At 39.4% G+C, this 144,179-nt stretch overlaps 1 pseudogene; it reads left to right on the forward strand.

The window, feature by feature from the left end:
* Positions 1-53,664: 53,664 nt before the first annotated feature.
* LOC143642160 (NEDD4-binding protein 2-like 2 pseudogene) lies at positions 53,665-114,277 on the forward strand (annotated as a pseudogene).
* The last annotated feature ends 29,902 nt before the right edge of the window (positions 114,278-144,179 follow it).

Here is a 144,179-nt window from a genome sequence, read left to right on the forward strand (position 1 = left end):
TTTTTTCTCAACCTACGAACTATCTTCCTAATCCTACTGACTATACCTTTTTGACTGAATGATCTCTTCAACAATCAATCATCCAAGGTACAAGATCCTATGCCATTGTATATTGATTTATCTGAGACATCTGTGCAGAATATAATTCAAAGCTAAGTATCCCAATCAAGAGCCCAATGCCCTTCTTGGATTCAAATCTTATCTAAATTTCTGTTTTCATACTTATATTTCACCAATATATTCTTGTAAATATCGCAAGTTCCCAATACCATTGTTCATTTCTCAGTATGATTCCTAACCAAATTCGAACCTGTTACTACCCTAACCATACACTGTTCCCTCAAACTAAGTTTACAGATTAGCCAGGACAGAGTTTGTCTTACAATACAATAATGTAGGGTATCTTCCACCTGCTGAGAAAATCAAAGGTGAATGCAGAAATGATACCCTGGAGAAGTTGCAGGCAGCTATGAAGGAACTAAGAGAGAAAAAGTCATATTCCATGGCAAACAACCTGGTCATTATGAAGGGATGTGTCTGAATCAGCCTCTCCTTTCCTAATGTAGAGAAGACTGATCAAACCATGCCTGTGTGGAAAGCTGTTCCCAGGTACCTATGGTTGATATACCATTCTAACTTGTGAAAGTGTCACAGGAAGTAGGAGCAGCCTCCATCTCATGAAACCCTTGGAAGCAACTGTTAGGAAAAAGTGGTGGCCAAGGCAGTGACCTCATTCATTTCCTGAAGTAAGTGACCTCACCTCACTTCCTTGGTGATGGAAATCTCTGAACTTGAGATCCAGGAAGCCAGGCACCCAGAGCCAGTCCCAGTCCCAGTCCCAGTGGTCTCACTTGTTTGGATTTACCAAGGACAGAGTCAGTCTTTCTTGGTACCTACTGATATGAGGATGGTCAAATGCCAGAAGAGCTCTGAAGAGGGACCTTTCCTGAGAAAGCAGCTATTGGTTCACCGCCGGCTCCTGACAACTTCACATAGTTTGCCAAGGAGACCAGATCTGGGACCGGACAGGCCATTTTAGGGGAACATAGTATGGCCCACCAGTTAGAGGACACTCTGGATAGTCACAGACCTACTTGGGTTAAGGAGGTGCCTTTTTGGGTTTGGGTGTGAGTTTGTGGTTTTCTCTCAAGTTCTGAGAATAGGAAGGAAAGGCTCTTTGTTTGGATTAGAGTGGACTGTTTCTAGTAAGTCGTTTGACAATGCTAGTGTTTCTATGTCTGTGTATCCCACTGTGTCCGTGGTTGTAAACATTAGAAAAGAGAATGCATCAATGGATTTGTCCTGTCTAGTAGAAAACTTCCCAGAATTCATCCTGCCTAATTTATGAATGGACGTGGCGTGCCTTATGGATGGGCAACACCTAGTAAATTCCTAAGTTCCTATTTTCTTCCTGAATTCTGGCCACTCTCCAGAATAGGCTCATGGTTTTGTGTCCAAGATATGTAACACCTCCAAGCTCTGTGACATGTCCATATACTTGAGAGCTGTAGAGAATGGGAACATCTTAGAAAACTCAGATATTAGTGTTACCAGTAAACTCTCAGTGTAGAAACCCTGCTTTGGTTCATTTGCTTACCTATGGTTCTGTTGCCCTGAATGTCAGGAAGGTCTTTGCCTCAGGCCACCCCTTTGTGAAGCCTGAATAAAACAGTTTTCAAATGGAAATAAATGGGCATAATCTGTGGCTCTTTGCTTAATTGCTTTGGAAAGGGATGTGTCTGAATCAGCCTCTTGGCCCTGTATGAGGTTGTGGCTTAGATTCTCAGCACATGATAGATCTAAAGATAGATTCCATGTGTGCAATCAAAAGCAAAATGGCCAAAAATCTTTCATTGTTTAAGAGTCTCTTGCCTTCCCCTGTTAGGTTCCTGACCTCTATCAAGTGAGAATAGGGATCCTTTGGGTCAAATGAGTTCTTCGAAGCCCTGCAGAGGTGCTTGTGTTTTCTTATGACTCCAAATAACATAAAGAATGTATCCCTGAGAGTCAGTAGGCCTCAATTTGGAGAAGCAGAGCAGTATTAACGGCAGGCCTATTGGATCACTTTAGGTTCACAGGAAGGGTGTCCATGCCACCCTGACTTTAGGCAAATGAAGGGTAAGGGAGAATATTTTGGACACTCTTTTGGGATGCGTCCCGCATTGAAACCTCCAGCCAGAGGTTATGATGAGTGTCTATATTTAAGAAGATGAGGGCCATGTGGGAGTGATTTGGTTTTAATTGTGGTCATTCGTGTGGCAGTTGGAAGAGATGACTGGATCCACCTGGGCTTGAACTCTGGTGTCATTCCCCTTAGAGACTGAGTTCTGGATCAGAAATCAAAGAAGTATTGCCATGAATTGTGTTTGGATTTTAGGAGGCCACGCATGAGATTCGCCCTTGGAATCGGTGATGTAGGCCCAGGGTGGCTTTTCACAGAGCACTGGGAATCTCAGCCAGGATATCACATAATTTTATTCTGAATGACTTGGAAGCCATATTTGCTTGTCAAAACACACATGGACCTCAATTGTAGACCTCAATGGGCCTGGATTCATGTGACCTTTTGGCCACTCTTTGGGAGGCTTTGGCTGTGCGAGTTCTCCAAAACTTTAATTGAAATGAGCTTCCTCACCATTGAATGATTCCTGAATGAATTGAAACCCACAGTGCCTCCAACTTCATCCTTGAAAATTGGCTAGAAAAATACCATGAAATTTTTGAAATTCCAATGACCAGGTGGCACTGAAGAACCTTTGGATGTCCTGTTGCTGATCATGACTGTACCAGACAGTGCCTTGATTGACTGGGTTTCATAAAAATGCTGGAGAACAGAGATGCCATTAAGTTGGTGCCTGCTAAGTAGTGAGCCTATAGCAGTGGTGAGCAAGTGTGTGATATAACATCTGTTGTGGGGTCATGTGGATCTGCCATTGGCTTCCAAATGGCTTGTGACTGACATGGTGCAGTCAGCAGACCCTTATATGTAAAGGCATCTTGTTATATGGAGAGGTTTCAGGGCAATGTTCAGAATTAGGTTGCTATGGTCAAGGGGGCAACCTATGTGGTATACAAGCCCTGTTGGTGCATTCTCCTGCAGACCCTGACTCACCACACGTGACAGAACTTCCTTCAGCATGGTGTCCCAGTTGAACTCCATGTATTTCGTGAAGCAAGTACCAAACTCCGAGTGCAGCAGCAAAAAACACTGTGAAAAGTGGAGGATGATAAAATAACTTCACAGTCCACATGGGGAGACACTTAGCCCCCAGTGGCCACAGTTTACCTACAAAGATAGAATTCAGCACTGCTGCCTCATGTTCATTGTAAAATAAGAATCCATTTCCTCCAGATCACATAGATGCAGACCCAGCTTTGATGCTCTCACTACAAAGAGAATTCAGCACTGCTGCTTCATGTTCATTGGAAAATTATAAACCATGTCCTCCAGATCACAGAGATGCAGACCCAACTTTGATGGTCTCATTAGAAAGGAAGCTAAAGCTCCTGACAACAACATGTATTTCAAATCTCCTGACAACAACATGTATTTCAAGTGCCCAATCTACTTACTTTTGGAAACTCCTCTACCATCTCCAAGTTTGTAAATTCCTGAGAATTTTCCATTTCAGATATGTATTCAAAGATTTTCTAACTCTTCTCCTCTAATTGTGTCTTACTTATGGTGAAGGAAATTCAGGGCATTGTTCTCAATGAGAGTGGGAAATTTTTTTTGTAGCACACATTTGCATACACATTGATCCATTTTACAATTTTCCATTTGAAATACTGTATCCCTGACACGAACTCATACCTTACTAGACTCTGACTACTAATCCTAATATGATGGAGAAAGATACCGAAACAGAATGAAAATACAAGCATTTCAGAGAAGGCATGGTGTATAGTTGGACTTCCCTTTGCATGATAAAGGGTTGGTTTTATAAATCAACTCAATTTTTAATTGAAATAGTCCTCCATGTGTTTTTAAAGTTAACAGATATGTGAATTCTTGTCTCCCTTTCTCTGTAGCATCCTCAGCACATGTATTTTTTAAATGCACATATAGAACTCTACCTGGTATCACACGTACATTTTTATGAGTTGGCTGACTTGGCAGAAACAAATTGTAAAAAGAGATCACTTCTCCTAAACGGTGTTGGAACTGAAAATTCAAACTATGCGTGAGCTCCCTAGTAAAACAATATTATACATAAATCCATGTTTAGCAAAATAAATATTTTTGCATCTGTGGATGATTTATATTACAAGAAGAATTACGATTGGCATATACATATTGATATTTTTAATGTATTTTTGTGGTTTTTTGTATATATATATATATATATATATATATATATATATATATATATATATATACACTCTCCACATTTTATAAAATATGAAATATATGTGTCTTATATACACTCTGTAAATTCATTCATGTTCATGTATGTGGATTTATAATCAACTTTTCACAAGATTATTCTCAGAAATACTCATCCACCTGAAACACATATTTGTTTCCTGTACTGAAAACTAACTTCAATAAACGGTGCTTACATATCCTAATATTTCTACAGTAAATGATCCAGTTTAACATCAATGCAAGTAGATTCCTATGGGACATGATTTGTATTTTGACGTTCATTTTAATTCAACACTGGTACATTACTATTTCTTCAGATTTTTGCACATCATAGGATATATATTTCATCTAAAAGTTCAGAAATTTATAGGAATTTGTTTCACTTTCAATCACTTCCTGCTTCAGAACACATGTATTCCTCCATGTTACTTGACTCGTCTTTTCATGAGACTTCTTTCCAAACACATTATTTTCGATTTCCATAATCAATTTCGAAACTAAACTCACACACTCTTCAAGATAAACCATAACATTAATATTACCATTTGATGTATAACTGGTTGGAATGAATGTATGTATATCAATTTAAGATTTCCTGTATATTTTCACATTTCAATTCAATCCATTATTTAAAGTTGAAATCAGTTATGCTCTTTATTCACAGTATGGTCTATTAATGCATTATCTCTATATTCTTAGACACAGTGTACACCTATTTGTCCCCCCAATACTAATTAATACCTCTTCAAAATATTGCTACCAGAAATGGTGGAAGAAATACTCATGTCACCTTATCTATATATATATATATATATATATATATATATATATATATATATATATATATATATCACAGTAATATTCTGGACACAAAAAGCAAAGTTCACACTCATGATTGTATAAAATCTTAAATGGAAAATGAGCATGGGTTACTAGAACAACAGTGTCCGGGTTGCCTAATGCTCTCAAATGTAAATCCTATTGGTGACTACATATTTGTTTCTTCCTCAGATTATATATTAAACCTCAGCCTGTTGAAAATGTCTAATCCTATCACTCACTTTATACTTTGCCTGATTTCCTAATATCTCTGTTGATATCTGCTTTTCTACATATTTTCCCCAGTTCATCATTGTGTCTGACACTACATATGCTGACATATACATTCACTGTCTACCCTAGATGCTATTGCTAAGAAATTTTGGTCCAAATCCTATATTCACTCTTATTTCTAAACCTACTGACTATCTTCCTAATCCTACTGACTCTCGCTTTTTGACTCGATGTACTCTTCGACAATCAATCATCCAAGGTATAAGGTCCTAAGCCATTGTATTTCAATTTATCTGAGACATATATGCAGAACATAATTCAAACCTAAGTATCCCACTCAAGGGCCCAATTCCCTTCTGGTTTCAAATCTTACCTATATTTCTGTTTTCATACTTGTATTTCACCTATATATTCTTGTAAATATCACAGGTTCCCAATACCATTATTTATCAGGCAGAGAGATTCCTTATCCAAATCAAACATGATATTAACCCTAAACATACATTGTTCACTCAATCTAACTTTACAGAAGTGGAGGGACAGAGTTGGTCTTACAATACAGGAATGTAGGGGATCTTCCACCTGCTGAGAGCATCAAAGGTCCATGTAGAAATGATCCCTGGAGAAGATGTAGGCAGCTATGAAGGACCTGAGAGAGCAAAAGTCAAATTCTATGCCAAACAACCTGGTCAGGATGAAGGGATGTGTCTGAATCAACCAACAACCTCTATCTTCTAAATGTAGAGAAGATGGACCAAACAAGGCCTGTGTGAAGAGCTGTTCCCAGGTGCCTATGGTTGATATATCATTCTAACTTGTGAAAGTGTCACAGGAGGTAGGGAGAGCCTCCATCTCATGGGACCCTTAGAAGTAACTGTCAGGACAAAGAGGTTGCAAAGGCAGTGACCTCATTCAGTTCCTGAAGGAAGTGACCTCACCTCACCTCCTTGGCGATGGAACTCTCTGAACTTGTGATCCAGGAATAGAGGCACCCAGAGTCAGTTGCAATCCCAGTCCCAGTGGTCTCACTTGTTTCCATTTACCAAGAACAGAGTCAGTCTTTCTTAGTGCCTACTGATGTGAGGATGTCCAAATGCCAGGAAAGCTCTGAAGAGGGGCCTTACCTGAGAAAGCAGGTAGTGGCTCACCTATGACTCCTGACAACTTCACAGAGTTGGCAAAGGAGACCAGATTTGCGACAGGAGAGGCCATTTTGGTGGAATATAATGTGGCCCATCATTCAGAGGACACTCTGGATAGTCACAGACCTACTTGGGCAAAGAGGGTGCCTTTGTGGGTGTGGGTGTGTGTTTTTGGTTTTCTCTCATGTTCTGAGAATAGGTCGGAAAGGCTGTTTCTTTGGATTGGCATTGACTGTTTCTAGTAAGTTGTTTGACAAGGCGAGTGCTTCTATATCTGTGTATCCCACTCTGTCCGTGATTGTAGACATTAGAAAATAGAATGCATCAATGGATGTGTCCTGTTTAGTAGAAAGCTTCCCAGCATTCATCCTGCCCAAATTACAATTGGACTGTGGCTTACCTTTTTGAAGGGCAACACCTGCTATCTTCCGAAGTTTCTGTTTTCCTACTGTATTCTGGCCATTCTCCAAAATAGCCTCATGGTTTTGTGTCCAAGATATGTACCACCTACAAGCTCTGTGATATGGCCATGTACTGGATAGCTGACGGGAATGGCGAGCATCTCAGAAAACTCAGATATCAGTGTGACCAGGAAAGTCTCAGTGGAGAAACCCTGCTTTGTGCCATTTGTTTACCTATTGTTTGTTGCCCTGAATTTCAGGAAGGTCCTTGCCTCAGGCCACTCCTTTGTGAAGCCTGAAGTAAACAGTTTCAAATGAAAAAGAATGGACATCACCTGTGGCTTTTTGCTTATCTGCTTTGGAAATGGATGTGTCTGAATTAGCCTCTTGGCCCTGTGTGAGGCTGTAGTTAGATTCTCAGCATCTGATGGATCCAATGTTTTTATCCAAACCCAAAATGGCCAAAAGAGCAGTCATTGTGGATGAAGTCTCTCGCTTTCCTCTGTAAGGTTCCTGACCTCCATCAAGTGAGAATAGGGATCCTTTGGGTCAAATAATTTCTTCAAAGCCCTGAAGAGGGAAGCTCAAAGGTGCTTGGGTTTTCTCATGTTTCCAATTATCATGAAGAATCTAAACCCCACAGTCAGTAGTCCTCAAATTGGAGAAAGAGAGCAGTATTAATGGCAGGCCTACTTGATCACTCCTGGTTCACAGGAAGGTTTTCAGGCCACCCCGACTTTAAGTAAATGAGGGTACAAGGGAGCATATTTTGGACACTTTCTTGGGCAGCGCCCCTCATGGAAACTTCCAGCCAGAGGTTATAATTAGTGTCTATATGGAAGAAGATGAGGATCATGTAGAAGTGTTTTGGTTTTAATTGTGGTTATTAGTTGGACAGTTGAAAATGATGACTAGCTCCACCTGGGCTTGAACTCTGGTGTGATTCTTAGAGACTGAGTTCTGGAACTGACCTCAGAGTAGTATTTCCATGAGTTGTGTTGGGATTCTAGGAGGCCATGCATGAGAGTAACACTTGGAATTGAGATGTATGCCCAGGAAGGCTTTCCACAAGGGGCGGTGAATCTCAGCCAGGATATCACATGATTTTATTCTGACAGACTTGGCAGCCGTAGTTGAGAATCAAAATACACATCGATCTCACATTGTAGACCTCAATGGGCCTGGCTTCATGTGACCTTTTGGCAACTTTTTTAGAAGACTTGCCTGTGTGTGTTCTCCAGAGCTTTCATTGAAATGAGCTTCCTCAACATTTAATGGTTCCTGAATGAATTGAAAATCATAGTGCTCCAACTTCATCCTGAAAAAATGGCTAGATAAATACCATGGGATTTTTAAAATGTTCATGACTAGGTGGCACTGGAGAACCTTTTGATGTCCGTTTGCTGACCATGAGTATACCAGACAATGTGTGATTGACTGGGTTTCATGAAAATGATGTAGAACAGAGATGCCAGTAAGTTGGAGCCTGCTTAGTAGCGGGCCTAGAGCAGTGGTGTGCAGGTGTGTGATAAAACATCTGTGCTGGGGCCATGTGAATCTGCCATTGGCTTTCAAATGGCTTGTGACTGACATGGCTCAAGCAGCAGACCCTTATATGTTAAGGCATCTTGTTATATGGAGAGGTTTCAGGGCAATGTTCAGAATCAGGTTGCTATGGTCAAGGGGGCAAGCTATGTGGGATTGAAGCCTCATTCGTGCATTCTCCTCCAGATCCTGACCCACCGCATGTGACAGAACTCCATCCAGCACTATGTCCCAGTTGAACTCCTTGTATTTCATGAAGCAAATACCAAACTCCCAGTGCAGCAGCAAGACACACCAGGAAAACTAGAGGATGACCAAATGGCTTCACAGTCAACACGGAGAGACACTTAGACCCCAGTTGCCACAGTTTACCTTCAAAGTGAGAATTCAGCACTGCTGCCTCATGTTCATTGAAAAATAAGATACCATGTCTTCCAGGTCACATAGATGCAGACCCAGTTTTGATGCTCTCACTACATGGGAAGCTAAGGCTCCTGACAAAAACATATATTTCAAATGCCCAAATTTAGAGGAAGTTTCTCAAGAAGTCTTTAGGCCTGCAGTGCTCCATGTTTGTGGAGTGTTTACCATGTCCCTTACTTTTGGAAACTCCTCTACCACCTCTAAGCTTGTGAACTCCTGAGCATATTCTATTCCAGATATGTGTTCACAGATTTTCTAACTCTTCTCCTCTAATTGTGCATTACTTCAGGCGAGGGTAATATCAAGGCATTTTTCTGGATGAGAGTGGGAAGATTTTTGTGTAGCTCATATTTGAAAACACATTGGGTTTATTTTTCTATTTTCCATTCGAAATACTGAATCGCTGACACTAACCCATTCCCTACTAGACTCTGACTACTAATCCTAATATGATGGAGTATAGTAACTCAAACAGAATAGAAATACAAGCAGTTCAGAGGAGGCATGGTGTATAGTTGGACTTCCCTTTTGCATTATATAGAGTAGAAGTTATAAATATAGTCAATGTTTATTGAAATAGTTCACCATGGGTTTTGAAGTTAAGAAATATGTGAATTCCTGTCTCTCTGTAGCCTATTCAGCACATGTATTTTTATATGCATATAGAATCCTGCCTGGTATCACGCGTACCTTCTTCTGAGGTGAGTGACTTGGCAGATACAAATTGTGAGAAGAGATCACTCCTCCTAAACGCTGTTGGAACTGAATATTCAACCGATGGGTGAGCTTCCTAGTTGAACAACATTATACATAAATCCATTTTTAGTAAAATGTATTTTTTTGGATATGTGGATGATATATATTTCATGATGAATTTCGATTGGCATATATATTCCTACTTTTTAATGTCTGTGTGTGTATGTGTTTGTGTGTGTGTGTGTATATATATATATATATATATATATATATATATATATATATATACACACACACATACGCACTCTCCAGATTTTTCAAAATATGAAATGTATGCGTCTTATAATACACTCCCTAAAATCATTCATAATCATGTATGTGGATTTATAATCAACTTTTCACAAGATTATTCTCAGAAATATTCATCCACCTGAAATTCATATTTGTTTTCTAATACTGAAAACAAACTTCAGTAAATGGTGCATACAAATCATAATATTTCGTCATTGCAAGATGGCCGTGAATAGAGTGCATCACACCCAGTGTACCGCACCACTGCACCCGTGAATAACGAGTTTGAACGACAAAAAACTATCTTGTTAGAAAATTACAGCAAAATGGGGGTGCACCAAAACCTATAAGAAGGATTTCTAGCATCATGGTTCGGTAATTGAGTCTCAAACACGAGCCAACTGTGCGATCCAAGATCCGATCTGACTGATCCGCACAGCTCGCCCAGTGGCTACAGACGGCGCGGCACCACCGAGATGCGACCAATAAGCAGGGAGAAACGTTGATGCGGATTCTGTGGAATCCTGCCGGTAGAGCCCCCACTGAGGCTTTAGCTGAGTTCAGGATTTCAGACGGGGAAGAAAGCGGTACAGTTATAATTCCCAAAATGGAAACTCCTCCAAGGAAACTAATGGCCACCATCTTGGAGAGCTGAAGTAACCACAGCCACTCTCCTACAGATTGCAACAATAAAACAGGTGTGTGTTACTCAGCTCATCTCCCATACATCGGTGATTTCACATAAAATCTCTTATAGGCTTTCCGGGAGAGAGATGATGAGAGCGAGCCTGCATAAAAATGGGGGAAAACTAGAGGCAACTGACCTTTAACTCCCCCTCCCATCAGCGGTGAAAATGAAACCTGTCTAGCCAGTGCTGGGGGAGGGGCAAGAGGAAAAAATCAAAACAATAGAATGACGGGGTTCCTAATAGCCAACTGTGCGACCGGAGAACCGGGCTGATTGAATCGTGTAGCCAGGCCCGCTGTTACAGATGGCGGGGCACCACTGAGAAGCAACCTGGAAGTAGGGAGAAATGTTGCTGCGGATTCTGTGGAATCATGCTGGTAGAGCCCCCACTGAGCCCCAGGTTGAGTTCAGGATTTCAGACGGGGAAGGAAGTTTTAAAGTTCTATCCCCCACAAAGGAAACTCCACCAAGAAAACCAGCGGCCACCATCTTGAAGAGCTGAAGTAACCACCGCCACTCTCCAACGGATTGCAACAATAAAACAGGTGTATGTTACTCAGCTCATCTCCCATACAGTGGGGAATTCGCATAAAATTTCTCCTAGGCTTTCTGGAGGAGGGATTATCAGAGGGAGCCTGCATTAAGACGCGGGTAAAACTAGAGACACCTAACTTTCAATTCCCCTTGCATCAGTGGCAAAATCGAAACGTGTCTAGCCAGTGCTGGCGGAGGGGCAAGCGGAAAAAACCAAAACAATAGAGTGTCTGAGTTCTCAATAGACACCCTCCACACCCAACAATCAGCAGGCCCAGAGTATAGTTTGAACTGCTAAGAGGCATCACTCAGGGGAAATCTGGTCTAGCAGGAGAAACCAGGACTAGCAGGAGAAACCAGGGGACTAAAGGCCAGGCCCATGTGACTGGGCAGCTGGAGACTGCAGGGCCACAGGCGACAGTCCACCGGCTGCCCGCATGACTAGGCAGATGGCGAACGCCCCCCGCCGGTGACCGACCGCGCCACTGGGTGGCTAGAGATCGCCCGCCCGCCAGTAACAGCCCACCTGCTGCCCGCGTGACTGGGCAGCTGGAGACCGCCTGCCCGCCAGCCACCGACCGCACGACTGGGCAGCTGGAGACCGCCTGCCCGCCAGTGACCCAGAGCTGAAACCAACCAGAGACAGTCGAGTCACACCCCCGTATTCGCACACCTTGACAAGAAGCCTGGGGCCCGCCAAAACAGAGAGGTGACGTCACTGGAGCTCGGCCTTCAGAATTACTTCAAAGTGGAATCCACTTTAGCAGGCATAGTCTACCAACACAAAAGAGAGACAACAGAGATATACAACACCAAAACAAATCTATAGAATAAAGCAGAAACACAGCAATCAAATAGAGATGGAAAGTAACGTGAACATCATGAAAAAACAAGGGAAAAAAAGGAGTACAAACAATGCAGGACAACTTAATTCTACAGGAGGACCTAGAAGCATCAGAAACAGGGATAGGAAAAGAACTCAAGGCATACCTAACTCAGATGGAAAGGAATATTAGAGAAGACATGAGGCAGCAAGTCCAAGGAATAAAAGTATATTTTGAAAATGAATTAAACAAACAAATTCAAATGGCAAACAACGAGCTTTACCAGGAGACAAAGATCTTAAAAAAATTCAAACAGTAATTCTAGAAATGCAGGAAACTATAAACCAAATTAAAAACTCAAACGAGAATATTACAAATAGACTAGATCAAGTAGAAGTCAGAACATCAGATAATGAAGACAAAGTTTATCAACTTGACAAGAATATAGTCAACACAGAAAAGATGCTTAAATCCCTCAAGCAATCTATTCAAGAGATATGGGATGTCATAAAAAAAATAAATAAATAAATACTTCATCAGGATAGAAGAAGGCATAGAGATTCAAACCAAAGGAATGGACAACATATTAAATGAAATAATTCTAGAAAACATCCCAGAGATGAAAGATGGATTGGATTGCCAAATCCTGGAAGCCTACAGGATCCCAAACATTCAAAAACATAATAGACCAACTCCAAGACATATAATTATGAAAATAGCCAACATACAGAACAAGGAGAGAATACTAACCGCTATAAGAGAAAGGAGGCAGATTACATTCAGGGGTAAACCAATTAGGTTAACGACTGATTTTTCATCACAGACATTGAAAGCGAGAAGATCCTAGAACAATGTATTTCAAATGCTGAAAAATAATGGATTCCAAACAAGAATACTGTATCCAGCAAAATTAAGCTTCAGATTTGAAAATGAAATTAAAGTCTTTCACAAGAAACAAAAGCTAAAAGAATTTGCAGCCAGAAAACCAGCACTGCAAAGCATTTTGAGCAAAATACTACAAGAAGAAGAATTGAAAAATAGTGCTCAAAACTAACAGTGGGAGGTACCTCACTAAAGGGGCAGGAAAATAACCATAAAAGTAAAAACTAGCCAAACTAAAATATAATAAATAAATAAACATGACTGTAAGTACAAATCATATTTCAATTGTAACCTTAAATGTTAATGGCCTAAACTCACGAATCAAGATACATGGGCTAGTAACGTGGATCAAAAAAACAAATCCAACAATATGTTGCCTTCAGGAGACTCATATGAGAGGAAAAGACATACACAGAGTGAAGGTAAAAGGTTGGGAAAAATCATATTACTCACATGGCCCTCAGAAGCAAGAAGGAGTGGCCATACTCATATGGAATAAAATCTACTTCAAACCTAAGTTAATCAAAAGGGATAAAGAAGGACACTATGTTCTGTTAAAAGGAACCATCCACCAACAAGACATAACAATTATCAATTTGTGTGCACCAAGCAATGGAGCTGCAACGTTCATTAAACAAACTCTCCTTATGTTCAAGAGTCAAATAGACTACAACACAATAATTATGGGTGACTTCAACACACCACTCTCGGCATTAGACAGATCCTCAAGACAGAAACTGAAAAAAGAAACTATAGAACTCAAAAGCACAATCAATAACCTAGACTTAACCGACATATATAGAATATATCAACCATCATCAAGTGGATACACGTTCTTCTCCGTAGCAGCACCTGGATCCTACTCAAAGATATATTATGCCATAGGGCAATTCTTAGTAAATATAAAGGTATGGAAATAATACCATGCACCATATCTGATCATAATGGAATGAAACTGGAAATCAATGTTAAAAGAAGGAAGGAAAAATCCTACATCACATGGAAAATGAACAACATGTTACTGAATGATCAATGGGTGACAGAAGACATAAAGGAAAAGTTAAAAAAATTCTTGGAGACAAATGACAATACAGACACAGTGTACCAGAATCTGTGGGACACAGTGAAAGCAGTTTTAAGAGGGAAATTCATTTCTTGGAGTTCTTTCCTCAAAAAAAGAAAAACCAACAAATAAATGAACTCACACTACACCTCAAAAACCTAGAAAAGGAAGAGCAAAACAACAGCAAATGTAGTAGAAGACAAGAAATAATTAAATTTAGAGCAGAAATCAACAAAATTGAACCAAAAAAAATTGAAAAAACTTGATAAAACTAAAAGTTGGTTCTTTGAAAAAATAAATAAGATCAACAGGCCCTTAGCCATGCTAATGAAGAGAAGAAGAGAGAGAACTCAAATTACTAACATACGGGATGAAAAAGGCAATATCACAACAGACACTACAGAAATACAGAAGATAATTAGAAAGTATTTTGAAACACAATATTCCAATAAAATAGAAGATAGTGAAGATATCGATAAATTTCTTGAGTCATACAATCTGCCCAGATTGAGTAAGGAAGACACACACAATTTAAAGAGACCAATAACAAAGGAAGAAATAGAAGAAGCCATCAAAGGACTACCAACCAAAAAAGCCCTGGACCGGATGGGTATACACCAGAGTTCTACAAAACCTTCAAAGAAGAATTAATATCAATATTTTTCATGCTATTTCAAGAAATACAAAAAGAAAGAGCTCTTCCAAATTCATTCTATGAGGCCAACATCACCCTGATCCCGAAACCAGACAAAGACACTTTAAAGAAAGAAAACTACAGACCAATATCTCTAATGAACTTCGATGCAAAACTTCTCAATTAAATCCTGGCGAATCGAATACAAAAGCATATCAAAAAAAATTGTACAACATGATCAAGTAGGATTCATCCCTGGGATGCAAGGATAGTTCAATATACGGAAATCAATAAATGCCATTCACCACATCAATAGATTTAAAGACAAGAACCATATGATCATCTCGATAGATGCAGAAAAAGCATTTGACAAAGTTCAGCACCCCTTTATGCTCAAAACACTAGAAAAACTAGGGATAACAGAAACTTACCTCAAAATTGTAAAAGCTATATATGGTAAAACTCAGGCTACCATCATTCTAAATGGAGAAAAACTGAAGGCATTCCCTCTAAAATCTGGAACAAGATAGGGATGCCCTCTATCACCACTTCTATTCAATTTAGTTCTTGAAGTACTAGCCAGAGCAATTAGACAGACACAAGATATTAATGGCATAAAAATAGGAAAAGAAGAATTTAAATTATCGCTATTTGCAGATGACATGATAATATATATAACAGACCCAAAAGTGTCTACAAAGGAACGGCTAGAGTTAATAAATGAATTCAGCAAAGTGACAGGATATAAAATCAACACGCATAAATCAAAGTCATTCCTGTATATCAGCAACAAAACTTCTGAAATGGAAATGAGGGACCACTCCATTCACAATATACTCAAATAAAATAAGATATTTGGGAATCAACCTAACAAAAGAGGTGAAAGATTTATATAACGAAAACTACAGAACCCTGAAGAGAGAGATAAAAGAAGATCTTAGAAGATATAAAAATGAACCCTGTTCATGGATAGGCAGAACTAACATCATCAAAATGGCGATATTACCCAAAGTTCTCTATGGGTTTAAAGCGATGCCAATCAAAATCCCAACAGCATTTCTTGTAGAAAAAGATAAAGCAATCATGAAATTCTAATGGAAAAACAAAATACCCAGAATAGCAAAAGCAACTCTAAGCAGGAAGTGTGAATCTGGAATTATAGAGATACCAGGGTTCAAACTGTACTACAAAGCAATAGTAATAAAAGCAGCATGGTACTGGTACCAAAACAGGCAGGTGGACCAATGGTACAGAAAAGAGGACACAGAAAACAATCAACAAAATTACAACTTTCTTATATTTGATAAAGGGGCTAAAAGCATGCAATGGAGGAAGGATGGCATCTTCAACAAATGGCGCAGGGAAATCTGGAAATCCAGCAACAAAATGAAACTGAATCCCTTTCTCTCGCCATGCACAAAAGTTAAATCAAAATGGATCAAGGAGCTAGATATAAAATCAGAGACACTGCGTCTGATAGAAGAAAATGTTGGCTATGATGTACATACCGTGGGGTTGGGCTCCAAATTCCTAAATAGGACACCCATCAAACAAGAGTTAATAACAAGAATCAACAAATGGGACTTACTCAAACTAAAAAGTTTTTTTCTCAGCAAGAGAAACAATAAGAGAGGTAAATAGAGAACCTACATCCTGGGAACAAATTTTTACCCCTCACACTTCAGATAGAGCCCTAATATCTAGAACATACAAAGAACTCACAAAATTAAACAATGAGATAACAAATAACCCAATTCACAAATGGACCAAGGACCTGAAAAGACACTTCAGAGAGGAGGACATACAATCCATCAACAAGTACATGAAAAAATGCCCACCACCTCTAGCAGTCAGGGAAATGCAAGTCAAAACCACCCTAAGATATCATCTCACTTCAGTAAGATTGGCAGCCATTATGAAATCAAACAACAATAAGTTTTGGCAAGCATGTGGGAAAAAGGGTACACTTGTACACTGCTGGTGGGACTGCAAATTGTTGCGGCCAATTTGGAAAGCAGTATGGAGATTCCAGGGAAAGCTGGGAATGGATCCACCATTTGGCCCAGTTATTGCCCTTCTCGGACTATTCCCTGAGGATCTTAAAAGAGCGCACTATAGGGATAGTGCCACATCAATGATCATAGCGTCACAATTCACAATAGCTATACTGTGGAACCCACCTAGATGACCTTCAATAGACGAATGGATAAAAAAAGGGCATCTATACACAGTGGAGTATTATGCAGCACTAAAAAATGACAAAATCATAGAATTTGAAGGAAATGGATGGCATTAGAACAGATTATGCTAAGCGAAGCTAGCCAATCCTTCAAAAACAAATGCCAAATGTTTTCTTTGACATAAAGAGAGCAAATAAGAACAGAACAGGGAAGAAGAGAATGAGGAAAACATTAACACTAAACGGAGATGAGAGGGGGTAGAGAAAGGGAGAGAGAAGTGAAAGCATATGGAAATGGTAGGAGACACTAAATGTTACACAAAATTACATATAAGAGGTTGTGAAGGGAAAGGGGGGAAAACAAGGAAAAGAATTGAACAACAGCAGATGAGGTAGAGAGGGTAGATGGGAGGAGAGGGGAAAGGGATAGTAGGGGATAGGAAAGGTAGCAGAATACAACAATCATTAATATACCATTATGTAAAAATGAGTGAGTGTGTAACTTATGTGATTCTGCGATTTGTATTGGGGTAAAAAGGGGAGTTCATAACCCAATTGAGTCAAATGTATGAAAGATGATATAGCATGAGTTTTATAATATTTTGAACATCCAAAAAAAAAAAGAAAAGAAAAGGAATTTAATTTCCAATATTTGAGACATTTTACAATTTTATTTTTTAATAAAATTGTTTTTTATTTGTTATCTTACTTGCTGTTTTCTGCCTTTCAGTTTAAAAAAACTATGTGCTGTAGCCATTCATCCATGTAGTATGTAACAGAAAATTTTGAGTGTCTCCATATAACCAGATTGGCAAGGCATCAAGGTTTCCTTCACAAACAAGATTAAGGCTTTTCCATAAGAAATTTAATATTCTGCAATACACTTTTTTAAACTTTCCAATTAAATTTCAAATATTTTAAAAAAAGAAGGATCTAAACCCCACAGTAAGAAGGCCTCAAAGTGGAGAAGTGGAGCAGTATTAATGGCAGGCCTATTTAATCATCACTCCTGGTTCACAGGAAGGGTGTCCAGGCCACCCTGAATTTAGGCAAATGAGTGGCAAGAAACCTTATTTTGGGCACTGTCTTGGGCTGCGCCCCTCATGGAAAACTCTAGCCACAGGTTATGAGGAATGTCTATGTGGAAGAAGATGAGGGCCATGTGGGAGTGTTTTAGTTTTTAATTGTGGTCATTTGTGTGGCAGTTGGAAGAGATGACTGGGTCCAACTGGGCTTTAACACTGGTGTGATTTCCCTTTGAGAATGCGTTCTGGAACTGACCTCAGAGAAGTATTGCCATGAATTGTGTTGGGATTTTAGGAGGCCACACATGAGAGTCGCCCTTGGAAACTGAGATTTAGGCCCAGGGTGGCTTTCTCAAGAGTACTGGGAATCTCAGCCAGGATATCACATTATTTTATTCTGAAATACTTGACAGCCATAGTTGAGAGTCAAAACACACATGGACCTCACATTGTATACCTCAATTGGCCTGGCTTCTTGTGACCTTTTGGCCACTCTTTGGGAAGCCTTGCCTGTGAGAATTCTCCAGATCTTTTATTGAAATGAGCTTCCTCAACATTTAATGGTTCCTGAATGAATTGAAACCCACAGTGCCAACAACTTCATCTGTGAAAAATGGCTAGATAAATACAATGAATATTTAGAAATTCCCATGACCAGATGGCAGTGGAGAACCTTTGGATGTCCTTTTGCTGATCATGAGTATACCAGACAGTGCCTTGATTGACCGGGTTTCATGAAAATGTGTAGAACAGAGATGCCAGTAATTTGGAGCCTTCTGAGTAGTGGGCCTAGAGCAGTGGTGGGCAGGTGTGTGATAAAATATCTGTGGCGGCGCCATGTGGATCTGCCATTGTCTTTCAAATGGCTTGAGACAGACATGGTGCAGCCAGCAGACCATTCTATATAAAGGAATCTTGTTATATGGAGAAGTTTCAAGGTAATGTTTTAAATCAGGTTGCTATTGTCAAGGGGGCAAGCTATGTGGGATAGAATCCTGGTTGGTACATTCTACTGCAGACCCTGACTTACCAGACGTGACAGAACTCCCTCCAGCATTGTGTCCCAGTTGAACTCCATGTATTTTTTGAAGCCAATACCAAACTACCAGTGCAGCAGCAAGAAACACCACAAAAATTGGAAAATGACCAAATGGCTTCACAGTCCACACGGGGAGAAACTTATCCCCCAGTGGCAACAGTTTACCTACAAAGAGAAAATTCAGCACTGCTGCCTCATGTTCATTGGAAAATCAGAAAGCATGTCCTCCAGGTCAAATCGATGCAGACCCAGCTTTGATGGTCTCACTATAAAGGAAGCTAAAGCTCCTGAAAACAACGTATATTTCAAGTGCCCAATCTCAAAGGCAGTTTCTCAAGAAGTGTTTAGGCCACCAGAGCTCCATGTCTGTGGAGTGTTTATCATGTCACTTACTTTTGGAAACTCCTCTACCACCTCCAAGGTTGTGAACTCATGAGCATTTTCCATTCCAGATATGTGTTCACAGATTTTCTAACTCTTCTCCACTAATTGTGACTTACTTGGGGCAAAGGTAATGTCAAGTCATTGTTCTAGATGAGAGGGGGAAGATTTTTTTGTAGCATATATTTGCATACACATTGGATTCATTTTCCAATTTTTCATTCGAAATACTGAATCCCTGACACTAACCCATACTCTACTAGACTCTTACTACTAATACTAATATGATGAGAAAAATAACCCAAACAGAATAGAAATACAAGCAGTTCAGAAGAGTCATGGTGTATAGTTGTACTTGCCTTTTGCATGATATGAGGTATGAGTTATAAATCTAGTCAATTATTTGTTGAAATAATTCTCCATGTGTTTTTAAAGTTAAGAAATATGTGAATTCCTGCCTTTCTTTATCTGTAGTCTTTTAAGCACATGTATTTTTATATGCACAAATAGAATCCTACCTGGTTTCACACGTACATTCTTCTGAGGTGGCTGACTTGGCAGATACAAATTGTGAGAAGAGATCACTCCTCCTAAACGCTGTTGGAACTGAAAATTCAACCCATGAGTGAGCTTCCTAGATGAACAACATTATATATACATCCATGTTCAGTAAAATGAATATTTTTGGATATGCGGATGAGTTATTTTTCATGATGAATTTCGACTGGCATATATATTGCTACATTATAATGTGTGTGTGTTTGTGTGTCTATATATATATATATATAGACTCCAGATTTTCAAAATATGAAATATATGTGTCTTTCTATACACTGCCTAAACTCATTCATGTTCCTGTATGAGAATTTGCAATCAATTTTTCACAAGATCATTCTCAGAAATATACATCCACTAAAATACATATTTGTTTCCTAGTAATGAAAACTAACATCAGGGAATGGTGCTAACAAATCCTAATATTTCTACAGTAACTGACCCAGTTTACCATCAATGCAAGTAGATTCCAATGGGATATGATGTTTTTGTTAAAGTTCATTTTTATTGAAACCTGGTACGTTATTATTTCTTCAGTTTATGGACATCATAAGGTATATCTTTTCATTCACAAGTTCACAAATTTATAAACATTTGGTTCACTTTCAATCACTTTCTTCTTAGGAACACATATATTCCTCCAAATTTCTTGACTGGTCTTTTCACTAGACTTCTTTCTAAGCATATTTTTTCGATTCCATAATCATTTTTGACACAAAATTCACACACTATTCATGATAAACGGTAACCCTAATATTACCATTAGATACATAACTGGTTGAAATGAATGTATGTATATCAATATAATATTTTCTATATATTTTCAGATATCAGTACAATCCATTATTTAAATCTGGAACCAGTCATATAATTTATTCACAGTATGGTCTATTAATGCATCATCTCTATATTCATCAACAGAGGGTAAACCTATTAGTATCCTGAGTACTAATTTATAAATTTTCAAAATATTGCTCCCAGAAAAGGTGGAAGAAATACTCATGTCACCTGATATACATATACATATTATCACAGTAATATTCTGGACACAAAATGAAAAGGTGACAGTTATGATTGTACCAAAGCATCAATGGAAATTGAATATGAATTACTAAAAACATCCATGTCCAGGTTGCCTAATGCTCTCAAATGTCAACCCTATTGGTGACTACATATTTGTTTCTTCTTAAGATTATATATTCAACCTCAAGCCTGTTGAAAATGTCTAATCCTATCACTCACGTTATACTTTGCCTGATTTCCTAATTTCTCTATTGATGTCTGCTTTCCTACATATTTTCCCCAGTTCATCATTGTTCCTGACTCTTCACATGTGGTTTCATTTATATTCACTCTCTAACCGAAACCCTATCTCTAAAGAACTTTTGGTCCAAATTCTAGACTCACTCTTCCTCCTAAACCAACTCACTATCGTCCTAATCCTACAGACTATCCCTTTTTGACTGCATGTTCTCTTCTACATTCAATCATCTGAGGTACAGGGTCTAATGCCATTGTATATTGATTTAACTGAGACCTCAGTGCAGAACATAATTCAAGCTAAGCATCCCAATCAAGGGCCCAAATCCTTCTGGGCTTCAAATATTACCTAGATTTCTGTTCTCATACTTATATTTCACCTCTATATTCTTATAAATATCGCAGGTTCCCAATATCATTATTCATCCAATTAAATGATTCCTAACCCAAATCAAACATGCTATTAACCATTAACATACACTGTTCATTCAATCTCACTTTAAAGAAGAGCAGAGACAAAGTTGGTCTTACAATACAGGAAGTTAGGAGATCTTCCAACTGCTTAGTACCTCAAAATTCATGCAGAAATGATCCCTGGAAATGATGTAGGCAGCTCTGAAGGACCTGAGAAAACAAAAGTCTTCTTCTTTTGCAAACAACCCGATCAGGATGTAAGGATGTGTCTGAATCATCCTATCTCTTCTTAATGTAGGGAAGATGTATCAAACAAGGCCTGTGTGGAGAGCTGTTCCCAGGTGCCTATGGTTTCTGTACCATTCTAACTTGTGAAAATGTCACAGGAAATAGGGGCAGCCTCCATTTCCTTAGACGCTAGGAAGCAACTGTTAGGACAAAGTGGTGGCCAAGGCGGAGACCTCATTCATTTACTGAAGTAAGTGACCTCACCTCACTTCCTTGGTGATGTAACTCTCTGAATTTTGTGATTCAGGAAGCCAGGCACCCAGAGTCAGTCCCTGTCCCAGTTCCACTGTTCTCACTTGTTTGGATTTACCAGGGACAGAGTCAGTCTTTCTTGGTACCTACTGATGTGAGGGTGGCCAAATGCCAAGAAAGCTTTGAAGATGGTCCTTTCCTGAGAGGGCAGGAAATGGCTCACCACTGCCTCCTGACAACTTCACAGAATTGGCAAAGGAGACCAGATCTGAGACAGGACTGGCCATTTCTAGGGAACATCGTATGGCCTACTAGTCAGAGGACACTCCGGATAGTAACAGACCTACTTGGGGGAAGGAGGTGCCTTGGTGTGTGTGGATGTCAGTTTGTGGTTTTGTCTCATGTTCTGAGAATAGGCAAAAAAGAGGTTTGTTTGGTTTGGAGTTGACTGTTTCTAGTAAATCATTTGAAAAGGAGACTGTTTTTATGTCTGTGTATCCCACTGTGTCCTTGGTTGTAGATATTAGAAAAGAAAATGGCTCAATTTGTGTGTCCTGTTTAGTAGAAAGCTTCCCAGCATTCATCCTGCCCAATTACTGAATGGACTGATGCTTGCCTTATCCATGGGCAACACCTGCTATCTTTCTAGTTCTCATTATTTCCTGAATTCTGGCCACTCTCAACATTAGTTTCATGCTTTTTGTACAAGATATGTGCCACCACCAACCTCGGTGACATGGCCATGTACTGGATAGCTGAAGAGAATGGCAAGCATCTCAGAAAACTCAAATATCAGAGTGACCAGGAAAGTCTCAGTGGAGAAACCTAGCTTGGGGCCTTTTGATTACCTATTGTTCTGTTTCCCTAAATGTCAGAAAGGTCTTTGCCTCAGCCCAAATCTGTGTGAAGATTGAAGAAAAGAGTTTTCAAATGGAAAGGAATGGGCATCACCTCTGGCTCTTTGCTTAATTGCTTTTGAAAGGGATGTGTCTGAATAAGCCTCCTGGCCCTGTGTGAGGCTGTGGTTTAGATTTTCAGCACCTGATCGATCTAAAAAAAAGATCCCATGTGTGCATCCAAAACCAAAATGGCAAAAATATCAGTCATTGTGGATGAAGCCTCTCGCCTTCCTCTGTAATATTCCTGACCTCTATCAAGTGAGAATAAGGATCCTTTGTGTCAAATGAGTTCTCAAAGCCCTGAAGAGGCTATCTTATAGGTGCTTGGGTATTCTCATGACTCCAATTAACATAAAGAATCTAAACAACACAGTCAGTAGGCCTCAAATTGCAGAAGTGGAGCAGTATGAATACCAGGCCTATTGATCAATCCTGATTCACAGGAAGGGTGTCCAGGCCACCCTGACTTTAGGCAAATGAGGGGCAAGGGAGCTTATTTTGGACACTCTCTTGGGCTGTTCCCCTCATGGAAAGCTCCAGGCACAGGTTCTGATGAGTGTCTATATGGAAGAAGGTGAGGGCCATGTGGGAGTGTTTTGATTTTAATTGTGGTCATTTGTGTGGTGGTTGGAAGAGATGACTAGGTCCACCTGGGTTTGAACTCTGGTGTGATTACTTTTAGAGACTGAGTTCTGGAACTGACCTCAGAGAAGTATTGCCATAAATTGTTTTGGGATTTTAGGAGGCCACACATGAGAGTCACCCTTGGAAACTGAGATCAAGGCCCAGGGTGTCATTCCACAGAGCACTGGGAATCTCAGCCACGATATTACATGATTTTATTCTGAAAGACTTGGCAGCCATAGTTGAGAGTCAAAACACTAATTGACCTCACATTGTAGACCTCAATTGGCCTGGCTTCATGTGACCTTTTGGCCACTCTTTGGGAAGACTTGCCTGTGAGTGTTCTCCAGAGCTTTCATTGAAACGAGCTTCCTAAACATTAATGGTTCCTGTATAATTTGAATTGCACATTGGAGGATGACCAAAGGGCTTTACATTCCACATGGAGAGACACTTAGCCCCCAGTTGCCCCAGTTTACCTACAAAGAGAAAATTTAGCACTGCTGCCTTAAGTTCATTCGAAAGTCAGAAACCATATCCTCCAGGTCACATAGATGCAGACCCAGCTTTGATGGTCTCACTACAAAGGAAGCTAAATCTTCTGACAACAACATATATTTCAAGTGCCCCACCTCAGAGGCAGTTTCTCAAGAAGTATTTAGGCTGGCAGGGCTCCATGTTTTTGGAGTCCTTACCCTGTCCCTTACTTTTGGAAACTTCTGTACCTCCTCCCAGGTTGTGAACTACTGAGCATATTCCATTCCAGATATGTATTCACAGATTTTCTTATTCTTCTCCTCTAATTGTGTCTTAATAGGGATGAAGCTAATGTCAAGGCATTGTTCTGGAGGAGAGTGAGAAGATTTTTTTCTAGCACATATTTGCATTCACATTTGATTGATTTTCCTATTTTCCATTTGAAATACTGAATCCCTGACACTAATCCATACACTACTAAACTCTCACTACCTATCCTAATATGATGGAGAAAAAGAAACATAACAGGAGGCATGGTGTAAACGAGGACATGCCTTATGCTTTATCAAGTGTATGTGTTATAAATCTAGTCAACTTTTCATTGTAATACTTCTCCATGAGTTTTTAAAGTTAACTCATATGTGAATTCCTGTCTTCCTTTCTCTGTAGCCTATCAGCACATGTAGTTTTTTTATGCATATAATGAATCCTACCTGGTATCACACGTACATTCTTGTGAGCTCACTGATTTTCAAATATACAAATTGTGAGAAGAGATCACTCTGCCTAAATACTGATGGAACTGAAAATTCAACCAATGGGTGAGCTTACTAATAAAAAATATTATACATTAATCCATGTTCAGTAAAATGAATATTCTTGGATATGTGGAGGAATTATTTTAAATGATGATTTTCAATTGGAATATATATTGCTACATTTTAATGTGTGTGTGTGTGTGTGTGCGTGTTTGTCCCTCTCTCTCTCTCTCTCTCTGTCTCTCTCTCTCTCTCTCTCTCTCTCTCTCTCTATATATATATATATATATATATATATATATATATATATATATATCCAGATTTTCCAAAATATGAAATATATGTGTCTTATTATACACTCCCTAAATTCATTCATGTTCCTGTGTGGCATTATAATCAACATTTCACAACATTATTCTCAGAAATATCCAACCACCTGAAATACATACTTGTTTCCGAGTACTGAAAACTAAATTCAGTGAATGGTGCTTACAAATCCTAATATTTCTACAGTAACTGACCCAGTTTAACATAAATGCAAGTAGATTTCTATTGGACATCATGTGTATTTTGAAATTCATTTTTACTCAACACTGGTACATTACTATTTCTTCAGGTTATGGACATCATAGGATATATCATTTCATCAACAAGTTTTCATATATATATATACATTTGGTTCACTTTCAATCACCTCCTCCTTGCAGAACACAAGTATTCCTCCATGTTTCTTTACTGGTCTTTTCACTAGACTTCTTTCAAAACACGTTATTTTTGATTCCATAATCATGTTTGAAGCAAAACTCACACACTCTTCATGATAAACCATAACCCTAATATTCCCATTAGATATATAACTGGTTGCAATGAATGTATGTATATCAATATAAAATTTTCTGTATATTTACAGATATCAATTCGATCCATTATTTAAAGTTGGAACTAGTTATATAATTTATTCACAATATGGTCTATTCACGCATCATCTCTATATTCATCAACACAGGGTAAGCCTATTTATATCTCCAGTACTAATTTATAAGTTTTCAAAATATTGCTCCCCGTAATGGTGGAAGAAATACTCATGTCACCTGATATACACATACATTTTATCACAGTAATAATCTGGAAACAAATTTCAAAGGTCACACTTACGATTTTACCAAAGCCTAAATGGAACTTGAGCATGGAATACTAAAAATATCATGGCCAGATTGCCTAATGCTCTCAAATATTAATCCTAATGGTGACTACATATTTGTTTCTTCCTAATATTATATATTCAAACTGAACCCTGTTGAAAATGTCTAATCCAATCACTCACTATATACTTTGCATGATTTCGTAATGTCTCTATTGATATCTGCTTCCCTATATTTTCGCCAGTTCATTATTGTGACTGACTCTTCACATTATTGTGACTGACATTTACATTCATTCTCTAACTGAAACCCTATAGCTAAGCAACTTTTGGTCCAACTACTAGACTCACTATTCTTCCTAAACATACTGATTATCTTCATAATCCTATGGACTATCCATTTTTGACTGGATGTTCTCTTCTACATTCAATCATCTGAGGTTTTGGGTCCTATGCCATTGTATATCGATTTATCTGAGTCCTCGGTGCAGAACATTATTCAAGCTAAGTATCCCAATTGAGGGTGCAATGCCCTTCTGGGCTTCAAATCTTTTCTAGATTTCTGTTTTCATATTTATATTTTATATCTATATTTTTATAAATATCGCAGGTTCCCAATACAATTATTCATCCAGCAGAATGATTCCTAAGCCTAATCGAACATGCTTTTAACCCTAACCATACACTGTTCCCTCAATCTCACTTTACAGAAAGCAGGGACAGAGTTGGTCTAACAATAAAGGAAGGAAGGGGATCTTCCACCTGCTGAGAACCTCAAAAGTCCTTGCAGAAATGACCTCTGAAGAAGATGTAGCAGCTATGAAGGACCTGAGAGAGAAAAAGTCATATTCCATGGCAAACAACACGGTCAGGATGAAAGGATGTGTCTGAGTCAGCCTCTCTCTTCTTAATGTAGGGAAGATGGACCAAACCAGACCTGTGTGGAGAGCTGTTCCCAGGTGGCTATGGTTTCTATACCATTCTAACTTGTGAAAGTATCACAGGAAGTAGAGGCAGCCTCCATGTCAGGAGACTGTAGGAAGCAACTGTTAGGACAAAGTGGTGGCCAAGGCAGTGACCTCATTCAGTTCCTGTAGGAAGTGACCTCACCTATTTCCTCTGTAATGGAACTCTCTTAATTTGGGATCCAGGAAGCCAGGTACCCAGAGCCATTCCCAGTCCCAGAGGGCTCACTTCTTTGGATTTACCAAGGACAAAGTCAGTCTTTCTTGGTACCTACTGATGTAAGTGTGGCCAAATACCAAGAAAGCTCTTAAGAGGGGTCTTTACTGAGAGGACAGGAATTGACTCACAACTGCCTCCTGACAACTTCACAGAGTTGACCAAGGACAGCAGATCTGAGACAGAAAAGGCCATTTCTGGGGAACATCGTATGGCCTACCAGTCAGAGGACACTCCAGATAGTCACAGACCTACTTGGGGAAAGGAGGTGCATTTTTGGGTATGGGTGTGGGTTTGTGGTATTTTCTCATGTTCTGAGAATAGGTAAAAAAGGTGGTTTGTTTGGTTTGGAGTGGACTGTTTCTAGTAAGTCATTTGACAAGGTGAGTGTTTCTATGTCTTTGTATCCAACTGTCTCAGTGGTTGTAGACTTTAGAAATCAGAATGCCTCAATGGGTGTATCCTGTCTAGTGGAAAGCTTCGCAGCATTCATCCTGCTCAATTTATGAATGAACTGTGCCTTGCCTTATCCATGGGCAACACCTACTATCTTCCTAAGTTCCTGGATTCTTCCTGAATTCTGACTATTCTCCAGAATAGACTCATGGTTTTTTGTCCAAAATATGTACCACCTTCAAGCTCTGTGACATGGTCATGTACTGGATAGCTGAAGGGAATGGCGATCATCTCAGAAAACTCAGATATCAGTGTGACCAGTAATATCTCAGTGGAAAAACCCTGCTTTGAGCCTTTTGATTACCTATTGTTGTGTTGCCATGAATGTCAGGAAAGTCTTTGCCTCAGGCCACACCTTTGTGAAGCCTGAAGAAAACAGTTTTCAAAGAGAAATGAATGGGCATCACCTGTGGGTCTTTGCTTTATTGTTTTGGAAAAGGATGTGTCTTAATCAGCCTCTTGGTCTTTTTTGAGGCTGTGGCTTAGATTGTCAGAACCTGATGGATCTAAAGAATTATCCCATGTGTGCATTCAAAACCAAAATGGAAAAAAGATCAGTCATTGTGGATGAAATCTCTCGCCTTCCTCTGTAAGATTCCTGATCTCCATTAAGTAAGAATAGGGATCATTTGTGTCAAATGAGTTCTCCAAAGCCCTGCAGAGGCTAGACAATAGGTGCTTGGGTTTTCCAATGGCTCCAATTCACACAAAGAATCTATACCCGACCATCAGTAGGCCTCAAATTTGAGAAGTGGAGCAGTATTAGCAGCAGGCCTTTTTGATCACTTCTGGTTAACAGAAAGGTTGTCCAGGCCACCCTGACTTTAGGCAAATGAGGGTCAAAGGAGATTATTTCTGACACTGTCTTGGGCTGCGCCCTTCATGGAAACCTCCAGCTAGAGGTTTTGATTAATGTCTATATAAAACATGAAGAAGGCCGTGTGGGAGTGTTTTGGTTATAGTTGTCGTCATTTGTGTGGCAGTTGGAAGAGATGCCTGGGTCCACCTGGACTTGAACACTGTTGTGATTTCCCTTAGAGACTGAGTTGTGGAACTGACCTTCGAGAAGTATTGCCATGAATTGTGTTGGGATTTTAGGAGGCCACGCATGAGATTCACCATTGTAAACTGAGATCTAGGCCCAGTGTGGCTTTTCACACAGCACTGGGAATCTCACCCAGGGTATCACATGATTTTATTCTGAAAGATTGGCAGCCATAGTTGAGAGTCAACACACATATGGACCTCACATTTTAGACCTCATTGCACCTGGCTTCATGTGACCTTTTGGCCACTCTTTGGGAAGCCTTGCCTGTGAGAGTTCTCCCGAGGTTTCATTGAAATGAGATTCCTCACCATTTAATGGTTCCTGTATAAATTGAATCCCACAGTTCCTCCAACTTCATTATGGAAAAATATCTAGATAAATACCATGAATTTTTTGAAATTCCCATGACCAGGTGGCACTGGAGAACCTTTGGATGTCCTGTTGCTGATCATGATTTTACCAGACCGTGCCTTGATTGACTGGGTTTCATGAAAATGGTGTAGAACAGAGATGCCAGAAAGTTGGTGCCTGCGGACTAGTGGGCCTAGAGCAGTGGAGTGTAGGTGTGGGAAAAAAAACAAAAAACAAAAAACATCTGTGGTGGGGCCACGGGGATCTGCTTTTGGCTTCCAAATGACTTGTGACTGACATGGTACAGCCAGCAGACCCTTCTATGTAAAAGCATCTTTTATATTGAGAGGATTCCTGCCAATGTTCAGAATCAGGTTGCTATTGTCAAGTTGAAAAGCTATGAAGGATTGAAGCCACATTGGTGCATTTTCCTGCAGACCCTCACCCACCACATGTGAGAGTAATTCCTCCAGCCCTGTGTCCCAGTTGAACTCTTTGTATTTCATGAAGTCAATAGCAAACTCACAGTGCAGCAGTAAGAAACACCACAAAAGTTGAGGATGACCAAATGGCTTTACAGATCACACGGTTAGATACTTAGACCACAGTGGCCAAAGTTTACCTACAAAGAGAGAATTAAGCACTGCTGCCTCATGTTCACTAGAAAATAAAGAACCATGTCACCCAGGTTACATAGGTGGAGACACAGCGTTGATGGTCTCACTACAAAGGAAGCTAAAGCTCCTGACAACAACATATATTTCAAGTTCCCAACCTCACAGGGAGTTTCTAAAAAACTCATTAGTCCAGCAGAGCTCCATGTTTGTGGAGTGTTTACCCTCTCCCTTACTTTTGGAAACTGTTCTACTTGCTACAAGGTTGTGAACTCCTGAGCATTTTCCTTTCCACATATGTATTCACAAATTTTCTATCTCTTCTCCACTAATTGTGTCTTATTTGGGGCGAAGGTAATGTCAAAGCATTGTTGTGGATGAGAGTGGGAAGATTTTTGAGTAGCACATATTTGCATACACATTAGATTCATTTTCCTATTTTCCATTTGAAATACTGAATCCCTGACACTAACCCATACCATACTAGAATCTGACTACTAATCCTAATATGATGGAGAAAAAGAATCCTAACAGAAAAAAATACAGGCCTTTCATAGGAGGCATGGTGTATACTTGGACTTGCCTTCTGCTTTATCAAGGATATGTGTTATAAATCTAGTCAACTTTTCATTGTAATATTTCTCCATTAGTTTTTAAAGTTAACACATATGTAAATTTCTGTCTACCTTTCTCTGTAGCCTATTCATCACATGTATTTTTTATGCATATTTAGAATTCTCCCTGGTATCACATGTACATTCTTGTGAGCTCATTTATTTTGGAAGATACAAATTGTGAGAAGAGATCACTCCCTCTAAATTCTGATGGAACTAGAAATTCAACCTATGGGTGAATTTCCTAGATGAACAATATTATGCATAAATGAATATTCAGTAAAATGAATATTTTTGGATATGTGGATGATATATATTTCATGATGAATTTCGAATGGCACATATATGGCTACATTTTAATATCTGTGTATGTGTGTATCTATGTAATTATCTATCAATCTATCTATCTATCTATATAGATATAGATATCTACTCTCAAGATTTTCCAAAATATGAATTATATGTGTCTTATTATACACTCCCTAAATTCACTCATGTGTGTTTATGTGGATTTATAATCAACTTTACACAAGATTATTCTCAGAAATATTCATCCACCTGAAATACACATTTATTTCATAGTACTGAAAACTAAATTCAGTGAATGGTGCTTACAAATCCTAATATTTCTACAGTAACTGACCCAGTTTAACATCAATGCAAGTAGACACCTATGGGACATGATGTGTCTTTTGAAGTTCATTTTTATTCAACACTGGTACATTACTATTTCTTCAGTTTATGGACATTATAGGATATATCATTTCATCCACAATTTCACAAATTTATAGGCATTTGGTTCACTTTCGATCACTACCTACTTCAGAACACATGTATTCCTCCATGTTTCTTGACTGGTTTTTTTTGTGAGATTCTTTCCAAACACATTATTTTCGATTTCCATAATCAATTTATGAAGCAAAACTCACACACTCTTCATGATAAACAGTAATGCTAATATTATCATTAAATGTATAACTGGTTGGAATGAATGTATGTGTATCAATATAGGATTTCTTGTATATTTTCAGATATCAATTCAATCCATTATTTAAAGTTTGAACCAGTTATATTATTTATTCACAGTTTTGTCTATTAAGGAATCATCTCTATATTCATAGACCCAGGGTATTCCTATTTGTATCCCCAATACTAATTTATAAGTCTTTAAAATATTGCTTTCAAAAATCGTGGAAGAAATACTCTAGTCACCTGATATACATATACATTTCATCACAGTAATATTCCTGACACAAAATGCAAGTGTCACACTTATGATTGTACCAAAGCCTATATTGAAAGTGAGCATGTATTACTAACAACATCCATGTCCTGATTCACTATTGATCTCAAATATCATTCCGATTCGTGACTACATATTTGTTTCTTCCTAAGATTGTATATTCAAACTCAACCCTGTTAAAAATGTCTCATTCTATCACTCACTTTGTACTTTGCCTGATTCCCTAAGGTCTCTATTGATATCTGCTTTCCTACACATTTTCCCCAGTTCATCACTGTTGCTGACTCTTCACATATGCTGACATTTACATTCACTCTCTAACCAAAACCCTATATATAAAGTACTTTTGATCCAACTCCTCGATTCACTCAAATGGGTTTTTCAAAGCCCTTCAGAGGGTAGCCCATAGGTGCTTGGGTTTTTTCATAACCCCACTTCACATAAAGAATCTATAACCTACAGAGAGTAGGCCTCAAATTGGAGAAGTAGAGCAGTATTAATGGCAGGCCTATTTGATCACTCCTAGTTCACAGGAAAGGTTTCCAAGCCACCCTGAATTTAGGCAAATGAGGGGCAAGGGAGCTTATTTTTGACACTTTCTTAGGCTGCGCCCCTCATGGAAACCTCCAGCCTGAGATTATTCTGACTGTCTATATGGAAGAAGATGAGGGCCATGTTGGAGTGTTTTGGTTTAATTGTGGTCATCTGTGTTACGGTTGGAAAAGATTCTTGGGTCAACCAGGGCTTGAACTCTTGTGTGATTCCCCTTAGAGACTGAGTTCTGGAACAGATCTCAGAGAAGTATTGGCATAAATTGTGTTGGGAATTCAGGAGGCCACACTTGAGAGTTGCCCTTGGAGACTGAGATCTAGACCCAGGATGGCTTTCCAAAGAGCACTGGGAATCTCAGCCAGGATATCACATGACTTTATTCAGAAAAACTTGGCAGCCATAATTGAGAATCAAAACACACATGTACCTCAATTGTAGACCTCTATGGGCCTGGCTTCATTTGACCTTTTGGCCACTCTTTGGAAAGTCTTGCCTGTGAGAGTTCTCACAAGCTTTCATTGAAATGAGCTTCCTCACTATTTAATGGTTCCTGAATGAATTGAAACTCACAGTGCCTCCAACTTCATCCTTAAAAATTGGCTAGATAAATACCATGAAATTTTTGAAATTCCTATGAACAGGTGGCACTGGAGAACATTTTTATGTCTGTTGCTGATCAAGAGTATACCAGATAGTGCCCTGATTGACTGGGTTTAATGAAAATGTTGTAGAACACAGATTCCAGAAAGTTGGAGCCTGCTTAGTAGTTGACCTAGAGCAGTGGTTGGCAGGTGTATGATAAAACATCTGTTGTGGGTCCACATGGATCTTCCATTGGCTTCCAAATGACTTGTGACTGACATGGTGCAGCCAGAAGACACTTACAATTAAAGAGATCTTGTTATATGGAGAGGTTTCAGGGCAATGTTCCGAATCAGGTTGCTATGGACATGGGTGCAAGCTTTTTGGGATAGAAGCTTGGTTGGTGCATTCTCCTGCAGACCCTCACCCACCACAAGTGAGAGTACTCCCTCTAGCACTGTGTCCCAGTTTATCTAATTGTACTTCGTGAAGCCAATACCAATCTCAGAGTACAGCAGTAAATAACACCAGAAATTTTCAAGTATGACCAAATGGCGTCACAGACCACATGGTTAGACACTTAGACCCCAGTGGCCTCAGTTTACCTACAAAGAGAGAATTCAGAACTGCTGCCTCATGTTCAATAAAAAATTAGGAACTATGTCCTCCAGGTAACATAGATGCTGACCCAGTTTTGATAGTCTCACTACAAAAGAAGCTAAATCTTCTGACAACAACAAATATTTTAAGGTCCCAAGCTAAGAGGCAGTTTCTCAAAAATTCATTAGGCCACCAGAGCTCCATATTTGTGGAATGTTTACCCTGTCCTTTACTTTTGAAAATTCCTCTACCACCTGCAAGGTTGTGAACTCCTTAGCATTTTCCTTTCCAGATATATATTCACAGATTTTCAAACTCTTCTCCACTAATTGTGTCTTACTTGGGGCGAAGGAAATATCAAGGCATTGTTCTGGAGGACAGTGGGAATATTTTTGTCTAGCAAATATTTGTATACACATTATATTCATTTTCCTATTTTATATTTGAAATACTGAATCTCTGACACTAACCCATACCCTACTAGACTCTGACTGTTCCCAAGTGCCTATGGTTGGTATACCATTCTAACTTGTGAATGTGACACAGGAAGTAGAGGCAGCCTCTCTCATGGAACCCTTGGAAGCAAATGTTAAGACAAAGTTGCTGCCAAGGCAGTGACCTAATTCAGTTCCTGAAGGAAGTGACCTACCTCACTTCCTTGGTGATGGAACTCTCTGAACTTGGGATTCAGGAAGCCAGGCACCCAGAGCCAGTCCCAGTCCCTTTCCCAGTGGGTTCACTTGTTTGGATTTACCAAGGACAGAGTCATTCTTTCTTGGTACATACTGATGTGTGGATGATTAAATTCTAGGAAAGCTCTGAAGAGGGGCCTTTCCTGAGAAAGCAGGTAGTGACTCACCGATGGCTCCTGACAACTTTACAGAGTTGGTAAAGGAGACCAGATCTAAGACAGACAGGCCATTTCAGGGGAACATAGTATGGCCCATCAGTCTGAGGACACTCTGGATAGTCACAGACCTACTTGGGTAAAGGATGTGCCTTTGTGGGTGTGGATGTGAGTTTGTGGTTTTGGCTCATGTACTGAGAATAGGTAGGAAAGGCAGTATTTTTGGTTTGGAGTGGACTATTTTTAATAAGTCATTTGACATGGTGAGTGTTTCTATGTCTGTGTATCCCACTTTGTCCGTGGTTGTAGATATTAGAAAAGTGAATGCATCAATGCATGTGTCCAGACAAGAAGAAAGCATCCCAGCACACATCCTGCCCAATTTATGAATGGACTGTGGCTTGCCTTATCGATTGGCAACACCTAATATTTTCCTTAGTTCCTGTTTTCTTCCTGAATTTTGGCCACTTTCCAGAATAGGCTCATGTTTTTTTGTCCAAGATATGTACCACCTCCGAGCTCTGTGACATGGCCATGTACTGGATAGCTGAAGGGAATGGGGAGCATCTCAGAAAACTCAGATATCAGTGTGACCAGTAAAGTCTCAGTAGAGAAATGCTGCTTTGTGCCTTTTGCTTACCTACTGTTCTGTTGACCTGAATGTCAGGAAGGTCTTTGCCTCAGACCACCAGTTTGTGAAGCTTTAAGAAAACTGCTTTCAAATGGAAATGAATGAGCATCACCTGTGGCTCTTTGTTTAATTGCTTTAGAAAGGGATGTGTCTGAATCATCCTCTTGGCTCTGTGTGAGTCTGTGGCTTAGATTTTCAGCACCTGATGGATCTAAAGAAAGATCCCATGTGTGCATCCAAAACCAAAATGGCAAATAGATCAGTAATTGTGGATCAAGTCTCTTGCTTCCTGTATTAGGTTCCTGACCTCCATCATGTAAGAATAGGGATTTTTAGGGTCAAATGAGTTCTTCAAAGACCGGACGAGGTGCCTGGGTTTCACATGACTCCAAATCAAATAACGAATCTATTCCTCACAGTCAGTAGGCCTCAAAATGGAGAAACAGAGCATTATTAATTGCAGGCCTATTTGATCAATCCTGGTTCACATGAAGGGTGTCCAGGAAACCCTGACATTAGGCAAATGAGGGGCAAGGGAGCTTATTTTGGACACTCTCTTCGGCTCCACCCCTTATGGAAACATCTAGCCAGAGGTACTGATGAGTGTCTATATGGAAGAATATGAGGGCCATGTGGTAGTGTTTTGGTTTTAATTGAACATGTTAATAACCCTAACCATACACTGTTCCATCAATCTAAGTATTCAGAGCAGAGACAGATTTGTTCTTACAATACGGGAATGTAGGGGATCTTCGACCTGCTGAAAACCTCAAAGTTCAATGCAGAAATTATCCCTGGAGAAGATGTAGGCAGCTATGAAGGACTGGAGAGAGCAAAAGACATCTTCCATGGCAAACAACCTGGTCAGGATGAAGGGTTGAGTCTGAATCAGACTCTCTCTCCTTAATGTAGAGGAGATGGACCAAACGAGGCCTGTGTGGAGAGCTGTTCCCAGGTGCCAATGGTTGATATACCCTTCTAACTTGTGAAAGTGTCTCAGGAATTAGGGGCATCCTCCATATCAACTGTTAGGACAAAGTGGTTGCCAAGGCAGTGACCTCATTCAGTTCCTGAAGTAATGACCTTCCTAACTTCCTTGGTTATGGAACACCCTGAACTTGTGATCCATGAAGGAAGGCACCCAGAGCCAGTCCCAGTCACAGTTCCAGTGGGCTCACTTGTTGGATTTACCAAGGACAGAGTCTGTCATTCTTGGTACCTACTGATGTGAGGATGGCCAAATGCCATGGGTGCTCTGAAGAGGGGCCTTTCCTGAGAAAGCAGGTAGTGGCTCAACGCTGGCTCCTGACAACTTCACAGAGTTGGCCAAGGCGACAAAATCTGAGGCAGGACAGGCCATTTTGGGGGAACACAGTATGGCCCACAAGTCAGAGGACACTCCGGATAGTCACAGACCTACTTGGGGGAATGAGTTGAATTTGTGGGTTTGGGTGGGGTTTGTGGTTTTGTGTCATTTTCTCAGAATAGGTAGGAAAGGCGGTTTGTTTGGTTTGAAATGAACTGATTCTTCTAAGTCCTTTGACAATGTGAGTGTTTCTATGTCTGTGTATCCCACTGTGTTAGTGGTTGTAGACATTAGAAAAGAGAATGCATCAATGGATGTGTCCTGTCTAGTAGAAAGATTCCCAGCATTCGTCCTGCCCAATTTATGAATGGAGTGCTGCTTGCCTTATCCATGGGCAACACCTACAATCTTTCTAAGTTCCTGATTTCTTCCTTAATTCTGGTCACTCTCAAGAATAGGCTCATGTTTTTGTGTCAAAGATATGTACCACCTCCAAGGTCTGTGACATGGCCATGTACTGGATAGCTGAAGGGAATAGCGAGCATCTCAGAAAACTCAGATAGCAGTGTGACCAGGAATACCTCAGTGGAGAAACCCTGCTTTGGGCCTTATGCTTACATATTGTTCTGTTGCCCTGAATATCAGGAAGGTGTTTGCCTCAGGCCAACACTTTTGGAAGCCTGAACAAAAGAGTTTTCAAATGGAAATAAATGTGCATCTCTTGTGGCTCTTTGCTTAATTGCTTTGGAAAGGGATATGTCTGAATCATCCTCTTGGCCCTGTGTGAGGCTGTGGCTTAGATTCTAAGCACCTGATGGATCTAAAGAAAAATCCCATATGTGCATCCAAAACCAAAATGGCAAAAAGAGCAGTCATTTTGGATGAACTCTCTTGCCTTCCTCTGTTAGGGTATTGACTTTAATCAAGGAAGAATAGGGATCCTTTTAGTCAAATGGTTTCTTCAAAGCTCTGCCGTGGCTTGCCCATAGTGCTTGTGTTTTCTCATGCCTCCAATTCCCTAAAAGAATCTAAACCCCACAGTCAGTAGGCCTCAAATTTTAGAAGCGGAGCAGTATTAATGGCAGGCCTATTTGATCACTCCTGGTTCATAGGAAGGCTGTCCAGGCCAACATGACTTTAGGCAAATGAGGGGCAAGGCAGCTTATTTTGGACACTGTCTTGGGCTGCGCCCCTCATGGAAACTTCCTGCCAGAGGTTATGATGAGTGTCTATATGGAAGAAGATCAGGGTCATGTGGGAGTGTTTAAGTTTTAATTGTGAGAGATGACTGGTTCCACCTGGGTTGAATTCTGGTGTGATTCCCCATAAAGGCTCAGTTCTTGAACTGACCTAAGAGAAGTATTGCCATGAATTGTGTTATGATTTTAGGAGGCCATGCATGAGAGTCGCCATTGGAAACTGAGATCTAGTCCCAGGGTGTCTTTCCACAGTTCATTAGGAATCTCAGTCAGAGAACCACATGATTTTATTCTGAAAGACTTGGCAGCCACAATTGAGAGTCAAACACACATGGACCTCCCATTGTAGACCTCATTGGGCCTGGCTTCAAGTGACCATTTGGCAACTATTTGGGAAGCCTTGCCTGTGAGAGTTCTCCAGAGCTTTCATTGAAAAGAGCTTCCTCACAATTTAATGGTTTCTGAATGATTGAAACCCACAATGCCTCCAACTTCATCTTTGAGAATGGTTACATAAATATCATGAAATTTTTAAAATTCCCATGACCAGGTGGCACTGGAGAACCTTTGGATGTCCTGTTGCTGATCATGAGTATACCAGACAGTGCCTTGATTGACTGGGTTTCCTGAACATGGTGTAGAACACAGATGCCAGTAAGTTGGAGTCTGTTGAGTAGTGGTCCTAGAGCAGTGGTGGGCAGGTGTGTGATAAAACATCAGTGGTACGGCCATGAGAATCTACCATTGGATTCCAAATGCCTTGTGACTGACATGGTGCAGCCAGCAGACCCTTCTATATAAAGGCATCTTATTATATGAAGAGGTTTCAGGGCAATGTTCAGAATCAGGTTTCTATGGTCAAGGGGGCAAGCTATGTGGATAGAAGCCTGGTTGGTGCATTCTCCTGCAGACACTGAACCACCACACGTGACAGAAATCCTTCCAGCTCTGTGTCCCAGTTGAACTCCTTGTATTTCATGAAGCAAATACCAAACTCCCAGTGCAGCAGCAAGAAACACCACGAAAAGTGGATTATGACCAAATTGCTTCACAGTCCACACGGGGAGACACTTAGCCCCCAGTGGCCACAGTTTACCTGCAAAGAGAGAAACCAGCACTGCTGCCTCATGTTCATTGGAAAATAAGATGCCATGTTCTCCAGGTCACATAGATGCAGACCCAGCTTTGATGGTCTCACTAGAAAGAAGCTAAAGCTCCTGAAAACAACATATATTTCAAGTGCCCGAACTCAGAGGCAGTTTCTCAAGAAGTTTTTAGGCCAGCGGAGCTCCAAGTTTGTGGAGTGTTTACCCTGTCTCTTATTTTGGAAACTCCTCTACCACCTCCAAGATTGTGAACTCCTGAGCATTTTCCATTGAATATATGTATTCACAGATTTTCTAATTCTTCTCCTGTAATTGTGTCTTACTTAGGGTGAAGGTAATGTCAAGGCATTTTTCTGGATGAGAGTGGGAAGATTTTTGTGTAGCATATATTTACATACACATTGGATTCATTTTCCAAATTTTTTTTCGAAATACTGTATCCCTGACACTAACCACTACATTACTAGACTCTGACAACTAATCCTAATATTATGGAGAATAAAAACTGAAACAGAATAGAAATATAAGCAGTTTAGAGGAGGCATGTTGTATAGTTGGACTTGCCTTTTGCATTTTATAGAGTAGGAGTTATAAATCTAGTCAATTTTGTGTTGAAATAGTTCTCCATGTATTTCTAAAGTTAACAAATGTTTGAATACCTGACTCCCTTTCTCTGCAGCCTATTCAGCACATGTAATTTTATATGCACATATAGAATCATACCTGGAATCACATGTACATTCTTGTGTGGTGGCTCACTTAGCAGATACAAATTGTTAGAAAAGTTCACTCTTCCTAAATGCTGCTGGAACTGAAAATTCAACCAATGGGTGAGCTTCCTAGTTGAACAACTTTACACAAAAATCCATGTTCAGTAAAATAAATATTTCTCATCTGTGAATGATATATATTTCATGGTGAATTTCGATTGGCATATATATTTTTACATTTTAAAGTCTGTGTGTGTGTGTTTGTGTGTGTGTGTGTATACATACTCTCCTGATTTTTCAAAATATAAAATATTTGTCTTATTATACACTCCCTAAATTAATTCATATTCATGTATGTGTATTTTTAATCAAATTTCACGAGATTATTCTCAGGAATATTCACACACCTTAAATACATAATTGTTTGCTAGTACTGAGAACTATCTTCAGTGAATGGTGCATACAAATTCTTGTATTTCTACAGGAACTTACCCAGTTTAACATCAACACAAATAGATTCTTATGGGACATGATGTGTATTTTGAAATTCATTTTTATTCAACACTGGTACATTGCGATTTCTTCAGTTTATGCACATCATAGGATATATATTTCATCCACAAATTCGAAAATTTATAGGTATTTTTTTCAGTTTCAATCACTTCCTGCTTCAGAACACATGTATAACTCCATGTTTCTTGCCTGGTCTTTTCATGAGATTTCTTTCCAAACATTATTTTCGATTTCCCTAATCACTTTTGAAGCAAAACTCTCACATCATTCATGATGAACCATAACCCTAATATTACCATTAGATGTATATTTGGTTTTAATGAATGTATATATAAATATCAATATAGGATTTCCTATAAATTTTCAGATATCAATTCAATCCATTATTTAAATTTGGAACCAGTTATACTATTTATTCACAGTATGGTCTATTCATGCATTATCTCTATATACATAGACACAGGGTACACGTATTTGTAACCCCAGTACTAACTTATACGTCCTCACAATATTGCTCCCAGAAATGGTGGTATAAATACTCATGTGACCTGATCTACATATACATGTTATCACAGTAATATTCTGGAAACAAAATGCAAACAAATACAATCAAAACACTTATGATTGTACCAAAGCCTAAATGAAAAGTGAGCATGGATTACTAAAAATATTTCTGTCCAGGTTGCTACCGCTCTCAAATGTCAATCCTATTGGTGACTATATATTTGTTTCCTCCTAAGATTATATATTCAACCTCAAGCCTGTTGAAAATGTCTAATCCTATCACTCACTTTATACTTTGCCTGATTTCCTAATGTCTATATTGATATCTGCTTTCCTAAATATTTTTCCAGTTTATCATTGTGACTGACTCTTCACATGTGCTGACATTTAAATTCACTCTCTAACAGAAACCCTATTGCTAAAAACATTTCCTCCAAAACCTATAATCACTATTCTTTCTAAACCTACCGACACGCTTCCTAATCCTACCGACTATAGCTTTTTGACTGGATATTTTCATGACATTCAATCATCCAATTTACAAGTTCCTATGACATTGTATATGGATTTATTTAAGACATTCGTGCAGAACGTAAGTCAAAGCTAAGTATCCAAATCAAGGGCCCAATGCCCTTCTGGGCTTCAAATCTTACCTAGATTTCTGTTTTCATACTTATATTTCACCTATATATTCTTGAAAATATCGCACTTTCCCAATACCATTATTCATCGCTCAGAATGATTCCTAATCCAAATCGAATCTGTTATTAACCCTAACCAAACACATGGGGCGACACTTAGCCCCCAGTGGCCACAGTTTACATACAAAGAGAGAAATCAGCACTGCTTCCTCAGTTTCATTGAAAAATAAGAAACCAAGTCCTTTATGTCATATAGATGCAGACCCAGCTTTGATGGTCTCACTACAAAGGAAGCTAAAGCTCCTGGCAACAACATATATTTCAAGTGCCCAAAGTCAGAGGCAGTTTCTCAAGAAGTCTTTAGGCCAACAGAGCTCCATGTTTGTGGAGTGTTTACCCTGTCCCTTACTTTTGGAAACTGCTCTACCACCTCCAAAGTTGTGAACTCCTGAGCATATTCCACTACTGATATATATTCACAGATTTTCTAACTCTTCTCCTCTAATTGTGCCTTAATTGGGGTGAAGGTAATGTCAAGGCATTGTTGTGGATGAGAGTTGGACGATTTTTTTGCAGCACATATTTGCATACACATTGGATTCATTTTCCAATTTTCCATTTGAAATACTGAATCCCTGACACTAACCCATTCTCTACTAGACTCTGACTACTAATCCTAATATGATGGAGAACAATAACCCAAACATAATAGAAATCCAAGCAGTTCAGAGGAGGCATGGTGTATAGTTGGATTTGCCTTTTGCATTATATAGGGTAGGAGTTATAAATCTAGTCAATTTTTAGTTGACATAGATCTCCATGTGTTTTTACATTTAACAAATATGTGAATTTCTGTCTCCGTTTGTCTGTAGCCTATTCAGCACATGTATTTTTATATTCACATATAGAATCCTAGCTGGTATCACATGTACATTCTTGTGATGTGGCTGACTTGGCAGAAACAAATTTTGAAAAAAAGATCACTCCTCCTAAATGCTGTTGGAACTGAAAATTTAACCTATGGGGCAGCTTGCTAGTTGAACAACATTATACACAAATCCATGTTCAGTAAATTAACTATTTTTGGATCTGTGGATGATATGTATTTCAACATGAATTTCGATTGGCATATATATTGCTACTTTTTAATGTCTCTCTGTGTCTGTGTGTGTGTGTGTGTGTGTGTGTGTGTGTATATATATATATATATATATATATATATATATATATATATACACACACTCTCCAGATTTTTCAAAATACGAAATACATGTGTCTTCTTTTACACATCCTAAATTCATTCATATTTATGTATGTGGATTTATAATCAACTTTTCACAAGATTATTCTCAGAAATATTCATCCACCTGAAATACATATTTGTTTTCCAGGACGGACAACTAACATCAGTGAATGGTGCATACAAATCCTAATATTTCTACAGTAACTAACCCAGTTTAACATCAATCCAAGTAGATTACTATGGGACATGTTGTATATTTTGACGTTCATTTTCATTAAACACTGGTACTTTACTATTTCTTCAGTTTATGCAAATCAAAGGATATGTATTTCATCCACAAGTTAGCACAATTATTTGCATTTGTTTCACTTTCAATCACTTCCTACTTCAGAACACATGCATTCCTCTATGTTTCTTGACTGGTCTTTTCATGAGACTTCTTTCCAAACACATTATTTTCCATTTCCATACTCACTTTTGAAGCAGAACTCACATACCTTTCATGATAAAATATAACCCTAATATTACTATTAGATGTATAACTCATTGTAATGAATGATTCTATATCAATATAAGATTTCTTATATATTTTCAGATATCAATTATATCAATCCATTATTTAAAGTGGAATCAGTTAAATTATTTATTCACAGTATTGTTAATTCATGCATTACTTCTATATTCATAGACACAGTGTACACCTCTTTGTACCCCCAATACTAATTTATACGTCTTCAAAATATTGCTCCCAGAAATGGTAGAAGAAATACTCATGTCACCTAATCTACATATACATTTTATCACAGCAATATTCTGAACACAAAATGCAAAAGTCACACTTATGACTGTACCAAATGATAAATAGAAAGTGAACCTGGATTACTAAAAACATCCATGTCCACGTTGCCTAATGCTCTCCAATGTCAATCTAATTGGTGATTACATATTTGTTTCTTCCTAAGATTATATATTGAAACACAACCCTGTTGATAATGTCTAATCCTATCACTCACTTTATACTTTGCCTGATTTCCTAATGTCTCTATTGGTATCTGCTTTCCTACATATTTCCCCCAGTTCATCATTGTGACTCATTCTTCACATGTGCTGACATTTACATTCACTCTCTAACCGAAACCCTATTGCTAAAGAACTTTTGGTCCAAATCAAATTCTCACTCTTCTTCCTAAACCTACAGACGATATTCCTAATCCTACCAACTATCTCTTTTTGACTGGATGTTCTCTTCTACATTCAATCATCCAAGTAACGGTCGGGCGAGCGTTGGAAGAAGAGACCACCAAGAGTCTATCTCATGTAACAGCAAAAGGTTTATTGGGGGTCCAGCATGCTGGGGCTCAGAGCTCACTTGAATCGAGTAGAGAGCCCTGAGAACAGCTTAAGCAGAGCTTATATACTTGTTTTTTCGAGCGCAGGGAGGGAAGTTTATTGATGTGTCAGGGCGAGTGGGCAGTTTGCATCCAACCCGGTGAGGGAGTACAGTTTGGCAGTTGGGGACAGCACATTCTGGGAACAAGATTGGCAAACATTTCTCAAGATTTCAACAGTGTTTTGTTAAGCGTACAGAAAACCAGGAAGTGACAAGTATATATTTTGTTAACCTTTCATTCCCCACTTCTTCTTCTGGCTACTTTTAATCGTAAAAGTGATTATTGGGGGGTGTCACATTATATGTCTGCTAGTGGGGTATTACCATAGGTTTAACTTGTCCAATTTGAGCTTGGAGAAAATAAATTACATGGTTGAGCAAACAGGGTTTTATAATTAGCAATAATATGAGGATTATTATTGGACCGGCCAGGGTTGATAAATGCGTAGTTAACCAGGGGGACTTTGTGAACCAAGATTCAAACCACCATTTTTAGGCCTCTTTCTCTCGTTGACGCTCTTCAAGTCGTCTTTTTAATTTACTCATAGATTTTTTTTACAACTCCAGTATGGTAGGCATAAAAACAACATTCTTCCATCAATGCAAAACAAAGGACCTCTTGTCTCATGAAGAGGAGGTCCAATCCTAGACTGTTCTGTAAAACAACTTCAGAGAGAGAGGATAAAGATTCCTGCAATGCTGTGATGGAGGTTTCTAATATCTTTAAGTTTTGGTCTATTGCTGCTTCTATTTGGGTCATTTGTTGTGTACCATGGACCAAGGCAGTGGTTCTTCTGCCCACCCCTGCAGCAACACGTATTCCTAATAGGATAGCTAAAGTGAGGGATATATGTTCCCATTGGAACCAGGTTTTATGGCCCCCTATTTGATCTTCAAATGACCCTGCGTCATGATAGAGCACTCTGGGAAACATTTGCTCAATTACACAATTAATCACATCTGTTGAACATTTCATGAAAACATAAACAATGTTTAAGTATATAGAATTATACTGTTGTAGGGACAGACAAGGCAAGGCACCTAAGATAGTACCAAAGACAGGGAAAAAGTCCTATTTGTTTGCAACCAGATTCAGAGGGAATTACTTCTGTTTTAATCAATTAAATCCCGGGAACCGAAAGTTAAGGTAGTTTCAGAATTTTGTACCCAACATGTAAGGGAAGGGGCTCAGAAGTTCACAGCTTGCAGAAGTTCACAAAAAGCAGTTTTTCTTCTGTTTTTTCCTCTGTTCTGGGCAAGTTAAATTTTCAAGGACACCTGGGTCAGGGAGAGCTTTTAATTCCCTTTATTTTTTCCCCCTGCCAACTGTTACCATGGATCCCAGTTGGTAACTTCTTTATCTTACAATTGTAGCCATCTCTGTGAAGCCCCAGCTCAATGCCAGAGGCCTTGTTCACATATTTTGTGAAAAACTAGTAAGGGAGTGTCTAGCTTAGGAGTGCTGATATTTTTAGCCAGTGGCCAAGTAGAACAAGGAAACACAAAAAGAGGAAGTTTATGTACTTAAAAATCTTTTATAGAGACTCTTTTGCTGAAAGTCCTAAATTCAGCTATGTTGAAGATTTCTGGAGAAGGTCAGTTAAGACTTTTCTGTGGGCCTGGTACAGAGAAGGAAGACGGGGAATGCGTGGCTGTGAGCAGCTCTGGGGATCTGAGAATGAGGTAGGAGAGATGCAAAAGAATAATGGGAAAGGGGTTTGGGATTTTTCTAGCAACTAAATCTTGAGAAGTAGAACAGGTAGAGCAGAGGGGAAGATGGGTGTTAGTATCCCAAAAAGCCTTAGAGGGACTTTAAATACTTAGTAACCTGTTTTCAGTGATGACAAAGCAACTTTAATGGCCATTTACATTACATCTTCGATAAGGGTCTGAGGGCTCTCCTCAGCTGGTTTGAGCTTTGTGTTAGCTGGTAAGAGGACCTGGTGGAACCAGGTGAGGGTAATTACAGGAGAAGAGAGGAGTGAGTGGGTTGAGGTGTACCTCAGTACCTACTACCTCAACAAGGGGGCAATGGTCTGGGAAAAGGCAGAGGTTTGGGTTTTTGATCTATTAATTGGAGGGGAGAAATCAGGTTGCTAAGGTGAGAGTGAGAGCAGAGAGTCTGGAGCAGAAGACTGAGGGTGAGGATCTATTGGAGAAGCATAGTTCAGGATGTGAGCAAAGGAGAGAAAAGGCCTCCACGTAGGGGAATCTCCTTTCACACTTTTGAGCACTTTCAGAAGTTAAAAAGGTCACACAGAATTTGAGGATCTAGAGACCCCTCTGGGGGCATTCGGTTTTGGTTATCTAATTGGTATTATGTCCATTGCTCTGTACAGAAGTTGATGAGGAGTTTGGGTTCCATCAGGCAGTCCGTGTATGCTCACATCCCTATGACTTACAGAAGAAGTCGGCTTTCCCCCAACACAGCAATGACTGTTTGTGGCTTTGATAGTCCTCCGGGCAAGCATAGTAATCTAGGCTAGCCAACCTGCATCTGGCTCCCATGTCCCTACATCCATAATGTTTGTTTCCTTTATCTATGGTATGGATGGGATTTAATGAAATTTTAGTGGGATCCACTTCATCAGGGATATACCAATAGGAAAGACGTATAGCCAGCTGACAAGTATCTGTGTGGAGAGATGGCCACCAGGTCCCTAAGTAGGCTGTATGTGAGATAGACCATACTTCTTGTCCAGTATGATTTTTGATCAGCCATCGCTGCTGAACGGGCTGATGAGGGTTAGGACTACTGGTGGTCAAGGGTAGAGTCTATAGCCTTATCCACATGGCAAATACACAATTTGAAAGTGTTACCAGTCTTTTACAGTTTCCAGCCAGAGTCTGGACAGGGCGCATGGTTGAGATGAGAGCTATGGATCCAGGAAGAGATTCTGTCTAACTTACTGCTGTAGGTGTTATAATTAGCACCTGCTATGGTCCTTTCCAGCGGGGCTCCAGGGATGACACCTGATGTCTTCTTATGTAGACAAAGTCTCTTTCTTGATATCGATGTTGATTCCCCTCGTCCCCAGGTTGATAGGCAGTGGCCATCTTCACAGGTATCTGTGTGGCCCTGGATGAAAGACAATATCTTTGACTTTTTAAATTATTGGGAAGTAGAAAGATTCTTCTAGGGGCAATCCAAATCCAATGGTGAGCCATTCTGAGGAACAGAGAGTCTGCCATGTCCAGCGTTTTCCTGAAAAAGAAAGATTCTGAGCCCTTAAGCGAACTTTTGTGCAGTGATCAAGGGTCAGGGACAGAGGCATTCAAGTGCTCTGTCCCATAATGAAAGATACACAAATAGTAAAAGCAACAACACATGACACAGACAAGACAAGACAATAAAGAAAGGATATGGACGTCCAACACTGAGACCAGGACTGAGTAGTAGGAAATACCCGATGGGCTGGCAATACCAAATCTGAAACAAAATATCACTGAGTCATGGAGACTATTGTTCCTCGATTTCCCAAGTCCTCTGTGGCGTCCCCCAGGGACGTGGCCTGTGGCTCTGTGACATGACTGTCAGCCACCGTCAGAGAGAGCGCACGCTCTTCATCGACATCCATTTTGCCAAGCCCTGACCTGAAACCTGAAACCAGAAAGAGGCGCCTTTCTTATCCCGAGAGGAGTCTGTTGGGGTCTCTCGTCCGCCGCTTCTGGATCTCGGTGAAACCTCCATATGTAAAGGTCCAGTGACAATCAGGGAAAGAGACCACCAAGAGACTGTCTGATGCCGAAACAAAGGGTTTATTGGGTGTCCAGCATGCTGGGGCTCAGAGCTCACTTGAATATAGCAGAGAGCCCTGAGAACAGCTTAAGCAGAGCTTATATACTTTCCTTGGAGAGGGCAGGGGGGGAAGTTTGTTGATGGGTCCGGGCGAGTGAGCGGTTTTCGTGCAACCGGGTGATGGAGTACATTCTGCAGTTTGGCAGTTGGGGACAGCACATTCTGGAAATAAGATTAGCAAACAGTTCTCAAGATTTCAACAGTGTTTTGTTAAGCATACAGAAAAACAGGAAGTGACAAGTACTAATTTTATTAACCTTTCACTACCGAATATAATTTGCCAGAATTCCTAATGTCTCTATTGATATGTGCTTTCCTACATATTTTCTAGAGTTCATCATTGTGACTGACTCTTCACATGTGCTGACATTTACATTCACTCTACCTTAAACCCTAGAGCTAAAGAAATTTTGGTCCAAATCCTATAATCACTCTCCTTTCTAAACTTACCAAATATCTTCCTAATCCTATCGACTGTCACTTTTTGACTGGAAGTTCTATTTGACAATCAATTATCCAAGGTACAAGGTCCTATGCAATTGTATATCGATTTATCTGAGACATCAGTGTACAAAATAAATCAAAGCTAAGTATCGCAATCAAGGGCCCAATGCCCTTCTGGGCTTCAAATCTTACCTAGATTTATGTTTTCATACTTATATTTCACCTATATATTCTTGTAAATATCACAGGTTCCCAATACCATTATTCATGCAGCAGAATGATTCCTAAACCACATCGAACCTGTTATTAACACTAAACATACACTGTTCCCTCAATCTAACTTTACAGAAGAGCAGGGACAGAGTTGGTCTTACAATACAGGAATGTAGGGGATATTCCAACTGCTGAGAACATCAAAGGTCCATGCAGAAAATATACCTGGAGAAGTTGTAGGCAGCTATGAAATAACTTAGAGAGCAAAAGTCATCTTTCATTGCAAAAAACCTGGTCAGAATGAAGGGATGTGTCTGAATCAGCCACTCTCTTCTTAATGTAGAGAAGAAGGACCAAACCAGGCCTGTGTGGAGAGCTGTTCCTGGGTGCCTATGGTTGATATACCATTCTAACATGTGAAAGTGTCACAGGAAGTAGGGGCAGCCTCCATTTCATGGGACCCTTGGAAGCAACTGTTAGGACAACGTGGTTGCCAAGGCAGTGACATCATTCAGTTCCTGAAAGAAGTGACCTCACCTCACATCCTTGGTGATGGAACTCCCTGAACTTGGGATCCAGGAGGCAAGGCAATGAAATCCTGTCCCAGACCCAGGCCTAGTGCTCTCAAATGTTTGGATTTACCAAAGACAGAGTAAGTCTTTCTTGGTACCTGCTGATGTGAGGATGGCCAAATGCCAGGAAAGCTCTGAAGAGTGGCCTTTCTTGAGAAAGCAGGTAAGTGGCTCACCATTGGCTCCTGACAACTTAACAATGTTGACCAAGGAGACCAGATCTGAGACAGGACAGGCTATTTCGGGGGAACACAGTATGGCCCACCAGTCAGAGGACACTTGGGATAGTCACAGACCTTTTTGGGGGAAGAAGGTGACTTTGTGGGTGTGGGTGTGGGTTTGTGGTTTTGTCTGATGTTTTGAGAATAGGTAGAAAAGGCGGTTTGTTTGGTTTGAAATGAAATGTTTCTAGTAAGTAGTATGACAAGGCGATTATTTCTCTGTCTGTGTATCCCACTGTGTCCATGGCTGTAGACATTACAAATGAGAATGCATCAATAGATGTGTCCTGTCTAGTAGAAAGCTTACCAGCATTCATTCAGCAGAATTGATGAATGGACTGTGACTTCCCTTATCAATGGGCAACACCTACTATCTTCCTAAGTTTCTGTTTTCTTCCTGAGTTATGGCCACTCTCCAGAATAGGCTCATGATTTTGTGTCCAAACAATGTACCACCTCCAAGCTCTGTGACATGGCCATGTACTGGATAGCTGATGGGAATTTCTAGCATCTCTGAATACTCAGATATCAGTGTGACCAGGAAATTCTCAGTGGAGAAACAGTGTTTGGGCCATTTGCTTACCTATTCTTCTACTGCCCTGAATGTCAGGAAGGTCTTTGCCTCAGGCCACCCCTTGTGAAGCCTGAAGAAAGCATGTTTCAAATGGAAATAAATGGGCATCACCTGTGGCTCTTTGCTTAATTGCTTTGGAAAGGGATGTGTATGAATCAGCTTTTTGGCCCTGTGTGAGACTGTGGCTTAGATTCTCACCACCTGATGAAAGATTCCATGTGTGCACCCAAATCCAAAATTTCCAAAAAGCATTCATTGTGGATGAAGTTTCTCGACATCCTCTTTAAGGTTCCTGACCTCCATCAAGTGAGAATAGGGATTCTTTGCATCAAATGAGTTCTTCAAACCCTGCAAAGGCTAGCCCATAGGTTCTTGGGATTTCTCACGACTCCAGTTCACATAAAGAATCTAAATCCCATAGTCAGTAGTCTTCAAATTGAAGAAGTGGAGCAGTATTAATGACAGGGTATTTGATTATTCCCGGTTAAAAGGAAGGGTTTCCAGGCAACCCTGAGTTGTGAAAAATGAGGTGCAAGGGTGCTTATTTTAGACACTGTGTTGGACTGTGCCCCTCATGGAAACCTCCAGCCAGAGGTTATTATTAGTGTCTATATGGAAGAAGATGAGGGCCATGTGGGAGTGTTTTGTTTTTAATTGTGGTCATTTGTGTGGCGGTTGGAACAGATTTCTGGTTCCACCTGGGCTTGAACTCTGGTGCAATTCCCCTTAGAGTCTGAGTTCCGGAACTGATCTCAGAGAAGTATTGCCCTGAATTGTGTTGGGATTTTAGGAGGCCACACATGAGAGTCACCCTTGGAAACTGAGATTTAGGCCCAGGGTAGATTTCCACAGAGCACAGGGAATCTCAGCCAGGATATCACATGATTTTATTCTGAAAGACTTGGCAACCATAGTTGAGAGTCAAAACACACATGGACCTCACATTGTAGACCTCAAATGGCCTGGCCTCATGTGACCTTTTGGCCAATCTTTGGGAAGCCTTGCCTGTGATAGTTCTCCAGATCATTCACTGAAATGAGCTTCCTCTCCATTTAATGGTTCCTGAATGATTTGAAACGCACAGTGCCTCCAACTTCATCCTTGAAAAATGGCTAGATAAATACCATGAAATTTTTGAAATTCCCATGACTAGGTGGCACTGGAGAAACATTGGATTCCTGTTGCTGATCATGAGTATTCCAGACAGTGCCTTGACTTACTTGGTTTCATGAAAATAGTGTAGAAGAGAGATGCCAGTAAGTTGGAGCCTGCTGAGTAGTTGGCCTACAGCAGTGGTGGGTAGGTGTGAGATAAAACATCTGTGGTGAAACCGTGTTTATCTGCCATTGGCTTTCAAATGACTTGTGACTGACATTTTGCATCTAGCAGATCCTTGTATTTAAAAGCACCTTGTTATATGGAGAGGTTTCGGGGCAATGTTCAGAATCAGGTTGCTGTGGTGAATGGTGTAAGCTCTGTGGGTTAGAAGCCTGGTTGGTGCATTCTCCTGCAGACCCTGAACCACCACAAGTGACAGAACTCCCTCCATCACTTTGTTCCTGTGGAACTCCTTGTATTTCATGAAGCAAATACCAAACTCCCAGTGCAGCATAAAGAAACACCACGAAGAGTGGATTAGTACCACATGGCTTTACAGTTCACATGAGGAGACACTTAGCCCCCAGTGGCCACAGTTTACCTACAAAGAGAAATTTCCACACTGCTGCCTCATGATTATTGGGAAATAAGAAACCATGTCATCCAGGTCACATAGATGCAGACCCACCTTTGATGGTCTTACTAGAAACGAAGCAAAATCCCCTGAAACAACATATATTTCAACTGCAGAGGCAGTTTCCCAAAGTCTTTAGGCCAGCAGAGCTCCATGTTTGTGGAGTGTTTACCGTGTCCCTTACTTTTGGAAACTCCTCTACCATCTCCAAGGTTGTGAACTCCTGAGCATTTTCCATTCCACATATGTATTCACAGATTTTCTAACTCTTCTCCTTTAATTGTGTCTTACTTTGCACGAAGTAATGTCAAGGCATTGTTGTGGATGAGAGTTGGAAGATTTTTGTGTAGCACATATTTGCATATACATTGAATTCATTTTCCTATTTTCTATTCAAAATACTTTATCCCTGATAATAACCCATACCCTACTAATCTCTGACTACTAATCCTAATAAAATGGAGAAAAATAACCGAAACAGAATAGAAATACAAGCAGTTCAGAGGAGGCATGGTGTATAGTTGGACTTGCCTTTTGCATGATAAAGTGTTGGTGTTATAAATTTAGTCATTTTTTAATTGAAATGGTTCTCAATGTGGTTTTAAAGTTAACAAAAATTTGAATTCCTGTCTCCCTTTCTCTGTAGCCTATTCAGCACATGTATTTTTATATGCACATATAGAATCCTACATGGTATCAAACGTACATATTTGTGAGGTACCTGATTTCGCAGATACAAATTGTAAGAAGAGATCACTCCTCCTAAACTCTGTTGGAACTGAAAATTCAACCTATGGGTGAGCTTCCTAGTTGAACAAAATAAATCCATGTTCAGTAAAACAAATATTTTTGGATCTGTGCACGATATTTATTTCATCGTGAATTTGATTGGCATACATAATGCTAATTTTTAATGTCTGTGTGTGTGTGTGTGTGTATATATATATATATATATATATATATATATATATATATATATATATATATATTCACTCTCCTGATTTTTCAAAATATGAAATATATGTGTCTTATTATACACTCAATAAATTCATTCATATTCATGTATGTGGATTTATAATCCAATTTTCACAAGATTATTCTCAGAAATATTCATCCACCTGAAATACCTATTTGTTTCCTAGTATAGAAAACTAACTTCAGGGGATCATATGATGGCAGCTAAGGGAGTTCATCACCCCCGTGTACTGCGTCACTTTGTGGAAGAATGACGAGTTAGAACGGTTAAAAGCTATCTTGTTAATAATTTCCAGCAAAATTGGGGTCCTCCAGAACCTAGAGGAAGGATTTCTATCGCACGAGGACCAGCTACGGGGGCTCAAATGCGAGCGATTTTTCTGCACGGAGGGTCACGCTGCTTATTCAACAAATTGCCCCGCGGCTAGAGTCTGCGGTGCCCACTGGGAAACGACAAGATAGCAACGCAAATATACAGTGCTGTGGATTCTGCGGGCTCCTGCCAGCTGCGCAGTCACTGTGCTCACTGCTGAATTCTGGGTTTGAGACTGGGGAAAGAAGCTGTCCAATTCAGTTCTGCACACCGGTCAGACCACAGAGGAAGCCAGCGGCCACCATCTTGGAGAGCTGACATCACCATCCCTGTTTTCGACTGATTGCAGCTCATTCAGATATAGAATAGGTAATTTCTGGCTGCCATTCGCCTGCATCTTGCAGACAAATTACTAAGGCTCAGTGCTAAAGAACCCAAGGAAATTACTTCTTGGAGCCTGCTCCTATCAGAACATACACCTAACCCGGAGCAGCTGATTTCCGGGTCCCGGAACTGCTCTGGCACAGGGCTAAAGAACCTGTGGAAACTGCTTTTCAGTCTGGGTCCTGCTGAATACTGTGGAGTTAAATACCAACCGAGCCTTCATAAGCAGTGGCAACAGGATTGAGACAGGGCTTGTGAGGGCCGGTCAGGACTCACCCGTTGCTTTGGTAACCTGGCAAAGGGAATGAAATGCTGCCATTCACATGGGATACCAACATGGCAGAGATCTGATGTCAGAAAGCGGCCGGGGAGGTAACTTCATTGATACCAGCAGCAACAGAAACAGTTGGTCTCCTGGTAAAGAAAGTGAGTCACAAACACCCGAGTCTCTCTCACTTTGTCATCAAGCCAGAAGGGCAGAGCAAAGCCGCCGCCCGTGCCCGGATCAGGCCCAGTGACCCAGCGGCGTGGTAGTCACATCACCCCAATTGGACTAAGGGCAGAGCAGAACTGCCGCCTGTGCCCGGAACAGGACAAGCGAACCGCAGGCGTTGTAGTCACATCACCCCAATTAGAGTAGGGCCCGATCAGAGCCACCGCCCGCATCTGGAATAAGCCCAACGACCCGCTGGCATGGTAGTCACGTCACCCCAATTGGAGTAGAGGCAGTGCAGATCTGCCTCCCGGGCCCGAAAGGTAGGCAGACTTGCGACCGACCTGCAGAAGAGGCCCAGTGGTCCGCAGGCGTGGTAACCACGTCACATCAATTGGAGGAGAGGCAGAGCAGCTCCACCACCCTTGCTTGAAAGGTAGGCAGACCTGCAAACGACTGGCGGATCAGGCCCAGCGGCCTGCCGGCATGGTAGATGTGTTACCCTAATTGGAGTAGGGTCCGAGCAGAGCCACTGCCTGCTCCCGGAACAGGCCCTGAGACCTGCCGCCGTGGTAGTCATAACACTCCAATTGGAGTAGGGGCAGAGCAGAGCCGCCGCCCGTGCCTGCAAGGTAGGCAGACCTGTGACCGACTGAGGGAACAGGGCCAACCGCCTGCCGGCATGGTAGACACGTCATCCCAATTGGAATAGGGGCAGAGCAGAGCTTCCGCCCACGTCCGGAACAGGCTCAGAGGCCCACCGGTAGTCAAATCACCCCAATTGGAGTAGGGGAAGAGCAGAGCTGCCACACGCGCCCAGGACAGGCAGAGTGACGCGCTGGTGTGGTAGACACGTCACCCCCATTTTAGTAAGTGCAGAGAAGAGCCGCAGGCCATGACTGAAGGTAGGCAGACTTGCAACAGACTGGCAGAAGAAGCCCAGGAGTTCGAGGGTGTGGTAAATACATCTCACCAATTGGAGGAGGGGGAGAGCACAGCTGCCACCCATGGCTGCAAGGTAGGCAGACCTGCGCCCGACCGGCACAACAGGCCCAGTGGCCGGTTAGCATGGTAGACAGATCACCGCAATTGGAGGAGCAGCACAGCCGCCAACCGCACCTGCAATGGAGACTTTTCCACTATACAAGAGCAATATAAATATATAGGGGAAAAATGTGCTGATCATTCAACACAGACTCTGAAAGCTAGGAGATCCTGGAACAACATATTTCAAACACTGAAAAGAAATTCCAATCAAGAAGCATGTATCCAGCAAAATTAAGCTTCAGGATGGAAGATGAAATTAAAAACTTCCACGAAAAAAAAAAAAGGTAAAAGAATTTGCAGCTAGAAAACCATTTCTTCTAAACATCCTCAGAAAAACATTACAGGAAGAGGAAATGGAAAATATCAATGAAAACCAACAGTAGGATGTAGGACAGTAAAGGGGGGAAATAATCAATGACGAAAACGAACCATATTTACTAACATAAATAAACAAATATGGCTGTAAGAACAACACATATCTCAATAATAACCCTAAATCTTAATGGCTTAAACTCACCAATTAAAAGACACAGGCTAGTAGAATGGATCACAAAAAAAGAACCAACAATATGCTGCCTAAAGGAGACTCATTTGATAGGAAAAGACATACATAGACTGATCGTGAAAGGTTGGAAATATCATATCACTCATATGGACTTCGGAAACAAGCAGGAGTGTTCATTCTCATATCAAATAAAACAGATTTCAAGCCAAAGTTAATCAAAAGGGATAAAGAGGGACACTACATACTGCTCAAGGGAACAAATAACAACCTAGACTTAATTGACATATATAGAATATACCACCCAACATCAAGCAGTTACACTTTTTTCTCAGAACCACATGGATCCTTCTCAAAAAATAGATCATATATTATGTCACAGGGCAACTCTTAGACAATATAAAGGAGTAGAGATAATACCATGCATCTTATCTGATCATAATGGAATGAAACTAAAAAACAACGATAAAAGAAGGAAGGAAAAATTATTCATCACTTGGAGAATGAACAATAGGTAACTGAATGATCAATGGGTTATAGAAGACATCAAAAAGAAAATTAAAAAATTCTTAGAGATAAATGAAAACACAGACACAACATATTGGAATCTATGGGACACATTGTAAGCAGTTCTAAGAGGAAAATTCATTGCTTGAAGTTAATTACTTTAAAAAAAAAACAAATAAATGATCTCATAATTCATCTCATAATCCTAGAAAAAGAAGAGCAAAACAACTGCAAAAAAAGTAGAAGGCAAGAAATAATTGAAATCAGAGCTGAAATTAAAGAAATCGAAACAAAAGAACCAATTTAAAAAATTGACAAAACTACAAGTTGGTTCTTTGAAAAAATAAATAAAATCAACAGACCCTTAGCCATGCTAATAAAGAGAAGAAGAAAGAGAACTCAAATTACTAGCATACGGGATGAAAAAGGCAATATCACAAGAGACACTTCAGAAATACAGAAGATAATCATACATTTTTTTGAATTCTTATACTCCAATAAAATAGAAAATAGTGAAAGCATCGATACATTTCTTAAGTCATAAGATCTGCCCAGATTGAGTCAGGAGGATATAGAAAACCTAAACAGACCAATATCAATTGAGGAAATAGAATAAACCATCAAAAGACTACCAACTAAGAAAAGCCCAAGACCGGATGGATATAGAGAAGAGTTTTACAAAACCTTTAAAAAGGAATTAATACCAATACTTTTCAAGCTATTTTAGGAAAAATGCAAAAATCCTCAATAAAATTTTGATAAATTGGTTACAAAAATATATCAAGAAAATTGTGCACCATGATCAAGTAGGATTCATCCCTGGGATGCAAGACTGGTTCAATATACAGAAATCAATAAATGTTATTCATCACATCAGTAGACTTAAAAATAAGAACCATATGATCATCTCAATAGATGCGGAAAAAGCATTCGACAAAGTACAGCATCCCTTTATGTTCAAAACTCTAGAAAAACTAGGAATAACAGGAACATCCGTCAATATTGTGAAAGCAATCTATTCTAAGCCTCAAGCTAGCATCATTCTGAATGGAGAAAAATTGAAGGCATTCCCTCTAAAATCTGGAAGAAGACAGGGATGCCCTCTCTCACCACTTCCGTTCAACATAGTTCTGGAAACACTGGACAGAGCAATTAGACAGATGAAAGAAATTAAAGGCACAAAAATAAGAAAAGAAGAACTTAAATTATCACTATTTGCAGGAGACATGATTCTATACCTACCAGACCCAAAGGGTCTACAAAGAATTTATTAGAGCTAATAAATGAATTCAGCAAAGTGGCAGGATATAAAATCAACATGCATAAATCAAAGGCATTCCTGTATATCAGTGACAAATCCTCTGAAATGGAAATGAGGACAACCACTCCATTCACAATATCCTCATAAAAAATAAAATACATGGGAATCAAATTAACAAAAGAAGTGAAAGACTTATACAAAGAAAACTACAGAACCCTAAAGAGAGAAATAGAAGATCTTAAAAGATGGAAAAATATACCCTGTTCATGGATAGGCAGAACTAACATCATCAAAATGGCGATATTACCAAAAGTTCTCTAAAGGTTTAATGCAATGCCAATCAAAATCCCAATGGCATTTCTTCTAGAAATAGAGAAAGCAATCATGAAATTCATATGGAAAAATAAAAGACCCAGAATAGCAAAAACAATGCTAAGCTGGAAGTGTGAATCAGGTGGTATAGCGATACCAGACTTCAAACTATACTACAGAGCAATAGTAACAAAAACAGCATGGTACTGGTACCAAAACAGGTGGGTGGACCAATGGTACAGAATAGAGGACACAGAAACCAATCCACAAAACTACAACTATCTTATACTTTTAAAGAGGCTAGAATGCAATGGAGGAACGACAGCATCTTCAACAAATGGTTCTGGGAAAACTGGAAATTCATATGCAACAAAATGAAACTGAATCCCTTTCTCTCGCCATGCACAAAAGTTAACTCAAAATGCATCACGGAGCTAGATATCAAATCAGAGACACGGAATCTGATAGAATAAAAAGTTGGCTATGATCTACATACTGTGGTGTCTGTCTCCAAATAACTCAATAGGACACCCATAGCACAGTAGTTAATAACTACAATTAACAAATGGGACTTACTCAAACTGAAAAGTTTTTTCTCAGCAAAAGAAACGATAAAAGATGTAAAGAGGGAGCCTACATCCTGGGAACTAATCTTTACTCCTCACACTTAAAGAGTAAGTGTATCCAGAGTATACAAAGAATTCAAAAAATTAGAGAATAAGATAACAAATAACCCAATCAACCAATGGGCCAAGGACCTGAACAGACACTTCTTATAGGAGGACATACAATCGATCAACAAGTACATGAAAAAATGCTCACCATCTCTAGCAGTCAGAGAAATGCAAATAAATACCACCCTATGATACCATCTCACTCCAGTAAGATTGGCAGCCATTATGAAGTCAAACAACAACAAGTGCTGGCGAGGATGGGGGAAAATGGTACACTTGTACATTGCTAGTGCGACTGCAAATTGGTGCAGCCAATTTGGAAAGCAGTATGGAAATTTCGTGGAAAGCTGGGAATGGAACCACCATTTGACCCAGCTAATCCCCTTCTCGGTCTATTCCCCAAAGACCTAAAATGAGCATGCTACAGGGATACTGCTACATCGATGTTCATAGCAGCACAATTCACAATAGCAAGACTGTGAAACCAACCTAGATGCCCTTCAAAAGATGAATGCATAAAAAATGTGCCATTTATACATAATGGAGTATTACTCTGCATTAAAAAATGACAAAAATAAAAGAATTTGCAGGAAAATGCATGGCATTAGAGCAGATTATGCTAAGTGAAGCTAGCCAATCCCTAAATAACAAATGCCAAATGTCTTCTTTTATATAAGGAGAGTAACTAAGAATACAGTAGGGATGAAGAGCATGAGAAGAAGATTAACATTAAATATGGATGAGACGTGGGAGGGAAAGGAAGAGCGAATGAAAATTGCATGAAAATGGAAGAAGACCCTCAGGAAGAGGAAGTTAGGGGAAAGGGAAAAATAATACAAGGGGGAGTAATGAATTACAGTAGAGGGGTACAGAGAGAAGATGGGAGGGGGAAGGGAGGGGAGGGGGGATACTAGAAGTTAGGAAAGGCAGCAGAATACAACAGACACTAGTATGGCAATATGTAAATCAATGGATGTGTAGCTGATGTGATTCTGCAATCTGTATACGGGGTAAAAATGGCAATTCATAACCCACTTGAATCAAATTGTGAAATATGATATATCAAGAACTAGGTAATGTTTTGAACAACCAACAATAAAAATTTGAAAAAACAGAAAAATAACTTCTGTGAATCTGCACACGCATCATAATATTTCTACAGTAACTGTCCCAGATTAACATCAATGCAAGTAGATTTATATGGAACAAGATTTGTATTTTGATGTTCATTTTTATTTAACACTGGTACATTACTATTTCTTCAGTTTATTCACATCATAGGATATATATTTCATTCACAAGTTAGCAAATTTATCGCCTTTTTTTTCAATTTCAATCACTTCCTGCGTCAGAACTCATGAATTCCTCGGTGTTCCTTGACTGGTCTTTTCATGAGACTTCTTTCCAAACACATTATTTTCCATTTCCATAATCACTTTTGAAGCAAAACTCAAACAAACTTCATGATAAACCAAAACTCTAATATTAACATTAGGTGTATAAGTGGTTGGAATCAATGATTGTATATCAATATAAGATTTCTTATATATTTTCAGATATCAATTCAATCCATTATTTAAAGTGGAACCAGTTATATTATTTATTCACAGTAATGTCTATTCATACATTATCTCTATATTCATAGAAACAGGGTACACCTCTTTGTACCCCCAATACTAATTTATACGTCTTCAAAATATTGCTCGCAGAAATGGTGGAAGAAATAATCATGTCACCTGATCTACATATACATTTTATCACAGTAATATACTGGAAACAAAATGCAAATGTCCCACTTAGGATTGCACCAAAGCCTAAATTGAAAGTGAACATTGATTACTAACAACATCAATGTCCAAGTTTCCTAATGCTCTCAAATGTCAATCCTATTGGTGACTACATATTTGTTTCTTCCAATGATTATATATTCAATCTCAACCCTGTTGAAAATGTCTAATCCTATCACTCAATTTATACTTTGCCTGATTTCCTAATGTCTTTATTGATATCTGCTTTCCTATATATGTTCCCCAGTTCATCATTGTGTCTTACTCTTCATATGTGCTGACATTTACATTCACTCTCTACCGGAAAAAATATTGCTAAAGAACTTTTGTTGAATATCCTATACTAACTCTACTTGCTAAACCTAACGACTATCTTCCTAATCCTACTGACTCTGCCTTTTGACTGGATGTTCTCTTCCACATTCAATCATCCAACGTTCAAGTTCCTCTGCCATTGTATATTTATTTATATGAGACATCTTTGCAGATAGTAATTCAAAGCTAAATATCCCAATCAAGGTCCCAATGCCCTTCTGGGATTCAAATCTTACTTTAATTTCTGTTTTCATACATATATTTAACCTCTATGTTCTTATAAATATCGCAGGCTACCAATATCATTATTCATCCAGTAGAATGATTCCTAACCCAAATCGAACATGATATTAACCCTAACAATACACTGTTCACTCAATCTAACTTTTCAGAAGAGCAGGGACAGATTTGTTCTTACAATACAGAAATGTAGGGGATCCTATACCTCTTGAGAACTTCAAAGGTCCATTCCGAAATGATTCCTGGAGAAGATGTAGGCAGCAATGTAGGACCTGAGAGAGCAAAAGTCATCTTCCATGGGAAACTACCTGGTCAGTATGAAGGGTGGTGTCGGAATCAGCCTCTCTCTTCTTAATATAGAGAAGATTGACCAAACCAGGCTTGTGTGGAGAGCTGTTCCCGGGTGCCTAGGGTTGATATACAATTCTAACTTGTGAAACTGTCAAAGGAAGTAGGGGCAGCCTCCATTTCTTGGGACCCTTGGAAGCAACTGTTAGGACAAAGTGGTTGCCAAGGCAGTGACCTCATTCATTTCTTGAAGGAAGTGACCTACCTCACTTCCTTGTTGATAGAACTCTGTGAACTTGGGATCCAGGTAGCCAGGCACCCAGAGTCAGTCCCAGTCCCAGTCCCAGTGGTCTCATTTGTTTGGAATAAACAAGGACAGAGTCAGTCTTCATAGTAGCGACTGATGTGAGGGTGGCCAAATACCAGGAAAGATCTGAAGAGGGGACTATCCTGACAAAGCAGGTAGTGGCTCACCGCTGGCTCCTTACTGCTGCACAGAGTTGGCCATGGAGACCAGATCTGAGACAGGACAGACCATTACCAGGGAACATAGTATGGCCCACCAGTTAGAATACACTCTACATAGTCACAGACCTACTTGGGGGAAGGAGGTGCCTTTGTGACTGTGGGTGTGTGGTTTTGTCTCTGTTCTGAGAATAGGTAGGAAAGGAGGATTGTTTGGTTTGGAGTGGACTGTTTCTAGTAAGTCCTTTGACAAGGTGAGTGTTTCTATGTCTGTGTATTCCACTGTGTCCATGGTTTTATACTTTAGAAAAGAAAGTGCATCAATGGATGTGTCCTCTCTAGTAGAAAGCTTCTCAGCATTTATCCTGTGCAATTTATGAATGAAGTTTGGCTTTCTATATGGATGGGCAACACCTACTATCTTCCTAAGTCTCTTTCTTCTTCCTGAATTCTGGCCACTGTCCAGAATAGGCTCTTGGTATTGTGTCCAAGATATGTACCACATCCAAGCTCCGTGACATGGCCATGTACTGGATCCCTGAAGGGAATGGCCAGCATCTCAGAGAACTCACATATCAGTGTAACCTAGAAAGTCTCCGTAGAGATACCCTGCTTTGGGACTTTTGCTTACCTATTGTTCTGTTGCCCTGAATGTCAGGATGTCTTTGCCTCAGGCCACCCATTTGGGAAGACTGAAGAAAAAAGTGTTCAAATGGACATGAATGGGCATCACCTGTGGCTCTTTGCTTAATTGATTTGGAAAGGGATGTGTCTGAATCAGCCTCTTGGCACTGTGTGAGGCAGTGGCTTAGATTCTCAGCACCTGATGGATCTAAAGAAAGATCACATGTGTGCATCCGAAACTAAAAAGGCAAAAATATCAGTCATTGTGTATGAAGTCTCTTGCCTTACTCTGATAGGTTCCTGGCCTCCATCAAGTAAGAATAGTGATTATTTGGGTCAAATGAGTTCTTCAAAGCCCTGGAGAGGCCAACCCATATGTGCTTTGGTTTTCTCATGACTCCAAATCACATAAAGAATCTATACCTGACAATGAGTAGGCCTCAAATTGGAGAAGCAGTGCAGTACTATGTCCAGGATTATTTGCTCACTCCTGGTTCACAGGAAGGGTGTCCAGGCCACCCTGACTTTAGGCAAATGAGGGGCAAGGGAGCTTATTTTGGACACTGTCTTGTGCTGTGCCCCTCATGGAAACCTCCAGCTAGAGGTAATGATGAGTGTCTATAAGGAAGAAGGTGAGGGCCATGTGGGAGTGTTTTCTTTTTAATTGTGTTCATTTGTGTGGTGGTTGGAAGAAATGACTGGGTCCACCAAGGCTTGAAGTTTGGTGTGATTCCCCTTAGAGACTGAGTTCTGGAACTGACCTCAGAGAAGTATTGCCATGAATTGTGTTGGGATTTTAGGAGGCCACACATGAGAGTCGCCCTTGGAAACTGAGATCAAGGCCTAGGGTGGCTTTCCATTGAGCACTTGGAATCTCAGCCAGGATATCACATGATTTCATTCTGAAAGATTTGGCAGCCATAGTTGAGAGTCAAAACACACAGGGACCTCACATTGTAGACCTCAATGGAATTGGCTTCATGTGACCTTTTGGCTACTCTTTGGGAAGCCTTTGCTTTGGAGTTCTCCAGAGCATTCATTGAAATTAAGTTCCTCAACTTTTAATGGTTCCTGAATAAATTGAAACCCACAGTGCCTCCAACTTCATCCTTGAAAAGTGGCTAGATATATACCCTGAAAATTTTGAAACTCCCATGACCAGGTGGCACTAGAGAACATTTATATCTTCTGTTGCTGATCATGAGGGTACAAGACAGTGCCTTGATTGATTGGGTTTCATGAAAATGGAGAAGAACAAAGATGCCAGTAAGTTGAGACTGTTGAGTAGTGTGCCCAGAGCTGTGGTGTGCAGGTGTGTGATAAAATATCTGAGGTGGGGATCTCCAATTCACTTCCAAATGTCTTGTGGCTGACATGGTTCAGCCAGCAGACCCTTATATATAAAGGCATCTTGTTATATGGAGAGGTTTCAAGGCAATGTTCAGAATCAGGTTGCTATGTTCAAGGGGAAAGCTATGTGGGATAGAAGCCTGGTTGGTGAATTCTCCTGCAGACCCTGACCCACCACACGTGACAGAATTCCCTCAAGCACTGTGTCGCACTTGAACTCCTTGTATATCGTGATGTAAATACCAACTTCCCAGTTCAGCACCAAGAAACACCACGAAAACTAAGGATGACCAAATGGCTTCAAAGTCCACACGGGGAGACACTTAGCCCCCAGTGGCCACAGTTTACCTACAAAGAGAGAATTCAGCACTGCTGCCTCATGTTCATTGGAAAATAGGAAACCATGCTCTCCAGTCACATAGATGCAGACCCAGAAAAGAAGCTAAAGCTCCTGACAACAACATTTGTTTCAAGTGCCCAACCTCAGAGGCAGTTTCTCAAGAAGTCTTTAGGTCAGCAGAGCTCTATGTTTGTGGAGTGTTTACGTGTTAGACTAGAATGTAATAAAAAAACACTGACTCCAATTAAAATCAAATTAAATCAAGCTCATTTTTTCCATTGGCTGGGCTGCCTCTCCCTCCGAAAATGGCACAAACAAGAGAGCAACCCCACCTTTCCTACAGCCCAGCTTTATAGCCCAGAAAGTTACACAAAAGGGGGTAACAGATAACAGAACTCTGACAAGTATCACACTAATGGTAGTTTACATTTTTTTTTTGCTAGCCCCAACTTCAAAATTTATGAGGACCATTAGAGCCTCAGAGAGGATCATTGTCTGGCCATGGAAGGCCAATATTAATGAGGTGTGACTAAGGTTTCAGAGAGGGCTGCTACCTAGTCATAGAGCCATGCATGAATGAGTTCAAGGCATGGGCAGGCATTCCAAGCAGGTTCAGAATTTGCAGTAATTTATAGTAAAGCCAAAATAATTTTTTCATGGCTTTGTTGCATGATGGCTCCCAATTTTAATAAAAGATAAGGTTGGGTCTATCATTTCCCCCTTTTCTTATGTGTTCCTTTCAAATGTTTGATAGGGTAGGGGAAGACCACTGAGGAAATTTTAATCCCTCAGGTAACAGTCTCGAAATTTTTAGAACTCACCGAAAACTGGTCTCCCTGATATTACCTGACTTAATTAATTACTTATATTGGTAGTCTATTTATTTTTGGCTCCATTGTTGTAAGTAGAGAGGCGTCTCTCATTTTGGCTTCTTCTGAGCTGAGAGAGGGTGACGTGAGGAGGCACGGCATGAGGGGCATGAGTTGCCTTTTTAAGTCAGTTGAGGGATATGAATTGCCTTTTACATGTCAGTTCGTTTTGAAGTCTGATTGGGGGAGAACAGGTTGTCAAGTCATCTGGGGATGGGTTCTTCTATGAGAGAAACAAAAAACATGAGTACTGAATAAATGATGCAGCAGGTAGAAGATGTCACTGTACAGAAGTTTCCTCACCAGTCTTTAATATCCCCAGTTATCAGGACTGTCAACTTAATATTTAAATTTTAGTGTTACAGTTGTCCCACACATAAGATACAGTTTAATAATTTAATGTCATCTGATCTTGCAAAATCCTTTTACTAGTATGACCTCTGTGTCTAATAGAGAAATCTTTAATTCTGTTACTCAGGGCTGGATAATCGTACTAGCAAACACCAAATCTACCTGTGTAGGTTAGATATATCTGTAGGCCTTAAACTAAAAACTTCTGCCTCTGGCAGCTCCTCTTGATAGCCTCTTTTAATAGTTATCAGGCATTCCTGTCTGAGAATCCTTCTTTGTAGCCTTCAGTCTTACTTATTTTGGGAGGCTAACATAAAGTGTATACCTTAAAATATTATTATTTTTATTATTATTATTATTATTATTATTATTTTTTAAATGACCTGGAATGGCTGTATTTTGCTTTCAACTGTCTTTGCTAAGTGTTTGAGATGAAGCAGTCAAACTGACTTTTGTTTCTATCTATTGTTAACAGTCAGCTGAGCTTTCATGGGAGTCATTCCTGGGGAAACTTGAGAGCAGCTTCTCAGTTCTGCTAGTGCCATTTGCGCTAGGTGGGTCCAGGTCTTGCTTGAACATGTGGCTTCCCTCGAAGCATCAGGGATGTCTCTCTTCTCTGATGACTCTCCTCTTAGTAGCAAATGCACTGATATGCTTTCTGTTCTGCAATGATCTCATTAATCTCCCTGATGGGGAGGTTATGTGGCCCAGAGTTGCAAAGCTCTTAGAGAAGTCCTGTGTTCCCTGGATTCAGACTGACTCAGAGGGCAAGAGCCAAATATTGGTTTTCTTGGACCTTTTAATTTAACTTTAATTTTTAAATCCTAATCTAAAACATCCAGCAAATAAATTTTAACAGCCTTATATTAAGAGTACTGGGTTTTAATGTCTATAACTTAATTATTATTTCTCTTTTTATTAATTGGGGTCTGTATTATTCTGTCTGTTTTGTAGGTGATGACTTATTATCTTAAATTAACCCATGTTGTGTTCTTAAAGCAACACATCTGTAAAACACCAACAGGGAATCTTTAGATCACTTATAAGCAAATTAAAAAATAAAATTTTTTAACAAGAGTAAAAATACTTAGTTAATGTAATGCTACCCTGAATTTTTTGGCTGAGTTATACTTTATGTTCCCTCTTTGAGATCCTAGTAAACTTGAGAGAAAAAAAAAGAAAAAACAAATCTTTTGAACATAATTTTAAATGAAATAAAATCTGACCTACTGCTTTCGTAGTCATTTTCACATGTAGTAAGATGGGACACAGAGCCTTATCTCAGGTAAGACAGGGCTCTTTATAAATCTTAAGTGTTTTAGTTCTAAAGCTCATCTTTGTTTTTTAAATATCCTTTTGCAAAGTTTACATAAATTGTTTGGGGTCACATGAACATTAGCTAACACCATATAATATCACTTTTAAAACATGAATTAAAGAATGGCTGAATGTTTTTTAATATTTAAATAGATTAGGCTCTCATTAATTTAAAAATACATTTAAATTGTTCCACAATGTAAAATGTAACATAAAACTTTACATATCTTATTGATAACAGGTAAATAAATCCCCAATATATATTTTATTTACCATACAACTTCAGGACACCAGCTTGATATAATGCTCTTTTAAAGTTTCTACCATATAGAGTTGTATAACTGGAAGATATGAGCACATAAATAGCATCACAATTACATTGATGTTTCTACATTAACCAATTTTAGCTTTTAAAGAAATAGCAGTACAGTGGTCTAAAATAACAGTTCTGTTTTAAACAGTTGTTTAATTTTTATGGTTGCTTGCTCTGGAAAAAATAAAACTTAATGAACACAATGTTATGAGTAAACTTATGTTTTAAGAAATTTTTGTCTCTTTAACACATGACTAATTTTTACAATCTTACACAGACTTTAGTAGAAAGTCTGTATCAGATTGTAAAAATTTTATACAGACTTTCTAATAAAAATTGATAGACCTTAGTATATAAATCAGATACCAAACAAAAGCACTCATGAATGAAAAAATCCATATCAAATTTACTTTACTTTTTAATCAAAATATTAGACAAATGTATTGAAAAGTGTAAACCATTTTTTTGGCTGAAGGAAAAGTCCTAGAACAAAGCCATATAGACCTTTGGTAGACAATAATATTTTATTAGATTTTTGAACAGCTAGAAAAACTTATAGGCATAAATTTGAAGACATTTATATTTATCTGTCTATCCAATTTAAATTGAAATATTTAAACCACGTGAATTAAAGATCTGTGGTCCACTTTTTAAAATTTGTTTTTATGAGCGCTTTTTTATATGAGTGCTCCTTATATATGTTAATTTGTGTATCATATGAATGATATACGGACATATGTATATATATATATATATATATATATATATATATATATATATATATATAGAGAGAGAGAGAGAGAGAGAGAGAGAGAGACATACAACACATAACAAAATTGTGCACACATAATAATAGTGAAGGCCTTGTAGCTTTTCACACGTGAAATCACTATTGCAATGTTTTAAAAACTCCACAGTTGGTCAAAGATAAAACTGATCAGAAAAACATTAACCTAGGTCTGTAGGATCAAAATCATGAACTCAAAAAAAAAAAAAAGAATCAAAGAAAAAATTATGAGTCCTAGAAAAAATGACTGGCCAGTAATTAGTAAATACCATACAATTTACCATTTTTTTCCCTTAGGCATCAGATCAGTCTCCTACTAAGCTTACAGGAGACTTTCATTTGCATTTCAACAGAAGTCCTGGCTGAGGTCTGGAAGGAGCAGGAAAAAACTGCTATTCTGAGCTGACACCTCAGGCCTAAGGCATTTTAACCATAATTTTCTGGTTAGGATGTTGAAAATTATGATACAAGTTTAAGATAGGATTCACAAAATTTTATATCTTTACATCTTGTTTTGTCAACAGATACCATACTATGATTTACTATCCTTGTCCAAATTAATGCACTGGTAAACACAGTGACATTTTCCCAGGCTACCCAATTAAAAAATTGGTGAAAAAAAGACTGCATGATTGGGAAGTTACTTGCCAACTTGGAAGTAGAGTTCTTTAGTTTTCCATCCTAAGAATTTAAGTTCTCTGGCATGAATTATCTGAAATCATAAACTAAACAATTACCTAAACCCGACTTTTAACTGCAAGATTTTTGTGCAATGCTTCAAAAAATGCATTCAGATTCCAGATTGTTACAATAAAACATCATCATTTAGACACACATTCAGCTAAGATTATTCTCAAAAAACAATGTGTAATATAAACACATTATTGAACATGTCTTAAAGGGCCAGAAACAAAGGCACAAGACAGACAGAAAGGAACTCCAGAATATGGCTGACAGACAGAAGCCTTTAGAACAGAGCAGATAAGAGAATAATCTCCTACACCAGTGGCACCACAGATGTCCCCACAAGGGGACCAGATGTTTTCACACAGGAGCTACCTGAAATGTAAAATCAAGGGTCTCCATGGTGACTTTACTGCATTTAGTGTCCCCTTTTTATTTTTCTCTTTTAAAAGAAGACAGAGGTGGCATAATGCTTACAGTGCAGGGAAGGAAGGAGGGAATTCCCTGAAGCAACAGGGCTTTGGCAGTTGCTGGGGTCCCTCAGTCCCTCCTTTTACTTACAGGATTAGCTCTTCTGTTTCGGGTCCACTCCAAGCATGCTCCATCTCCTAACATTTCAGTCGTCAGCTCTCAAAAAGTTCTGGGACTGGGGCGGGTATCAAAATTTGTAACTTAAAGTTCGGATTCTGACCGTGAAGCAAATTAATGCCAATTTAATAATGAGGACAGGGTTTTGAGAAAAGGAAAATGGAGATTTATTGCTTTGCTAACAAAGGAAAAACAAGGGGACTCTGCCAAAAGGTTGTGACTCTCATGATCTGGAGGGACAAGGGATTTTAAAGAGTTTCACTTGTTAACCTGGGATATACTCAGTTCTTCGTTCCCCAGCAGGCATTGCCCTGTGCAGTGGGTGTGCTCCAGTCAGCCAGGTAGGGGCTTCTTTCATCCTGCTTTACAAAGGTGGGTAAAGTTCATCACAGTTCCTTAAAACACAGTCCAAAGGGTGTCAGGCTTACTTGCTTTGTTACCCTTTTTCACATCCAATATCCTTAAGATTTTACCACAGAAATCAAACAAAAAAACGCACAAAAACAAACAACAAAAAACATATAGACCACAGAACAAAACACAGAAAAACAGAATACTGGTGCCGAAACAGAAAAACAGAGGAGCAATGCAACATCTTGCTAAAGCTCCAGGGTAGGAGCGCGTGTGTGCCCATTGGCACCTCTCTACCCTTCCAGAGGAATTCCCTACAGAACAGAACAGAGGACAGCATGATTCTCATTACTGTCCTGGACAGGAGTGTATGTGAGCCTCCCCAGGCCACCTCTCTGTCATCAGAAGAGATCTCCCTTAACCAGATATCAGATGTTATAAAGGCGCCACTTACCTATGGAGGCCTCCTCCACCAGGGGCTTGATTATAGTTTTAGTGTGGTGGTTCACTGCAGTGCTCCCCAGACTGACGGCTCACTCCAAGGCCTTGGAACATCTCAAGTTGTGCACCCCCTAGAGTGGCTCTCCAGCCCGGTGCCCTGGAGGGATGGCCAGCTTCAGAATTTTCAGTAGTCTGGTCTTGTGATCGGGTTGGGCAGCGTCATCTCACAGGGGAACTCCAAAATGTTAGGCCAGGACACAAGAAAAGACCACTGACTCCAATTAAAATCAAATTAAGGAAAGCTTATTATTTCAACAGGCTGGGCTGCCTCTCCTTCTCAAAATGGCGGGAACAAGACAGCAACCCCACCTTTCCTACAGCCCAGCTATATAGCCCAGAAAGTTACACAAACGGGGGGTTACAGATAACAAAACTTTGAAAGCATCACACTAATGGCAGTTTACATTTTTTTTTGCTGGCCCCAACATCAGAAATAATGAGGACCATTAGAGCCTCAGAGAGGGTCGTTGTCTGGCTAGGGAAGGCCAATATTTATGAGGTGTCACTAAAGTTTCAGAAAGCACTGTTATCTAATCAGAGAGCCAGGTGTGGATGAGTTCAAGGCACTGGCAGGCATTCCAAGCAGGTTCAGAATTTGCAGTAATTTATAGTAAAGCCAAAATTATCTTTTCACGGCTTTGTGGCAGGATGGTTCCCAATTTTAATAAAAGATCAGGTTGGGTCTATCAAGCCTCTCCCTTACTTTTGGAAACTCCTCTATAAACTCCAATGTTGTGAACTCCTGAGCATTTTACATTCCAGATATGTATTCACAGATTTTCTAACTCTTCTATTCCAATTGTGTCTTACTTGGGGCGAAGGTAATATCAAGTCACTGTTCTGGATGAGAGTGGAAAGATTTTTGTGTAGCACATATTTGCATACACATTTAGGAGATCACTCCTCCTAAACACTGTTGGAACAGAAAATTCAAACTATGGGGGAGCTTCCTAGTTGAACAACATTATTCATAAATCCAAGTTCATTAAACAAATAGTTTTGGATCAGTGAATGATATATATTTCAAGATGAATTTCCATTGGCATATACTATGCTACATTTTAATTTCTGTGTGTGTTTTGTGTTTATAATGTTTTGTGATTTATATGGATTTAAAATCAAGTTTTCACAAGATTATTCTCAGAAATATTCATCCACCTGAAATACATATTTGTTTCCTAGTACTGAAAATTAACTTCAGTAAATGGTGCATAAAAATCCTAATATTTCTACAGTAACTGACCCAGATTAATATCAATGCAAGTAGATTCCTAGGGGACATGATGTGTATTTTGATGTTCATTTTTATTCAACACTGCTACATTGCTATTTCTGCAGTTTATGCACATCATACTGTATATATTTCATTCAAAAGTTCGCAAATTTATATGCATGTGTTTCACGTTCAATCACTTCCTGCTTCCGAACACATGAATTCCTCCAGGTTTCTGGACTATTCTTTTCATGTGACTTCTTTCCAAAGATATTATTTTTGATTTCCATAATCACTTTTGAAGCAAAATCACACACTTTTCAGGATAAAATATAACCCTAATATTACCATTAGATGTATAAGTGGTTGGAATGAATGATTGCATATCAATATGAGATTTCTTTTATATTTTCAGATATCAATTCAATCCATTATTTAAAGTGGAACCAGTTATATTTTTTATACACAGTATGGTCTATTCATGCATAATCTGCATATTCATAGACACAGGGTACACCTATTTGTACCCCAAATACTAAATTATACGTCTACAAAACATTGCTCCAGAAACGGTGGAAGAAATATTCATGTCACCTGATCTACACATACATTTTATCACAATAATATTCTGGACACAAAATGCAATGGTCACACTTATGATTTTAAAAAAGCCTAAATGAAAAGTGAACATGGATTACAAAAAACCATCAAAGTCCTGGTTACCTAATGCTCTCGAATTCAATCCTATTTGTGACAACATAATTGTTTCTTCCTAAGATTATATATTCAAACTCAACCCTGTTGAAAATGCCTAAACCAATTACACACTTTATACTTTTGCTGATTTCCTAATGTCTCTATTTATGTCTGCTTTCCTACATATTTTCCTGTGTTCATCATTGTGACTGACTCTTCACATGTGCTGACATTTACATTCAGTCTCTACCCGAAACCCTATTTGTAAAGAACTTTTGGTCCAAATCCTATACTCACTCTTCTTTATTAACCTGCTGACTAACTTGATAATCCTACGGACTATCCCTTTTTGACTAGATGTTCTGTTTGTTATTCAATCATCCAAGGTACAAGATCCAATTTCATTGTATATTGACTTATCTGAGACATCTGTGCAGAATATAATTCAAAGCTAAGTATCCCACTCAAGGGCCCAATGCCCTACTTGGCTTCAAATATTCCCTAGATTTCTGTTTCCATACTTATATTTCACCTATATATTCTTGTAAATTTCACAGGTTCCCAATACCATTATTCATCCAGCAGAATGATTGCTAACCAAAATTGAACATATTATTAACCCTAACCATACACTGTTCCCTCAATCTAACTTTATAGCAGTGCAGGGACAGAGTTGGTCTTACAAAAGAGGAATGTAGGGGATCTTCCGCCTGCTGAGAATATCAAAGATCCATGCAGAAATAATCCCCAAAGAAGATGTAGACTGCTATGAAGGACCTGAGAGAGCAAAAGTCAGCTTCCATGGCAAACAACCTGGTCAGTATGAAGGGATGTGTCTGAATAAGCCTCTCTCTTTTTAATATAGAGCAAATGGACCAAACCAGGCCTGTATGGAGATCTTTTCCCCGGTACCAATGGTTGATATACCATTCTAACTTGTGAAAGTGTCACAGGAAGTAGGGGCAGCCTCCATCTCATGGGACCCTTGGAAGCAACTGTTAGGACAAAGTGGTTGCCAAGGCTGTGAGCTCATTCACTTCATGAAGGAAGTGACCTACCTCACTTTCTTGGTGATGGAACTCTCTGAACTTGGGATCCCTGAAAACAGGCACCCAGAGTCAGGCCCAATAACAGTCACAGAGGTCTCACTTTTTTGGATTTATCAAGGAGAGAGTCAATCTTTCTTGGTACCTACAGTTGTGAGGATGGCCAAATGCCAGGAAAGATCTGAATTGGGGTCTTTCCTGAGAAAGCAGGTATTGGCTCACCGCTGGCTCCTGACAACTTCACAGAGTGGGCCAAGGAGTCCAGATTTGAGAATAGAGAAGCCATTTCGGGGGAACATAGTATGGCCCACAAGGCAGAGGACACTCTGGATAGTGACAGACCCTCTTGAGGGGAAAAAGGTTCCTTTGTGGGAATGAGTGTGTGTATGTGGATTTGTCTCATGCTCTGAGAATAGGTAGGAAAGGCAGTTTCTTTGGTTTAGAGTGGACTGTTTCTAGTAAGTCATTTGACAAAGCGAGTGTTTCTATGTCTGTGTATCCAACTGTGTCCGTGGTTGTAGACATTACAAAAGAAAATGCATCAATGGATGTGTCCTGTCTAGGAGAAAGCTTCCCCACATTCATCCTGCCCAATTTATGAAAGGACGGAGGCTTGCCTTATTGATGGGCAAGACCTGCTGTCTTCCTAAGTTTCTGTTTTCTTCCTGAATTTTGGCCACTCTCCAGAATAGACTCATGGTTTTGTGACCAAGATATGTAGCACCTCCAAGCTCTGTGACATGGCCGTGTACTGGATAGCTGAAGGGAATGGCGAGAATCTCAGAAAACGCAGATATCTGTGTGACCATGAAATACTCAGTGGAGAATCCTTGCTTTGGGCCTTTGCTTACCTATTGTTCTGTAGCACTGAATGTGAGGAAGGTCTTTGCCTAAGGCACCACTTTGTGAAACCTGCATAAAACAGTTTTCTAATGGAAATGAATGAGCATCACCTGTCTCTCTTTGAGTAATTGCTTTTGAAAGGGATGTGTCTGAGCCAGCCTGTTGGCTATGTGTTAGGCTGTGGCTTGCATTCTCAGCACCTGATGGATCTAAAGAAAGATGCCATGTGTGCATCCAAAACCAAAATGGCCAAAAGAGCAGTCATTGTGGATAAAATCTGTTGCCTTCCTCTGTAAGGTTCCTGACCTCCATCAAGTGAGAATAGGAATCCTTTGGGTCAAATGACTTCTTCAAACCCTGCGGAGGCTAGCCAATAGGTGCTTGGGTTTTCTCATGACCCCAGTGCACATAAAGAATTTAAACCCCACAGTCAGTAGGCCTCAAATTGGAGAAGCTGGGCAGTATTAATGCTAGGCCTTTTTGATCACTTCTGGTTCACAGGAGGGGTGTCCAGGCCTCTCTGATTTTCCGGAAATGATGAGCAAGAGTGCATATTTTGGACACTGTCTTGTCCTGCGCTCCTCATAGAAACCTCCAGCTAGAGGTTATGATGAGTGTCTATATGGAAGAAGATGAGAGCCATGTGGGAGTATTTTGGTTTTAATTGTGGTCATTTGTGTGGCAGTTTGAAGAGATGACTGGGTCCACCTGGGTTTGAACTCTGGTGTGAATCCCCTTAGAGACTGAGTTCTGGAAGTGACCTCAGAGAAGTATTGCCATGAATTGAGTTAGGATTTTAGGAAGCCATGCATGAGAGTCGCCCTTATAAACTTAGGTCAAGGTCCAGTGTGGCTTTCCACAGAGCACTGGGAATCTCAGCCAAATTATCCCATGATTTTATTCTTAAAGACTTGGCAGCCATACTTGAGAGTCAAAACACACATGGAACTCACATTGTAGACCTCAATAGGCCTGGCTTCATGTAACCTTTTGGCCACTCTTTGGGAAGCATTGCCTATGAGAGTTCTCCAGAGTTTCACTGAAATGAGCTTCCTCAACATTTAATGGTTCTTGAAAGCCACAGGGCCTCCCAACTACATCCTTGAAAAATGGCTAGATAAATACCATGAAATTTTTGAAATTCCCATGACCAGGTGGCACTGGAGAATCTTTGGATGTCCTGTTGCTGATCATGAGTATACCAGAGAGTGCCTTAATTGACTGGAATTTATAAAAATAATGTAGAACAGAGATGCTAGTAAGTTGGAGCCTGCTGAGTAGTGGGCCTAGAGCAGTGGTGGCCACGTGTGTGATAAAACATCTGTGGTGGGTCCATGTGATTCGCCATTTGCTTCCAAATGGCTTGTGACTGACATGGTGCAGCCAGCAGACCCTTATTTGAAAAGGCATCTTTTTATTTGGAGAGCTTTCAGGGTAATGATCAGAATCAGGTTGATATGGTCAAGGGTGCAAGCTATGTGGGAAAGAAGCCTTGTTGTTTCATTCTCCTGCAGACCCTAACCCACCACACGTGACAGAACTCCCTCTAGTACTGTGTCCCAGATGAACTTGTTGTATTCTGTGAAGCAAATACCAAAGCCCCAGTGCAGCAGCAAGAACCACCACAAAAATTTGTTGAGGACCAAATTGCTTCACAGTCCACACGGGGTGAAACTTAGCCTCCAGTGGCCACACTTTACCTACAAAGAGAGAATTCAGCACTGCAGCCTCAGGTTCATTGGAAAATACGAATCCATGTTCTCCAGGTCATATAGATGCAGACCCAGCTTGATGGTCTCACTAAAAAAGAAGCTAAAACTCCTTAATACAAATATATTTCAAGTGCCCAGCTTCAGCGGCAGTTTCTCAAAAAGTCTTTAGGCCAGCAGAGCTCCATGTTTGTGGAGTGTTTACAATGTCCCTTACTTTTGGAAACTGCTCTACCACCTCCAAGGTTGTGAACTCCTGAGCATATTCCATTCCAGATTTGCATTCACAGATTTTCTAACTCTTCTCCTCTAATTGTGTCTTACCTGGGGTGAAGGTAATGTCAAGGCATTGTTGTGGATGAGAGTGGGAAGATTTTTGTGTAGCACATATTTGCATACACATTGGATTCATTTTCCAATTTCCCATTCAAAATACTGAATCCCTGACACGAACCCATACCCTACTAGACTCTGACTACTAATCCTAATATGATGGAGAAAAATAACCCAAACAGAATAGAAATACAAGCAGTACAGAGAAGGCATGGTGTATAGTTGGACTTGCCTTTTGCATTATGTAGTGTAGGTGTTATAAATCTAGATAATTTTTAATTGAAATAGTTCTCCATGTGTTTTTAAAGTTAACAAATATGTGAATTTCTATCTCCCTTTCTCTGTAGCCTATTCAGCAAATGTATTTTTATATGCACATATAGAATCCTAGCTGGTATCACATGTACATACTTGTTTGGCGGCTGACGTGGCAGATACAAATTATGAGAAGAGATAACTCCTCCTAAATGCTGTTGGATCTTAAAATTCAACCTATGGGTGATCTTCCTAGTTGAATAACATTATTCATAAATCCATGTTCAGTAAAATTAATATTTTTGGATCAGTGAAATTCATATTTCACCATGAATTTCGATTGGCATATATACTGCTACTCTTTAACGTCTGTGTGTGTTTTGTGTGTATATATATATATATATATATACAATCTCCAGATTTTTTAAAATATGAAATATATGTGTCTTATTATAGACTCCCTAAATACATTCATATTCATGTATGTGGATTTATAATCAAATTTTCACAAGATTATTCTCAGAAATATTCATCCCCCTGAAACACATATTTGTTTCCTAGTACTGAAAACTAACTTCAATGAAAGGTGCATACAAATCCTAATATTTCTGCAGTAACTTACCCAGGTTAATAGCAATGCAAGCAGATTCCTATGGAACATGATGTGTATTTTGACATTCATTTTTATTCAGCACTGGTACAGTACTATTTCTTCAGTTTATGCACATCATAGGATAAATATTTCATCCAAAATTTCGAAATTTAAAATATTTGATTCACTTTCAATCACTTCCTGCTTCAGAACACGTGTATTCCTCCATGTTTCTTGACTGGTCTTTTATGAGACTTCTTTGCAAACACATTATTTTCGATTTGCATAATCAATTTTGAAGCAAAACTCACACACTCTTCATGATCAACCGTAACACTAATATTACCATTAGATGAACAACTGGTTGTAATGAATGTATGTATGCCAATATCAATATAAGATTTCCTGTATATTTTTAGATATCAATTTATTCCAATTCCAATTTCTAATGTTGGGTCCAGTTATATTATTTATTCACAGTATGGTCTATTTATTCATCATCTCTATATTCATCAAAACAGGGTACAGCTATTTTTTCCCCAATACTAATTTATAGGTTTTAAAAATATTGCTCCCAATAATGGTGGAAGAAATACTCATGTCACCTGATCTACATATACATTTTATCACAGTAATATTCTGGACACAAATGTAAAGGTAACACTTATGATTGTACCAAAGCCTAAATTGAAAGTGAATATATATTACTAAAAACATCCATTTCCAGGTCGCCTAATGCTCTCAAATTTCAATCCTATTGGTGACTACATATTTGTTTCTCCTAATATCATATATTCAACCTCAACCCTTTTGAAAATGTCTAATCCTGTTACTCACTTTATACTTTGCCTGATTTCCTAATGTCTCTATTTTATATCTGCTTTTCTACATATTTTCCCCAGTTCATCATTGTGACTGACTCTTCATATGTGTTGACATTTTCATTCACTCTCTAAACAAAACCCTATTGCTAAAGAACTATTGTTCCAACTCAAAGACTCACTCTTCAACCTAAACCTACTATCCTCCTAATCCTACTGACTATCCCTTTTTGACTGGATGTTCTCTTCAATATTCAGGCATCTGAGGTACTAGGTTTTATTCCACTGTATGTAGATTTACCTGCGACCACAATGCAGAATGTAATTCAAAGCTAAATAACATAATCAAGGGCCCAATGCCATTCCTGGCTTCAAATCTTACCTAGATTTCTCTTTTCATACTTATATTTCAAATACATATTCTTATAAATATTTCAGGTTCCCACTACCATTATTCATCCAGCAGAATGATTCCTAACACAAATAAAACATGTTGTTAACCCTAACCATACACTGTTCCCTCAATCTAAATTTACAGAGGGAAGGGACAGAGTTGGTCTTACAGTAAAGAAATGTAGGGGGTCTTCCACCTACTGAGACCCTCAAAGTTCCATGCAGAAATGATCACTGGAGAATATATACGCAGCTATGAAGGACCTGAGAGAGCAAAAGTCATGTTCAATGGCAAACAACCTGGTCAGGATGAAGGGTTCTGTCTGAATCAGCCTCTCTCTTCTTAATGTAGAGAAGATAGACCAAACCAGGCCTGTGTGGGTAGCTGTTCCCGGGTGCCTATGGTTGATATACCATTCTAACTTGTGAAAGTGTCACAGGAAATAGGGGCAGCCTCCTTCTCATGTGAGACATGGAAGCCACTGGTAGGACAAAGTGGTTGTCAAGGCAGTAACCTCATTCAGTTCCTGAAGGAAGTGACCTCACATCACTTCCTTTGTGAAGGAAATCTCAGAACTTGAGATTCATAAAATCAGGCACCCAGAGCCAGTCCCAGTCCCAGTCCCAGTGGTCTCACTTGTTTGGATTTACCAAGGACAGAGTAAGTCTTTCTTGGTACCTACTGATGTGAGGATTGCAAAATGCCAGGAAAGCTCTGAAGAGGGGCCTTTCCTGAGAAAGCAGGTAGTGGCTCATCTCTGGGTCCTGACACCTTCACAGAGTTGGCCAAGGAGACCAGATCTGAGACATTTCATGCCATTTCGGGGGAACATAATATGGCCCACCAGTCAGAAAACACTCCGGATAGTCACAGACCTTCTTGGGGGAAGGAGCTGCCTTTGTGGGTGTTGGTTTGTGGTTTTGTCTAATGTTCTGAGAATAGGTAGGCAAGGCGCTTTATTTGGTGTGGAAAGAACTGTTTATTGTAAGTCATTTGACAAGGCGAGTGTTTCTATGTCTGCTTACCTCACTGTGTCCGTGGTTGTACTCATTAGAAAAAAAGAATGCATTAATGGATGTGTCCTGTCTAGTAGAAAGCTTCCCAGCATTCATCCTGCCCAATTTATGAATGGAGTTCAGATTGCCTTATAAATGGGTAACACCTGCATTCTTCCTAAGTTCCAGTTTTCTTCCGGAATTCTGGCCCCTCTCCAGAATAGTCTCATGGTTTTGTCTCTAAGGTATGTACCACCTCCAAGCTCTGTGACATGGCCATGAACTGGATAGCTCAAGTGAATTGTGAGCATCTCAGAAAAATCAGATATATGTGTGACCACTAAATCTCAGTGGAGAAACCCTGCTTTGGGCCTTTTGCTTACCTATTATTCTGTTGCTATGAATGTCAGGAAGTTCTTTTCCTCAGGCCACCAATTTGTGAAGCCTGAAGAAAACAGTTTTCAAATGGAAATGAATGGGCATCACCTAGGGCTCTTTGCTTAATTGCTTTGGAAAGGGATGTGTCTGAATCAGCCTCTTGGCCCTGTGTGAGGCTGTGGCTTAGATTCTCAGCACCTGATGGATCTTAAGAAAGATCCCATGGATGCATACAAAACCAACATAGAAAGAGCTGTCATTGTGGATGAAGACTCTCGCCTTCCTTTCTAAGGTTCCTGACATCCATCAAGTGAGAATAGGGATCCTTTGGGTCAAGTGAGTTATTTAAAGCCCTGCAGAGCCTAGCCCATACGTGCTTGGGTGTTCTCATTACTCCAATTCACATAAAGAATCTAAACCCCACAGTCAGTAGGCCTCAAATTGGAGAAGCCAAGCAGTATTAATGGCAGACCTATTTGATCACTCCTCGTTAACAGTCAGGGTTTCCAGGCCACACTGATTTTTGGCAAATGAGGGGAAAGGTAGGTTATTTTGGACATTGTCTTGGTCTGTGCCCCTCATGGAAAACTCCATCCAGAGGTTATGATGAGTGTCTACATGGAAGAAGATAAGGGCCATGTGGGAGAATTTTGTTTTGAATTGTGGTAAGTTGTGTGGCAGTTGGAAGAGATGCCTGGGTTTACCTGGGCTTTAACTCTGGTGTGATTCCCCTTAGAGTCTGAGTTCTGGAACTGACCTCAGAGAAGCATTGAATGAATTGTGTTTGAATTTTACTAGGCCATGCATGAGAGTTGCCCTTGGAACCTGAGATCTAGGCCCAGAGTGGCTTTCCACAGAGCACTGGGAATCTCAGCCAGGATATCACATGATTTTATTCTGAAAGACTTTGCAGCCACAGTTGAGTCAAAACACGCATGGACCTCACATTGTAGACCTCAATGGGCCTGGCTTCATGTGACCTTTTGGCCACTCGTTGGGAAGCCTTGCCTGTGAGTGTTCTCTAGAGCTTTCATTTCTCAACATTTAATGGTTCCTGAATGAATTGAAACCCCCAGAGCCTCCAACTTCATCCTTGACAAATGGCTTGATAAATACCATGAAATTTTTGAAATTCCCATGACCAGGTGGCACTGGAGAACTTTTCAATGTCCTGATGCTGATGATGAGTGTACCAGAAAGTGCCTTGATTGACTGGGTTTTATGAAATTTGTGTAGAACAATTATGCCAGTAAGTTGGATCCTGCTCATTAGTGGGCCTAGAGCAGTGGTGTGAAGGTGTGTGATAAAACATGTGTGGTGGTGACATGTGGATCTGCCATTGGCTTCCCAAAGGCTTGAGACTGACATGGAACAGCCAGCAGACCCTTCTATGCAAAGGCATTTTTTATATAGAGAGGTTTCAGGGCAATGTTCAGAATCAGGTTGCTATGGAAATGGGGGCAACTCATGTGGAATTGAATCCTGGTTGGTGCATTCTCATGCAGACCGTGACCCTCCACACGGGACAGAACTCTCTCCAGCACTGTATCCCAGTTTAGCTCCTTGTATTTAATGAAGCAAATACCAAACTCCCAGTGCACCTGTGAGAAACACCACGAAAATTGGAGAATGACGAAATGGCTTCACAGTCCACACGTGGAGACACTTACAACCCAGTGATCATAGTTAACCTACAAAGAGAGTATTCAGCACTGCTGCCTCATGTTCATTGGAAAATTAGAAACAATATCCTTCAGGTCACATTGTTGCACACCCAGATTTGATGGTCTCCCAACAAAGGAAGCTAAAGCTCCTAACAACAACATATATTTTAAGTCCCCAACCTCAGAGGAAGTTTCCCAAGAAGTCTTTATACCAGCAGAGCTCCATGTTTGAGAAATGTTTACCCTGTCCCTTACTTTTGAAAACTCCTCTACCACCTCGGAGGTTGTGAACTCCTGAGCATTTTTCATTCCTGATATATATTCACAGATTTTCTAACTTTTCTCCTCTAATTGTGTCTTACTTGGAACGAAGGCAATGTCAAGGAAATGTTCTGGATGAGAGTGCGAACATTTTTTTGTAGCACATATTTACATACACATTGCATTCATTTTACAATTTTCCATTCAAAATACTGAATCTCTGACACGAACCCATACCCTACTAGACTCTGACTACAACTCCTAATATGATGGAGAAAAATAACACAAACAGAATAGGAATACAAGCAGTTAGGAGGAATCATAGTGTATAGTTGTACTTGTCTTTTGCATGATTAATGGTAGGTGTTATAAATCTAGTCAATATTTATTTTAAATAGTTCTCCATGTGTTTTTAAGGTTAACAAACATGTGAATTCCTGTCTCCCTTTCTCTGTATCCTATTTAGCACATGTACTTTTAAATGCACATATAGAATCATACCTGGTATCACATGTACATTCTTGTGAGGTGGCTGATTTGGCAAATACAATTTGTGAGAAGTGATCACTCCTCTTAAATGCTGTTGGAACTTAAAATTCAACCTATAGGTGAGCTTCCTAGTTGAACAACATTATACATAAATTCATGTTCAGTAAAAGAAATATTTTTGCATCTGTGGATGATATATATATATCATGATAAATTTCGATTGGCATATATATTGCTAATTTAATGTCTCTGTGTGTGTGTGTATTTTGTGTGTGTGTATGTGTGTGTGTGTATATATATATATATATATATATATATATATATATATATATATATACTCTCCAGAAATATATGTGTCTTATATACACTCTCTAAATTCATTCATGTTCATGTATATGGATTTATAATCAACTTTTCACAAGATTTTTCTCAGAAATATTCATCCACCTGAAATACATATTTGTTTTCAGTACTGAAAACTAACTTCAGTTTATGTTGCATACAAATACTATTATTTCTACAGTAACTGACCCTGTTTAACATCAATGCAAGTAGATTCCAGTGGGACATGATGTGTATTTTGACAGTCATTTTTATTCAGCACTGGTACATTACTATTTCTTCAATTTATGCACATGATAGGATATATATTCCATCCACAAGTTATCAAACTTATAGGCAGTTGTTTCACTTTCATCACTTCCTGCTTCAGAACACATGAATTCCTATAGTTTTCTTGACTGGGCTTTTCATGAGACTTCTTTCCAAACACATTATTTTCAATTTCCATGATCACTTTTGAAGCAAAACTCACACACTCTTCATGATAAACCATAATCCTAATATTACCATTAGATGTATTAGTGGTTGGAATGAATGTATGCATATCAATATAAGATTTCCTGTATATTTTCAGATATCAATGGAATCCATTATTTAAATTTGGAACCCATTATATTATTTATTCACAGTATGGTCTATTCATGCATTATCTCTATATTCAGAGTCACAGGATGTACCTATTTGTACCCCCAATACTAATTTATACATCTTCAAAATATTGCTCCCAGAAATGGTGGAAGAAATACTCACGTCACCTTATCTACATATACATTTTATCACAGTAATATTCTGGACACAAAAAGCAAAGACGACACTTTTTATTTTACCAATGTAAATGTCAGGCGAGCGTCGGAGGAAGAGACTACCAGAGACTGTCTCATGTAGGAGCCAAGGATTTATGGGGGTCCAGCATGCTGGGGTCAGAGCTCCCTTGAATAGAGCACAGAGCCCTGAGAACAGCTTAAGCAGAGCTTATATACTTTCCTTGGAGAGGGCAGAGTGGAAAGTTTATTGATGGGTCAGTGCGAGTGGGCGGTTTGCATCCAAACAGGTGAGGAAGTACATTTTGCAGTTTTGCAGTTGGGTACAGCACTTTCAGGGAACTAGATTAGCAAACAGTTCTCAAGATATCAACAGTGTTGTGTTAAGCATACCGAAAAACTGGAAGTGACAAGTACCTATTTTATTAACCTTTCATTCCCCACTTCTTCTTTTGGTTACTTTTAATCATAAAAATGATCATTGGGGGTGTCACATTTTATGTTTGCTAGTGTGGTATATTGTTTTCTGATTACCATAAGTTTAACTTGTCCAATTTGAGCATGGAGAAAGAAAACTACATGGTTGATCAAACAGGGTCCTACAGTTACCAATAATATGAGGATTATTAATGGACCGGCCAGAGCTGATAAAAACGTAGTTAACGAGGGGGCTTTGTGAACCAAGACTCAAACCACCTTTTTTGGGCCTCTCTCTCTTGTTGATGCTCTTCAAGGCATCTTCTTAATTTAATCATAGATTCTTTTACAACTCCAGTATGGTCAGAAAAAAAACAACATTCTTCCCTCAATGCAGAACGAAGGCCCCTTCTCTCATGAAGAGGAGGTCCAACCCTCGACTGTTCTGTAAAATAACTTCAGAGAGAGAGGTTAAAGATTCGTGTAAAGCTGTGAAGGAGGTTTTTAATATCTTTAAGTTTTGGTCTATTACTGCTTCTAATTGGGTCGTTTGTTGTGTCCCATGGACCAGGGCACTGGTTCTTGTGCCCACCCCTGCAGCAACTCCTATTCATAATAGGATGACTAAAGTGAGGGATACAGGTTCCTGGCAGAACCGGGTTGTTTGCCCCCCTATTTGATATTTAAATGTACCTGCATCATGATAGAGCACTCTGGAAAACATCTGCACCATTACATAATTAATCACATCTGTTGAACATTTTATGAAAACATAAACAATGTTTAAGTATATAGAATTGTACTGCTGTAGAGACGGACAAGGCAAGGCACCTAAGATTGCACAGAAGACAGGGAAACAGTCTTATTTGGTTGCATCCGGATTTAGAGGGCATTGCTTCTGTTGTAATCAATTAATCCCTGAACCCCAAGTTTAGGTTGTTTCAGAATTTTGTACCCAGCATGTAAGGGAAGGGGCTCAGAAGTTCACAGTCTGCAGAAGTTCACAAAAACCAGTTTTTGTTTCTGTTTTTTTTTTTCATCTGTTCTGGGCAAGGTAACTTCTTAAGGACACCTGGGAGGGGGAGAGCTTTTTTCTTCTTTTTCTTCTTTTCCTTCCTGCCAGCTGTTACCATGGAGCCCAGTTGGTAACTTCTTTATCTTTGAAATGTAGCCATCTCTATGAAGCCCCAGCTCTAGGCCAGAGGCCTTCTTCATATATTTTGTTAAAAACTAGTAAGGGGGTGTCTAGCTTAGGAGTGCTGTTTTTTCCAGCCAGTGGCCAAGTAGAACAGAGCAACACGAATAGAGGAAGTTTATCTACATTGAACTCTTTTATAGGAACTGGGTTGCTGAAAGGCTTAAAGTCAGCCATGGTGAAGACTTCGGGAGAAGGTCATTTAAGACTTTTCTGTGGGCCTGGTACAGAGGGGAAGACGGGGAAGGCAGGGGATGAAAGCAGCTCCATGGATCTGAGAATGTGGAAAAAGAGATATAAAAGAATTATGGGAAAGGGGTTTGGGATTTTCCTGGCAACAAAACTTGAGCAGTAGAACAGGTAGAGCAGAGGGGAAGACGGGAGTGAGTATCCCAAAAACCCTGTGAGGGACTTTAAATTCTTAGTAACCTGTTTTCAATGATGACAAAGCAACTTTAAAGGCCATTTTAATTACATCTTGGATAGGCGTCTGAGGGCACTCCTTAGCTGGTTTGAGCTTTGGGTTAGCTGGTAAGAGGACCTGGTGGGACCCGGTGCGGGCACTGACAGGAGGAGAGAGGAGTGAGTGGGTGGAAGGGTACCTCAGTAGCTGCAAGCTCAGCAAGAGGGCAATGGTCTGAGAACCGATGGAGATTTGGTTTTTTGATCTAGTAACTGGAGCTGAGAAATCAGGTTGCTGATGTGGGAGTTACAGCAGAGAGTCTGGGGCAGAAGGCTGCGGGTGAGGATCTATTGGAGAATCATAGTTCAGGATTTGAGCATAGGAGGGAAAAGGCCTACATGTAGGGGAATTTCTTTCCACTCTTTTGAGCACTTGTCGAAGTTGAAAAGGTCACGCAAAATTTGAGGATCTAGAGACCCCTCTGGGGGCCATCGGTTTTTGTTATCTTACTGGTAATATGGCCAATGCTGTGTACTGAATTTGATGAGGAGTTTGGCTTCCACCAGGTAGCCCCTGTATCCTCACATCCCCATTATTTACAGAAGAAGTTGGCTTTTCCCCCACACAATCGTGGCTGTTTTTGGCTTTGGTAGTCCGCCGGGCAAACATAGTAATCTAGGCTAGCCAACCTGCATCTGGCTCGCGTGTCCCTACATCCATAATGTTTGTTTCCATTATCTATTGTACGGAAAGTATTTAATGGAATTTTTGGGGATCCTCTTCATCAGAGATTTCCCAATAGGAAAGACGTATAGCCAGCTGACAAATTTCTTGGTGGAGAGATGGTCACCAGGTCCCTAAGTGGGCTGTATGTGCGATAGACCATACTTCTTGTCTAGTAGAATTTGTGATCAGCCATCGCTGCTGAACGGGCTGATGAGGGTTAGGACTACTGGTGGCCAAGTGGAGACTCTATAGTCTTATTCACATGGCGAATACGCAATTTGAAAATGTTACCAGTCTTTTCCATTTTCCAACCAGATTCTGGACAGGGCGCAGGTTTGAGATGAGAATTAGGAACCAGGAAGTGATTCCGTCTAACTTTAGCACTGTAGGTGTTATAAGTAGCACCTGGTATGGTCCTGTCCAGCCGGGTTCCAGGGATGACACCTGATGTCGTCTTATGTAGACAAAGTCTCTTACTTGATATAGATGTGGAGTACCCTCTTCAGCAGGTTGGTAGGCAGTGGCCAGCTGTTTCCACAGGTATTGCTGAGTTCCTTCCAGAACTTTAAGTCTGTCAAGCAAGGTGGTGTGGAAGGGATCGTTAGATCTTTGAGTTAGGGTTAGGTCCCTTACTGGAGATGGGGCCCATAGAGAATTTCATAGGGGGTGAGGTTACACAAAGAAACAGAGGGAGTATTTCTTGCATGAAACAGTGCATAAGGCAGGAGCATAGTCCAATCTTTTATGCTACTCTTTAAGCTTAATTTCGTTTAGGTCTCTTTAATGGTTCTATTTAATTATTTTACCTGTCTTGAACTCTGTGGTCTATAAGCACAATGTAACTTCCAATTAATCCCCAGGGTCCTGGCTAACCCCTGAGTTACCTGGGCCATGAACACTGGTCCATTATCAGACCCTATTACCTTAGGCAGGCCGTACCTTGGAAAAATATCTTTCAGGATCTTCTTGACCACCATTTGCACCTTTTTTTTGGGGGGGGGGAGGCTTCAATCCATCCTGAAATATATCTACAAAGAGTAGGAGATATTTAAGTCCATACCATGCTTGCTTAATTTCAGTAAAGTCCACTTCCCAGAATTGTCCTGGTCTTGTTCCTCGTAGGTGCTTTCCTGCAGGAAGCTTGGAAGTGTAAGCATTAACCTATTGACAGACCCGACAGGCTTTTTTTACCTGTTCAGTTATTTTCTTTCACTGTGAGTCGGTTAGTGGAAAACTCTGTTCTTGATCCTTCAGGAATGCCTGCAATTTCTTTGAACCAAGGTGAGTGAACTGATATAAATTTTTAATGTAGTGTAGGGCTTTCTGAAATTTTAGGCTTTGCTCAGTGAAGTTGAGGAGTACAGTGTCAGTGTCTTTAGATGTTATCAAAAGCTTGCTGGTGCTCAGGGGTCCATTGGAATTGGGCATCTCCCTTTAACAGCGGGTATAAATGAGAAGTTAAGGACCCAAACACAGAAATCCTTAACCTGCAAAACCCAGCAGTCCCAAGAAACTCTCTGTGTTGTCTGCTGATAGATGGGGGTGGTATCTGCACAACCGTTTGATTTCTGGGCTCAGTGAGCCATTGTTTACTGCCCCTAAAGGAATAGCCCAGGAAGATTACTTCTTGCTGGCAAATTTGGGCCTTTTAGGCAGAAGCTCTATACCCGAGTTGAGGAAGCTCATGTAATACTGCTTGGGTCTCAGACTCACAGATATCCTTGGTGTTGGCTGCCAGTAGCAGGTCATCCACGTATTGAAGCTGGGTGACTTCGGGGTGCGTAGTTCTGAAGCTGTTGAGATCTCTGTGGAGGGCTTCATCAAAGAGAGTGGGTGAGTTTTTCAACCCTTTTGGGGAGTCTAGTCCAAGTTAGTTGACCAGACGTTCCGGTTTCTGGGTCTACCCACTAGTAAGCAAACAGCAACTGACTATATTTATGCAGAGGCAAGCAAAAGAAAGCATCTTGTAAGTCCAGAACAGTATACCATTTCCTCTCAGGGTTCAGAGTGATAAGCAGATTGTACGGATTAGGTACACTGGGGTGAATGTCCTACACTCTGTTGAAGGTCTCTCTTATGTCTTGAATGGGGGATAGTCCCCGGTTCCTGGCTTTTTATACTGGTAGCAAGGGAGTGTTTTAGGATGATTGACAAGGCCTTAGGACCCTAAGGCCAGATATTTCTGAATATGGGGCCTTATCCCATCTTTAGCTTTTTTGCTCAGAGGATATAGTTTGACATTGATTGGGGAGGCTGAGGTTTTTAACTCCACTGTTTTTGGAGGTTGTTTCATGGCTAGGCCTAACCCAGCAGTTTTTTTCCAGGCATCTGGGTAATCTGTTATCGATTTCTGGGGTAGCTTTCCTGTTTGATCAGTATTGGGGGGTGTGAAGAGTTGCTGTTCATCTTCTACTGACATATTTAAAGCCGTGAATATAGGAGTTTATACTGAAGGATTTAGAAATATCATTTTGGGGCCTTCGTGGTTAAAAGTCATTTTGGCCCAGAGCTTGGTGAGCAGATCTCTGCCCATCAATGGGGCCAGGCATTCTGGGATTACTAGGAAAGAGTGATGGATTTTTCCTTTTCTCATGTCCATGGTATTCTCAGTTGTCTAATTCCCATATTTACTGGTGTTAGCACTTTGAACTAGAGAGCTTTTATTTGATAGAGGGCCCAGTGGGTCTTTAAGGACTAAGTATACTGCCTCTGTATTCACTTCAAAGTTTACTGGGGTCCCCTCCAAATCAAAAGTTACCCTGGGTTTATTGGGAGTCTAGCATTCTGGGGCTCAGAGCTCACTTTAATAGAGAAGAGAGCAATGAGAACAGTTTAAGCAGAGCTTATATACTTTCCTTGAAGAGGGCAGGGAGGGAAGTTTATTGATGGGTCAGGGCGAGTGGGCGGTTTGCGTGCAAACAGGTGAGAGTGTACATTCTGCAGTTTGGCAGTCGGGGACAGCACATTCTGGGAAAAAGATTAGCAAACAGTCCTCAAGGTTTCAACAGTGTTTTGTTAAGCATACAGAAAAACAGGAAGTGACAAGTGCCTATCTTATTAACCTTTCACCAAATCCTAAATGGAAAGTGAGCATGGATTTCTAAAAAACATCCATGTCCAGGTTGCTTAATGCTCTCAAATCAATCCTATTGGTGACTACATATTAGTTTCTTCCTAAGATTATATATTCAACCTCAACCCTGTTGAAAATGACTAATACTAACCCCCACTTTATGCTTTTCCTGATTTCCTAATGTCTCCATTGATATCTGCTTTCATACATATTTTCCTGAGTTCATCATTGTGACTGACTCTTCACATGTGCTGACATTTACATTCACTCTCTATCCGAAACCCTATTGCTACAGAACTTTTGTTCGAAATCCTATATTCACTCTTTTTTCTATACCTACCAACTATCTTCCTAATCCTACCAACTATCCCTTTTTGACTGGAAATTCTCTTTGACAATCAATCATCCAAGGTACAAGGTCTTATGCCATTGTATATCAATTTATCTGAGACATCTGTGCAAAATATAATTCAAAGCTAAGTATCCCAATCAACAGCCCAATGCCCTTCTTGGATTCAAATCTTATCTTGATTTCTGTTTTCATACTTATATTTCACCTATATATTCTCGTAAATATCGCGAGTTCCCAATACCATTGTTCATTCCTCAGTATGATTCCTAACCTAAATCGAACCTGTTATTACCCTAACCATACACTGTACCCTCAAACTAATTGTACAGAAGAGCCGGGACAGAGTTTGTCTTACAATACAGTAATGTAGGGGCTCTTCCACCTGCTGAGAACATCAAAGGTACAAGCAGAAATGATACCCTGGAGAAGTTGCAGGCATCTATGAAGGACCTAATAGAGCAAAAGTCATCTTCCATGACAAACAACCTGGTCAGTATGAAGGGATGTGTCTGAATCAGCCTCTCCTTTCTTAATGTAGAGAAGATTGATCAAACCATGCCTGTGTGGAGAGCTGTTCCCAGGTGCCAATGGTTGATATACCATTCTAACTTGTGAAAGTGTCACAGGAAGTAGTGGCAGCCTCCATCTCATGGGAACCTTGGATGAATCTGGTAGGACAAAGTGGTTGCCAAGGCAGTGACCTCATTCATTTCCTGAAGGAAGTGACCTCACCTCACTTTCCTGGTGATGGAAATCTCTGAATTTGGGATCCAGGAAGCCAGGCACTGAGAGCCAGTCCAAGTCCCAATCCCAGTGGTCTCTCTTGTTTGGATTTACCAAAGACAGAGTCAGTCTTCCTTGGTACCTACTGATATGAGGATTGCCAAATTCCTGAAGAGCTCTGAAGAGAGGCCTTTCCTGAGAAAGCAGGTAGTGGTTCACCGCTGGCTGTTGACAAGTTCACAGAGTTGGCCAAGGAGACCAGATCTGAGACAGGACAGGCCATTTTAGGGGAACATAGTATGGCCCACCATTCAGAGGACACTCCGGATAGTCACAGACCTACTTGAGTTAAGGAGGTGCCTTTGTGAATGTGGGTGTGAGTTTGTGGTTTTGTCTCATGTTCTGAGAATAGGTAGAAAAGGCTGTTTGTTTGGATTAGAGTGGACTGTTTCTAGTAAGTCGTTTGACTAGGCGAGTGTTTCTATGTCTGTGTATCCCACTCCATCCATGGTTGTAGATATTCGAAAAGAGAATGTATCAATGTATGTGTCCTGTCTAGTAGAAAACTTTCCAGCATTCATCAGGCCTAGTTGATGAATGGACTGTGGCTTTCCTTATAGATGGGCAACACCTACTAACTTCCTAATTTCCTGTTTTCTTCCTGAATTCTGGCCACTCTCCAGAATAACCTCATAGTTTTGTGTCCAAGATACATACCACACCCAAGCTTTGTGACATGGCCATGTACTTGATAGCTATAGGGAATGAAAATATCTTAGAAAACTCAGACAGCATTGTGACCAGTAAACTCTCAGTGAAGAAACCATGTTTTGGTTCATTTGCTTACCTATTGTTCTGATGCCCTGAATGTCAGGAAGGTCTTTGCCTCAGGCCACCCCTTTGTGAAGCCTGAATAAAACAGTTTTAAAATGGAAATAAATGGGCATAACTTGTGGTTCTTTGCTTTGGAAGGGGATGTGTTTGAATCATCCTCTTAGCCCTGTATGAAGTTGTGGCTTAAATTTTCAGCACATGATGGATCTAAAGATAGATACCATGTGTGCAATCAAAACCATAATGGCAAAAAATCAGTCATTGTGGATGAGTCTCTTGCCTTCCTCTGTTAGGTACCTGACCTCTATCAAGTGAGACAGGGATCCTTTGGGTCAAATGAGTTTTTCAAAGTCCTGCAGAGGTGCTTGTGGTTTCTCGTGACTCCAAATCACATAAAGAATCTATACCTGAGAGTCAATAGGCCTCAAACTGGAGAAGCAGAGCAGTATTAACGGCAGGCCTATTTGATCACTTCTGGTTCACAGGAAGGGTGTCCAGGCCACCCTGACTTTAGGCAAATGAGGGGCAAGGGAGAATATTTCGGACACTGTCTTGGGATGCGTCCCGCATGGAAACCTCCAGCCAGAGTTTATGATGAGTGTCTATATTTAACAAGATGAGGGCCATGTGAAAGTGTTTTGGTTTTAATTGTGGTCATTCGTGTGGCGGTTGGAAGAGATTACTGGATCCAACTGGGCTTGAACTATGGTGTCATTCCCCTTAGAGACTGAGTTCTTGAACTTACCCCAGAGAAATATAGCCATGAATTGTGTTGGGATTTAGGAGGCCACGCATGAGAGTCACCCTTGGAAACTGAGATCTAGGCCCAGTGTCGCTTTCCACAGAGCACTGGGAATTTCAGGAGAATATCACATAATTTTATTCTGAAAAACTTGGTAGACATATTTGATAGTCAAAACACACATGGACCTCAATAGTAGACCTCAATGAGCCTGGCTTCATGTGACCTTTTGACCACTCTTTGGGAAGCCTTGCCTGTGAGAGTTCTCCAGAGCTTTCATTGAAATGAGCTTCCTCACCATTAAATGATTCCTGAATTAATTGAAACCCACAGTGTCTCCAACTTCATCCTTGAAAATTGGCTAGATTAATACCATGAAATTTCTGAAATTACTTTGACCAGGTGGCACTGGAGAACATTTGGATGTCCAGTTGCTAATCATAAGTGTACCAGACAGTGCGTTGATTGACTGGTTTTCATGAAAATGGTGTAGAAAAGAGATGCCAGTCATTTGAAGCCTGTTGAGTAATGGACCTAGAGCGGTGGTGAGCAAGTGTGTGATAAAACATCTGTGGTGGGGTCATGTGGATCTGCCATTGGCTTCCAAATGGCTTGTGACTGACATGGTGCAGCCAGCAGATCCTGTATGTAAAGACATCTGGTTATATAGAGAGGTTTCAGGGCAATGTTTAAAATCAGGTTTCTATGGTCAAGGGGGCAACCTATGTGGTATACAAGCCCTGTTGGTGCATTCTCCTTCAGACCCTGACCCACCACACGTGACAGAACTTGCTCCAGCTCTTTGTCCCAGTTGAACTTCTTGTATTTCATGAAGCAAATACCAAACTCCGAGTGCAGTATCAAGAAACGTTTTGAAAAGTGGAGGATTACCAAATGGCTTAGCAGTCTATGCCCCCAATGGCCATAGTTTACCTACAAAGAGAGAATTCAACACTGCTGCTTCATGTTCATTGGAGAATTATAAACCATGTCCTCCAGGTCACAGATGTGCAGACCAAGCTTTGATGCTCTCACTAGAAAGGAAGCTAAAGCTCCTGACAACAACATATATTTCAAGTGCCCAACCTAGAGTCAGTTTCTCCAGAAGTCTTTAGGCTGGTAAATCTCCATGTTTGTGTTGATTTTACACTGTCCCTTACTTTTGGAAACTCCTCTACCAACTCCAAGGTTGTGAACTCCTGAACATTTTTCATTTCAGATATGTATTCAAAGATTTTCTAACTCTTCTCCTCTAATTGTGTCTTACTTGGGGTGAAGGTAATGTCAAGGCATTGTTCTGAATGAGAGTGGGAAAATTTTTGTGTAGCACACATTGGCATACACATTGATCCATTTTACAATTTTCCATTTGAAATACTGAATTCTTGACATTAACTCATACCCTACTAGACTCTGACTACTAATTCTAATATGATGGAGAAAAATACCCAAACAGAATGAAAATACAAGCAGTTTAGAGCAGGCATGGTGTATTGTTGGACTTCCTTTTTGCATGATAGAGGGTAGGTATTATAAATCTACTCAATTTTTAATTGAAATAGTCCTCCATGTGTTTTTAAAGTTAACACATATGTGAATTCCTGTCTTTCTTTCTATGTAGCCTACTCAGCACATGTATTTTTATATGCAAATATAGAATACTAAATGGTCTCACATGTACATTTTTATGAGTTGGCTGACTGGGCAGAAAAAGTTGTGAGAAGATATCAGTCCTCGTAAACGCTGTTGGAACTGAAAATTCAAACTATGGGTGAGCTTCCCAGTAGAACAATATTATACATAAATCCATGTTCAGTACAATAAATATATTTTCATCTGTGGATGATATATATTACTGATAAATTACGTTTGGCCTATATATTGATATATTTTAATGTATTTTTCAGTTTTTCTGTATATATATATATATATATATATATATATATATATATACACACACACACTCTCCAGATTTTATAAAATATGAAATATATGTCTCTTATATACACTCCATCAATTCATCCATGTTCATGTATGTGGATTTATAATCAACTTTTCAGAAGATTATTCTCAGAAATATTCATCCACCTGAAATACATATTTGTTTCCCAGTATGAAAACTAACTTCAATCAATGGTGCTTACAAATCCTGATATTTCTACAGTAACAGAACCAGTTTAACATCAATGCAAGTAGATTCCTATGGGACTTGATTTCTATTTTGACCTTTATTTTAATTCAACACTGGTACATTACTATTTCTTCAGTTTTTGCACATCATAGGACATACATTTCATACACAAGTTAGCAAATTTATATGAATTTGTTTTACTTCCTGCTTCAGAACACATGAATTCTTCCATGTTACTTGAGTGGTCTTTTCATGAGACTTCTTTCCAAACATATTGTTTTCGATTTCCATAATCAATTTTGAAGCTAAACTCACACACTCTTCATGATAAACTATAACATTAATATTTCCATTAGATATAAAACTGGTTGGAATGAATGTATGCATATCAATATAAAATTTGCTGTATATTTTCACATTTCAATTCAATCCATTATGTAAAGTTGGAACCATTTATCTTATATATTCACAGTATGGTCTATTAATGCATAATCTCTATATTCATAAACACAGTGTACACCTATTTTTCCCCCCACTACTAATTTGTACCTCTTCAAAATATTGCTCCCAGAAATGGTGGAAGAAATACTGATGTCACCTTATCTATATATACATTTTATCACAGTAATATTCTGGACACAAAAAGCAAAGGTCAAACTCATGATTGTATCAAAGCCTAAATGGAAAGTGAGCATGGATTACCAAAAACAACCATGTCCTGGTTGCCTAATGCTCTCTAATGTCAATCCTATTGATGACTACATATTTGTTTCTTACTAAGATTATATATTCAACCTCAAGCCTGTTGGAAATGTCTAATTCTATCACTCACTTTACACTTTGCCTGATTTCCTAATATCTCTATTGATATCTGCTTTCCTACATATTTTCCCTAGTTCATCATTGTGACTCACACTTCACATATGCTGACATTTACATTCACTCTCTACCCGAAACTCTATTGCTAAAGAACTTTTGGTCCAAATCCTATACTCACTCTTCTTTATAAACCTACTGACTATCTTACTAATCCTACTGACTATCACTTTTTGACTCGATATTCTGTTCGACAATCAATCATCCAAGGTATAAGGTCCTATGCCATTTTATATCAATTCATCTGAGACACATGTGCAGAACATAATTCAAACCTAAGTATCCCACTCAAGTGCCCAATGCCCTTCTGGCTTCATATCTTACCTACATTTCTGTTTTCATACTTATATTTCACCTATATATTCTTGTAAATATCACAGGTTCCCAATACCATTATTCATCCAGCAGAGAGATTCCTAACCCAAATCGAACATGTTATTAACCCTAAATATACACTGTTCCCTCAATCTAACTTTACAGAAGAGGAGGGACAGAGTTTCTCTTTAAATACAGGAATGTAGGGAATCTTCCACCTGCTGAGAACATCAAAGGTCCATGTAGAAATAATCCCTGGAGAAGATGTAGGCAGCTATGAAGTTCCTGAGAGGGCAAAAGTCATCTTCCATGGCAAACAACCTGGTGAGGATGAAGGGATGTGTCTGTATCAGCCTCTATCAACTTAATGTAGAGAAGATAGACCAAACCAGGCCTGTGTGAAGAGGTGTTCCCAGGTGCCTATGGTTGATATACCATTCTAACTTTTGAAAGTGTTACAGGAAGTAGGAACAGCCTCCATCTCATGGGCCCTTAGAAGAACTATTTGGACAAAGTTGTTGCCAAGGCAGTGACCTCATTCAGTTCATGAAGGAAGTGACCTCACCTCACTTCCTTGGTGATGGAACTCTCTGAACTTGGTATCCAGGAAGACTGGCACCCAGAGCCAGTAACAGTCCCAGGCCCAGTGGTCTCACTTGCTACAATTTACCAAGGACAGAGTCAGTCTTTCTTATTGCCTACAGATGTGAGGATGTTCAAATGCCAGAAAAGCTCTGAAGAGGGTCCTTTCCTGAGAAAGAAGGTAGTGGCTCACCCATGGCTACTGACAACTTCACAGAATTGGCCAAGGAGACCAGATTTGAGACAGGACAGGCCATTTGGGGGGAATATAGTATGGCTCACAATTCAGAGGACACTCCGGGTAGTCACAGACCTACTTGGGCAAAGGTGGTGCCTTTGTGGGTGTGGGTGTATGTTCATGGTCTTATCTCATGTTCTGAAAATAGGTAGGAAAGACTGTTTGTTTGGATTGGCGTGGACTGTTTCTAGTTAGTCATTTTGCAAGGCGAGTGCTTCTATGTCTGTGTATCCCACTGTGTCCGTGGTTGTAGACATTAGAAATAAGAATGCATCAAAGGATGTGTCCTGTCTAGTAGAAAGTTTCCCAGCATTCATCTTGTCCAATTTATAAATGGACTGTGGCTTTTGTTATCAAAGGGCAACACCTGATATCTTCATAAGTTTCTGTTTTCTTCCTGAATTCTGGACACTCTGCAGAATAGCTTCATGGTTTTGTGTCCAAGATATGTACCACCTAAAAGCTCTGTTATATGGCCATGTTGAGGGTAGCTAGTGTGACCAGGAAAGTCTCAGTGGAGAAACCCTGCTTTGGGCCTTTTGCTTACCTATTGTTCTGTTGCCCTGAATATCAGGAAGGTCTTTACCTCAGGCCAATTCTTTGTGAAGCCTGAAGAAAAAAGTTTCCAAATGGAAATGAATGGGCATCACCTGTAGCTCTTTGCTTAATTGCTTTGGAAATGGATTTGTCTGAAACAGCCTCTTGGCCCTGTGTGAGGCTGTGGTTAGATTCTCAGCACCTGATGGATCCCATGTGTTCATCCAAAACCAAAATGGTCAAAAGAGCAGTCATTGTGGATGAAGTCTCTTGCCTTCCTCTGTAAGGTTCCTGACCTCCATCAAGTGAGAAGAGGGATTCTTTGGGTCAAATGCATTCGTCAAAGCCAAGGAGAGGCAAGCCCAAAGGTGCTTGCATTTTCTCATGATTCCAATTCACATAAAGAATCTAAACCCCACAGTCAGTCGTCCTCAAATTGGAGAAACAGAGCAGTATTAACGGCACACTATTTTATCACTCCAGGTTCACAGGAAGGTGTTCAGGCCACCCTGACTTTAGGCAAATGAGGGGCAAGAGAGCAAACTTTGTTCACTGTCTTGTTCTGCATCCCTCATGGAAACCTCCAGCCAGAGTTTATAATGAGTATCTATATGGAAGAAGATGAGGGCCTTGTGGGAGTGTTTGGGTTTTAATTTTGGTCGTTTGTGTGGCGGTTGAAAAAGATGACTGGCTCCACCTGGTCTTGAACTCTGGTGTGATTCCCCTTAGAGACTGAGTTCTGGAACTGACCTCAGAGAAGTATTGCCATGAGTTTTGTTGGGATTTTAGAAGGCCATGAATGACAGTCGCCCTTTGAAACTGAGATCTGTGCCCAGAAAGGCTTTCCACAAGGCACGAGGAATCTCAGCCAGGATATCTCATGATTTTATTTTGAAAGACTTGGCAGCCATAGTTGAGAGGCAAGACACACATGATCTCACATTGCAGACCTCAATGGGCCTGGATTCATGTGACCTTTTGGCCACTCTTTGGGAAGCCTTGCCTGTGAGTGTTCTCCAGAGCTTTCATTGAAATGAGCTTCCTCAATATTTAATGGTTCCTGAATGAATTGAAAATCATAGTTCCTCCAACTTCATCCTTCAAAAATGGCTAGAGAAATACCATGGAATTTTTGAAATTTTCATGACCAGGTGGCACTGGAGAACGTTTTGATGTCCAGTTGCTGATCATGAGTATACCAGACAGTGCCTTGATTGACTGCGCTTTATGAAAATAGTGTAGAACAGAGATGCCAGTAAGTTGGAGCCTGCTGAGTAGCGGGCCTAGAGCAGTGGTGGGCAGGTGTGTGATAAAACATCTGTGTTGGGGCCATGTAGATCTGCCATTGGCTTCCAAATGGCTTGTAACTGACATGGTGCAGCAAGCAGACCCTTATATGTAAAGGCATCTTGTTATATGGAGAGGTTTCAGGGCAATGTTCAGAATCAGGATGCTATGGTCAAGGGGGCAAACTATGTGAAATAGAAGCCTGAATGGTACTTTCTCCTGCAGACCCTGAGACACCACATGTGACAGAACACCCTCCAGCACTGTGACCAAGTTGAAATCCTTGTATTTGTGAAGCAAATACCAAACTCCCAGGGCAGCAGCAGGAAACACTAGGAAAAGTAGAGGATGATCAATTAGCTTCACAGTCCACACAGAGAGACCCTTAGACTCCAGTTGCCACAGTTTACCTACAAAGTGAAAATTCAGCACTGCTGCCTCATGTTCATTGGAAAATAAGATACCATGTCCCCCAGGTCACATAGATGCAGACCAGTTTTGATGCTCTCACTATAGAGGAAGCTAAAGCTTCGGACCACAACATACTTTTCAAGTGCCCAAACTCAGAGGCAGTTTCTCAAGAAGTCTTTAGGCCTGCAGAGCTCCATGTTTGTGGAGTGTTTACCCTGTCCCTTACTTTTGGAAACTCCTCTACCACCTCCAAGCTTGTGAACACCGATAATATTCCATTCCAGATATGTGTTCACAGATTTTCTAACTCTTCTCCTCTAATTGTGTCTTATTAGGAGAGAAAGAAATGTCAAGGCATTGTTCTGAATGAGAGTGGGAAGATTTTTGTATCGCACATATTTGCAAACACAATGGGTTTATTTTCCTATTTTCTATTTGAAATACTGAATCTCTGACACTAATCCATAACCTACTAGACTCTGACTACTAATCCTAATATGATGGAGAATAGTAACCCTAACAGAATGGAGATACAAACAGTTCAGAGAAGGCATGGTGTATACTTGGACTTCCCTTTTGCATTATATGGGGTTGGAGTTATAAATATAGTCAATGTTTATTGAAATATTTCTCCATGTGTTTTTAACGTTAACAAATATGTGAATTCCTGTCCCCTTTCTCTGTCGCCTATTCAGGACATGTATTTTTGTATGCTCATATAGAATACTACCTGGTATCACACAGACTTTCTTCTGAGGTGGCTGACTTGGAAGATACAAATTTTGAGAAGAAATCACTCCTCCTAAACCCTTTTGGAACTGAAATTTCAACATATGGGTGAGCCTCCTAGTTGAACAACATTATACATAAATCCATTTTCAGGAAAATGTATTTTTTTGGATATGTGAAGAATATATATTTCATTTTGAATTTCGATTGGCATATATATTGCTACTTTTTAATGTCTGTGTGTGTGTTTCTCTCTCTCTGTGTGTGTGTGTGTGTGTGTATATATATATATATATATATATATATATATATATATCACCCTCCAGATTTTTCAAAATATGAAATATATGTGTCTTATTATACACTCCCTAAAATCATTCATATTCATGTATGTGGATTTATAATCAACTTTTCACAAGATTACTCTCAGAAATTCAAATTATTCATTCACCTGAAATACATATTTGTTTCCTATTACTGAAAACTAACTTCAGTAAATGCTGCATACAAATCATAATATTTCATCATTGAAAGATGGCCACGAATAGAGTGCATCACACCCAGTGTAACGCGCCACTGCACAGGTGAATAACGAGTTAGAACCACAAAAAACTATCTTGTTAAGAACTTACAGCAAAATGGGGGTGCACCGAAACGTATAAGAAAGATTTTTAGCACTGAGATCTGGTAATTGGGTCTGAAAAACGAGCCAAATGTGTACCCGGAGATCCGGTCTGACTGATCCTCAAAACAATAGAGTGTTTGGGTTCCCAATAGACACCCTCCACACCCAACAAATGACAGGCCCATAATAGAGATTGAACTGCAGAGAAGCATCACCCAGGGGAAATCTAGTCTAGCAGGAGAAACCAGGACTAGCAGGAGAAACCAGGGGACTAGAGGCCAGGCCCTTGTGACTGGGAAGCTGGAGAATGCAGACCCGCAGGTGACAGTCCACCTGCTGTCCGCGTAACTGGGCGTCTGGAGAACACCGGCCCGCAGGAGACCGACCGCGCCACTGGGTGGCTAGTGATTGCCCACCCGCCAGTGACCTAGAGCTGAAACCAACTGGAGACAGTCCAGTTCCATCCTCGTATTCGAACATTTCGGCCAGGAGCCTGGGCCCACCAAAGCAGAGAGGTGACGTCACTGGAGCTCGGCCTTCGGAATTCCTTACAAGTGGAATCCACTTTAGCAGGCATAGTCTACCAAAGAAAGGAGAGACAGCAGAGATACAGAACACCAAAACAAATCTATAGAATAAAGCAGAAACACAGGAATCAAATAGAGCTGGAAATTAACGTGAACGTCATGAAAACACAAGGGAAAGAAAGGAGTACAAACAATGCAGGACAACTTAATTCTACAGGAGGACCTAGAAGCATCAGAAACAGGGATAGGGAAAGAACTTAAGGCATACCTAACTCAGATGGAAAGGAATATTAGAGAAGACATGAGGCAGCAAGTCCAAGCAATAAAAGTATATTTTGAAAATGAATTAAACAAACAAACTCAAATGGCAAACAACGAGCTTTACCAGGAGATAGAGATCTTAAAAGAAATCAAACAGAAATACTAGAAATGCAGGAAAGTATAAACCAAATTAAAAACTCAAACGAGAATATTACAAATAGACTAGATCAAATAGAAGTCAGAATATCAGATAATGAAGACAAAGTTTATCAACTTGAAAAGAATATAATCAACACAGAAAAGAGGCTTAAATCCCACTAGCAATCTATTCAAGAGCTATTGGATGTCATAAAAAAAAAAATGAGAGTCATCGGGATAGAAGAAGGCATAGAGATTCAAACCAAAGGAATGGAGAACATATTAAATTAAATAATTCTAGAAAACATCCCAGAGATGAAAGATGGATCCGATTGTCAAATCCTGGAAGCCTACAGGACCCCAAACATTGAAAACCATAATAGACCAACTCCAAGACATATAATTATGAAGATAGCCAACATACAGAACAAGGAGAGAATATTAAACACTATAAGAGAAAGGAGGCAGATTACATTCAGGGGAAAACCAATTAGGTTAACGACTGATTTTTCATCACAGACTTTGAAAGCGAGAAGATCCTTGAACAATGTATTTCAAATGCTGAAAAAAAATGGATTCCAACCAAGAATACTGTATCCAGCAAAATTAAGCTTCAGATTTGAAAATGAAATTAATGTCTTTCACAAGAAACAAAAGCTAAAAGAATTCACAGCCCAAAAACCAGCACTGCAAAGCATTTTGAGCAAAATACTACAAGAAGAGGAATTGATAAATAGGGCCGAAAACTAACAGCGGGAGGTATCTCAGTAAAGGGGGAGGACAATAACCAAAAAAGTAAAAACTAGCCAAACTAAAACATAATAAATAAGTAAACATGATTGGAAGTACAAATCATATTTCAATTGTAACCTTAAATTTTAATGGCCTAAATTCACCAATCAAGAGAATGGGCTAGTTACCTGGATCAAAAAAACAAATCCAACAATATGCTGCCTTAAGGAGACTCATATGATAGGAAAAGACATACACAGGCTGAAGGTAAAAGGTTGGGAAAAATCATACCACTCACATGGCCCTCGGAAGCAAGATGGAGTGGCCATACTCATGTGGAATAAAATCAACTTCAAACCTAAGTTAATCAAAAGGGATAAAGAAGGACACTATATTCTGTTAAACGAAACCATCCACCAACAAGACATAACAATTATGAATTTGTATGCACCAAGCAATGGAGCTGCAATGTTCATAAAACAAACTCTCCTCAAGTTTGATAGTCAAATAGACTACAACACAATAATTATGGGTGACTTCAACACACCACTCTTGGCATTAGACAGATTCTGTAGACAAGAACTGAATAAAGAAACTATCAAACTCAACAGCACAATCAGTAACCTAGACCTAAATGACATATATAGAATATATCAGCCATCATCAAGTGGATACACGTTCTTCTCAGTTTCACATGGATCCTACTCAAAGATAGACCATATATTATGCCATAGGGCAATTCTTAGTAAATATAAAAGCATGGAGATTATACCATGCACTATATCTGATAATAATGGAATGAAACTGGAAATCAATGATAAAAGAAGGAAGAAAAAATCCTACATCACATGGAAAATGAACAACATGCTACTGAATGATCAATGGGTTACAGAAGACATAAAAGAGGAGATAAAAAAATTCTTAGAGACAAATGACAATACAGACACAACATACCAGAATCGATGGGACACAATGAAAGCAGTTTTAAGAGGGAAGTTCATTTCTTGGAGTTCTTTCCTCAAAAAAAGAAAAAAATCAACAAATAAATGAACTCACACTACACCTCAAAAACCTAGAAAAGGAAGAGCAAAACAACAGCTAATGTAGTAGAAGACAAGAAATAATTAAATTTAGAGCAGAAATCAACAAAATTGAAACAAAAAAAATTAAAAAATTTGATAAAACTAAAAGTTGGTTCTTTGAAAAAATAAATAAGATTGACAGGCCCACAGCCATGCTAATGAAGAGAAGAAGAGAGAGAACTCAAATTACTAACATACGGGATGAAACAGGCAATATCACAACAGACACTACAGAAATACAGAAGATAATTAGAAAGTATTTTGAAACACTATATTCCAATAAAATAAAAGATAGTGAAGATATCGATGAATTTTTTAAGTCATATGATCTGCCCAGATTGAGTCAGGAAGACACACACAATTTAAACAGACCAATAACAAAGGAAGAAATGAAAGAAACCATCAAAAACTACCAACCAAAAGAAGCCCTGGACCGGATGGGTATACAGCAGAGGTCTACAAAACCTTTAAAGAAGAATTAATACCAATATTTATCAAGCTATTTCAAGAAAAACAAAAAGAAGGAGCTCTTCCAAATTTATTCTATGAGGATAAATCACCCTGATCCCGAAACCAGACAAAGACACTTCAAAGAAAGAAAACTACAGACCAATATCTCTAATGAACTTCGATGCTTAACTTCTCAATAAAATCCTGGCGAATTGAATACAAAAGCATATCAAAAAATTTGTGCACCATGATCAAGTAAGATTCATCCCTGGGATGCAAGGCTTGTTCAATATACGGAAATCAATAAATGGCATTCACCACATCAATAGACTTAAAGACAAGAACCATATGATCATCTCAATAGATGCAGAAAAAGCATTTGACAAAGTTCAGCATCACTTTATGTTCAAAACACTAGAAAAACTAGGGATAACAGGAACTTACCTCAACATTGTAAAAGCTATATATGCTAAACCTAAGGCTAGCATCATCCTAAATGTGGAAAAACTGAAGGCATTTTCTCTAAAATCTGGAACAAGACAGGGATGCCCTCTATCACCACTTCTATTCAATTTAGTTCTTGAAATACTAGCCAGAACAATTAGACAGACAAAAGAAATTAAAGGCATAAAAATAGGAAAAGAAGTATTTAAATTATTGCTATTTGCTGATGTCATGATAATATGTTAAACAAACCCCAAAGGGTCTACAATGAAACGGTTAGAGTTAATAAATGAATTCAGCAAAGTGGCAGAATATAAAATCAACACGCATAAATGAACGGCATTCCTGTATGTCAGCAACACAACCTCTGAAATGGAAATGAGGAAAACCACTCCATTCAAAATATCCTCAAATAAAATAAGATACTTGGGAATCAACCTAACAAAAGAGGAGAAAGTTTTATATACTGAAAACTACATAACCTTAAAGAGAGAGAGAGAAGAAGATCTTAGAAGATGGAAAAACAAAGACCCAGAAGAGCAAAAGCAACTCTAAGCCGAAAATATGAATCTGGAGGTATAGTGATACCAGAGTTCAAACTGTACTAAAAGGAATAGTAACAAAAACAGCGTGGTACTGGTAACAAAATAGGCAGGTGGACGAATGGTACACAATAGAGGACACAGAAACCAATCCACAAAATTACAACTTTCTTATATTTGAAAAAGGGGCTAAAAGCATGCAATGGAAGAAGGATAGCATCTTCAAACAATGGGGTAGGGAAAATTGGGGAAAGTGGGGGCAAGGGAGAGAAGTGAACAACAGCAGATTAGGTAGAGAAAGAAGATGGGAGAGGATGGGAGGGGGGATAGTAGGGGAGAGTAGGGGATAGGAAATGTAGCAGAATACAACAGTCACTAATATGACATTATGTAAAAATGTGAATGTGTAACCGATGTGATTCTGCAACTCGTATTTGGGGAAAATTGGGAGTTCATAACCCAATTGAGTCAAATGTATGTATGTAATGTTTTGAACAACCAATAAAAAATAAATAAATAAAGGTTTAAAATTGAGTGGGAAGAAATAAGCTAAAAAAGAGTTGAGATGCATTCATTTTGCTAAGCAGAAACTTTGTTTTCTGTAGTTGTAACTATCACAAATTTATTTTACCAGAAAACTGGATTTTAAAAATGCACATAATTGAGATTAAAGGATAATCCACTTACCTTCATGAAAAACTCATAGCATTTCCTATATTTTTTGTATTTTATTTTTTTGTGAATATTTTGACATGGACCAGGTCTAGACTTAGGCTATTCTTCCAGAATACTACCTCATCTGACAAGTTGGTACAATGTGTTGGATTGTTCTTTTCATCTTTTATTTAATAGTTTCTAGATGATAATGTGTATTTTTCCTTATCTTTGTTTGGACATACATACCCAACTATAACTTTGCATTTTATGTTTTACTGGGGAAGAGACTCATCAAAAGCTCTTTATTATATGTATCAACAATCAAACATTTAGAGCATGCAATTATACATAATTTTGCATGAAAATATTTTTGTACCATTTTTATAAAGATTTAGAATTATTAATACTGTCCCTACTATAATTAGTAACTAGTTACAAAAAGAATTAAGCAATTGACTTTATATCAATTATGAATATGAAAATTACTAAAATAAGTATTTGGCAATTAATACGCAATTGATAGAAAGTGAAATCACAAGAAAGCCATTTAAAATGTCAGTGCATATGGTCCTTAAATAATAGGTTGTTCAAAAAAAATTTCTCTATTTCAAAAGAGTTAAAATGCCATATTACAGCTAAATGTGATATAAAACCTTAAATTATCAGTATTGATAAATAAGAATGATACCTGTTTATTTAAATATGTTTGTTTGATTTTCACTGTAAGATGTTAATTCTGGAAGACTTGAGAATTAAGAAAGACTTGGTCTATATTATTTCTAACAGGCTAATCAAAGTACTTTTAAATATATATGTATATATATAATATATGTAACACATATGCATGAATATAGATACATATGCATAATAAATGTATTGTAATATATTTATCAGGTGGTTATAATTTTTAAATTTTCTCAAGAAAAAAGAATGACTATAAAAAACAGTTTTAAATGTAAATTTCATAGCATAGTACTGTTTGTAATGCTATGAGAGAAAAATACTTATGGAGGGAAAATGAAAAAGGAAGAGAGAGAAGGGGAAAAATGAGGAAGAAAGTGAGTAAAGAAGAGGGAGAGGAGTGTTTGATGAAAAGATAAAAGTGGAGGGGCTGGGTTTGTGGCTCAGTGTTAACATGCTTGTTTAGCATGTGTGAGGCAGTGGGTTATATTCTCAGCACCACATACAAATAAATAAAATGAAGGTCTATCAACAAATGAAAAAATAAAAAAAGGAGAAATATTACCAAAATTCCAAGATTTTATGAATGTTAAATACAAAAAATTATGTTGCATAGCCTTATGTAATTTCTAGACTCCCCAAAATAATCATTAAATGTTAGATTATTAGTGCTATAACTAAAAATCCATTGCTCTTTCCTCTACATTCTGTGGCATGCTAGTGCTAAAATAAATTGTATTATAACACCAAAATAAAATTCTAATATTTATACAGTAACTGACCCAGTTTAACATCAATGCAAGAAGATTCCTATGTGATATAATGTGTATTTTGACATTCATTTTTATTCAACACTGGTACATTACTATTTCTCCAGTTAATGCACATCATAGGATGTATATTTCATCCACAATTTAGCAAATATATACACACTTGTTTTGCTTTCAATCACTTCTTGCTTCAGAACACATGTATTCCTCCATGTTTCTTGACTTCTCTTTTTATGAGACTTGTTTCCAAACACATTGTTTTCGATTTTCATTATCCCTTTGAAGCAAAACTGACACACCCGTCATGATAAAACATAACACTAATATTACCATTAGATGTGAAACTGGTTGAAATGAATGATTGTACATCAATATAAGATTTCTTGTATACTTTCAGATATCAATTCAATCCATTATTCAAAGTGAAACCAGTTATATCACTTATTCACAGTATGGTCTATTCATGCATTGTCTATATATTGATAGACACATGGTACACTTCTGTGTACTCCCAATAATAATTTGTATATCTTCAAAATATTGCTCCCAGAAATGGTGGAAGAAATATGCATGTCAACTGATCTACATATACATTTTATCACAGTAATATTCTGGACACAAAATGCAAAGGTCACACTTATGACTGTCCAAAAGCCTAAATGGAAAGTGAACATGGATTACTAAAAACATCCATGTCCAGGTTGCCTAATGCTCTCAAATGTCAATCCTATTGGTGATTACATATGTGTTTCTTCCTAAGACTACATTTTCAATCTCACCCTGTTGAAACTGTCTAAACCTATCACTCATTTTATAATTTGCCTGATTTCCTAATCTCTATTCACATCTGCTTTCCTACTTTTTTCCCCAGTTCATCATTGTGACTGACTCTCCACTGGCAGAAATAGAATGTGAGACCCCGCAACAATTATGATTCATTATTTTTAAGATTAAAAATTGTCAGAAAACGCAGTGGGAAATTAAATAATAAAAGAAATTGAAATTGAAACGTAAAGAACCAGGTTTTGTAAAGTTTACAAGCTGCACTCAGAACCTGAAATTTCTGTGGCAGTTAAGACATTTCCCCGAACTGCCCATTAGATGTGTGTTGAAATCTACCCTGACCACCTAGTTACTTAACAACCCCTTCCCAGAAACCGTGAAGCTTAGCACATATACATCTCAGGGCTTCAACCAATCAGTTTAAATGTATACCCATTCTCAGGGCTGACCAATCACCCCTGCCCGACGTGTGACCACAAATGAATGTGCTAATCATGTTTTAGAGTTGTTATTTGATTTTCCTGTGGTATATGATGATTTTCAAAAGGAGGCTAGAATGTATGTAAAGTCCCTGCCCTCTCTAAAGAATGTATATAAACCCTGCTCAAGTTGTTCTCGGGGCTCTTTGCTCTTTGCTCCTCTGAAGTGAGCTCTGAGCCCCAGCGTGCTGGACCCCCAAAAAACCCTTGGCTGTGGCATGAGACAGTCTCTTGGTGGTCTTTTTCTCTGACATTCGACTGACCTTTTCACCTATCAAGGACCTGAGAGAGCAAAAGTCAACTCCATGTCAACTTCCATATCAAACAACCTGGTCAGAATGAAGGGATGTGTCTGAATCAGCCTCTCTCTTCTTAATGTAGATTAAATGGACCAAACCAGGCCTGTGTGGAGAGCTGTTCCCGGGTGCCTATGGTTGATATACCATTCTAACTTGTGAAAGTGTCACATGAAGTAGGGGCAGCCTCCATCTCATGGGACCCTTGGAAGCAATTGTTAGAACAAAGTGATTGCCAAGGCAGTGACCTCGTTCAGTTCCTGAAGGAAGTGACCTACCACACTTTCTTGGTGATGGAACACTCTGAACTTGGGATCCGGGAAGCCAGGCACCCAGAGCAAGGCCCAGTCCCAGTCCCTGTGGTGTCAATTGTTTGGATTTACCAAGGACAGAGTCAGTCTTTCTTGGTACCTACTTATGTGATGATGGCCAAATGCCAGGAGAGCTTTGAAGAGGGGCCTTTTCTGGGAAAGCAGGTAGTGGCTAAACCATGACTCCTGACAACTTCAAAGAGTTGGCCAAAAATACTAGATCTGAGACAGGACACTCAATTTTGGGGGAACATAGTATGGCCCACCAGTCAGAGGACACTCAAGATAGTCACAGACATACTTGGGGGAAGGAGGTGCCATTGTGGGTGTCCGTGTTAGTGTGTGGTTTTGTCTCAGGTTCTGAGAATAGGTAGGAAAGGCAGTTTATTTGGTTGGACTTGAATGTTTCGAGAAAGTCGTTTGATAACACGAATGTTTCTATGTCTGTGTATCCCACTGTATCCGTGGTTGCAGACATTTTAAAAGCGAATGCATCAATGGTTGTGTCCTGTGTAGTAGAAAGCTACCCAGCATTCATTCCACCCAATTTAAGAATGGAGAGCGGCTTGCCTTATGGATGGGCAACACGTACTACCTTCCTATGTTCCCCTTTTCTTCCTGAATACTGGCCACTCTCGAGGATAGCCTCATGGTTTTGTTTCCAAGATATGTACCACCTCCAAACTCTGTGACATGGCCATGTACTGGATAGCTGAAGGGAATGGGAGCATCTCAGAAAACTCAGATATCAGTGTGACCAGTAAAGTCTCAGTGGAGAAACACTGCTTTGGGCCTTTTGCTTACCTATTGTTCTGCTGTCCTGAATGTCAGGAAGGACTTTGCCTCAGGCCACCCCGTTGTGAAGCCTGAAGAAAACAGTTTTCAAATGGAAATGAATGGGCATCACCTGTGGCTCTTTGCTTAATTGCTTTGGAAAAGGATGTGGCTGAATCAGACTCTTGGCCCTGTGTGAGACAGTGGCTCAGATTCTCAGCACCTGATGGATCTAAAGAAAGTTTCCAAGTGTGCATTAAATCCAAATGGCCAAAAGTGCACTCATTGTGGATGAAGCTTCTCGCCTTCCTCTGTTAGCTTCCTGACCTCCATCAAGTGAGAATATGGATCTTTTGGGTCAAATCAGTTTTTCAAACCCTGCAGCGGCTAGCCGATATGTGCTTAGGTTTTCTCATGACACCGATTCACATAAAGAATCTATACCAGACAGTCAGTAAGCCTCATTCAAAAGAAGCTGAGCAGTTATATAGCCGGCACATTTGATCACTCTTGGTTTACAGGAAGGGTGTCCAGGCCTCCCTCACTTTAGGCAAATAAGTGGCAATGGTGCTTATTTTGAACAATGTCTAAGGCTGCACCCCTCATGGAAAACTTTAGTCAGAGGTTATTATGAGTGTCTATATGGAAGAAGATGAAGGTCATGTGGGACTGTTTTGGTTTTAATTGCAGTCAGATGCCGCAGTCTCTGGCTGGCCACAAATCACGAGTCTCCACACAGCTTGTAGAATCAAACAGCAATTCTTTATTCCTGAACTCACACCGGCCGTCTACAAACACGTTCTGGGGAAATCCACGTTCTCTGCCCAAATACACTCTCTGCCCAAATCCACTCTCTGCCCAAATCCACTACTCCTGGGCTTCTGTCTCCCAAATATACTGTCTGACCCTAAGAACTCAAGAGGAACTCAGCAGCAGGATACGCCCTATTCTAAAGGAGAACACCCTAATCTCCTATTATGCTAAACCAGGAACACCCTAAACATGGATCCGCCCTGGTCCTTGAGCAAGGTCACCTTACATGCAATGTCCTGCAAAATGTCCTATTTCCATTAGTCCTTCCACTAAAGAAACATAAGGGTACGCTCGCAAAGAAATTGTCATACCTACTTGGCTGATGGCTCCCAGAATATCCCCCCTTCTGATTGATTAAACAACAAGTAATGTGGCTTAAGGACCGTGCCTGGTAGGTTGTCCAGTTCAACATATGGTTCTTACCCGTCATTGGAAAACTGACCTTTAGGCGTCAGCCTCCTGTCTTAGGTTGATACCACTGCAACTGGATCATACCCGTCACTGACTACCGGTCCAGCATACAGCCATACTTGTGGATAGGTCTATGCACCAGTGGGGGGTGAGGTTCTTTGCCTCACCTCTGTTGGCCCCCAAATTTGGCCTTGGTGCCAGTGGGGGAGTGAGGTTAATGTGGCTTAAGGACCGTGCCTGGTAGGTTGTCCAATTCAACATATGGTTCTTACCCGTCATCAGAAAACTGACCTTTAGGCAACTGACCTTTAGGCGTCAGCCTCCTGTCTTAGGTTGATACCACTGCAATTGGATCATACCCGTCACTGACTACAGGTCCACCATATAGCCGTTGGTCCCCAAATTTAGACCATCACTAGCAGAAGGGAGGAGGATACAGAAATGCCACGACACCAAGCCAATTGACAGTTCCTTTGGAAAAATTGCATCATTGGTGACACCATCAGCAAAAATCACTGGTGACACCATCAGCAAAGTTATGCCAGCATTTCCACAATTCACTGTACCAAACGATAGTTACATAGTCTAGGCAAGTTCTGTAAGCAGTTCAAAGTGGAGGAATCCTTCTTCTACTGTTTTCTCTTTGTTTTCCACTATACAAAGTCTAATCTGGGACAGAAAAGAACCATTCTTTATAGGACATATTAGAGCACATACAGAATTGCCTGGAGCCCTTAGTTTGGGCAATGATTTAGCAGATAAAACTAAACACGAAATACATATTTTCTCTACACTAGAAGAAGACAATTTCCTTGTCAGCGTACCCCCATTTTTCTTTAGTTGAAGGACTCATGGAAATAGGACATTTTGCAGGACATTGCATATAAGGTGACCTTGCTCAAGGACCAGGGCGGATCCATGTTTAGGGTGTTCCTAGTTTAGTATAATAGAAGATTAGGGTGTTCCCCCTTTAGAATAGGGCGGTTTTGCATAATAAGAGATTAGGGTGTTCCCCTTTAGAATAGGGCGTATCCTGCTTCTGAGTTCCTCTTGAGTTCTTAGGGTCAGACAGTATATTTGGGAGACAGAAGCCCAGGAGTAGTGGATTTGGGCAGAGAGTGGATTTGGGCAGAGAGTGGATTTGGGCAGAGAACGTGGATTTCCCCAGAACGTGTTTGTAGACGGCCGGTGTGAGTTCAAGAATAAAGAATTGCTGTTTGAATCTACAAGCTGTGTGGAGACTCGTGATTTGTACCCAGCCAGAGACTGCAGCATCTGGTGGATCGTACGCGGAACACCTGAAGCTTGGGGGTAAGTGAAATTGCTCGCCCCTGAGGGAAGGCGAGAGAATGGGTGACCATTTAAAAAAACAGTATGTTCTTGTTTTGATTTATTGTGTTTTTATTTCAAGTTGCCTGTTCCTAGAACTTTAAAATGGTTGGCTCAAAGTTTGAAGTTGTTCACCTCCGAGGGAGAGAAATTGTTAGAGAAAGGAGGCACCCCAGTAAGACCAAGAACAGCTAGGGCATATGTTGATATAATACAAAAATGTAGCCCATGGCTTTTTAAAGACGAGTTATTAAGTATATCAATGGGACCATCATGGTATCCTGTAGAAGGATTTTTCTTCAAGAAATAGATGGCTAATTCTGTTTACTACATTTGTCTAAGATCTTGGTTTCTACAAAGTTCTAATTAATTTACAAAGCTAAAGTGTTAAAATATCAACCACTAAATATAAAATCAAGTACTCTTTCCTTATTAAGTTCCATAAGGTAATATATTTAAAAATTATGTGTGTTTTCATAAATTGGTAAATGGAAAAAAGTTTTAATATTGCTTTGGTCTGTGTCTTTGACAAAACAAGGTTACTAAGTGTTAAGATTCTATCAGTTGTAATTTATATACAAAGAGTATAATAAGTTTCAGTTGGGTTTCAATTATAGTATTATGGTACCATAAAAAAAAAAAAAAAAAAAAAACATGAAACTATTTCATCCTATTAAAGTGGAGTAATTTGTCTAAATCAGAAATTTTATAAGAGTTGTTTCAAAATGTGAATTTATAAAAAGGGTTAACGGTTAAAAAAGAGATAGAAAAAGATTCAAGATGTGGAAATATATTTTAATATAAGAGGTTAATGGAAAAAGAAGTGTTTCTAGATGAGATAATCTCTGTGTGGAAAAGTAAAAAGTTGTAAAATGCCATTTAAAAAGATTTTGAGGAAACTATACTTACTTTAAAAGCTTGAGAAAGGAAGAAGGAAGAAAAAAGGTATTTGTACATGGCAGATTAAGACAAAGCTTCTTAATGGAGTAAAAAAGGACTTTGGTTGAAGGGCAGCCATGTAAACTAACATTAAGCGATTTAAACAGAATCTAAGCCTCGTTTAAAATAGTGAAGCTGTAGGTGGTGAAAAAGTTCATTTAAAAGTACAGTATAGATGATAATTAAAAGGCTTTATTTTTTATGTTTTTTTTTGTTTGTAAATAATGTTATTTTTAATAAAAGCAGACAACATATAATAAGGTAACATTTTCTTTCAGAAAAGTTAATACTGAAAATAAAGATTACCTATTTAAAAAAATAGTTACCAGAGGTTCAACTTATGAGTATTTTTATGAACAAAATTATAAAATATATAAAACTATAAATTTGTTGCTCAAAAGATAAAAAAAGTTATTTTCATACTAAGTCTATGAAAAAACAACTAAATATAACAATCATACTGAACCACACTAGAAGCTGTGGGACACATCTTACTTAAACAGGATCACTAATGCCAACTTTATTTTTTGTGATACAGATGAAGTTAGAAGGTCTAGCAGTGGGGGCATTAAGACCACATGTGAGTATAAAACAAATTTTTTTTTTGATGAAAAATTAGTAAATTTCTCACTTTTTTAGATTTTTATCACCAAGCAAGGTGCTAAAATAGTGATTTTAGTATCTTCTACTTCATACTCATTCCTCCATCATCTTATTGTTTAAAAAAGCCACAATGCCTAGAGAAACTATTTACTTCTGCTTTGTGTGTTTTTTTGTTTTGTTTTGTTTTGTTTTAAAAAAGGCAGGCTGAGGTTGTAGCTAGGTGATAGAGTACTTGCCAAGCACATGTGAGGCACTGGGTTCGATCCTCACTATCGAATAAAAATAAATAAATAAAACAAAGGTATTATGTCCATCTGCAACCAATTTAAAAAAAAAATAAAAGTTTTTCAGAATGTTAAATTTCCCTGCCTCGATAAGCATTTATAATTTCTAAAAATTGATTGGTAATGATAAGTGATGTCTGGATGACTACTATTTAGTACTCAGAAGTACCAGGAGATGGAGTTGAATTTGTTATAAAATCTAGAAATTTATTTTAAACTTCATACCTAATATGAATATGTTTCCTCATAATCTTTTTCTCCCAAAGGCAATCCACTTTCTCCAACTATACATTTATAATATTATTACTCCTAATTTTTTAATAAAAACACATAGAAAAGGACGCATAGTATATCTAACAGTTGCTTCATCTGTCTCCAAATTCAATCCTTCTGTATGATTTTCAAACTGCTAATTTACATAATCAATAAATCCAAATACCAATAAATATTACTCTAAAAGAATACATTAAAACAATGGGTAAAGAAGATATATAGATGTATATATGAATATGTACTTACACACACAACATGAGTTAGCACATTCCCACTACATCATAATAAGATGAACAAATATACACAAACATACACATATGCGAAACAAGATAAAGCAAGGTAATACCTGTTCAAATGTAAGCAGCACTGAATTGTACATACAAATTCTTATTTCACTAAAGGAAATGTAATAAAGACCTTGCTGACAGTACTATACCTAGTTTTCAGTCTCAGTACTTAAAAGTAATATAAAGATGTGGAATGATATTTAAAGTAAAGTTGAAAAGAACAGGAAAAGGTTTTAAAACAACACATGAAGAAAAGGATGGGCTAATCTGCGATAAATTTAAGGGCCATGAAATATCATGTAAAATATATACAGAACCATAATGGCTAATTTTTAAAAAGTGCACTGTAATCAGATGGAATTCTTCCTAAAATCAAAGTTTAAAAAATACTTTCTAAAAATACTACAAAATAATGCAGTAAAAGAGGTGATAGTGCTTCCTTCCTTGTACTGCAAAGAGAAATTCTCAATTATGTAGACTAAGAAAATCTCTGTTTAAAGGCAGGGATGAATTACAAGACCTCTGAAATGAAGTACATCTCAGTTTTTAGTTTTCTAGTGAAGGAACATATTCACTGAAAGAAGTTCAGCTGACTCTACAGAAAAAATCAGAACTAGGAGAACTACAACATTGTGTAAGACAAATGATTTTATAACAAAAGCTAAGCAACTATCCAAAATATTTTTTATATTACAATTATCCTGCATCAAATTGAACAGAGATAAGTGAAACATTATTGGAATCACCTGAGGAGCTTTTCCTACTACACAGTGACTTGTCTCTGTATTCCTTCCAGAATTGGCAAGTGTGCAGGGGGCAGAGAGATGCTTGAGATGGTTGATGACTATGTATGTATTATGTGAGGAATACCCATAATATAATGGGGGAAACTCCCTAGGTGATCAATACATCATTGACTGTCTAGCATTTACTGGGGAATTGTGTTTGAACAAAGTGGAATGCTAATTACAGCTTGGAAATAACTTTGTCACATAGATTAATTACCTGAAATATAATTTTATCTGTATAAACAGGGGAATCAACTAAGGTGCCCTATAACAAATTGGTATTTCTTGCATATTTAAGAGAGTGAAGGAAAAATATTAAAATTTTATGAAAAGTTAGATTTAGGTTAAGAATAATAAAAAAAACTTTTGTATGTTCCAACATATAAAATAGAAAAGCTTAAAATTCAATTGTACAAAAAAAGTTCCTACATCCTATCCACTCTACTAAAAGGCTTTCATAATAACCAAAGGTACTGCCACAAAAGATTATTAAAAACATTTAAAATACAATTTTATATAATTTTTATTTATACTTTAGAATTTAAACAACTTGCTGGGAACATCCTTTGCGAGGCACCACAGTCTTTTTATTTGAAACTATTGAAACTTCAAGACAGGCTCACTATTTTTTTTTTTTCAAGAGCAAGCAACAAATGTTAGCTGAAAATAGCCAACTTAATGATTATCTGTGACAAAGACTTCATTATGTGAGCCTAAATAGCCTCCCCATCTCTGCCTCTCCTGTGGAGGAGGGGGTCTTTGTGTGCTTTTCTGTGATGGTTCCACTGAATTCATTACAATAGAGATGGACATTTGATATTCATAACGATCCAACATCTGAGCAATCTTCTTTCGAGACACACCATGTTTATTCCTCTTTTCTAATTCTTCAGGATCAAATTTCCACCAAGTTTCAGGTTCATGAAACTCTACTCTGTATCCTTTTCCTATTGCCATATCTTGCGTATGGAGGTGCGGCTCTTTACCCTTATCCTGACGGCTGGCCATTTATTCTCTTCAGCTTTCTGCTTTGTGGCCGTGTCTCGGCGTTTCTTTCACCTTCATAAAGAATCCAAGAGAAAACTGGAAACAATCGGGATACTGCAGCTATCATTGATGCCAAAGGACATAATTGTCCTCAGGAGGACAAAACCCCAAGAACAGAGTTGTTGAAACCTGTGTGCGATAGACTAAATGTTATTGAATCCATTGGTTCGCAAGTTTTACAGGATGGAAACCCTTCATTAGTATCCAGAGATGATGAGATATATAGCACAAGTAAGGCATTTATAGGATCCATTTACAAAACCCCTGAGAAAAGGAAATGTAATGAAAAGAGGAATAAGGCAGATATTCTGAGTGGTATAAATGACAAGAGAAGACTAGAGGAGAAACAGAAGTTTAACTCCAAAAAATCAGAGATTGACACAGAACTAACCCAATTTTACAAAGAAATTGAAGAACTTGAAAATGAAAAAGATGACTTGGAAGTCAGTTGTAAGGAAGTTGAAACTTCTCAGGAACAACTTTTTCAGTATTACCAGGGCCATAAAAATGATGTCTTAAAATCTGATGAAGAAAATAAAGATCTTAAGAATGCTCTTGAGTTGCCTTGTGGTTATCAGCAGTACTTGGGGAATGAGGCAGGCAAATATACCTGTGATGGACAAGTAATTCCTGCATTTTGTGATATTTCATTTGCTTCCTTCAGGCCTGAATGGCAATCAACACATCCTTTTATAGTACCCCATGGTCCTCCTCTTCCCAGTTTTAACTATCACTTTAATATTCAACAGTTCAATGTTCCTCCAAATCTACCACCAAATGTTTTCCATGCCCAAGATGACTCTCATATGCGAAATGGGCATGATGTACATAATTGTCATGTTAACTGGAGTTGTTTGACTTTTGATCAGAACAATGAGTATACTGACTGTAGTGAGAATAACAGTAGTGTTCACTCTGGAAATGGCTGCAGTGTGCAAGATGGATATGTGAGTAACAGTTTCTATGAAATCAGGGAAGGATGCTGGAAAGATCCTTCTATGGACAGACATAGTGGAATGGACAGGTTTGTGAACCAGCAATTTCAAGATGAAAAGTTAAATAAATTGCAGAAGTTACTGATTCTTTTAAGGGGTCTGCCTGGTTCTGGGAAAACAACATTGTCTCGAATTCTGCTTGGTCAGAGTCGTGATGGCATTGTATTCAGCACTGATGACTATTTTCACCATCAAGATGGGTACAGGTATAATGTTAATCAACTTGGTGATGCCCATAACTGGAACCAGAACAGAGCAAAACAAGCTATTGATCAGGGAAGATCTCCAGTTATAATAGACAACACTAATACCCAAGCTTGGGAAATAAAAGGCTTTAAAAGGTTAATTTGAAGGTGGTTAAGATGCCTTCATGACGGAGGAAAAATTGCATGATTGGTGACACCATAAGCAAAAATCACTGGTGACACCATCAGCAACGATATGCCAGCATTACCACAATTTGCTGTCCCAAACGATAGTTACATAACCTAGGCAAGTTCTGTAAGCAGTTCAAAGTGGAGGAATCTATCAATCTGCCCGTCTCCTCCCAAAGTCCGTTTCCTCCCAAAGTAAGTTGACTCCTTGATTGAGCATACTTGTTGAGTTATATTCATTGGGATGAAGATAGGAATTCTGGCAATGATGCTAAAAAGACATTATCCTGAAAAGAATTATTAAATATAATGAAAAGGAAAGGTGAAAGTAAACAAACAGATCTGTTAACCTCCTTAAAAAACAATCCTGAACAGCTGTTTACCTGATTTAAATTAGTAAACAAGCAGATCTGTTAACACCTTTAAAAACAATCCTTAACAGCTGTTTACCTAATTTAAATTAATCCATTTAAATCACGTGAATAAAAAAAATAATTCGGATCCATATTCTCATGAGTGTTCCTCATATATGAAATATGGACATACACACACACAGACATAAAACACAAAACACAAATGTGCAAACAAATGTACAACACATAAAATAATAATAAAGGCCTTGTAGCTTTACCTAGGTGAAATCTCCATTGCAATGTTTAAAAACTCCACAGTCAAAAAATAAAACTGATCAGAAAAACATTAACCTAGGTTTGTATGAGCTCAAAAAATAAAAATAGAGCCTTATGATCTGGAAAAATGCAATAATAAAATAGATACTGAAAAAAGAATCCTGGTTAATCATGGTTGCAGATGTAAGAATGGCCAAGCTGGAGTTCTTGATATCAGCTGTTATGGATTTGAGTCAAATCATCTTCTTTTCGATCTGTAGAAATCGTTTTAGTTAGTCTTTCTGGAATCCAAATCCGTTGCTGTTCTCCCTGTGGAAACACACAGACAGAGCCCCGACTCCAGACAATCACTGGGTCAGGACCTTTCCATTGTCCTGTTAGAATATCTTTCCAAAGAACTTTAGGCTTATGCACATTTTTTGGATACATATGCCTTTCCGCAGCACTAAGTCCTGATGAATCCAAATTTAAAAAGTTTAGAGTAAAAAGCCTTATTTTAAGTTTATCTTTGGGGGATATATACCCCTTTCCAATTCCCTCTTTTTGCTTTAATAAGTACATTTTAATAGTTTGATGAGCTCTTTCAACTATGCCTTGTCCCTGTGGATTGTATGGGATTCCTGTTATATGAGTAATACCAAATGATGAGCAAAATTGTTTAAAAGAGGTACAGGTATAGCCAGGACCGTTATCAGTTTTTAACTGTTTAGGAACGCCCACAGTGGCAAAATTTTGTAAGCAACGAGCTACAACATCTTTACTTTTTTCTCCGGCATGAAGGGAGTCCATCAAAAATCCAGAAGAAGTATCAACTGTAACATGTAAATATTTTAATTTTCCAAATTCTGGCAAGTGTGTGACGTCCATCTGCCAAATATGGTTAGGTATCAGTCCTCTAGGATTGACTCCAAGATTAACTTGTGGTAATAAGGTCACACAATTTTGACATTGTTTTATTATATGTCTGGCTTGTTCCTTATTTATTTTAAAACGCTTTTGTAAAGTATTAGCATTAACATGGAATTTTTTATGAAAATTCGTAGCTTCTTCTAGTGTAGAGAAAATATGTATGTCGTGTGTAGTTTTATCTGCTAAATCATTGCCCAAACTAAGGGCTCCAGGCAATCCTGTATGTGCTCTAATATGTCCTATAAAGAATGGATCTTTTCTGTCACAGATTAGACTTTGTATAGTGGAAAACAAAGAGAAAACAGTAGAAGAAGGGGAAATCCTACCAGCATCTTCAAGAGATACTATAGCATTAACTACATACTGAATATCAGAAAATAAATTAAATACAGAATCTTTAAACATTAAAAAGGTTTGTAAAACTGCATTAAGCTCTACCTTTTGAGCTGATTGTTTGGGTACTAAAAATGTAAAAGTTTGATCAGGGGTAACTACTGCTGCTGTACCATTATTTGACCCATCAGTGAATATATTTGGAGCATTCATGATAGGGGTTTTTCTTGTCATTTTTGGAAAAACTACAGGATGCTTAGACCAAAAAGACAACAAAGGATTATATGGTAAGTGATTATCAAATCAAACATTAGATTTACACATGATTATTGCCCAAGTATTTAACTCATTAGCAAACTCATAAATTTGATCCATAGTATATGGAGTAATAATTTTATTGGGAGAAATTCCAAACACTCCCTTTGCTGCTTTTTTTCCTTTGAGTATTAATTGTTCTACAGCCTCATGATACCTAGTAAGAATAGTGTTAGGAGAATAAGATAAATGTATCCACAATAATGGACCTTCTTGCCAAAATACTCCTGTAGGAATATTTTTTGTTGGTAGTACAATAAATAATAAAGGCAAACTTATATCAATTCTATCCAAATGTATATTTTCCATATATGTTTCAATAATTTTCAATGCCTTTCTTGCTTTGGGAGTTAAAATGCGAGGTGAGTTTGGATCTGATGGACCTTTTAGAATATCAAATAAAGTTCCCAACTCTCCTGTTGGTATGCCTAGATAAGGCTTTATCCAATTTATGTATCCCAATAACTTTTGAAAGTCGTTAAGTGACTTGAGTTGATCTACTCGTATTTGAATTTTTGGTGGACGGACCATGGTTGAGGATAATAGAACTCCTAAATAATTAATTGGAAAATTTAATTGTACTTTATCTATTGCTATCTCTAGATTATAATTTTTTAATAAGTTTGTAAGTGTGGCATAGCATTCCAGCAATATGTTTTTATCTTTATGTGCCAATAATACATCATCCACATAGTGAAATATTTGTAGTTCAGGATTTTGATTTCTAAGTGGCTGGATTGCTTTATTAACATATATTTGACACATAGTTGGACTGTTAGCCATCCCTTGAGGGTGTACTTTCCATTCATATCTCTGATCAGGACCTTCATGATTTAATGCAGGGATAGTAAATGCAAAGCGTGGACTATCCTCGGGATGAATTGGAATTAAAAAAAAAACAATCTTTAATATCTATGGCTAAAACATGCCAGGTTTTTGGCAAAGCAGACAATTGAGGAATCCCTGATTGAGCATGTCCCATAATAACCATCTCATTATTAATGGCTCTTAAATCTTGCAATAATCTCCATTTACCATATTTTTTTTAATGACAAAAATGAAAGTATTATGGGGAGATATGGAAGGTTGTATATGTCCTTCCATTAATTGTTGTTTGACCAGATCATGGGCTACTTGTATCTTTTCTTTAGTCAGGGGCCACTGAGGAACTCACACTGGTCTTTTTGATTTCCAAGTAATTTTTATTGTCTCAGTGGCCCTTTCTGAAAATCCAACCCATGTCTGTCTGTTTCTTGATCTATTTGAATTGGTGCTGCTATATCTTGTCCTTGTTTTTCTAATATTTTTTCTTTCCTAAAACCTTGTCTAGCCCTAGTAGTGGGCACATTAGGATTGATGTTATTTGTTAACGTCAAACCTAATTGATCTAGGTCATCTCGTCCCCATAAATTTGTAGGAAGATGGTCCAATACATATGGCTGTATAGTTCCTTCACAACCTTCAGGATCCTTCCAATCTAATACCATTGCACTTCCATAGGGATTAGTAGCCACTCCTAGGCCTTGAAGCGTTTGAGTGGCTTGTTGTAATGGCCAATGTTTTGGCCATTCCTGAGTAGATATGATGCTAAGGTCTGCACCTGTGTCCAGTAGCCCATTAAAGTCGTGTCCTTGAATATTTAGTTTTAACATTGGGCGAGAATCTAAATTTAAAGACAACATAGCCCAATCTACACCTGTGGAGCCTAATCCCCTGGAACCTCTTTTTACACTATGACTAGGAAATTTATTATGTAGGCTGGGTATTATTAACAACTGTTCTATTCTATCTCCAGGTGAAATTATTGATATACCTCTTGAAGAACTAGCTATAATTTTTATTTCACCTACATAATCGGGATCAATTACCCCAGGACTTATCATAAGTCCTTTTAATGTAGATGAACTACTTCCCAATAATAAGCCTACTGTCCCTTGGGGAAGAGGTCCTTTTATTCCTGAAGGAATGATTTGAACTCCCATCTCTGGAGTTAGTACTGCTCTGGTAGAGGCACAGATGTCCAACCCTGCGCTCCCTCGGATTTGTCTGATGAGGGATTTAATGGACAATGTGTCCTGGGCACTACTCTGATGGTGTTGCTGGGTTACTCCGCTGCCCCGTATATTTGTGGTTGTGGGCCCCGGAGCATTGGGCCCCTTTGTCCGTTTTTTGGCAATGGAGACTGATGCCTTTCTCCACGATATCGTGGGTAAATATCTGGTCCTTGTCCATTTTTTGATAAGGGAGTACCCTCTATGGTAGTTTGAGAACGGCATTCATTAGCCCAATGTCTCCCTCTACGGCATGGTGGGCAAATACCCGGTATTCAATTTCTTTGATACCTGGTTTTGTTAAATCCTCCTCCTATGGGGCAACTCCTTTTAAAATGTCCTGTTTATTCACAATCATAGCATGTTTTTGGCCTGGCATCTAAAGCCTGTTGTACTGCAGCTGCCAAGACTTGCCCTTGTTCATTAATATCTCTACATAATTTAATATATGTGTTTAAATCTTTATGTCTCCATGGTCTAATAACCTCTCTGCAGCAACGATTTGCTTGGTCATAAGCCAGTTGTTTTATTAATGGCATTGCTTGTTCCGTATCCCCAAAAATTTTGGCAGCCGTTTGAATTAGCCTGTCTACAAAGTCAGCGTAAGGTTCATTACCTCTCTGTATTACCTTAGATACCTGACCTTGTAAATCTCCATGTCCTTGTAAAGTCTTCCATGCCCTAACTGCGTCTGCAGCAATTTGTGCATATATAGCAGGATCATATTCAATTTGTTGCTGCTGACCCTCATAAGGTCCTTTCCCTAGCAACATTTCTAGATTTCTTTGATGGTAACCGGCTGCTGCATTTCGCCTAGCTGTCTCTGCACAAAATTCCTCATTGGCAACCTTTCATAAAAATATTGTCCTCCATTTAGCACAGATTTACACATGCTAGCCCAATCTGCTGGCGTCATATCCAAGTTAGTAATGGACTCGACCATGCTTACCGTGAAGGGAGCTTGGGGACCATAGGTTGTTACAGCCTCCTTTAACTGCTTCACTGTTTTAAAATCTAAAGCAAGGTGAATTCGCTGCCCTCCTGCCTGCTCAAGTACAGGGCATGCTAATCTTCGAGGTCCTGTCTCAGGATCCCAATTATCAACTACGGGGTTTGAGGGCCACTCAGCTGTCTCTATCGGTGGGGCTGTTGGTTGAATTAAACCCTCTTGTGATAAAACGGAGTTAGTAACAGCCTCCTGTTGTGGCCTTTTTCCTAACAACCCCTCTTCCTTTAAATTTTCTTCCTCTGTCTGACTAGCTCGAGAGACCTTCTCTTTTGCTTTATCTAAAATGTCTTTCTCCATGTTCTGAACCTCTAACAATTTACTTAACATATTTTCAGTTTGTTTTAATCTACTATAAAGATAACGCAACCCAATAAGATAACACAAAACAAAACCGAAACTGAATGAAACAAAAACGGAATAAAAAATCGTTGTATCAATTTTCTCTTCCTCAGGGCCGACAAACTTCAAACCTTTAGTCAACCATTTTTTCCAGTTTGCCTGAGAAATTTCTAGGGATAGGCAGGTTGAAAGAAAAACAAAATAAATGAAAAGAAGAACACATTGTTTTTTGAAATGGTCACCCATTCTCTCGCCTTCCCTCAGGGGCGAGCAATTTCACTTACCCCCAAGCTTCAGGCGTTCCACGTACGAGCCACCAAATGCCGCATTCTCTGGCTGGGCACAAATCACGAGTCTCCACACAGCTTGTAGATTCAAACAGCAATTCTTTATTCTTGAACTCACACCGGCCGTCTACAAACACTTTCTGGGGAAATCCACGTTCTCTGACCAAATCCACTCTCTGCCCAAATCCACTACTCCTTGGCTTCTGTCTCCCAAATATACTGTCTGATCCTAAGAATCAAGAGGAACTCAGCAGCAGGAAACGCCCTATTCTAAAGGGGAACACCCTAATCTCCCATTATGCTAAACCGCCCTATTCTAAAGGGGAAACACCCTAATCTCCTATTATGCTAAACCAGGAACACCCAAAACATGGCTCCGCCCTGGTCCTTGAGCAAGGTCACCTTACATGCAATGTCCTGCAAAATGTCCTATTTCCATGAGTCCTTCCACTAAAGAAACACGGGGGTACGCTGGCAAGAAAATTGTCATACCTACTTGGCTGATGGCTCCCAGCAGTCATTTGTGTGGTAGTTAGAAGAGATGCCTGGGTCCACCTGGACATGAACTCTAGTGTCATTTCCCTTAGAGACTGAGTTATGTAACTGACTTCAGAGAAGTATTGCCATGAATTTTGTTGGGATTTTAGGAGGCCATGCATGAGAGTCGCCCTTGGAAACTGAGATCTAAGCCAATGGTGGCTTTCCTAAGAGCATTGGGAATTTCAGCCAGGATATAACATGATTTTATTCTTATAGACTTGGCAGCCATAGTTGAGAGTCAAAACACACATGGACCTAACATTGTAGACCTAATGGGCCTGGCTTCAAGTGTCCTTGTGGCCACTCTTTGGGAATCCTTGCCTCTGCGAGTTCTCCAGAGCATTTCTTGAAATGTGCTACCTCAAAATTTAATAGTTGCTGAATGAATTGAAACCCACAGTTTCTCCAACTTCATCCTTGAAAAATGACTAGATAAATACCATGAAATTTTAAAAATTCCCATGACCAGGTGGCACTGGAGAATCTTTGGATGTCCTGTTGTTGATCATGAGTATTCCAGAGAGGGCCTTGATTGACTGGGTTTCATGAAAATGGTGTAGAAAAGAGATGCCAGTATGTTGGAGCCTGCTGAGTAGTGGGCCCAGAGCTGTGGTGTGCAGGTGAGTGATAAAATATCTGTGGTCGGGCCATGTGGATCTGCCATTGACTTCCAAATGGCTGGTGGCTGACATGGTGGAGACAGGAATCACTTATATGTCTGAAACCTCTCCATAAATGGCATCTTGTTATATGGAGATGTTTCAGGGCAATTTTCAGTATCAAGTTGCTATGGTCAAGGGGGCAATCTATGTGGGATAGAAGCCTGGTTGGTACATTCTCCTGCAGACCCTTACCCACCACACGTGACAGATCTCCCTCCAGCACTGTGTCCCAGTTGAACTCCTTGCATTTCGTGAAGCAAATACCAAACTCCCAGTGCAGCAGCAAGAAAGTGCATGAAAAGTGGAGGATGACCTAATGGCTTCACAATCCACATGCGGAGACAATTAGCTTTCAGTGGCCACAGTTTACTTACAAAGAGAGAAGTCAGCACTGCTGCCTCATGTTCTTTGGAAAATAAGAAACAATGTCCTCCAGGTCACATAGATGCAGACGCAGCTTTGATGGTTTCATTAGAATGGAAGCAAAAGCTCCTGACAACAACATATATGTCAAGTGCCCATCCTCAGAGGCAGTTTCTCAAAAAGTCTTTATGCCCGCAGAGCTCCACGTTTGTGGAGTGTTTACCTTTTAGACCTGGACACAAGAAATCACCACTGACTCCAATTAAAATCAAATTAAAACAAGCTTATTATTTCCACCACCCTGGTGCCTCTCCCTCCCAAAATGGCGGAAACAAGAGAGAAACCCCACCTTTCTTACAGCCCAGCTTTATAGCCCAGAAAGTTACACAAAAGGGGGGTTACAGATAACAGAACTCTGACAAGCATCACACTAATGGTAGTTTACATTTTTTTTTTTTTTTTGCTGGCACAAACATCAGAATTTATGGGGACCATTAGAGCCTCAGAGAGTGTCATCTGACCAGGGAAGGCCAATATTTATGAGGTGTCAACAAAGTTTCAGAGAGGGCTGTTATCTGGTCAGAGAGTCAGCCATGGGTGAGTTCAAGGCACGGGCAGGCATTCCAAACAGGTTCGGAATTTGCTGTAATTTCTAGTTTAGAAAAATTATCCTTTCTTGGCTTTGTGGCAAGATGGCTCCAAACTTTAATAAAACATCAGGTTGGGTCTATCATTCCCCCCTTTTCTAATGTGTCCCTTTCATATCTTTCATACTGTAGGTGAAGAGCACTGAGGGAATTTTATTCTCTGAGGTAACAGTCTCTCTATTTTTTGAAATCACCCAAAACCGGTCTCCCTGATTTTACCTGACTTAATTAATTACGTATATTGATAGTCTATTTATTTTTGGCTCCACTGTTGTAATAAGAGAGGCATCACTCATTTTGGCTTCTTCTGAGCTGAGAGAGGGTGACGTGAGGGGGAACGGCATGAGGGACATGAGTTGCCTTTTAGAGGTCAGTTCGGTTTGAAGTCTCATTGGGGAAGAACAGGTTGTAAAGTCATCTGGGGATGGGTTCTTCTATGAGAGAAACAAAAAACATGAGTACTGAATAAATGTTGCAGTAGCTAGGACATGTCACTGTACAGAAGTTCCCTCACCAGTCTTTAATATTCCCAGTTATCAGGACTGTCAACTTAATACTTAACATTTAGTGTTACAGTTGTCCCTCTCCATAAGATACAGTTTAATAATTTAATGTCATCTGATCTTGCAAAATCATTTTACTAGAATGACCTCTGTGTCTAATAGAGAAACCTTTAATTCTGTTACTCAGTGCTGGATAATCATACTAGCCAACAACAAGCCTAACCGTGTAGGTTAGAAATACCTGAGGCCTTAAACTAAAAACTTCTGCCTCTTGCAGCTCCTCTTGATAGTGTCTTTTTATAGTTATCAGGCATTCCTTTCTGAGAATCCTTCTTTGTAGCCTCCAGTCTTACTTATTTGGGGAGGCTAATATAAAGTGTATACATTAAAATATTATTATTATTATTATTATTATTATTATTATTATTATTTAAAATGTCCAGGAATGGCTGTATTTTGCTTTCAACTGTCTTTGCTAAGTGTTTAAGATGAAGCAGTCAAACTTACTTTTGTTTCTATCTATTGTTAGCAGTCAGCTGAGCTTTTATGGTTGTCATTCCTGGGGAAACTTGAGAGCAGCTTCTCAGTTCTGCTAGTGCCATTTGGGCTAGGTGGGTCCAGGTCTTCCTTGACCATGTGGCTTCCCTCGGCAGCATCAGGGATGTCTCCCTTCTCTGATGACTCTCCTCTTCTTAGCAAATGCACTGATTGGCTTTCTGTTCTCCAGTGGTCTCATTAATCTCCCTGATGGGGAGGTTATATGGCCCAGAGTTGAAAAGCTCTTTAGAGAAGTCAGCTGTTCCCTGGATTCAGACTGACTCAGAGGCCAAGAGCCAAATATTAGTTTTCTTGTCCCTTTTCATTTAACTTTAATTTTAAATCCTAATCCTAAATATCCAGCAAATAAATTTTAACTGCCTTATGTTAAGAGTACTGGGCTTTAATGTCTATAAATTTATAATTATTTATCTTTTTATTAATTGGGATCTGTGTTATTCTGTCTGTCTTGTAGGTGATGACTTATTATCTTAAATTAACCCATGTTGTGTTTTTAAAGCAACACTTCTGTAAAACACTAACAGAGAATCTTTAGATCACTTATAAGGAAATCACAAAATAAATTTTTTTAACAAGAGTATATATACTTAGTTTGCATAATACCTACCCTGAATTTTTTTGCTTAGTTATAAATTATATCCCCTTTTATAGATTCTAGTAATCTTGACAGAAAAAAAAACAACTTTTGAACAAAACTTTAAATGAAACATAATCTAACCTACTGTTTTCATAGTCATTCTCACATGTAGTAAGATGGGACACAGAGCCTTATCTCAGGTAAGGCAGGTCTCTTTATAAATCTTAAGGGTTTTAGTTCTAAAGCTGATCTTTTTTTTAAAAGTTTACATAAATTGTTTTAGGTCACATGAACATTAGCTAACACCATATGATATCACATTTAAAACATGAATTAAAGAAAAGCTGAATGTTTTTAACTTTTACATAGATTAGGCTTTCATTAACTTAAAAATACATTTAAATTGTTCCCAATGTAAAAAGTAACATAAAACTTTACTTATCTTTATGATAACAGATAAATAAATTCCCAAAATATATTTTTACCATACAACTTAAGAACGCCAGCATGATATAATGCTCTTTTAAGTTTCTACCTTACAGACTTGTACATGGAAGATATGAGCACATTAATAGCATCATAATTACATTGATGTTCCCACATTAACCAAGTTTAACTTTTAAAGTAATGGCAGTACAGTTCTCTAAAATAACAGTTCTTATTTAATCAGTTGTTTAATTTTTATGGTTGCTAGCTCTACATAAATAAAACTTAATAAACACAGTGTTATGGGTAAACTTATGTTTTAAGAAATTTTTGTCTCTTTAACACATGACTGATTTTTACAATCTTATACAGACTTTAGTACAAACTTGTACAGACCTTAGTTAATCAATCAGATATCTAACAAAAGTACTCATGAATGAGTAATCTCATATCAAATTTAATTTACTTATTTATCAAAATATTAGACAAATGTATTGAAGATTGTAAACCATTTTTTTGTTGAAGGAAAAGTCCTACAACCAAGACATATTACATATTTTGTAGACATTAATATTTTATTAGATATCTGAACACGTATAAAAACTTGTAAGCTTAAATATAAAGACATTTATTTTTATCTGTTTATCCAATTTAAATTGAACCATTTAAATCATGTGAATTAAGGATCCTTGGATCTACTTTTTAAAATTTGTTTTTATGAGCGTTTTTTTATGAGGGTTCTTTATATATGTTAATTTTTGTATTATATATATTTGATATATGGATATATGTATATATAGACATAAAACACATAACAGAATTGTGCACACATTAAAATAGTAAAGGCCTTATAACTTTTCGCAGATGAAATCTCCATTGCAATGTTTCAAAAACTCCACAGTTGGTCAAAGATAGAACTGATCAGAAAAACATTAACTTAGGTCTGTAGGATCAAAATCATGAGCTAAAAAAAAAACAAAATAAAGTATCTAATGAAAAAAATAAGAGTCCTAGAAAAAACGACTGCCCAGTAATTAGTAAAAACCATACAATTTGCCTTTTTTTTCTGCTTAGGCCTCAGATCAGTCTCCTACTGAGCTTGTAGGCTTCTTTAATTTGCATTTCAAAATAAGTCCTGGCTGAGGTCAGGAAGGAGCAGGAAAAAACTGCTATTCAGAGCAGACACATCAGGCCTAAGGCATTTTAACCATAATTTTCAGGTTAGGATGTTGAAAATTATGAAACAAGTTTAAGATACAATTCACAAAATTTTATATCTTTACGTCTTGTTTTGTCAACAGATACCATAAAATGATTTACTATCTTTGTCCAAATTAATGCCCTGGTACACACAGTGACATTTTCCCAGGCTACCCAATTCAAAATAGGTGAAATAAAAGACTGAATGATTGGGAAGTTACTTGCCAACTTGGAAGTAGAGTTCTTTAGTTTTCCATCCTAAGTATTTAAGTTCTCTGGCATAAATTATCTGAAATCATAAACTAAACAATTACCTAAACCCGACTTTTACCTGCAAGATTGTGCAATGCTTCAAAAACCCATTCAGATACCAGATTGTTACAATAAAACATCATCATTTAGACACACATTCAGCTAAGATCATTCCCAAGAAACAATTTAAAATATCAACACATTATTGCACATGTCTTAAAGGGCCAGAAACAAAGACACAAGACAGACAGAATGGAGCTCCAGACTATGGCTGACAGGACAGAAGCCTTTAAAACAGAGCAGATAAGAGAAAAAATCTCCTACACCAGTGGCACCATAGAAGTCCCCACAAGGGGACCACATGTTTTTACAGAGGGGCAACCTGAAATGTAAAATCAAGGGTCTCCATGGTGACTTTACTGAATTTAGTATCCCCTTTTTCTTTTTCTCTTTTTTAAGAAGACAGACGTTACATAATGCTTACAGTGCAGGGAAGAAAGGAGGGAATTCCCTGAAGTAACAGGGCTTCCACAGCTGCTGGAAGTCCCTCAGTCCCTCCTTTTACTTACAGGATTAGCTCCTCTGGTTTGGTTTCACCCCAACCATGCTCCATCTCCTAACATATCATTAGTCAGCTCTCAAAGATTTCCGGGGCGGGGGCGGCGTGGTTTATCAAAATTTGAAACTTAAAGTTCAGTTCCTGACCTTGAAGCCAATTAATGCCAATTTAATAATGAGGACAGGGTTTTTGAGAAAAAGAAAAAGGGGGGTTTATTGCTTTGCTAACAAAGGAGAAACACAGGGGACTCTGCCCAAAGGTTGTGACTCTTTTGATCTGGAGGTACAAGTGGTTTTAAAGGAGTTTCACTTGTTAACCTGTGAGATACTCAGTTTTTAGCTCTGCAGCAGGCATTGCCCTGTGCAGTGGGTGTGCTCCAGGCAGCCAGCTAGGGGCTTCTCTTATCCTGCTTAACAAAGGGAGGTAAAGTTCATCGCAGTTCCTTAAAACACAGTCCAAAAAGGTGTCACGCTTACTTGCTTTATTACCCATTTTCACGTCTAATATCTTTAAGTTTTTACCACAGAAATCACACAACAAAACGCACAAAAACAAACAAACAAAAAACATATAGAACCCAGAACAAAACAGAAAAAAAAAAAGACAGAACCCCGGCACCAAAAAAAAAAAAAAAAAAAAAGCAGAGGAGCAATGCAATGTCTTGCTAAAGCTCCTGGGTAGGACCACGTGCGTGCCCATCCGCACCTCTCTACCCATCCAGAAGAATTCCCTACATAAAAGAACAAAGGACAGCATGATTCTCGTTACTGTACTGGACAGGAGTATATGTGAGCCTCCCCAGGCCTCCTCTCTGTCATCAGAAGAGATCTCCCTTAACCAGATATCAGATGTTATAAAGGTGCCACTTACCTATGGAGGCCTTCTCCACCAGGTGCTTGCTAATAGTTATAGTCCAGTGGTTCATTGCAGTGCTCCCTGGACCAAAGTCTCACTCCAAGTCATTGAAACATCTCAAGTTGCGCATCCCCTAGAGTGGCTCTGTAGCCGGGAACCCTGGAGGGAAGGCCAGCTTCAGAATTTCCAACAGTCTGGTCTTGTGATCTGTACGGGCAGGGTCATCTTGCTGGGGAACTGCAAAATGTTAGACCAGGATGAAAGTAAAGACCCTGACTCCAATTAAAATCAAATTAAGGCAAGATTATTATTTCAACTACCCGGCCTGCCTCTCCCTCACAAAACGGCGGGAACAAGACAGCAACCCCACCTTTCCTACAGCCCAGCTATATAGCCCAGAAAGTTACACAAAAGGGGGATTACAGATAACAGAACTTTGACAAGCATCACACTAAATGTAGTTTATTTATTTATTTATTTATTTTTTTGCTGGCCCCAACATCAGAAATTATGATGACCATTAGACCTCAGAGAGGGTCGTTGTCTGGCCAGGGAAGGCCAAAAATAATAATGTGTCACTAAACTTTCAGAGAGGGCTGCTATCAGGTCAGAGAGATAGGCATGGGTGAGTTCAAGGCACGGGCAGACATTCCAAACGGCTTCAGAAATTGCAGTAATTTATAGTAAACCCAAAATTAGCTTTTCATGGCTTTGTGGCAAGATGGCTCCCAATTTGAATAAAAGATCAGGTTGGGTCTATCAACCCTGTCCCTTACTTTTGGAAACTCCTCTTCCACCTTCAAGTTTGTGAACTCCTGAGGATTTTCCAGATATGTATTCACAGATTTTCTAACTCTTCTCCTCTAATTGTGTCTTACTTGGGGGGAAGGCAATGTCAAGTCATCGTTCTGGATGAGAGTGGGAAGATTTTTGTATAGCACATATTTGCATACAAATTGGATTCCTTATCTAATTTTCCATTCAAAATACTGAAACCCTGACACTAACCCATACCCTACTATACTCTGACTACTAATCCTAATATGATGGAGAAACATAACCCAAACAGAATAGAAATACAAGCAGTTCAGAGGAGGCATGGTGTATAGTTGGACTTTCATTTTTCATGATAAAGGGTTGGTGTTATAAATCTAGTCAATTTTTAATTGAAATAGTTCACCGTGGGTTTTTAAAGTTAACAAATATGTGAATTCATGTCTTGCTTTCTCTGTAGCCTATTCAGCACATGTATTTTTGCATGCACATACAGAATCCTACCTTTTATCACACGTACATTCTTGTGAGGTGGCTGACTTGCCAGATACAAATTGTGAGAAGAGATCACTCCTCCTAAACACAGTTGAAACTGAAAATTCAATCTATGGGTGAGGTTCCTAGTTTAACAAAATTATAAACAAATCCATGTTTAATAAAATAAATAGTTTGGGTCTGTGGATGATATATATTTAATGATGAATTTCAATTGGCATATACATTGCTAGTTTTTAATGTCTGTGTGGGTATTTTGTGTGTGTATATATATATATATATAATCTCCAGATATTTCAAAATATGAAATATATGTGTCTTATTATACACTCCCTAAATTCATTCATGTTCATGTATTTGGATTTATAATAAACTTTTACAAGATTATTATCAGAAATATGCATCCACCTGAAATACATATTTGTTTCCTAGTACTGAAAACTAACTTCGGTGAATGGTGCATCCAAATCCTAATATTTCTACAGTAACTTACCCAGTTTAACATCAATGTAAGTAGATTCCTATGATACAAAATGTTTATTTTGACATTCATTTTTATTCAACACTGGTACATTACTATTTCTTCAGTTTATGCACATTATAGGATATATATTTATCCACAAGTTCACAAATTTATAGGCATTTGTCTCTCTATCAATCACTTCCTGCTTCAGAACACATGTATTCCTCCAGGTTTCCTGGCTGGACTTCTCATGAGACTTCTTTCCAAAGACATTTTTTTCGATTTCTATAATCATTTTGAAGCAAAACTCACACACTCTTCATGATAAACCATTACCCTAATATTACCATTAGATGTATAACGGGTTGGAATGAATGATTGTATATCAATATAAGATTTCCTGTATATTTTCAGATATCAATTCAATCCTTTATTTAAAGTTGGAAGTACTTATATTATTTATTCACAGTATTGTCTACTCATGCATTATCTCTATATTGATAGACAAACGTACACCTCTTTGTATCCCCAATACTAATTTATATGTCTTCAAAATATTGCACCCAGAAATGGTGGAAGAAATACTCATGTCACCTTATCTACATATACATTTCATCACAGTAATATTCTGGACAAAACTACAAAGATCAAACTTATGTTTTTACCAAAGCCTAAATGGAAAGTGAGCATGGATAATGAAAAACATCTATTGCTCTCAAATGTCAATCCTATTGGTGACTACATATTTCTTTCTTCCTAAGATTATATATTCAACCTCAAGGCTGTTGGAAATGTCTAATCCTATCACTCACTTTATAATTGGCCTGATTTCCTAAAGTCTCTATTGATATCTGCTTTCCTACATATTTTCCCCAGTTCAACATTGTGACAGATTCTTCACATGTGCTAATATTTACATTCACTCTCTACCTGAAACCCTATTGCTAAAGAACTTTTGGTACAAATCCTATCCTCACTCTTCTTTCTAAACCTATTGAGTATCTTCCTAATCCTATTGACTATCTCTTTTTGACTGGATGTTCTCTTCTACATTCAATCATCCAAGGTACAAGGACCTATGCCATTGTATATCGATTTATTGGAGACATTTTTGCAGAACATAATTCAAAGATAAGTATCCCAATCAAGGGCCCCATGCCCTTCTGGTCTCCAAAGCTTACCTAGATTTCTGTTTACCTACTTATATTTTACCTATATATTTTAATAAATATCACAGTTTCAGAATACCATTATTTATCCCGAAGAATGATTCCTAACCCAAATTGTACATGTTATTAACCCTAACCATACACTCTTTCCTCAATCTAACTTTACAGAAGAGGAGTTACAGAGTTGGTCTTATAATACAGGAATGGAGGGGATATTCCATCTACTGAGAACCTCAAAGGTCCATGCAGAATTTATCCCTGTAGAAGATGTAGGCTGCTGTGAAGGACCAGAGAGAGAAAAAGTCATCTTCCAAGGCAAACAACCTGGTCAGGATGAAGGGATATATTTGAATCAACATCTATCTTTTTATTGTAGAGAAGATGGACTAAACCAGGTCTGTGTAGAGAGCTGTTCCTGGGTGCCTATGGTTGATATACCATTTTAACTTGTGAAAGTGTCACAGGAAGTAGGGACAGCCTCCATTTCATGCGAACCTTGGAAGCAACTGTTAGGCAAAGTGGTTTCCAAGGCAGTGACCTAATACAGTCCCTGATGGAAGTGACCTACCTAACTTCCTTGGTGATGGAACTCTCTGAACATGGGATCCTGGAAGCCAGGCAAACAGAGCCAGTCCCAGTCCCAGTCCAGGTGGGCTCACTTATTTGGATTTACTAATGACAGAGTCAGTCTTTCTTGGTACCTACTGATGTGAGGATGGCTAAAAGCCAGGAGAGCTCTGAAGAGGGGCCTTTCCTGAGAAAGCAGGAAGTGGCTCACTGCTGGATCCTGACAACTTCACAGAGTTGGCCAACGAGATCAGATCTGAGACAGGACAGGCCAATTTGGGGTAACATTGTATGGCTCACCAGTCAGAGGACATTCCGGACAGTCACAGACCTAATTTGGGGAAGGACATGCCTTTGTGGGTGTGGGTGTGAGTTTGTGGTTTTGTCTCATGTTCTGAGAATAATTAGAAAAGGAGGTTTGTTTGTTTTGGAGTGGGCTGATCTAGTAAGTCATTTGACAAGGCGAGTTTTTCCATGTCTGTGTATCCCATTGTTTCCATTGATGTGGACAGTAGAAAAGAGAATGCATCAATGGATGTGCCCTGTCTAGTAGAATGCTTCCCAGCATTCATCCTGCCCAATTGATGAATGGACTGTGGCTTGCCTTAGGGATGGGCAACACCTAATATGTTCCTAAGTTCCTGTTTTCTTCCTGAATTCTGGCCAATCTCCAGAATAGGCTCATGGTTTTGTACCACCTCCATGCTCAGTGACATGGCCATGTTCTGGATAGCTGAAGGGAATGGCCAGCATGTCAGAAAACTCAGATATCAGTGTGACCAGGAAAGACTCAGTTGAGAAACCCTGCTTTGGGCCTTTTGCTTACATATAGTTCTTTTTCCCTGAATATCAGGAAGGTCTTTTCTTCAGGCCAAACTTTTTTGAAGCCTGAAGAAAACAGTTTTCAAATGGAAATAAATGGGCATCACCTGTGGCTCTTTGCTTAATTGATTTGGAAAGGGATATGTCTGAATCAGCCTCTTGGCCCTGTGTGAGGCAGTGGGTTACATTCTCAGCACCTGATGGATCTAAAGGAAGATCCCATGTGTGCATCCAAAACCAAAATGGGCAAAATTGCTGTCATTGTGGATGAAGTCTCTAGCCTTCTTCAGTAAGGTTCCTGACCTCCATCAAGAGAGAATAGGGATACATTGGGTCAAATGAATTTTTCAAAGCCCTGCAGAGGCTAGCCCATAGGTGCTTGGCTTTTATCATCACTCCAATTCACATAAAGAATCTAAACACCACAATCACAATGCCTCAAATTGAAGAAGCAGAGTATTATTAACGGCAGGCCTATTTGATTACTCCTGGTTCACAGGAAGGGTGTCCATTCCACCCTGACATCAGGCAAATGAGGGGCAAGGTAGCTTATTTTGGACACTGTCTAGGGCTGCGCTCCTCATCGAAAACTCCAGCCAGAGTTTATGATGAGTATATATATGGACCTATGTGTATATAGGACCATGGTACATGGTCCTATGCCATTGTATATGGATTTATCTGAGACAACTGTGCAGAACGTAATTCAAAGCTAAGTATCCCAATCAAGGGCCCAATGCCCTTCTGGGCATCAAATAATACTTGGATTTATGTTTTCATACATATATTTCACCTCTATAGTTTTATACATATCGCAGTTTCCAATACCATTTTCCATCCAGTAGAATGATTCCTAATCCAAATTGAAAATGTTATTAATCCAAACCATATACTGTTCCCTCAACCTAACTTTACAGAAGAGCATGAACAGGGTTGGTCTTACAATACAGGAATGTATGGGATCTTTGACTTGCTAAGAACCTCAAAGGTCCATGCAGAAATGATCTCTGCACAAGATATAGTCAGCGATGAAGGACCTGAGTGAGCAAAAGTCTTCTTCCATGGCAAACAACTTGGTCAGGATGAAGAGTTGTGTCTGAATCTGCCTCTCTCTTCTTAATGTAAAGAAGATGGACCAAACCAGGCCTGTGTGGAGAGCTCTACCTGGGTGCCTATGGTTAATATATAATTCTAACTTGTGAAAGTGTCACAGGAAGTATGGGCAGCCTCCATGGGACTCTGGAAGCAACTGTTAGGACAAATTGGTTGCCAAGGCAGTGTATCCTCATTCAGTTTCTGAAGGAAGTGACTTCACCTCACTCTCTTGGTGATAGAAATCTCTGAACGTGGAATCCAGGAAGCCAGGAACACAGAGCCAGTCCCAGTCCCAGTACTAGTTGTCTCACTTGTTTGGATTTACCAAGAACAGAGTCAGTCTTTCTTGGAACCTACCGATGTGAGGATGGCCAAATGCCAGGATAGCTCAGAAGAGGGGATTTTCTGAGAAAGCAGTTAGTGGCTCAATATTTGCTCCTGACAACTTCGCACAGTTGGCCAAGGAGACCAGAACTGAGACAGGACAGGCCATTTCAGGGGAACATAGTATGGCCCACCAGTCTCGGGACACTGCGCCTAGTCACAGACCTACTTGGGGAAAGGAGGTGCCTTTGTGGGTGTGGATGTGGGTTTGTGGTTTTGTCTCATGTTCTGAGGATAGGAAAGGCGGTTTGTTTGGTTTAGAGTGAACTGTTTCTAGTAAGTCCTTTGTCAAGGCGAGTCTTTCTATGTCTGAATATCCCACTGTGTCTGTGGTTGTATATATTAGAAAAGGGAATGCATCAATGAATGTGTCCTGTCTTGTAGAACACTTCCCAGCATTCATCCTGCGTAATTTATCAATGGACTGCAGCTTGCCTTATCTACGGGCAACACCTGCTATCTTTCTATGTTCCAGTTTTCTTCATAAATTCTAGTCACTCTCCAAAATCGGCTCATGGTTTTGTGTCCAAGATGTGTACCACCTCCAAGCTCTGTGACATGGCCATGTACTGGATAGCTGAAGGGAATGGCCAGCATCTCAGAAAACTCAGATATCAGTGTGACCACGCAAGTCTCAGGGAGAAACCCTGCTTTGGGCCATTTGCTTACCTACTGATATGTTGACCTGAATGTCAGGAAGGTTTCTTGCCTCAGGCAAACCCTTTGTGAACCATGAAGAAACACTTTTCAAATGGAAATGCGTGGGCATCACCTGTGTCTCTATGCTTAATTGCTTTGGAAAGGGATGTGTCTGAATCAGTCTCTTGGCCCTGTGTGAGGCTGTGGCTTAGATTCTCAGCACTTGATGGATCTGAAGAAAGATCCAAAGTGTGCATCCAAAACCAAAATGGCCAAAATTGCTGTCATTGTGGATGAACTCTCTAGCCTTCTTCAGAAAGGTTCCTGACCTCCATCAAGTGAGAATAGGGACCCTTTGGGTCAAATGGGTTCTTCAAATCCGGGAAGAGAATAGCCCATATATGCTTTGGTATTCTCATGACTCAAATTCACATAAAGAATCTCCACCTCACAGTCAGTAGGCCTCAAATTGGAGAAGTGGAGCAGTATTAACGGCAGGCCTATTTGATCACTCTTGGTTCACAGGAATGGTGTCCAGGCCACCCTGACTTTAGGCAAATGAGGGGGAAGGGAGCTTATTTTGGACACTGACTTGGGCTGCACCCTTCATGGTAACCTCCAGTCAGAGGTTATGATGACTGTCTATATGGAAGAAGATGTGGGCCATGTGGCAGTATTTTGGTTTTAATTTTGGTCATTTGTGTGGTGGTTGTAAGAGATGCCTGGGTCCACCTGGGCTTGTTCTCTGGTGTGATTACCCTTAGAGACTGAGTTCTGGAACTGACCTCAGAGAAGTATTGCCATGAATTGTGTTGGGATTTTAGGAGGCCACACATGAAAGTCACCTTGGAAACTGAGATCTACGCCCAGGGTGGATTTGCACAGAGCACTGGGAATCTCAGGCAGGATATCGTATGATTTTATTCTTAAGGACTTGGCAGCCATACGTGAGAGTCAATACACACATGGAGCTCACATTGTAGACTTCATGGGCCTGGATTCATGTGACCATTTGGGCACTCTTTGGGAAGCCTTGCCTGTGAGAGTTCTGCAGAATTTTCATTGAAATGAGCTTCCTCACCATTTAATGGTTCCTGAAATAATTGAAACCCACAGAGCCTCCAACTGTATTATTGAAAAATTTCTAGATAAATACCAGGGAATTTTTGAATTTCCCATGACCAGGTGACACTGGAGAACCTGTGATGTCCTGTTGCTAATCAAGAGTATACCAGACAGTGCCTTGATTTACTGGGTTTCATGAAAATGGTGTAGAACAGAGATTCCAGTAAGTTGGAGCCTGCTGAGTAGTGGGCCTAGAGCAGTGGTGTGCAGGTGTGTAATAAAACATCTGTGGCGGGGCCATGTGGATCTTCCATTGGCTTCCGAATGGCTTGTGACTGACATGGTGCAGCCAGGAGTCCCTTATATGTAAAGACATTTTGTTATATGGAGAGGTTTCAGGGCAATGTCCAGAATCAGGTGGCTATGGTCAAGGGGGCAATGTCTGTGGGATAGAAGCCTGTTGGTGCATTCTCCTGCAGACCCTGACCCACCACACATGACAGAACTCCCTCCAGCACCGTGTCCCAGGTGAACTCCTTGTATTTTGTTAAACAAATAAAAAACTCCCTATGCAGAAGCAAGAAAGACAATGAAAAGTGGAGGATGACCAAAGGGCTACACAGTCCACACGGGGAGACACTTTGCCCCAATGGCCCCATAGTTTACCTACAAAAATAGAATTCATCACTGCTGCACCATGTTCATTGGAAAATAAAAAAAAATATGTCCTCCAGGTCACATAGATGCAGATCCAGCTCTGATGGTCTCACTACAAAGGAAGCTAAAGCTCCTGACAACAACATATATTTCAAGGACCCATCCTCAGAGGCAGGTACTCAAGAAGTCTTTAGGCCAGCAGAGCTCCATGTTTGTGGAGAGTTTACCCTGTCCCTTACTTTTGGAAACTCATCTACCACCTCCAAGTTTGTGAATTCCTGAGCATTTTCCATTCCAGATATGTATTCACAGATTTTCTAACACTTCCCCTCTCATTTTGTCTTACTTGGGGCAAAGGTAATGTTAAGGCTTTCTTCTGGGTGAAAGTGAGAAGATGTTTGTGTAGCACATATTTGCATACTCATTGGATTCATTTTCCTATTTTCCATTGAAATACAGAATCCCTGACATGAACATATACCCTACTAGACTCTGAATAATAATCCTAAAATGATGTAGAAAAATAACCCAAGCAGAATAGAAATACAAGCAGTTCAGAGGATGCATGCTGTATAGTTGGACTTGCCTTTTGCATGATAAACGGTAGGTGTTAAATATGTAGTCAATTTTTAATTGAAATAGTTCTCCATGTGTTTTTAAAGTAAACAAATATGTGAATTCCTGTCTCCCTTTCTTTGTAGCCAATTCAACACATGTATTTTTCTATGCACATATAGAATCCTACATGGTATCACATGTACAATTTGTGAGGTGGCTGATGGAAGATACAAATTATGAGAAGAGCTCACTTCTCCTAAACGCAGTTGGAACTGAAAATACAACCTATGGGTGAGCTTCCTAGTATAACAATATTATACATAAATCCATGTTCAGTAAAATGAATATTTTTGCATCTGTGGATGATATATATTTCATAATGAATTTCGATTTGCATATATTTCTACCTTTTAATGTCTGTGGGTATTTTTGTATATGTGCGTGTGTGTGTGTATATATATATACTTTCCAGATTTTTCAAAATATGAAATATATATGTCTTCTTTTACACTCCCTAAATTCACTCGTATTCATATATGTGGATTTACAATCAACTTTTCACAAGATTATTCTCAGAATTATTCATCCACCTGAAATACATATTTATTTTCTAGTACTGAAAACTAACTTCAGTGAATGGTGCATACAAATCCTAATTATTCTACAGTAACTGACCCTGTTTAACATCAATCCAAGTAGATTACTATGGGACATGATGTATGTTTTGACGTTCATTTTCATTCAAAACTGGTACATTACTATTTCTTCAGGTTATGCATATCATCGGATATGTATTTCATTCACAAGTTAGCAAAATTATTTGCATTTGTTTCACTTTCAATCACTTCCTATTCAGAACACATGAATTCCTCTATGTTTGTTGACTGGTATTTCATGAGACTTCTTTCCAAACACAATATTTTCCAAATCCATAATCAGTTTTGAAGCAAAACTCACACATCCTTCATGAGAAAATATAACTCTAATATTACCATTAGATGTATAACTCGTTGGAATGAATGATTGTATATCAATATAAGATTTCTTATATATTTTCAGATATCAATTCAATCCATTATTTAAAGTGGAACTGGTTATATTATTTATTCACTGTATGGTTTATTCATACATTATCTCTATATTCATAGACAAAGTGTACACCCCTCTGTACCCCTAATACTAATTTATACATCTTCAAAATATGTACCAAAGACTAAATGGAAAGTGAGAAAGGATTACTACAATCATTCATGTCATGTTGCCTAATGTTCTCAAATGTCAGTCCTATTGGTGAGTACATATTTGTTTCTTCCTAAGATTGTATATTCAAACTCAACCCTGTTGAAAATGTCTAATCCTCTCACTGACTTTATACTTAGCCTGATTTCATAATGTCTCTATTGATATCTGATTTCCTACATATTTTCCCCTGTTCATCATTGTGACTGACTCTTAACTTGTGTTGACATTTACATTCACTGTCTAACCGAAACCATATTGCTAAAGAACTTTTGTTCCAAATCCTATATTCACTCTTCTTCCTAATCCTTCCGACTATCAGTTTTTGAATGGATGTTCTCTTCTATATTCAATCAACCAAGTAAAGGTCATGTGAGCATCGGAGGAAGAGACTACCAAGAGAATACATCATGCAACAGCAAAGGGTTTATTTGCGGTCCAACATGCTGGGGCTCAGAGCTCACTTAATTAGAGCAGAGAGCCCTGAGAAGAGCTTATGCAGAGTTTATATACTTTTCTTGGAGAGGGCAGAAAGGGAAGTTTATTGATGGTTCAGGGTGAGTGGGTGGTTTGCGTTCAACCGGGTGAGGGAGTACATTCTGCAGTTTGGCCATTGGGGACAGCACATTCTGGGACAAGATTAGGAAACACTTCTCAAGATTTCAACAGTGTTTTGTTAAGCGTACAGAAAAACAGGAAGTGACAAGTACATATTTTATTGACCTTTCATTCCCCACTTCTTCTTCTGGCAACTTTTAATCATAAAAATGATCGTTGGGGGATGTCACATTCTATCTTTGCTAGTGGGGAATTACCATAATTTTAACTTGTCCAATTTGAGCTTGGAGAAAAGAAATTACACTGTTGAGGAAACAGGGTTTTATAGTTAGCAATAATATGAGGATTATTATTGGACGGGACAGAGTTGATAAAAACGTAGTTAACCAGGAGGACTGTGTAAACCAAGACTCAAACCACCCTTTTTGGGGCCTCTCTCTCTTCTTGACTCTCTTCAAGGCATCTTTTTAATTTACTCATAGATTATTTTACAACTCCATTATGGTCGACATGAAAAAAACATTCTTCCCTCAATGCAGCACAAAGGCCCCCTTCTCTAGTGAAAAAGAGATCCAACCCTCGACTGTTCTGTAAAAAAACTTCAGAGAGAGAGGCTAAAGATTCCTGCAAAGCTGTGATGGAGGTTACTAATATCTTTAAGTTTTTATATATTCCTGCTCCTAATTGGGTCATTCATTGTGTCCCATGAACCACGGCAGTGGTTCCTCTGCCCAACCCTGCAGCAACTCCTATTTGCAATGGAATGGCTAAGGTGAGGGATATATGTTTTCAGAGGAACCGGATTGTATCCCCCCCTATTTGAACTTCAAATGAACCTGCATCATGATAGAGCACTCTGGGAAACGTCCGCACCATTACACATTTAATCACATCTGTTGACAATTTATTAAAACATAAACAATGTTTAAGTATATAGAATTAAACTGTTGTAGGGACGGACAAGGCAAGGCACCAAAGATAGCACCAAAGACAGGGAAACAGTCTTATTTGGTTGCAACCAGATTCAGAGGGCATTGCTTCTGTTGTAATCAATTAAACCCTGAAACCTAAGTTTATGTAGTTTCAGAATTTTGTACCCAACAGGAAAGGGAAGGGGCTCAGAAGTTCACAGTCTGCAGAAGTTCACAAAAAGCAGTTTTGGTTTCTGTTTTTTCCTTAGGTTTGGGCAAGTTAAATTTTCAAGAACACCTGGGAGGGGGAGAGATTGTTCTTCCCTTGCTTTTTTCCCCCTGCCAGCTGTTTCCATGGAGCCCAGTTTGTAACTTCTTTATCTTAGAAATGTAGCAATGTCTGTGAAGCCCCAGCTCAAAGCCAGGAGCCTTGTTCACATATTTTGTGAAAAACTAGTGAGGGTGTGTCTAGTGCAGGAGTGCTGATTTTTTAGCCAGTTGCCAAGTAGACCAGGTCAACACAAAAAGAGGAAGTTTATGTACACTGAAGTCTTTTATAGGGACTCTTTTCCTGAAAGTCCCATAGGCAGCCATGGTGAAGACTTCTGGAGAAGGTCAGTTAAGACTTTTCCATGGGCCTGGTACAGAGGAGGAAGACAGGGAAGCAGGGCTGAGAGCAGCTCCTTGGATCTGAGAATGAGGAAGGAGAGATGTAAAGAATAATGGGCAAGGGTTTTGGGATCTTCCTAGCAACAAAAACATGAGCAGTGGAACATGTAGAACAGAGTGGGAAACGGGAGTGAGTATACCAAAAGCCTGTGAGGGACTTTAAATTTTTAGTAACCGTTTTCAGTGATGACAAAGCAACATTAAAGGCCATTTTCATTACATTTTGGAGAGTGATCTGCGGGTTCTCCTCAGCTGGTTTGAGATTTGGTTTAGCTGGTAAGAGGACCTGTTGGGACCCGGTGCGGGCACTGACAAGAAAAGAGAGGAGTGAGTGAGTGGAGGGGTACCTCAGTAGCTGTACGTCAGGAAGGGGGCAGTGCTCTGAGATCCAGCGGAGGTTTGGGTTTTTGATCTATTAATTGTAGGGGAGAAATCAAGTTGCTGATGTGGGAGTGACAGCAGAGAGTCTGAAGAAGAAGGCTGAGGGTGAGCATCTCTTGGAGAAGCATAGTTCAGGATGTGAGCTAAGGAGGGAAAAAGCCTCCACATAGGGGAATCTCCTTTCACCCTTTTGACCACTTGTAGGAGTTAAAAAGGTCACACATAATTTGAGGATCTAGAGACCCCTCTGTGGGCCATGAGTTTTGGTTATCTAATTGGTAATAATGCCAATATTGTGTACAAAATTTGATGAGGAGTTTGGGTTCCATCTGGCAGTCCCTGTATGCTGACATCCCCATGACTTACAGAAGAAGTCAGCTTTCCCCCAAACAGCTGTGACTGTTAATGGCTTTGACAGTCTACCAGGCAAACATAGTAATCTAGGCTAGCCAACCTGCATCTGGCTCACGTGTCCCTACATCCATAATGTTTGTTTCCATTATCTATGTATGGAAGGGATTTAATGGAATTTTAGTGTAATCCTCTTCATCAGGGATATCCCAATAGAAAAGATCTATAGCCAGCTGAGAAATGTCTGGGTGGAGAGATGGTCATCAGGTCCTTAAGGGGGATGTATGTGAGATAGACCATACTTCTGGTTTTCTGCCTAAATTCTGGCCACTCTCAAGAATAGGCTCATGGTTTGGTGTCCAAGATATGTACCACCTCCAAGCTCTGTGACATGGCCATGTACTGGATAGCTGAAGGAAATGGTGAGCATCTCATAAAACTCAGATATCAGTGTGACCAGTAAAGTCTCAGTGGAGAAACCGTGCTTTAGGCCTTTTGCTTACCTTTTGTTCTGTTCCCCAGTAAGTCAGGAAGGTCGATGCCTCAGGCCACACCTCTGTGAAGCCTGAAGAAAACATTTTTCAAATGGAAATGAATAGGCCTCACCTGTGGCTCTCTGCTTAATTGCTTTAGAAAGGGGTGTGTCTGAATCAGCCTCTTGGCCCTATGTGAGGCTGTGGCTTAGATTGTCAGCACCTGATGAATGTAAAGAAAGATCCCATGTGTGCATCCAAAACCAAAATGGCCAAAATAGCAGTTATTGTGGATGAACTCTCTCACATTCCACTGTAAGGTTCCTTACCTCCATCAAGTGAGAATCCGTATCCTTTGGGTCAAATGAGTTCTTCAAAGCCCTCCAGAGGCTAGCCTAGAGGTAATAGTGTTTTCTCTGGGCTCCAATTCACATTAAGAATCTTAACCCCACAGTCAGTAGGCCTCAAATTGGAGAAGCAGAGCAGTATTAATGGCACACCTATTTGATCACTCCTGGTTCACATGAAGGGTGTCCAGGCCACCCTGACTTAGGCAAATGAGGGGCAAGGGAGCTTATTGTGGACACTGCTTTGGGCTGCATCCCTCATGGAAACCTACAGCTTGAGGTTAGGATGAGTGTCTATATGGAATAAGATGAGGGTGATGTGGGAGTGTTTTGGTTTTAATTGTGGTCATTTGTGTGGGGGTTGGAAGAGATGTGTAGGTCAACCTGGGCTGGAACTCTGGTGTGTTTCCCCTTAGAGACTGAGTTCTGGAACTGACCTCAGAAAAGTATTGCCATGAAATGTGTTATGATTTTGAGGAGGCCAAGTATGAAAGTTGCCCTTGGAAACTGAGATCTAGGCCCAGGGTGGCTTTCCACAGAGCACTAGGTATCTCAGCCAGGATATCACATGATTTTATTCTGAAAGACTTGGCAGCCATAGTTGAGACTCAAAAGACACATAGACCTCACATTGTAGACCTCAATGGGCCTGGCTTCATGTGACCTTTTGGCTACTCTTTGGGAAGACATTCCTGTGAGTGTCCTCCAGATATTTCACTGAAATGAGGTTCCTTACCATTTAATGGTTCCTGAATAAATTGAAACATACAGTGATGCCAACTTCAACCTTGAAAAATGGATAGATAAATACCATAAAATTTTTGAAATTCCCATGACCAGGTGGCACTGGAGAACATTTGTATTCCCTGTTGCTGATCATGAGTGTACCAGATAGTGCCTTGATTTACTGGGTTTCATGAAAATGGTGTAGAACAGAGATGCCAGTAAGTTGTAGACTGCTCAATTGAGGGCACGAGCTGTGGTGTGCAGGTTTGTGATAAAACATTTGTGGTGGGGCCATGTGGATCTACCATTGCTTCCAAATGGCTTGTGACTGACATGGTGCCTCCCGTAATCCCTTATATGTTTGATCTCTTCATATAAAGGCATCTTGTTATATGGAGAGGTTTCAGGGCAATGTTCAGAATCAGGTTGCAATGGGCAAGGGGGCAAGCTATGTGAGATAGAAGCCTGGTTGGTGTATTCTCCTGCAGACCCTGACCCACCACACCATTAAATTGTGAGGAAGCTCATTTCAATGAAAGCTGTGGAGAACTCTCACAGGCAAGGTGTCCCAAAGAGTGCCCAAAAGGTCACATGAAGCTAGGTCCATTGAGGTCTACAATGTAAAGTCTATGTGTGTTTTGACTCAACTATGGCTGCCAAGTCTTTCAGAATAAAATCATGTGATATCCTGGCTGAGATACCCAGGCGCTCTGTGGAAAGCCACACTGGGCCTAGATCTCAGTTTCCAAGGGCGATTCTCATGCATGGCCTCCTAAAATCCCAACAAATTTTATGGCAATACTTCTCTGAGTTCATTACCAGAACTCATTTTCTAAGGGAAATCACACCAGAGTTCAAGTGGGGGAGTTTTTGAACCCCTGTGGGAGTCTAATCCAGGTTTGTTGGCCAGATGTTCCTGTTTCTGGGTCTATCCACTCGAAAGCAAACAGCAACTGACTGTCCTTATGTAGGGGCAAGAAGAAGTAAGCATCTTTTAAGTCCAGCATAGTGTACCATTCCCACTCCGGATTCAGAGTGCTAAGCAAATTATATTGATTGGGTACCGTGGGGTGAATGTCCTGCAGTCTGTGGTTGATCTCTCTTAGGTCTTGAACAGGACGGTAGTCCCCAGTTCCTGGCTTTCTTACTGGTAGCAGGGGGGTATTCTAGGCTGATTGACAGGGCCTTAGGACCCCACGAGCCAGGTATTTCTGAATATTGGGCCTTATCCCATCCTTAGCATCTTTGATTAGAGGATATTGTTTAACGCTGATTGGAGAGGCAGAGGCTTTTAATTCTACTACTATTGGAGGTTTCTTTTATGGCTAGACCTAACCCAGCAGTTTCTACCCAGGCATTAGGATAATCTTTTATCAATTTCTGGGATAGTTTGCCTGTTTGATCAGTTCTAGGGCGCGTGAAGAGTTGATGTTCATCTTCTACAGACATAGTCAAAGCCGTGACTATGGGAGTTTTTACTGAAGCATTTAGAAACACCACTTGGGGACCATCAGGGTTAAAGGTTATTCTAGCCCCGAGTTTTGTAAGCAGATCCCTGCCCATCAATGGGGCCTGGCATTCTGGGATTACTATGAAAGAGTTGTGGACTTTTCCATTTCCTAGGTCCATTATCCTCTTAGTTGTCCAAGCTCATTATCTACTGCCATTAGCCCCTTGAACAAGCGACCATTTCTTTGATAGGGGGCCCAGTGGGGTCTTATAGGTTGAGTATACTGCTCCTGTTTTCACTTCAAAGTTCACTGGGGTTTCCTCCACTTCAAATGTTACCCTGAGCTTGGGGAGGAGATCTGAGTCCTGACTTTCCTAGTCCTGTTCTAGAGTTAGCACGGCGGTCTGGCATCTCTGCTTCTTTTTGGGGCACTCTTTGGCCCAGTGTCCTTTTTCTTTACAGTAGGCACATTGATCTGAGGCCAGGGACAGCCTTTGGCATGGGCCCATGTATCCTTTCCTGTCTCCGTGCTTTTTAACTTCTGGCCTATTTACTGCTCTGACCAGAACCTTAGCCAGTGCTTTAGTCTTTCTTTTGCTCCTTTCATCCTCCTTTTGTTCCCTTTCCTTCTGTCTTCTCTGTTCCCATTCCTCCTCAGTTTCTTTCTTATAATATATTTTCTCAGCTTCTATGACTAAATCTCTTAAGGTCATATCTTGTAATCCATCTAGACGTTGCAACTTTCTCTTAATATCTAGGTCAGCCTGCTGGATAAAGGCCATTGCAACAGATGTCTTTTCGTCCTTTGCCTGAGAATCAAAAGGAGTATATTTCCTAAATGCTTCCATAATTCTCTCCAGAATCATAGAGGGAGACTCATTAGGCCTTTGGATAATCTCTCTTACCATGGCCAAATTAGTCGGCCTTCTGGCGGCCACTCAGAGACCCGCTATTAGAGCCCGGTGATAAGTGGACAGATGCTACCTAACTTCAATGGTGTTGGGGTCCCAGTTTGGTCGGTTCATGGGCCCATAGAGATGGAGAGGGAGCATCAGAGGGGCTTCTGAGTTTT

This window comes from Callospermophilus lateralis, chromosome 9 (assembly GCF_048772815.1).
Source record: "Callospermophilus lateralis isolate mCalLat2 chromosome 9, mCalLat2.hap1, whole genome shotgun sequence".
In the NCBI taxonomy this organism is placed as follows: Eukaryota; Metazoa; Chordata; class Mammalia; order Rodentia; family Sciuridae; genus Callospermophilus; species Callospermophilus lateralis.